Source organism: Diceros bicornis, chromosome 9 (assembly GCF_020826845.1).
Source record: "Diceros bicornis minor isolate mBicDic1 chromosome 9, mDicBic1.mat.cur, whole genome shotgun sequence".
In the NCBI taxonomy this organism is placed as follows: domain Eukaryota; kingdom Metazoa; phylum Chordata; class Mammalia; order Perissodactyla; family Rhinocerotidae; genus Diceros; species Diceros bicornis.
This window is the reverse complement of record NC_080748.1, coordinates 58,464,872-58,609,050: the sequence shown is the minus strand read 5'-3', so window position 1 is coordinate 58,609,050 and position 144,179 is coordinate 58,464,872. Positions and strand designations below refer to the sequence as shown.

The 144,179-nt window shown below is 35.8% G+C and overlaps 1 protein-coding gene across 14 annotated transcripts; it reads left to right on the top strand.

Moving 5' to 3' along the window:
* Window positions 1-40,697: 40,697 nt before the first annotated feature.
* Window positions 40,698-139,100, top strand: RBM26 (RNA binding motif protein 26). Of its 14 annotated transcripts, none has more exons than XM_058548353.1 (23): window positions 40,698-40,841; window positions 76,485-76,603; window positions 77,241-77,377; window positions 80,327-80,415; window positions 81,085-81,302; window positions 82,882-83,142; window positions 83,912-84,151; window positions 84,600-84,740; window positions 85,097-85,252; window positions 90,936-91,047; window positions 92,158-92,317; window positions 94,649-94,813; window positions 95,499-95,630; window positions 96,880-96,951; window positions 104,503-104,628; window positions 104,973-105,047; window positions 106,512-106,679; window positions 108,521-108,625; window positions 111,985-112,185; window positions 114,934-115,020; window positions 128,263-128,376; window positions 129,705-129,860; window positions 130,006-130,066. In XM_058548353.1, the coding sequence occupies exons 1-22, from the start codon at window positions 40,771-40,773 to the stop codon at window positions 129,810-129,812; spliced, it is 3,057 nt and encodes a 1,018-aa protein (XP_058404336.1). In that variant the 5' UTR covers window positions 40,698-40,770; the 3' UTR covers window positions 129,813-129,860; window positions 130,006-130,066. The 14 variants fall into 14 exon arrangements, with proteins under 14 accessions (XP_058404336.1, XP_058404333.1, XP_058404332.1 ...); XM_058548350.1 differs by having other exon boundaries at window positions 84,570-84,740; window positions 85,112-85,252; XM_058548349.1 differs by having other exon boundaries at window positions 84,570-84,740; window positions 95,508-95,630.
* Window positions 139,101-144,179: the final 5,079 nt, after the last annotated feature.

Sequence of the window (144,179 nt, the reverse complement as noted above, 5' to 3'; positions counted from 1 at the left end):
CAAAATAAGACTATTTTCTTATTATTGAGCTCTCACCAACACCAAAAGATCAATTTAGATTTCATTTTGTGTTCTAATTTTCTGGGTACAGGATTCCTTAGGTTCAGAAGTAACTCAGAGTGCTTCATAGAGATGATAGGTATTTGCTTGGTTTTCTGTTTTGATATTATGCATAATAATAATTGATGTCCACAAACTTCATCACACAGAATAATTTCTCTCAGTTTCTTTCTTGTTTATGACCCTTTCTCTTAACTGGGCTAAACTTACACTTTGTAGTTCTCTCAGTTTTTTTGTTTTTAGGTCTTTCCTAAAAGACCAACCAAGTAGCCAAAAATGTTTGCACCTTACCTAGCTGTTGCATTGCCTCAAATTCATCTCCTTCTCTTTACCTCTTTTTGTCCCCCACAAATGATCTAACTGTATTAACTTCCCTTTGTGAGGTTCTAGAACCGTCTGGGTAGGGACAAACATCATGGCCTCACTCTTCCCTCCAGTTGGTTATCCAACATTTTTATATGGGGGGAATTGCATTTAATGTGAAAATCAGGGCAACTGGATCATTGTTTAAGAAGAATAAGGGAGAGGCAGTCTGACTCTTTCATTTGAAGACAATGGAGGCCAGCACGTACTGATTATACCGAGAGATCTCAGGCCTGTCTCTAGCATGGGCTGAGCCACTTTCTCTCTTTCAGAAGAGAGTAACTGCCCTGAGTCACTGCCTTGCTGTTGCTAGGTGCTCATTTGCTAGGTAGTAACACACTCCGCCCCCACCTCCCCACACAGAGTTCTGGGGAATTGCCCCAATTTTCAGCTCTGCTGAGGTGGTTTGTGACTCATTCTCTTTTCTCTTTAGTGACCTTTTAAAGGGATGGGAATAACCCTTTTTTTTCCGGTCATTTCTCTTGTAGGCCTCTTCTTATTTATTTGAACACAGGCTATAATGAAGTCTAAAATCAATGACTCTTGTTTTGCATACCATTTATATGAAATTGGTTTTCTATTCTGCCTCCCAGTTAAAATATTTCCTTTCCATGGGGGAAAAAGCAGTGCAGGAGGATCTTATTTCCTATGGGACAGTCGACTACATTTCCCATTAAATGCTATCAGTAGTTGTCCAAAATAAGGTGTAGAACTGCAATCGCAGGCATTCTATTTAGGATCTGTTTACTCATAGCCGGACATGCAATACTACTCCTGGAATGACAAGGATAGCCAGTGCAAGCAAAGTTGCAACATCTGATCTTTGCACTGTTCTGCAATGTCAGGTGTTTTTTTTTTAAATCTTAATTTCAGTACATTTGTTTCTTTGTTTTACTTTATTATTATAGTTTAAAACTGTTATCATAGTTAAATATCTTTTCCCTTTTAGAATTGACAACCCCTTTACCAATACTTTATGTTAGAGTTCTTGACATGCTTATTAGCAGTTTAACCTCCCTTGAGGTGGAGAAACCCATGTGGATGGGATATGGAAGACATGTCTTTGTGTGTGTATTTAACTCCTATCACTAGCCCTGGAGCCAACTGGATTAGAGAATTTTAAGCAGCCCAATTTTGTTGGAACATAAGGTGTGAAGGTGGGAATGGCAGGAGATGATGTAGAAGAAACAGTGTTAAAGAGCTTAAATTTTGTTATTTTAGAATTTGTCATAGGTCTGGAGAGAAAGACTGAGCATAATCTAATTTTAGGAAGTCTAAAATCTAAACTAGATCAATTTTCCTAAATTTAAGAAAGTGTATTTCAAAAAATTCAGAGGAAAAAAGTATAAGATTCCTATACAGTCCAAGAGGGTTTAAAACTCCAGAAACATATTTCTCATTATATAATTCAAATGGCACTGGTAATCACACTAATGCTGAGTAGCTGAGTAGATGCTCTACACTATAGTGTTATTGGTTTAGTATATGCATGAGTGAGCAGATGGGGAGATATTGAAAGAAACAATGTGATTCACAGGGAATTTTTTGGTAATCTCACATTTAAATAATATATATATAGTTTTGAATGTGATATTACCTATACACACACACACAAACACACACACACATGCATGTACGCACGTATATGTAGTGAAAATACAAAGCACATAACTATGGACAGCGTCAAAGGGCAGCAATATGCCTAAAGAAGGAACCGAGATTATTTTTTAAATACCATAATAGCAAGTTGTTCCTTTCCTTCCTGCTTGCTTCCCTCCCTCTGCCCCCCTTCCTATATTCTTTCCTTTTCTGTTATATTTGACAAAAAAAGAAAAGAGAGAAAGAAAGAAAAAATAAAGGAGAAGACCAAGTTCCAGCTCCTGAGGCTGGCACCTGCATGTGGTGGGGCTGAGCCAGGCCTGTCATGCCTCATAGATGTTTGCCGACTGGCCATTGTTGCACACTGCCACTGTACGTTGATAAGCCCTAGTCGTTTTTACATAACCTATGGACCAGGTAGCAAGATGGTGTCTATGACACAGTAAAAAATTATACCTAGAACCAGGATGAGATGCGTGTAACATACTTGGCTTAAGACAGTTTTAGAAACAGTATAAGGTAATTATCCTGGATTTCCAGGTGAACATGGTTTAAGAAGAGCAGCAGCAGATCTAGGTTTTGTGGGGTCTGAAACGTGTTCAGTTTGGGAGCAGGACTCTACTTAAGAAGAAACAAAAACTGACAAATTCCAAATTTCTATGGTCTCTCCCAAGGCCTGGGGAAAGGCTTATGCAAGCAAGGAACCCTAAAGTTTAACCTTAAATCTGCCTTTGCTCCAAAGGGGGACTTTGATGTGGCAGGACCTTACCCTGGACACTCACAAAACCATTGCCATCACCCAAACACATGTCCTCTGTGGGACTCAAGAAGCCACGTTCTCTACTCATCTGAGCCAAAGAACATGGAAAAGTGATTTGAGTGACAATTTTCACAATTATCCCAACATGGTTACATAATTAGTACCACTCTAGATGCAAAGGAGAGAAGTTAATTCATTGCATACAATGGATGCCTTAGTGCAATATGCCCTACTCCTCTCAGGGAACTAGTTGGGAAAGCCTGCCCTAGTTTCATATCTTCTATTATTCTTTGCTGAAAATTCATGACTGGAAGTTACACGATAAAATGTATGAGATACATATGCCAGAGTGCTCACTTTTGCTACTCTTTAAAGCCAGTGTCTATGAGACTGTCATTACTTTAGACTACAGTCCCAGAAATAGGACTCACTCAGAGTTGACAGATATCATCCTCTGGTTAGTATCAGAGAAGTAATATCATTCATTAGAGCCAAGAGGCAAAGATGAGGTCAAAAACAGAAAGGGAGGAAAACCATCAGGAACCATGTTGGTCAGGAAAGAAATATCGAGTCTAAACATGGAGGAAATGTTGCAACCCTCTTCTTAACTGGTGCTACCCACATGACACAAACACGAGCTTGACAGGATGGGTCCAAAGTGAGAGCCAATGGTGTGCTGATGACACAGAGAGAGCATACTCCTTATTTTCTATGCTGTTCTAATATTTTCCCTCAAGGAGAACAATCTTTTGATGGACAATCATAAAATGAATATTAGTGAAGAATAGAAACCTACAATTAAAGAACAGGTTGCAAAGCATGTGTCAATACCCTAAATAAGATGAAATGTCCTAAGTTACTCCAAGTTGGGTAAGTTCCATGTCAGTTGTTGGATATGAAGCATAGTTATGTATTCACTATGCCTATAAGGAGAAGGCATCTAGGAAGGATTCTCAGAAAAGGCAAAGCTTGAGATGAATCTCAGAGGTGAATAGAACATTGCAGGTGGACAAGGCAGGGTAAGGAAGGTAAAGTAGTATGAACAAGAACATTCATGGGTATCAGTAATGCATGAGGGACTGTGAAAGATAGATGCAGAGCAGGAGTAAAAAAAAGATTATACAACATTCAGAAGAGATAAGAAGATCATTCCACAAATTTCTAAAACCGTTGACCCCAAGGAGGATTTTAAATTGGATTATCAAAGAATGCTTCACGTCCTTCTAGTTCCCAGCGTGGATTAACTTGAAAAGATCAACACATCCTAAACTCGTCTCTCCAAATCCCACACCTACCATTCATTACTGGCAGGAGAGGAGTGTGTCTGTGAGCTTAAAGGAAGGGAGGGGAGGGAAGCAGAAAAGGGGCATTGGCTAAAGGGATGCAATGAAAGTTAGGGTAATATAACACTGAGGATTAAAGCAGGCAACGGGAAGGCTAAGGCAATGGAAAATGTTAAGGCCAGATGATTGAGGAAAGAAAAAGAAAAAAATGTGCCAAGTTTCAAAAATGTTAGAAAAAGAGTTACAGGAATTGAAGGCAGAATATGGTACCAAAAATATGGATCCCAGGATAATAATAGCAAGTGCAAACAGTTTGGGATTAAACGGAAGGAAAGAGAGAGACATGGGAGAAGATAGAGGAAGTAGATCCTGAGTGGTTTCCCTAAAACATTGGTTCTTTAAGTGTGGACCCCAGATGAGCATCACATGAGCATTTGTTAGAAATGAAGATTCTCAGGCCCTGCCTCCAACCTGTTGAATCAGAAACTCTTAGGTAGGATCCAGCAATGTGTGTTTTAACAAGCCCACCGGATGATTCTGGCACCCACTAAAGTTTGAGAACTGCTTCCCTAGACCATCAGCTAGAGTTTGCAGTCTGCTTTAATGGGAATAGGGAGCTCAGTCTAACTCCAAGGCCCAGTTTCTGTCTTGATTGTTATATGTTCAAGGTTTTTATAAGAAAAGCCAACTAAAATTTTTGCTTTGTGTTTAGATTTCAGGGATCAGTCACAAATCCTTTTGTTAAAAAGATCTGCTGCAGAAAAGAATGTCATTTTTTTTTCTAACCACTGAGAGTTACAATGAGCTTTTTATAGCTCTGAAGATAAAAGACCTAAAAAAAGAAAACTTAGTAAACTTGCTGCTGATTCATTTGCACCAACCGATAAAATTTATGAACCGTCATCACTTTTCACTCTAGCTATTATATCATGACTTTAGGCAATTATTTACAGCAATGCTTCACAAAACCTTAACACTTACTCAAGTACATTGATTCCCATGTGTCTTTCATAATGATAAAATCAGGTTCCATAGCACATCCTCTTCTTTTGGGGGACAGGGGCTTAGAGAACAGAAAGTACACCATAAAACAAAATGCAATCTGATTTAGGACATTTATTCCTATTCTAGTAAGTCCAATGAGCAAAAGGCAATTCACTTGACAAAAAGATAAATGATTTCCTTCTCAAGGGGTTTATGAGTCAGGGTCCAATCAGGAGACAGAAACCACACAAGTTACTTGAACAGGAAAAGTTCAATATAAAGAATTGTTATATGTAGAAGGTGGTCATTTACCAAAATGAGTAAAAAGAGTCCAGAAATGTCAGGTGTAAAAAAGCAGCTACTATCGGTAGGCCATGAGAACACAGACAATAAAGAAACTAAATGCCAGGAGAGGGTTGCCTCCTACAGCAGGCAGAGATTCTGACCTCTTCAGAAAGGAAGTGGCTACCATAGCATCACACGGTCTGCCAGTGGCTGAAGAAGTTGCCAGAGTGTAGGCTGGCACTGGTCTGTAGAAGAGGCCCACCACTGCTGGAGGTTGTGAGTGGGATGGAGCTGGTCTCTAGAAGTGACATACCATTGCCAGAAAGTGTAGGCTGGCCAGAGCTGCTCAGATGGGGCTTTTGGTAGAGAGATCATGGTCTCAGGGCACGGGTGAAAGCTCATCTGCACAGCTGGCTGCTAGTCTCCTGCTCTGAATAGTAATATCAAGGACTGGAATCTGGAAGACCAGTGTCTTCCTACTGTTAGTGCCTGGAGGGTCACACCAGTGTCCCCTACTGGCAAAGTCTAACATTCCCCTAAGGGGCAAACAAGAAATGTTTAGAGTCCAGCTGAAGTATTACAAAGCAGGGCAAAAAATGGTGGATTCGGAGCTGAGTGACAATAAATTGATAACTGTACAGCCCATCCCTTGGCTACTCAGCTTCAGTATACACTTTCCTACATGCATTTAGACTTCCATTCAACAATAAAACAGCTCGGGCTTTCCACCCAATGAGATGCAGCTATCCTTTGAGCAAGTGAAGTTCTCATCCTCCTCCCAAAATGGGAGACACGCAGTTCCAAGGGTTATTGTATACTGGATTGTAATTCAGTCACAGTCCCACTGAAATTTCTGTTACTTAAAGGCTAAATTGTAAATTTAACCTTCAAAAACTTGTATAAAAATAATAAACGAAAGAAAGAGAAAGAAGAAAGTCACTAATATACACAAATAAATGCAGACACAAAGCAAGCAAATAGAAAATACACAAAGCTACTACAGTCCTTGATTCTGTAATTGGCCATGAGGCTGTAGTTGATATCTGTGACTTTTTTATTCTGCTATCCTTTCCATATTTCCCTTGTTCTCAGGAAAAATATCAGCTTGCTGGGGCTCTTTACCTGATGAAATGATCTAAAACATAGTTCCTAAAGAGTCTGTATTCTCAATAATCTTGTCTTTTTATTTATTTATTTGTTTTTGGTTGCTGAGTTTTCCACTAACCTTAGAGCATGAAAGTACTAAGAGGTAGCCCAGAGAATTCCCTGGGTTCTAGACATAGTACTCCTTGCCTCTGTGTGTAGTAGCAACCTGATTTCCCCTTGGTAATTGGAATTAGTCATGCCAACCAGTAGAGTAACTTTTTTTCCTCCTGTTGGTTTAGTGGCATAAAACCTTCAAATGACCAGGTGACAATATTATCTTCCAGTTCAATAGAACCGTTATTTTGTCTTCTGGTGGAAGCACTCCCTCCTGGAACTAAGGCATCCAAACCAGCGGAGCTCAAAATTGGTGGGACAGGAAGCAAAAATTCTATAAGTGAGTTATTAGGTATAGTAGAAAGAGAAGCTGCTCTTACTTCTACCCCTTGATTCCTGTTACCATATGTTACAGGGAGAGAATACTATACAACAGTCTCTGATTCAAAGTGTACACTATATTCTGTAAGACAGACTCCATATCTTTAGGGTGGTTTTTTTCCCCCAAACTGGAACCATAACTGAGCTTTTAGTAGGCCATTTACTGATCAATTAGGCCAATTGCTTCTAGGCCTCTGATTTTATACATTTTTCTAAAAGAGAGGACTTAGAGGTTTGTTCTTTGAGCAGATAATGAGAATAGCTTGGATCCAGCGCGGCTTGAACCACAGTGGAACACGTGACAAATGGATCATGATAAACTTATGGACCATTTAGGGAAATATGGGTTGAGCAGATGGCTTGAGTAGAAAATGGTTGAATGCCCATTCCTAAAAGATTCACAAGTCATTGTCACCTGGGAGGGACATGTCTAGTGTATCAATGCAGAAGAGTATCCTTAATCCACTAATGTATCACACTCTGATAAAAAACGTGGATCATGATATGATGTTGAGGGCATACTCTTCAAATCTGTGATGACACAAAATTGGAAGGGGTATAGAATAAATTGAATGAGTCAGGATATTAAAATATTTAGACCTTAAATTTGGGACTTAGTTTAACAAAATTAAATTTAACAAGGAATCAATACAAATACTAATAAGCTCTTATAGAGTTAGAAAAGTTGAAATTAAAGTTCATATAGAAAGATAAACAAGCAAGAATAGCCAGAAAAATGCTGAAAAGGGAAATGCTACCAGAAGGAACTATCTTATGTATTAAGATAATACATAAAATCTTCCATAATTAAAATAGTGTGGTAGTGGCACATGAATAGACTAACAGGCCAGTGGAATAGAATAAAATAGCCAGAATTAGATCCAAATACTCAAGAAATTTAGTATATGAGAAAGGTGACTATTCAAATCACTGGGTTAAAGATGAACTTTTTAATACATGGTGCTAAAACAACTGAGTAGCCATTGGAAAAAGATAAAATTAGATTCATATCTCATACCATACAAAAAATAAACTCCAAATGGTTTAGAAATCTAAATGTAAATTAAAAAATCTATTTAAAAATTAAAAAGTACTGGGGCCGGCCCGGTGGCGTAACGGTTAGGTGTGTGCACTCCGCTTCGGCAGCACGGGGTTCACAGGTTCAGATCCAGGCACAGACCTACACACCGCTTATCAAGCCATGCTGTGGCAGGCATCCCACATACAAAGTAGAGGAAGATGGGCACGGATGTTAGCCTAGGGCCAATCTTCCTCAGCAAAAAGAGGAGGATTAGCAATGGATGTTAGCTCAGGGCTAATCTTCCTCACAAAAAATAAAAAAGTACTAAAAGAAAAAATGGATGAATTCCTCTTTACCTCTGGTGTCATGAAAGACTTTATAATTATGACTCAAACTTCAGAGGCAATAACAAAATTATAAATTTGATTACATACAAATTAAACATTTTTGCATGATAGAAAAACCATAAACAAAGTCAAAGTGTAACCGACAAATTAGGAGAAATACTGATGACATATGAGACAGACAAAGGCTTATAATCTTAATATACAACAAATCTTAGAATTGAGAGACAGTAGTAAAGCAGTGCTCACTAGGTTATTAACAGCATTAAATATTTATATTAGAAAGGAAGAAAAGTCTCAAATCAATAATGTAAGTTTCCAATTTAGGAACTAGCAAAAGAAGAGAAAAATAAACCCAAAGCAAGAAGAATGAAGGAAATAATAAAGATTAGAGCAGAAATCAATCAAGTTGAAAACAGAAAAATAAAGTCAATGAAACAAAAAGCTGTTTCTTTAAAAAAATAAATAAAATTGATAGACCTCTAGCAAGACTGAGTGAATGACACAAAAATGCCAATATCAGGAATGCAAGAGAGGATATTACTACAGACCTCACAGACAATAAAAGGATAATGAGAGAATGCTATAAACATTTGATGCGCATAAACTTAATAACTTGTATACACATAAGATGAAAAGGACCAACTCCTTGAAAATCACAAACTACCAAAACTTATCTAAGCTGAAATACATAACCTGAATAGTCGTATTACTATTCAAGAAATTGAAGAAATATCCAGCCCAGATTGTTTCATTAGAGAATTCTACTAAACATTTAAAGAAGAAATGAGTAATTCTGTACAATCTTTTCCAGAAAACAGAAGAGGGGAGAACACTTCACAGTTCATTTTATGTGGCCAGCATTGCTCTTATACCAAATCCAGACAAAGACATTACAAGAAAAGAAGACTACAAACTCATACCCTCAAGAACATAGACACTAAAATCCTCAACAAAATATTAGCAAATAAAATCCAACAACATATAAAAAGAATAATACATCACAACCAACTGGGGTTTATCCCAAGAAAGCATGGCTGGTTGGTTCAGTATCAGAAATTCGATCATTGTAATTCACCATATTAACAGTCTAAAAGAAAACACCAAACGATTGTTACCAATTTATGCAGAAAAAGCATTTGACAAAATTCAACATCTATTCATGATAAAAACTCGCAACAAACTAGAATAGACAAGAACTTCCTCAACCTGCATCTACAAAAAGCCTATAGCTAACCTTTAAGTTGAACAGCCTCAATCCAATATCAAATATATGTATTTGCCATAGGCAAGATATCCATGTATTACAAAGTTGATATAAAGGCTTTCTCTAATAGGTGACATGGGTCACACATTTGCATACATAATACATAAAGAAGATAATCTTTCCCTTCTTTCTATTTTCTCAAGATATTATAACATTATCTTCTGATAATCCTCATCTTTTTTGGTTAAAAAAAAAAGCCACAATTCCAAAGTGTAGTGTGTTCGAGTTTATCTTTTATAAGGCAGGAGTTTCTCATATAAATGAAATGGCTTTAATTATAATTACAACAAAGACAAGCAGTCTTCTGAAAAACATCCTCAGGTTTTTCTTCACTTATATTACACTCAAAGTAATTCTATAATTTAGTTTGTATGCTGGAAAAGTAATATAATTATCTTACTTGTTTATGAAACATGACACATAATGTATTGCAATTCCAAATTCCTGATGCAAACATTGTTAAGTGTTCCCTTTATAAAAGGGATAACAATGAAAAGGCCTAGATTTATTTTATTTATGTGGAGAGTTTGGGAAATGGAAGCTCAATTTATCTCATCAGCCTCATCAATATTTGCTTAGGCCCAGATGGAATGTTAATATAACTTATAACAACAACTAAATTGTAGTTAGTATATATAATTTTCCAAACAAATGGCTAGAAGAAGGGTGACTCTACAATTTATAATTCTTATCAAAAAATAATTTAAGTATTTATTTTTGTTTCCTTGTAGCACATAAACTTGATGAGAGTTAAAATTTATAAGACCAATATAAAGGAATGTTATGGGCTGAATTGTGTCCCCCCAAAATTCATATTGAAGTCTTAGCATCCAGTACTTTAGACTATGACTGTATTTGGAAATGGGGCATTTAAAGAGGTAATTAAGATAAAAGAGGTCAGGGCCGGCCCTCGGCTTAGTGGTTGAGTGCGCGCGCTCTGCTACTGGCGGCCCTCGTTCGGGGCCCCGGCACGGCTTCTCCCGCCATGCTAAGGCTGCACCCTACGTGCAGCAACTAGAAGGATGTGCAGCTATGACATACAGCTATCTACTGGGGCTTTGGGGGACAAAAAAGGAGGAGGATTGGCAATAGATGTTAGCTCAGAGCTGGTCTTTCTCAGCAAAAAGAGGAGGATTAGCATGGGTGTTAGCTCAGGGCTGATCTTCCTCACAAAATAAATAAATAAAGATACAATGAGGTCATATAAGGAAGCCTGAATCCAATATGACTGGTGTCCTCCTAATAAGAGGAGATTAGGACATTGACACTCACACATACAGAGGAAAGACTATGTGAGGACACAGAGAGAAGGTGGACATCTGCAAGTCAAGGAGAGAGGCCTCGGAAAAAATGAAACTTGCTGACACCTTGATCTTGGACTTCCAACCTTCAGAACTGTGAGAAATACATTTCTGTTGTTTAAGCCACCCAGTCTATGTTACTTTGTTACAACAGCCCTAATGAATGAACACAAGGAGTTTTCAATATTTTTTCAACGTGTGTTGAAAAATGCCTGCTCTATGCTAGGCACTGTGGGGAATACAGTTGTTTCACTCAAGAAGTTTAGAATATTCAGACTTAACTGCGTTGAAGACCACTGTTGGTAGATCCTATATTCTCTAATAAGCAGAACAATATAGGTACATATACTCTTATATTCTTTAACAAATAGAAGAGAAAGTTGAGTTTTCTCTTCATGATGGCTAAAATAAATCTTACAGTGGTTTTTGGACTATAACATATAAAACCCCACAATAATATGTAAATACAGTTTAATCATGGAAAAATTATGAATGGAAAACCGTTTTTCTGTTCAACCGTACTATCACAAGAAGTTCAAAAAGTAAAAGTAGTAAAACTTATACTATATGTAACTGAGAATGCCCTAATGATCTCCAAACAGGTGCTCATTAACAACTGGACACCCACTGAAAGATAATATTTTGAAGCCAGGGGTCTCGTAATTAGAGCTGAGTAGAGAGCAGAGTCCATGCACCAATGAAGCTAGAATCCAAACCACAGTATCCAGGAGTTTACTATTCATACAAAACAGGAGTGGCTCTTGTATTTGTAATTATTCTGAGGAGTAATTACAGAGAATTTCTCTCCATTAAGAAGTTTCAAAACTTACACAACTGCTTCTTCCACTTTAAAAAAAAAAACATTATTAGTTAAAAGAAGATATGTTGACAAATGAGTTTTGTCTGTTCTCTATAGTTTGGTACAAGCTGTATAATCTGTTCTGACCCAATGTCTACATCACTCATCTCTATCATTGAATAATTGAAAGTTAGCCTCACTTTTGGGCACTTACTGCATTATCTTCTCATACATTCTTAATACTGTATTGCTAATAAGTTGATAATGTACCACCTTATATTAGAAATAAATAATTAATCAAAGGTGCTGAACTCTGGAAATATGAGCTGTCAGCTTTCCTTTCCTCCCTAAACACTGAGTTCATTACTTTGATCACTTGTGGTTGGAGTTAGCCCATCCTCTGCTGAACACTGAATAAGCATTCGAGGGAAGCTCCTTCTGGAAATGAATTAATTAAATTTTATCAGAAAGAAACAGAAGCAAGTTTACAGACATGTTTACAGTACCTGCTAAGAAATATTCGCAACACATAGTTATTTTGGAAAACTATATGAAGTGTTCTTAGGCTTTGTTTATAACTTTTATGATTAATATTGAACAGATTAATTCCATTCATTCAGTCAATCCACAAAGATTTGCTGAATGCCTACTGTAAGATGCTATCTTATGTCAAGTTTCCTAGAAGCAGGGCCTGAGATGGGGTTTCTTGTTGAAATGATTGTGTAGTTGAGGGAGTGATCTCAGGAGAAGAGGGGTGAGGAAGGCAGGAGAGTACAGGAGAAAAGGGCTTCCCAAGGATGTAGTCTCATCAGGACACTAGCTTCAGTCTAGTTCAATGGGAAAATCTGGCCCCATCTTGAGGCAAGGAGGCCAACTTTTGTGCCCCATGTCTGTCAGTTATTGGATAGGGGCCATAACCCTCATGGTGTGGCTGCTCGAGTCCCCTGTTCTGCTGAAGGGAAGAGAATGATTCTGAGATGGGGACAGCCATGAGTTGCTAACAACAGATACTCATAACGGGATGGACAAACCAACCAGATCAAAGAGCGGAATGGGGGGGGCATCAACATAGTCCAGTAGATGACTGTGTTAGATAAGGTCATCATTTGTTAAACTTTCAGCGGTAGAAAATACCTTAGAGATTAGATAGCAAATTACTACTCATTTTCCACATAAGTTGAACTGAGGCTCAGAGAGAGTCTTAGAAGTGCCCAATTTGGCATAATATGGATAAAGCACAAATCTGACTTTCAGCAGTATAACTTTTATTATATTGTAATTCCTAATTCCAGAAATGTTTCTTTTGATTAGTATATAGAAACTTTACTCTCTAATAAAGTTTTTCTTTCAGAGAACTAAATGACCTGATAACAGATTTTGGGACTAAATGAGTTTTGTAATAGACAGGAAGTAACTGCTCAAGAACACGTAACTGGACTTCTCCTGCTTGCAATGAGTTTAGGAAGAGGAATTTAACGTCTAAATTTAGATGAGAATGAAAAAAATTAAAAGGCAGCCCCAAACTGGAGATAAGAATAAGAAACAAGAGGTTGATTTCTTCCTATCACAAGTGATGAGGCAGAAAAACCCTGGGCTGGAATAGTGCCTACAAATGAAAGAGCAGAAAGAAAATCATCAGATTTTTTTTTAAACAGTACTAAGTATTTTGACCACATTTTATGAGAAAGAATGTTGAAAGAAATTGAAAGTTAGGATTCTATTTTCAAGTCTTTAGACTTGACATAGACAAAACCAGGAATTTTTCTTTTTCTCTTAAAACATCCTGGCTTTATAGATGTATTTATGCTGTCTTTAGGCATTATGTAACTATACCAAATAGCCGTTATGTGAGGGTTATAAATTTTGTTTAATTTATCTATCTGTTTATATCAGGAGTTCTTAACCTGGAGTCCTTGGACGCCCAAAGGGTCCCTGGATAGAATTGAGAGGATGCGTGAACTTGATGGGTAAAAAAATATATATCTATATTTTCAGCAACATTTAACTGAAATTTAGAAAATCTTTCAAGCATGAATGTTGCCAAAAATCTTAGTCCCTGTGACCTTGTCACCAATAGAAATCACAGACACTTTCAAAGCACAGTGAAGTTGCAGATATCTCAAAATATCATTTACACCCCTCACTCCTTCAAAAATACTGCAGTATTAGCTCTCAGCCTTCCTGTCCACAGACACTCTTGCATTGGAACCGGCCAACTTCAGTGCAACTCTGGGCCTCCAAATGGTGAATCTATATACCCTTCATCATAGAAATTCAACCCAAACAGCTTTAGAGAATTTTGATATCCCTTGAGAGAACCTATCCATTTCTTGTTAAGCAAGCTATGGAATCTTTAATTAAATTTATGATAATATATTTTAGAGAATCTGGATTGTTAGCACTTGTAACCAAAGAAATAAAAGCTGGATATCTTACATGACATGTACATTGCCCTGTCAAAGAAAGTTTATATTGTTATTCGTGCTAAGCAACAACAGCCTTCACACTGATAAGTGTTGTAAAAATAAAATTTAACTTTCACTTACCCATATTTTAAATCTATTGTTATTTAGCATATTTTTAAAAACTCACATATTGTTGTATTACAAAAATAATATTTTTGTAATTTTTTCAATATAACTGATTTTCTTTGTAATCCTATATATTCTACGTATTCAAAACATTATTTTATTTCATTTTTTTTTTTAAGGAAGACTGGCCCTGGGCTAACATCTGTTGCCAATCTTCCTCTTTTTCTTTTTCTTGTTTTTCTCCCGAGAGTCCTGGTGCATAGTTGCATATCAGAGTCGCAGAGCTGCAGCTCCTCCGTGTGGGAGACCTCCCCAGCATGACCTGATGAGCAGTGAACATGTCAACGCCCAGGATCTGAACCACCCAACCGCAGGCCGAGGGCTGAAGTGGAACGCGCGAACCCAACAGTCACGCCACCGGCCAGCACCAGAACATTATTCTTAGTAGGAGTCCATAGGCTTTGTCACACTGCCAGAGGGACCCATGATATAAAAGAAAGTTAGGAACCCTTGATTTAGATGTAAGTTATTTGTTATTTACGTAAATCATGGCATTGAATAGTTGCTTCACTAGCGTTTGCTTCTGTGTTCTGACTCAAATCATTTTATTATTTCCTTAATTTTTTCCTATTTTTACACTTTTAATGAGGTATATTTTACATACTATAAAATTCACTCATTTCAGATGTACAACTCAGTGATTCAATTAGTAACTTTATTGAGTGATATAACCATCACCCTAAGTCTGTTTTAGAACATTTTCATCCCCCAATAAGATCACTCATGCATACTGACGACCCTTAGCTCATTATTAGGCATATGGAAATTGTATCCCACCTCCCTATCATTGATTATAGTGTTTCTTAGGTTATAAGAATTCATCTATAATAAAAGACCCAGGATTATGCTAACACAGCATGCCATGACTAGTGTACATTTTAGAAACAAGTTTAATTAAAAGATACTCATTTTAATTGATTCAGGCAGTAGTCATCAATAAATAAATAAAACTAGTGTGTAAATGTTTGAAGAGCAACAAGACAGTTACATAATTTCAAAGTATCTTTCCAAAAGGCATTTATTATAAGAGGTAACATAATAGTGCTACAGTTGAGAAACGTGACATACACCACTTTAGCCAAATGATCTTCAGTAATGGGACAAATCAGCAGCAAAGGCCTCCCAATGTGGTACACTGAGAAGAAGAACACAGCATCATTTCCGTGATATTCCTGCCAACAAGTGTGTAACTTGAATTTAATCATGAGAAAACATCAGACAAACCCTAATTTGAGGGCATTCTACAAAATAATTATCCTGTACTCTTCAAAGATGTCAGTATCATGAAATACAAAGAAAGTCTCAGGACTACCATATTGAAGGAAAGTAAAGAGATATGACAACTGAATGTAATGCATGATTCTGAATTTCTTCTGCTATAATTGCCATTACTAGGACAATTGGTGAAATCTGAGTAAAAGTTGTATAGCAAATAACAGTGTTGTATCGGGGCCGCCCCGTGCCTTGGCAGTTAAGTGCGCGCGCTCCGCTGCTGGCGGCCTGATTTCGGATCCTGGGCGCGCACGAACGCACCGCTTCTCCAGCAATGTTGAGGCCGCCTCCCACATACAGCAACTAAAAGGATGTGCAACTATGACATACAACTATCTACTGCGGCTTTGGGGAAAAAAAAGGAGGAGGATTGGCAATAGATGTTAGCTCAGAGCTGGTCTTCCTCAGTAAAAAAAGGAGGATTAGCATGGATGTTAGCTCAGGGCTGATTTTCCTCACAAAAAAAAAAAAAAAAGACATCTCAGTATTTAATAAAGTTAAAAAAAAAAGTGTTGTATCAGTATTAATTTCCTAATTTTGAAAATTGTGCTGTGGTTATATAAGAAAATGCCCTTTGTTTTAGGAAATACACACTTAAGTGCATAGCAGGAAAGAAGTATCATATTTGCAACTTACTCTTACATGGTTCAGAAATGTGTGTGTGTGTGTGTGTGTGTGTGTACATGTGCTCGTGCCTGCACATGTGTAGAGAAAGAGAGAATGAAGAAGAAGATTGTGAGCACAATAAAAGTTAATATTTAGAGAATCTGGGTGGAGGTTATTCTATAATTCTTTGTACTATTTTTGAAACTTTTCTATAAGTATGACATTATTTTAAAAGAAAAAAATAAAAGACCGTCTTAAGTGTACTCACTGTCATATCAAATATTGAAAGTTCTGATACCTCAATTTATACTCCACAATCTGTTATTTTTAGCTACTGGCAAATTTTCTCCATAGATTTTTTGCTGAGTCCTACTTGCTTCTTTCATTTGAGTATTTGTGCTCTCCTCTTTTTGTTTATTTTTTCCCTAGGGCATATGATGCTGAATTTCAAACATATGGCCATTTTCATTTTCTGCCAATCACCTACGGAAAGGAAAAAAAAAAGTCCAAAAAAGCCCAATTGTTGTGATACACTAAAATAAGGTATGGAAATCTGGAACAAAATGAGCCATATATTTTGGGAGTCCGCAGCTTTGGTTGGCCACTGATTCAGATCGTGACCTTGGGAAAAAACATGTCATTGCTTTGTGCCCTATTCTCCTCATAATCTTTTTCATTACAGAGCATTGAAAGGATTAGCTTATGATTGTGCATCACTTTGAAACTCCATGATTTAGGTATTAAAGGAGTTACCACAAATAAATATCCCTATAGATAGCATACTTATGAAAATCCTCTTCTTGGTATTTTGGTAGTTGTTTTAGAACTGTAAAAGCTTTTCATAATGCTCAAAGTATTACCAGCACTGGATGTAGTATACTTTCTCTCTGTAGACATTATATAATTGAATATTATTGAAGACAATAGGAATCATGCAAGGGATTTATAGATCACTGGTATTTTGCCTATTTTGTCTTTTCATTTCTAGACTAAGTGCCTAAATTAATCTTTTTCTTCAAAATTTTTTACCCTCTGCACCATGCCTGCTGTTTCTGCCTGCCTGGCGTCCAGTCACCCTTTTTCTGGCCTTGAGTTTAATTTAGGGAAACATGCCTCCCCCAACTCAGTTCACATAGTTTAGTTGGGACTGATCCAGGAGGATGGGGTCTGTGATGCAGATCTGACCAATCAGAGCAGCACGTGCCCTGTCTACAGTGATTGTAGGAGTAGGCACATGATACCAAGGACCTTGAGTCCTTCTTATGACTCATTCTAAAATTATTAAGAAACAAGTGATCTCTTTCCACTGGGATTGCTAAACTGGGAGAATGTAAGCCCAGTCTTTCTAGTAGCTATCTTGCCACCATGAGGGGAGAGTATGCGTATGCCTGTTTCCAATCCAGATAAAAGCAGAGCTGAGAGATAAAAGGAAGTAATTTCCTGATGATCATTTGAGCACCTAGATAGGGTATGCCTGTATAGATATACCAGAGGTTTGCTAATGTGGGTCAATATATTTCCTTTTTTTTTGGCTGAAGTTGGTTGAGAGAATGCCAACAAAATCATTTGGTACATGTGGCAGAGACAGCTAGTTAATTATTCAATATCCATTTTCCCCTTTATCCTTAGTAATATAATCTCAATTTTATTCAAGGTGCCAATTGTCCCAGCTTTAAAAAAAAAAAAAAAGTATTTCCCAGCCTCCTTGGTAGGTAGGTATGACTGTGTAACTAAGCACTGGTCAAAGAGATATAGACAGAAGTTATAGGTTGGGATTTATTAGAAGGCTCTTACTAACAGAAAGCTTGGATGAGTCCTTTTGCTCCTCACCCTTCTGCTTATTCTTGCCTGAAATGGACACATGCTGGTTGCAATTCCAGTGGCCGTCTTGTGACCTTGAGGATGGAAGCCATGTATTAAGAAAAGCACTGCAGGCATATAGAAAGGCCCCGATTCCTGTTATCTTTTTGGAACTCCATACAAGTGTGGATAGCCCACTTTTGAACTTCTTTTATGTAAAAGAATAAACTCTTAGGTGTTTAAGCTGTTGTAGTCAGGTTCTATTGCTAGTAGCTGACAAAATTCCCACTTGATATAACACATCTCTGCAATGAAGCATCAGTGGTACTTCATGAGATGCTTGGATTTATTTTCTGTGAATGTAAAATGAGGAGAAATCGGATGAGAATACTTTTGCTTAAAGCTATAGCTAATTTTCTTCATTTTTGCCACATTTATGAATTTTAGGTGACAAGCAATTAGTAATTCTGGCTGCTATTACCTCAACCTTTTTTCTGATCCTCCCTGTACAATGAAGACAATTTTAGGTCGGTCCAATTTGGCAGCTCAGAGTTACAAAGTCACCAACATGAGCTTGTAGATGTTCTCGATTTTTCCTTCTCTATTCTTATGACCATTGTCCCATTTCAGGTCATCATCAGTCTGTTACTTGGGGCTTCCTGCATCCAATCTTTGTTCACTAAACCCAACTCTCTGCACTAGCATCAGAGTAATCATTCAAATATACATTGTGATTTTTAAAAGTTGCTTAGAACACAACTACCTAAATGAACTGGAGAGTGACCAAAATCAGGCAGAAGCTGAAGGGAGGTTAACGCTTGAAGGAAGTAGCAACGAGTGAATATATACATATATGTTCATATATATATGTTTATGTTTATATTATATATAATCTTTATCCTGAGGGCAGGCTCCAGTGAGGGAGCTAAAACCTAGATAGAAACCCACAGTCATACCAGCTTAAAGAAACAAGAAACAAAGCACAGATTTGAGGTGACCACTGTAGTTGGAAAGAAAAGAGAAAAACCTCATTAAGGAGAGGTCCAGAGAAGGAGAGTTGCTCCTTCTGCTCAAATCTTTAGTTGAAGGGCCGGCCCGGTGGCACAGCGGTTAAGTGCACGCGTTCCACTTCGGCAGCCTGGGGTTCGCAGGTTGGGATCCCAGGTGCACACTAACGCACCTCTTGTCAAGCCATGCTGTGGCGATGTCCCATATAAAGTGGAGGAAGATGGGCACAGATGTTAGCCCAGGGCCAATCTTCCTCAGGAAAAAAAAAACAAGAGGATTGGCGTGGAAAAAAATCCTTAGTTGAATCCTGAACTCTGCCTATACAGGACAGATTTAAAATAGCCCATACAAGGCCAAAAAATTTAAACAGATTTCAGCTGCTGCCCTCCATAGGGAAGACAGATTTCAGAATGTGAGTCCACCTATGTTAACTACCTATTAAAAAAAACGAACACCACTCTTAGCAAACTAGAAACAGAGGGAAACTTCTTCGACTTGATAAAGAACATCTACAAAAAACTTACAGCTAATATCATACTTATTTGTGTGTGTGTGTGTGTGTGTGAGGAAGATCAGCCCTGAGCTAACATCCATGCTAATCCTCCTCTTTTTGCTGAGGAAGACCGGCTCTGAGCTAACATCTATTGCCAATCCTCTTCTTTTTTTTTTTCGCCCCCCAAACCCCAGTAGATAGTTGTATGTCATAGTTGCACATCCTTCTAGTTGCTGTATGTGGGACACGGCCTCAGCATGGCTGGAGAAGCAGTGCATCGGTGCATGCCTGGGATCCGAACCCAGGCTGCCAGTAGCGGAGCGTGCACAGTTAACCACTAAGTCACGGGGCTGGCCCAACAGCTAATATCATACTTAGTGGTAAGAAACTTGAAGCCTTCCTGCTAAGATCAGACACAAGGCAACGATTTCGCCCCTTACCACTGCTTTTAAACATCATACTGGAAGGCCTAGCTAATGCAGTAAGACAAGAAAAGGAAATAGAAGTTATACAGATTAGAAAGGAAGAAATAAAACTGTCTTTGTTTGCAGATGACATGATAGTCTATGTAGAAAAACCAAAGGAAATGACAGAAAAACCCTCCTGGAACTAAGTGATTACAGCAAGGTTGCAGGATACAAGGTTAATATACAAAAATCAATTGTTTTCCTATATACTAGTAATGAACAAGTGGAATTTGAAATTGAAAATACATTACCCTTTACATTAACACCCCCCAATGAAATACTTATGTATAAATCAAATGAAATATAAACAAAAGCTGTATAAGGAATACTCCAAACTCTGAGAAAAGATATAAAGAAGAACTAAATAAATGGAGAGATATTCTATGTTCACAGATAGGAAGACTCAATATTATCAAGAAGTCAGTTCTTCTCAACTTGATCTACAGATTCAAAGAAATTCCAATCAAAATCCCAGCAAGTTATTTTGTGGATTCTAAAGTTTACATGGGAAAAAGCCAGAGAATAACCAATTCAACATAGAAGAAAAAGAACTAAGTTGGAGAACTGACACTATCTGACTTTAAGACTTACTATAAAGCTACAGTAATCAAGACAGTGTGGTGTTGGTGAAAGAATAGGCAAATAGATCAATGGAATAGAACAGAGAGTCCAGAAATAGACTCACAAATATAGTCAATTGATCTTTTTTTGTTTTTACTGAGGTATAATTGACATATAACATTATATTAGTTTCGGGTATACAACACAATGACTTGATATTTGTATACATCATGAAATGATCACCACAATAAGTCTAGCCAATATCTGTCACCACACATAGTTACAAAATTTTTTCTTGTGATGAGAACTTTTAAGATCCACTTTCTTAGCAACTCTCAAATATGCAATACAGAATTATTAACTTCATTTGTCATGCTGTGCATTACATCCCCATGACTTATTTACTTTATAACTGTTAGTTTGTACCTATTGACTCCCTTTGTCCATTTTGTCTCCCACCCCATGCCTCTGGCAATCACCAATCTGTTCTCTGTATCTATGAGCTTGGTTTTTCAGTTTCTTTTTTCAGATTCCACATCTAAGTGAGATCATGTGGTATTTGACTTATTTCACTTAGTATAATGCCCTCAAGGTCCATCCATGTTGTCACAAATGGCAAGATTTCCTTCTTTTTTATGGCTGAATAATATTCCATTGTGTGTGTGTGTGTGTGTGTGTGCGCACACGCGCACACACATTTTTTTAATCCATTCATCTGTCAGTGGAGACTTAGGCTGTGTCCGTGTATTGGCTACTGTAAATAATGCTGCCGTGAACATGGGAGTACATATATCTTTTCAAATTAGTGTTTTTGTTTTCTTCAGATAAATACCCAGAAGTGGAATTTCTGGATCATAGGATCATATGGTAGTACCATTTTTAGTTTTTTGAGGAACCTCCATACTGTTTTCCATAGTGGTTTCACCAATTTGTGTTTCCACCAACCATGCACAAGGGTTCCGTTTTCTCCACATTCTAACGCTTGTTATTGCTTGTCTTTTTGATAATAGCCATTCTAACAGATGTAAGGTGATAGCTCACTGTGGTTTTGATTTGCATTTCCCTGATGATTAGTGATGTTGAGCATCTTTTCATGTACCTATTGGCCATCTGTATGTCTTCTTTGGAAAAATGTCTATTCAGATCCTCTGCCCATTTTTTAACGGGGTTACTTGGTATTTTTTCCTATTGGACTGTAAGAGTTTCTTATATATTTTGGATATTAACTCCCTAACAGATATGTGGTTTGCAAATATATTCTTTCATTCCATAGGTTTCCTTTTCATTTTGTTGATTTTTTTCTTTTGCTATGCAGAGGATTTTTAGTTTGATGAAGTCTTATTTATTGATTTTTGCTTTTGTTGCTTATGATTTTGGTGCCATATCAAAAAAATTATTCCCAAGACCAATGCCAAGGAGGTTTTTCCCTGCGTTCTCTTCTAGGAGTTTTACGATTTCAAGTCTTATGTTTAAGTCCTTAATCCATTTAGAGATAATTTTTGTGAGTGGTGTAAGATAGGAGTCCAATTTCATTCTTTCTTTTGCACATGAATATCCAGTTTTCCTAACACCATTTATTGAAGAGACTATCCTTTCCCCATTAAATATTCTTGACTCCCTTGTCAAATATTAGTTGAATATAGATGTGTGGGTTTATTTCTAGGGTCTCCATTCTGTTCCATTGGTCTATGTGTTTGATTTTATGTCAGTATCATACTGTTTTGATTACTGTAGCTTTGTAATATAGTTTGAAATCAGGAGTGTGATGCCTCCAGCTTTATTCTTTCTCAAAATTGATTTGGCTCTTTGGAGTCTTTTGTGATTCCATACAAATTTTAGGATTTTTTTTTTTTCTGTGAAAAATTCCATTGGAATTTGGATAGGGATTGCACTGAATCTATAGATGGCTTAGGGTAGTATGGACGTTTTAATAATATTAACTATTTTGATACATGAACACAGGATATCATTCCATTTATTTGTGTCTTCTTCAATTTCTTTCATCAATGCTTTATAGTTTTTGGTATGAAATCTCTTACTTCCTTGGTTAAATTTGTTCCTAAGTGTTTTATTGGTTTTGATGCTCTTGTAAATGGTGTTGTTTTCTTTATTTCTTTTTCAGATAGTTTGTTGTTTGTGTATAGAAATGCAACTGATTTTTATATGTTGATTTTGTATTCTGCAACTTTACTGAATTCATTTATTAGTTCTTACAGTTTTTTGGTGGAGTCTTTAGGATGTTATACTATGTTGGAGTTATTGGGACATCTTGGTACCCTTCTAGAAAAATAAAGTTAGATCCATAATTCACACTGTACTTCAGAATAAAGTCCAAATCAAACATCAACGAAAAAAAAATCATAAAAGTACTAGAAGAAAACATGAAAGAATTCTTTATAATTTGGGAATGGGGATGGCTTTTCTAACTATGACCCAAAATCTAAAAGGCATTAGACAAGACTGATAAATTTGACTATATAAATATGAAAATTTCTGCATGCCAAATAAATGCCATAAATCAAAAGACAACAAAGTGATGACACATAACACAAAGGGCTAATCTCTCTAATAAAGAGAGACTACCTACAAATTAATAAGAAAAGAACCAACAATCCAAAAGAAAAATGAGCAAAGGATTGTGCACAGTAAGATCATAGAAAGGAAATACAAATGGCTCTGACACTGATGTTCAACTCACTTATAATAAGAGAAATGTACATTATACCTACAACTAGATACATTTTTCAACTATCAGATTGGCAAAATTCAAAAGTTTGATAATACTCAGTTATCAATATTGTAACACAATAGGAACATTGCTCCTGAGGGAAAATAAATTGGTATAACCTTTATAGATGGTAATTTGGCAGTATCTGTCAACATTACAAACTCATATGTCTCTTTACCTAGCAACCCCACTTTTGGGACTTTATTCTTTAGACATAGTGTTCACATGTACAACACGGTACATTATTATTGAAGAGTTGTTTGCAATAGAAAAATATTGTAAACAACTCAAAAGTTCAACTAGGGACAGGTAAATAAATTATGATATATTCTTAAAATGCACTTGCTATCCACTATACAAATGTTAAAAAAAAAAAAGAGAGTAAGCTCTCTCTATAGAATTACAGAAAGATTTCCAAGATATATTAGTGATAAAAGCAAGATACAGAATAGAATGTATGATATGCTACTTTTTGCATCAGAAAATAATGGATTAGAATGAGACTTTTTGTTCATATATGTTTATATATTCGTAAAGAAATTCTGGAAGGATATATAAGAAACTAACAATAAATGGTGTTCATCTATGTACGTGAAAGGGCTGAGAATTGAGCAGACGGAATATTTTATAGAGTAGTCCCTCCTTATCTGTGGTTTCGCTTTCCACAGTTTCAGTTACCCATGGTCAACTGCGATCTGAAAATATTAAATGGAAAATTCCAGAAATAAACAATTCGTAGGTTTTAAATTGCAAGCCATTCTGAGTAGTGTGATGAAATCTCACGCCATTCTGCTCTGCCCGACCCGGGATATGAATCATCCCTTTGTCCAGCGTATCCAAACTGTATATGCTACGCTCCCATTAGTCACTTAGTAGCCATCTTGGTTATCAGAACAACTGTTGTGTTATGGCAGTGCTTGTGTTCGAGTAACCCTTATTTTACTTAATAATGGCCCCAAAGTGCAAGAGTAGTGATCTGGGAATTCAGATATGCTAAAGAAAAGCCATAAAGTGCTTCCTTTAAGTGAAAAAGTATGCAAGTTCTCGACTCAATAAGGAAAGAAAAAAAACCATATGCTGAGGTTGCTAAGATCTACAGTAACTTTTACTACAGTATATTGTTATAATTATTCTATTTTATTATCAGTTATTGTTGTTAATCTCTTACTGTGCTTAATTTATAAATTAAACTTTATCATAGGTACATATGTATAGGAAAAAACAGTATATATTGGGTTTGGTGCTATCTGTGGTTTCAGGCATCCACTGAGGGTCTTGGAACACATCCCCGTGGGTAAGGGCGGACTACTGTATTATGTTTTATTATATATGCAAGAATTAAATTTAATGTGTGTCATATTTTACCTATCATATTTTATGTTTGTAGCTGGAAGGTTTCCATTTTAGTCTAGTTCACCTTACCAGAACCAGAAATCTTGGTAAAAAAAATTTATTTGAAGTAAAGGCTATTGAAATGAATAGATTTTGTTCATGAATAGAATGAAAAGAATATAATTTTAATTGCCTGCCATTTTTACATAAGTGATATTGATATCTTTTTTTTGTTTGGGAATATATTCATTATTTTAACCAAAGGTATTATATTCTCTTGTACTAATACATTTTTATTATTTAAATAACTACATTATTTTTCAGAAACCAGCAGCTTTTAAAAGTGAAAATAATTTTCTTTAGTAAGTTAAAAAACAAAACAAAAATGTTTGAGCTCCCTCTGCTGGCTCTGCAGTAGCATATCAGAGTATATTTTGGTTTTATTTAGAAACAAACTGGCACATGGTTAATGTGATTAATTCATTTGCCAGTGTTAAAGAGAGTAGTTTTAATCTGTGTGTTTTCCATAATCTTATAAATGTTCAGTTCTGCTAATATACCACTAATATTGGCAAGTAAGATGAGCATTTCAATACAAATGCTTAAGTTTTATTCAGTATGTGCTGTTCCATTTAATACATCCCTAAATATGGTACTAAATAAGTGAGTTGTACAGGAAAAATTTCAACATGCACCACAATATGTACAGAAGGATTTTAGTATTTTAATTTATTACAGCTTTCAAATTGCTATAATCATAATCCTAACCTACATGTAACCATAACACCTACATGTTGTTAGTATATTCATATTTAATTGATTAAAAATAGCATATGCATATTTTGAAGCTAGGAGGAATATAAAATATTTGTGTAGTTAAGCAATGATTTACATGACAATTCTGAGTATCTATAAACATTGTTTTGTTCTTTGTCATGACAGCATAATCTATTATGTACTAATTTATGATACATTAGTACATTATGAAAATTAGTACATAATTTTATTATGTACCAATTTTGCAAAACACAATTACAAGCTACCTCTCTTCTCTTTTTATGATTTCTAATTTTATCTTCCAGATCATTGATTAGTGCCTCAGTGGGGATCGTCTTGTCCTTCTATTTATCTACTAAATTCTTTAATTTTTTTGCATTGTATTTAAATCTCTTTAAGGATGTCTCTTAAAAAACAATTCAGGTGTTCATCTCTCTTTTATCAGTTCTATTTTCCCCTTGGTTGCCCCGTTTGTTCTGGTAGTCCTCTCTCAAACTACTCGTGCTTCTTACAAAAGAGCTTTTTCTTGGTTGGTTCATGTGCTCGATTCTGATTGTTGAAATATTGGGAATTCTCCACGTGGTAGGAGATAAAGTTGTTTCTAGTCAACGGTATGCTGGAGCCAGCTGTTAGCAGCCTATGAAAGCTGATTGTTAATTTCTCAAGAATTCTGGCAGCTAGTCATTAAACATGTTTTTATTAAAATCTAATTTATCTAAACTCAAAATTACATTAATTATATCTAAAAAGGCAATAAATACTCAAAACTCATCATTTCCTAATTATTCTACTTTATTTAATATTATTTATGCTCCTCAGGTTATTTACATCTATTGTATCTGTATGGTGGATATATTGTATAATGTTATGTTACTGCAAATCTCTTCCCAACTCTGCACTGAATCATGTCTCGTTGGTAACTTGAAATTGGCTGTGGTAGGAGCATTTACACCATGGAAACTGACAAGTGCTACAGAGCTGGGCTTGATTTATTGTTTTGTTGATTGTCTAGATATAAGAAAGTGATGCAGAAAATGTTACAGACACAAGCATTTGGCAAAAATCAACTAAAACAATTTGCGAGAACCAATTTGCCGTATGGAATTTATAATAAAGAGTATTTTATATTTTATTATTATTTGTAAATTGTATGATGTACATCTTTTATATCAGTAAAACTTATATACATACATATGTATCCATACATTTTGTTTTCTAGAAAGTCAATTGCTAAACACTAACCAGCACACCACCAAAGTCTCTATCTCCAAAGACAGTACAGGCAAGCAAGCAGTCAATTCTCTGCTGAGGCTCCTGGAGGAATCATTGACGTAGTAGTCACCCAGTCTCAAGGGTATTACTGTGATTTTAAAATATGTCCACAAATTCTTTGCTACATCTCCTATCTAAAGGTGAGGCCTAATTCTCCTCCCTCTAAATATTGGCTGAACTTGACTCTGATGAATAGAATGTAGTGGAATAATGATGTTTACTTCCAAGGCTAATTCATACAAGACATTCTGGCTTCCAACTTGCTCTCTCTTGGATTGCTTGCTTTGGCGGAAGCCAGTTGCCATGTCATGAGGACACTTAAGCATCCAAATGAAGAGGCCCATGTGTGGTACGGAACTGAGGACTCTTGTCAACAGCCATTTTGGAAGAAGATTCTCCAGTCCCAGGGAAGGCCTCCAAGACTGTGGCCCGAGCAGCCATCTTGACTGTGACTTCACGAGAGACCCTGAGCCAGAACTTCTCAGCTAAGCAGCTCTCATAGATCATTATTGCTTCTTCAGCTCCCAGTAAGGCTTATACAATGATAATTTTCACTGGTTTTGTTTGGGGTATATATGTGCTTGTGTGTTTTATTTGTGATTTGAACTTGTCTTTTGGACATACAGCTCCAAAATTAACTTAAATTAATATCGATTCTCTGGAAAATGACATGTAAACTAGGTAACCTATCGAAGAAAAAGAATTAGAATTGACTCTTGTTAAAGTGTTATCTATCTTAAAGTCACAACTTTTAGCATGCCAACTGTGATAACATGCCCTGTCCTCCAACTTATGTTGGTAATAAATCCCTCTTCCTTGGTCAAAGAGATAGGCGTAGACTCAAGCTAAGTCACTTAGCTTCTCTATCCCAATCATTTGTATCTTTAACAGATATGCCCAGGGTGGGTGGTTGTTATTGTGTCATTGGAATGCAGAAAAGATCCATGAAGGAATAAATTTTGGCTGCTATGATTCCAGGTGTGCTGGTTCCTGTTGCCTGAGAGGCTTGCTGTTCAGCACTCTTTGGTGCCATGGGTTACCTTAATTTCGTTCAAAAAAAGAATCTCCTTTTACATAAGCAAATCAACTATGAATATTGGTTGGATGAATGATGGAGTGAAAGTTAAGGCTGTGCCATAAGAAAAATACATGTGGAGGGGCTGGCCTGGTGGCATAGCAGTTAAGTTCATGTGCTCCACTGTGGTGGCCCAGGGCTCACAGGTTCAGATCCTGGGCACGGACCAACGCACTGCTTGTCAAGCCATGCTGTGGCAGGTGTCCCGCACATAAAGTAGAGGAAGACGGGCACAGATGTTAGCCCAGGGCCATACTTCCTCAGGGAAAAAAAAGAGGAGGATTGGCAATGGATGTTAGCTCAGGGCTAATCTTCCTCAAAAAAGAAAAAGAAAAATACATGTTGATAGAGACCATAAGCCTCAGTGTGTTTGTTGGGCTTTATATCAATCAGGGTTCACCACATAACCAATCACCTCAGACTGAGTGGCTTTAAAACATTTATTATTTCTCACCACTCTCTAAGTTGCTGGGCTGTTCTGGTTTGAGTTTGCTGGGCAGAAGTTGAGTGGTTTAGGATGGTCTCACTCACATGTCTGGTGGTTGGCAGGCTGGATCTAGCTGAGACTTCTTCACATGGTAGTCTCAGGGTTCTTAGGGTTCCAAAGAACATCAGAGGGGCAAGCCCTGATGTGCAAGCACTTTTCAAGTTGTTGCTGACATCACATTTATCTCATCGTATTTACTTTACTTTCATTATTCAAAGCAAATCACATGGTAAAATCCAGAATCATCATGGGAAGAAATTACGCAAAGACATGGATATGGAAAGCGTGAACAAATTGGGGAGCAATTACTGTTGCAATTTACCATGGGCTTGGGAATATGAGTAGAGAGAGCCTTGCATCTCCTCTAACTTTCTAGCTTCTTAACAAAACAAACTGAGCCAGCCCTGATGGTCCAGGGGTTAAAGTTTGGTGTTCTCACCACTTCAGCAGCCCCGGTTCATTTTCCAGTCTTGGAACCACACCACCTATCTGTCAGTTGCCATACTGTGGCAGCAGCTCACATAGAAGAACTAGAAGGACTTACAACTAGGATATACAGCCACTGTTGGATATATGCACTGAGGCTTTGGGGAGAAAAAAAAGAAAAAAGAAAAAAGGAAGATTGACAACAGATTTGCGGAGGATTTGCTCAGGGCAAATCCTTCCCTGCAAAAAAAAAAAAAGACCAAAAAATCCCTGTTAATTCCTTTTTAAACCAGTTCATTTTATTTTTTCCACTTTCTTTGGGAGAATGGCAAATATCAAAAAAAGGCCATTTTTTAAAAAACAATCTCTCTTTTGACTAATGTTTCACTTTATGGCACCTTGAGAGACAGACAAATGTCAATTACCATTATAAGCATGATACCATGAAAATTACTATGCAGAAGACCCCCAAAAAGTGATAAATTACAATTTTCAAAAATATATTATCTTATTATTCCCATTTTAAAATCGAAGAAACTAAGGTGCAGAAAGTTTAAGTAACTTGCCCAAGATAAGCCAAGGCATCAGGATTCAGACCCTGGTGGCCTAACTATAGCTCAGGCTCTCATTGGCCACACTACCTACCACTCCCCTGGAAGGGACAAACATAAGGCAGAAAGAGAGCAGGTCATTCTCAGGTTAAGTTGACCAGGTAACACAACTAATCCATGAGCACACTCTATAAGAAAAAATGATACCAAATAATTTCCTTCATTTCCAGAATGTGCAGTCCAGGACTCATTAGCTGTGGCCATCACCTTTTCCCTGATGCTGTGAAGAACTGGAGTGCCTTACCCAAAACTAATGAAGATCATCACTTGTCCAGAGTCAACAAAGGTCTTTCTGTGCCCACAGCTCCTAATGAGGGTACCTGTCCTTAGTTAAATAAGCAAATCACCAGGTTGGTAATAGAAAGGTCAACACAAATATGTCTGCTAATTGGCTGATGAATTCATGTCCCAGCAAACCTGAGGGGGGCTCCATTGCCCAAGAGGGATCAGAATTTCAGTCTTTAGCTTTTTGGACTGTCTCTTGCTTTCCAAGGAGTAACACCGGGTGAGGATACTATTTTGAATCAGTAAATCCCAATGATGCATGCAAAGAGGGGCAGGTTTGATACAGAATGGGGGAGGGGTGGATGAAGCTCCAAGTCCCCTCCTCTTGCTCCTACCTCTATCCTTCCTTCTCCCAACTACTAAATCTCATGGCATTTGACTGCCTGCTGTGTTTGGGACATTCTGCACTTTCACAAGCTAAAAGGACACAGACTTCTTGAGGCTAGACGGCACAACAGGCTCTGGAGTCAGGCAAACCAGGTTGAAATCTTGGTCCTACCATCTCCCACTGTGTGACTTGCCCAAATCCCTTGAGTCCTCTGACACTGAGTTTCCTCATCTATACAGTTGGGACATGAATGGTATCTACCTTCTGGGACTGATGTGAAGAGTAAATGCACGTCAGCTCCCAGAACTCCATAAATAAAAGCTGCTATTCGGAACTCTGGATTGATTGAAAGTGGTGATATATTTTTTCTTTAACTTACAAGGACATAGACATCCAAATGAGCATTATGCTCTTCAAAGCAATTGCCTTAAGAATATCTCTAAGCAGTAAAGTCTTTGCTTAACACATTCCTGGAACTTCTCTTTTGGGATTGCCTCCAGCATGAGCATTTTTGGTGATGACAAATCTCTTTCCTTTGGGGATGCATTATGACCAGAATGGTCATTCAGAGCCAAGAGCAGTATTGAGAAGAGGAGCATCCTTTCAGTCAAATGTGTGGAGGGAATGTGAAGTCCCAATCTGGTCTCAATACAGGTGTCCAGCTCTATCAGCTGCCACCACTCCCCATCCTACTCACTCAGAGTTCCTACCTCACCATTCCCTGAACAAACAGAGCCTTTCCCACTCCCAGGGCTCTGCACAGACTATTCCTCCTAAATAGAAGGGTACAGCATTCTCTCTCTGATCCATCCTGAAATATCCCACTTATCCACCATGTCCCAGTCCACATTCAACACTTCTGTAAAGCTTCTCCTCTGTCAATGAGGCACAATAGCACAATGGTTAAGAAAAAAGACGTGGGCTGGCCTCGTGGCACTGTGGTTAAGTTCTGCGTGCTCTGCTTCAGAGGCCCGGGATTGTGGGTTTGGATCACTCGGATCACCGGGATTGTGGGTTTGAATCACCACTCGTCAGTCATGCTGACCCACATACAAAATAAAGGAAGATTGGCACAGATGTTAGCTCAGGGTGAATCTTCCTCAGCAAAAAAAAAAAAAAGAAGAAGAAAAAGACAAAGACGTGAGAACCCAACGGCAGGACTCAGGAGAAGTAGCAAAGTGGTGATTTACATGCTGTGGAGCCAGGCTGCCTGGGTCTGAATCTTGCCTCTAGATGTGGTCATGAGCTCTGTGGTCTTAGATGAGTTACTTTACTTCCTCATGTCTCGGTTTCCTCAACAGAGAAATAGGAAAAAGAGTGACAGCTACTTCAAAATCTGTTTTGGAGATTAGATAAAGCACCTAGAATAGTACCCACCAAAGTTTGTCTAATAAAGTCCTAGATCTAAGATTTCTTAGCTGCGTGACCTTGAGTGGGTTATTTAACCTTTTTGCATCTTAATTTCTTGACTTTAAAATGAGGATAAGAAAAATAGCACCAATTTCATAGGATTGTTGGGAATTAAGAAAATAATGTATGTAACTTGCCTAGTACATAATTGTGTGTAGAGCCTTGATATGGCAGGATTTCAACAAAATGGTTGTTAAAAAAAAGTTGTTTCTTCTGAACTCCATAACACCTTACTGATATCTCTATTATGGCACATATCAAATTATAATAGCCTAGCCTGGGAACTCCTTGAGGACAGGAACTTTGTCATTATTCTTCTGACAAAGGGAAAACGAGTTCAGCTGGCAACTAGGATGTGAGGGGGGAACTGAAAATTGAAACAGAAACCGAAACTTGCAAAACTGTATTATGACTCACAAAACAGAAAAACTGTACAAAACCATGACATGCAAGGCTAAGTTCTGACCCTTAACACCAGCTCATTCAGGCCCATGGTGTTCTAAATAAGACCACAGACAAACTAACCTAACAACAACTCCACACATAGTCATGTGTCCTAAAGATAGGACCACTGATAGTCCTAGAAACTTCCTAGTTTACAAACTCTGACCAATCTCTGCCAAGGCCATTCTATGACTAACTCCAGTCCTGTAGATTCTATAGATTCTGTAGATTCTGTAGATTCTATTCTCCCCTCACTTCCACCTGTTGAAATATTGAACTCCCCACAGTGTGCGCTCTCTCATGCTGCAGCAAGATACTAAACCTAAGTTTGTTTGGGAAAAAATGTACTGCCTAATATGTTAGATAGTGGGAATAAAACAGTGAATGGAAAAAAGCTTTTGCCTTCAAGGAACCAATCTTTTAATGTGGTAGATAGACAAATATTAATAATACCATGTGATATAATTATAATAAGGAGAAACACTGTGAACACTAAGCCCAGTCAGGGAAGGCTTCCTGGAGGAAGTAATTTTCAAGATAAATCCTGAAGGGTGATTAGGAGTTAGGTAAAGCATAGGGTTAGGCATGGTAAATGTTATAAATAGCAGGGGCTCCTTGTGCAAAGAACAGAATAAAGTACAGCATGACTTGGAATAGAATAAAGGACAGCTAGGAATAGATTAAGGATTTTATAGGCCCAAGGCATCAGAAATATTATAATACTCCTCCATTTGAAATTGAAAATAAAAATAATGCTAACTATAAAATACGTGTAGGAAAATCCTTCCGTCTGGTTTTTCTCATCATGTTTGGTTTATTTTTTTATTTTTTATTTTTTTTAATTTTTATTTATTCATTTATTTTTTCCCCCAAAGCCTCAGTAGATAGTTGTATGTCAGTTGCACATCCTTCTAGTTGCTGTATGTGGGACGCGGCCTCAGCATGGCCAGAGAAGTGGTGCGTCGGTGCACGCCCGGGATCCGAACCCAGGCCGCCAGCAGCGGAGTGCGCGCACTTAACCGCTAAGCCACGGGGCCAGCCCTCATCATGTTTGGTTTAATACTTTAAAAGAAATCCCAAATTCTCTAAAAAATACATTCATGTTTCTGTTTTTATGGTTTCTTCAGCATGTACTAGTTTATCTATTGCATAATGCAGTACTGTTCATTTCGGGAACTACAAATACTTTGGTATGGCAGCATTGTAGCGTGTGAAAAGTGAAGAAGCAAGAGATGAAGCTAGAGAGCTAGGCAGGTACCAATTAATGAAAGATCTAGAAAAGATGTGGTTAAAGATGTGGTCTTTGCTGTTTACTGACCTGAGTTCAATTTCTGCCATGCTTGGGCACTTGTATATGCCTGGGCAATGCAAAGCCTTAATTTCCTCAGCTGTAAAATGGGAACGCTAAACTGTGAGGATTAACATAATGAAAGTAAAGTACTTAGCACAGTGCTTAATACCATAAAACACACTTAATTTTAATTATTATTATTAATAAATTTGTACTTCAGCCTGGGAAATGAGGAGTTAATAAAGGGTTTTAAATAGTGACATGATTAGAATGGACTTTTATGGATTTCTTTGGCTGCAGTGTATAGTCTGGATTGAATGACAATGGGTAGACACTAGGTGCACTTAGGAGGGAGACACCTCCTTAATGATTGATTGGACAAAGGTTGAAGATATATATGCATATATACCTATGTTGCATATATACATATATTACATATTCATACATCACACACACATTTACAAAGTCTCCTGTACAAATTGCCACAGATGATGACAGACAGATGGAAATCTCAGTATCCAGAGGGGAAAAAAATACAATATTATTAAAACCATCTGTCAGTGAAATGATGTGATGTCTACGCCATCAAAATAATTTGAAATGAAGTAAGGGGAGAGGATGGAGTATCAATGAAATAAGATTGACCATGAGTCAATTTTTGTTGAAACTGCATGATAGGGAAGATTATACTTCTTTCTGCTTTTGTGTATGTTTAAAATTTTCCATAATAAAAAACATTAAAAAAAAATCTATTAAGGTAGGGAGACCCAGAAAACAAAAAGATCCCTGGGAAGGTCTCAAAGACTGGCGAGAATACAAGTTCCATGAGGGCAGAGACACTGCCTATCTTGTTTACATCTGTATCTCCAGGGCCTAGAGAAGTTGATAGCACACAGTAGGCTCTCAGCATATATCTGTTGAAGGAATGAACACTGGAGAACAAAACCCATAACCTGGGCGAGAGTCTGACAGCTTAGGCTGAGAACCAAGACTCCTGGGGTTCCCTTCAACTTTCATGCTACATATGACATTCCATTAGCTTTATTGTAAGGATAAATACCTCAAGAAAACCACTCCAAGAGAAAGCAAGTAGATTCACAAACTTCACTTTGGAATTTCATGAGAAGTAGGTATTTGCATGCTTATTTGCATATGATCCCCAGAGAGCTTCTGTGGGGACTCTGCCATATCATTTCATTGCTTTTTGCCAACAAATATTTACCGTGGAGATGTCTCTGTCCTTCAACACAAGAATCAGAAGAAAACTGTGTATAATCTATCCTCCCCTTCCTTCTCTTATTCTCTGCCTAATAGAAGTGAGGGAAGGAATAAACAGTCTTTTGAAGAAGGTTCACCTCTACATTTTGTTCTTGTTTCCTTAGCAGCCTTAGGACAAAATGGTCTATTACCAAAGTAATGATGTAAAACTTTAATTAGGGCTTTTGAAATTCAACCCCACTCTTATTGGGGGCCAGAACCCGAGCAGAGGAAAATGACCACTGAAACAACAAACATCAGGCACAATTAAATGCCCACATGAGTGACTCTTTAAGGTTTTAAAGCTGCACTCTCCAATACCATAGCCAGTAGCAGTATGTGGCTTGTTTGAACTGAGATGTACTATAAGTGTAAAATACACGCTGGATTTCAAAGACTTAGTAACCAAAAAAAAAAAGTAAACTATCTCAATAATTTTTATATTAGTTACACATTGAAAGGATATTTTGGATAAATTGGGCAAAATAAAATATATTATTATAATTAATTTCATTTTTTTTCTTGTAAAAATGTGGCCGCTAGAAAATTTAAAATTACATATGTGGACCACATTACATTTTTATTGGACAGTGCTTTTCTAAAACGTAAGGACTTTTTCTCTCCTTATGTGGACTAAAAGAAGAGAGTTCCGGTATTAATAGCACAACTCCTAGTCCTCTTACTCTGTACTGTTTTGGTATGTTTTGGATCCCTTCTATAAAAGTCTTGCTTTTATAGAGTCATTATAATCAATTATGGGTATAAATGGAGTACCCACTGAAGAATTAGTGATTGTCCCTCAAAGTCTTTTTTACCAGAAGTGCTCTGATCCTATTAAAGGGGAAATGATAGCATGTCCTCTGATTCCAGTTCACACTATTAGCAATTGCTGAAGTGTTTCCTTTTGAATTACCTAAGGACATACCTGACCACAGCATTGTTTTTCTTTCCAAGTTATCAGCATCTAGTCTCAGATGAGAAAACTATATTCCCTTTATTAACACGCTCTTGATTCTACTTCTAGGGAAATAAAAATCCTGGCATCATTATGTTAAAGGTGATTTGCCTCCCTCTGTTTTTATTTAAAAATTCCCGAATTTCATTAAACTTGCTCTTAAAAGAAGTGTGTGTGTTCATGTTTTCAGTTCATCCTGCCACACTGAAAACCTTTCAATGGCTGCACATTATATTTTAAATAAAATCTAGTTCAAAAATCTTATCATGGCCCTTGTTTACCTAACTTGACCTACAGCCATGTTTCCCCCTAACTTGATACTCTCCTACCTCTCGGGCCTTCTTTAAGATCCTGGCTCTTCTTTACCTCAGGAACATTCCACAGGCTATTATGTCTGCCTGTACTGTTCTTGTCTCTGTTTTGTTTCACATAGCTAACTTCTCCTCATTATTCACTTTTCTTAACCATTTAAATATCATATCCTTAGAGAAGCCATGCTTGAGACTTTCCAGGCTAAACTGTTATAATGGTTCACATTTCCCTCTATTTTCTTTCGTAATACCTAATACAATTTGTAATTATAAATTTTTTCCTATATGATTATTTGTTAAATGTCTCCCTTCTATATTAGACTATACGCTCCATAGGGCAGATATCATGTCTTTTTTGTCCATTGTATTCTCAGCACGTAGTAGTATGTCTGAAACAGACCAGACCTTCAGTAAACATTGTTGAATAATGAATTAGCAAGACCCAATAGAGCACAAGAGTTGAAAACAGGAGATAAGGAAGTAACTGATAAAATAAGATACCCAAGGAGGCCACAGGAGACTAAATTCAGAGCATTAGATGGAAGGTAGAGTATATGCACATTAAAAAATAAAATGACAGGTGCTAAATCAATGATGGCCATAGAAAGTCCAAGTCTTGTTAGAATGTATGTCTTGGGAGACTGGGAATGGTTTCCGAGAAGTAACTGGACCAGAAGGGATGGTTAGATTTTATTATTAACTATGATTTTATTTTAAATTTATAAAAATAGAATGAATTAGATGACAACTTGTGTCATAGGTTGGATTCTCTGGGGAGCAGATGTTGAGATGGAGTTAGAAGTGCAAAAGGTTTACTGGAGAGTAGTACTTGTGAAAGGGAAAGGAAGGAAGCAAGATGGGGTGGGCAATCAGACTGCCATGCAGGTCTGAGAAAGCTTTTGTCATCCCAATGTTGAGTAGGTCCTTACACTGTGCCTTACTCAGTCTTTGGCTGAGGATGGGCATGGGGGAGAGGGGCTGCCCTGAGAATAGTATAACTTTAGCTTGACAGGTGAGGTGAACTCAGGAGTTAACAGCTGGAGGCTGTCAGCTAACTACATGCCCTGCAGTTGGGCAATGAGTCCTTTCTGAAGGTAGATCTGAGCAGTGCACCTCTGTGACTGCCACACGTTATAGGATGCCAATATAACCTAAATTAATCTATAGATTCAACGAAGAGATTTTTTTGACAAGCTCAACAATCTTGTTCTAAGAAGTATTTAGAGGACCAAAGGTTCACATTTAACTAAGTCAAATTTGAAAGAGAAGAGCAAAGAGGAGGGATTTGCCCTATTATGTATTAAGATAGCCTATAAGATGATAGTAAAAAAAAAAACCCACGGTACTGGTGTAATCATTGACAAAGAGACCAACTGAAGAAGAGGTCAGAACCAGAGCCATATATAAATGGAAATACGAATATAAGAAAAAGGTGGCATCAAAAAGCAATGGGGAAGGGACAGATGTTGAGTAGAACTACAGAAAAAAATTGGCTTTCCGTCTGGAGAAATCCTCACCTTACACCAAATAAAGGAATGTATTCCAGAGACAAATGTGATTCTCTGGAGAGAGTACTGAACGGTAAAAGAAATAGAAGAAAATACGGAATATGTTTGTGATGTTGAAATGCAGGCTGAGTTTTTAAACAAGACCCTAAAAGCACCATTGAGAGTGATAAGATTGTATCCACTAGCTAGGAGAGAGAACTGAAAGAATCTAAGGAGGAGTTAAGTACACTATAGAGAATATTCCTAGGATCAGGGCAGCTAAGTAAACTAGAAGGAGATACAGGTCTGTTAGGAAATATATCATTATGACTTGCCTATCCAAAATATTTTCCCCTGCCTCTACTTCCTTCCTATTTAAAGGGACGCATATATCCTTTAATAAACATTTTTGAGTTCCAGACACTGTGCTAAATGCAGGAAGTACAAAGAGAAATAAGCTTGAGTCCTAGCCCTTAAAGAGCTCATAATCTAGTAGGGAGATAGATGAGAAAACTAAATAAGATGTTTTAACTACTATTCTACAGGTAGGAACCAAGAGGCAACTACCTTTCCCTAGGGCATCAGTGAGAAGCTGGTATTTGAGCAATGAGGAAAGTCATTCTAGGCCAAAGGAACAGCACTAACAAAGTCACAGGGCTTTGAAAGAGCATGGTGTGTTGGAAAATGTTACGTAGGTAACCTAATACTGATCATTCTGAAATGTTCGTTACTGAATAGAGGAAGTAGTCTACGGGGGTTGTTTTAGTCTTTTCTTAGTAGCACTGATTACCACATTAGCTAATTATCACCTTTGAAAGCAAAGCCAAACAAGATGAAGCTCTAAAGTGATGAGGGATAAATGTTAATGGGTAAAAACAGAAGCGTGCTGAGAAACACTGATGACTGATTGTGGAGTGATAACAAGCACTGTACCATGGATTCAGAGGAGGAATAGTAGCTATCAGCTACATTGGTCAAGGAAGATTTCAAGGAAGCAGTGGGGCTTCATTTGCTCATTAAAAAATTGAAAGTTGAGAACTGACTGTAAATATCAGGGGCTGTGCTTGGGGCAGGAGATTCAAAATCACAGTCTACTATGGAACAAATAATCAGATAATTGCAAAAATAAAGCAATGAGTGCTACAACAGAGGCACGCACAGCCTGATGTGAGAAAACCTCAGTGACTCTTGCTTTAGAGCAGGAAAGTCAGGGATAGATTTCCAAAGGTGATGCTGTATGCACTAAATTTTAAGTATAAGTACGATAAGTAGGATTCCATCAAGCGAAAGGGAGGGAAACATATTTTGCAATGGCTTAGTTTAGAGAGAGAACACACATCTTTCAAGGAACATGAAATAGTTCAGGATGGCTAGAGCAAAGGCTGAAACGCACTGAAATAAGTTTCTAAGGCAAATAGGAAGGGGTTTGATTACAAAAAGCCTTTTCTAGGACATTAAAGAATTTGGATTTTCATTCTGAAGACAATGCGGGAGTTGGTGAAGTTTTTAAGCAGGGAAGTGACATGATGAGATCCAAGTTTTACAATGATTGCTATTAAAGGCAATGATGATGAATGCAATCAGAGATGAACTGATACGGGGGCAGCCTAACAGGCAGAGATTAAAACGCTGTTGCTATTGTTTAGGATAAATAAGAGAAGACCTCAAACATATAGTAGCAGTGGTACTGAGAGAGAAGGATGGACAAGGTTGGAGCAGCCAGAGGAAGAAGGCATTCCCTGTGGAAATGATGGGAATAAATGTTTGGAGAAGGGGGAGGTTAGCAAATGAGTTTACCTGGAGTATATAGTATTTGATAGAAAAACAATGATTAGCTTTGGAAGGCTAGAGTAGAGGGCCAGAGCTATGGAACAGTTGGTGATGAGGTTGAAAACACTGGTGGAGTCAGCCTGTGGCAAGGCTATTAAACAAAAACGCTGAACAATTAGAATTCTACTTTTTCCCTAGCAATATTAAATTTATAAATTATTTTTTATTTTGGTAAAATATACATAACAAAATTTACCACTTTAACAATTTTTAAGTGTACAGTTCAATGGCATTAAGTACATTCACACTGTTGTGCAACTATCAAGACCGCCCATCTCTAGAAGTTTTTCATCATCCCAAAATGCAACTCCTTACCTATTAAAAAATAACTCCCCATTCTCTCCTACCCCTCCTGTCCTTGGCAACTACCATTCTACTGTCTGTCTTTAGGACTTCGGCTACTCTAGGTACTTCATATAAGTGGAATCAAAGAATATTTGTCTTTTTGTGTCTGGCTTATTACACTTAGCCAAATCACTTTAATTAACATTCTAGTATTCAGTAGCTGAATTCTAATTTGCATTCTACTCTATATGCCATATTCTAAAACAAATGTCTAACTTTTCTTACTTGATAACCTTTTCCACTTATCGCTTAAGGACACTTCACTCTAGCAAATTACAAACTCAGAGTTCTTAACGACAATTTAGTCTACCACCTCCGCCGTAAAGAGTTTTTTATTGTTCTACTTACTCTAAGTGTCTATATTGTGACAATTTTCATTTCATTATAGTTTATGGGCACTGGACCTTTTGCAAAATTCCATCTAGTAGCCTAATGATAGTAAATAATAGCAAACAGAACTCAGGCAGGACCACCCAGGAGTAAGGAAGTTAAATTTATTTGGGATGCTGATATGAAGGCTCTCTCTTTTGATACTATGTAATTTCTCTACCTGGGGTCGTATTGGCTATAAGTGAAGAGAATTAAAAACGGACACTTTTCTTATCTTTATCCGGGGAAAAGTCTGCAAGTTTCAGATGGCTGGAAACTATTTGAGAATTGTCAAGGTGATCTCACCTTTCATTTTGGGCACCCCTGGTCACTAGTGCTCTGCCAAGAAGTCGAGTAATTTTGGACAAGACACTAATCCTCTGGAAGTCTCAGCGGGTTAGATTAGACCAGCCCGTGCTTCCCAATCCTGTTCACATCCTAGCACACACAGAATATGGTATTGCAGGACCCTGAGTAAACGGAGGAGGCAGCACACCTGGAACTCGCTGGCTGCCATGCATCCCGGCACACGGAATGGACGCTCTCAGGGAGCGCTCCAGACCACAGGTTCGTTCCAGCTGACGCGCCACGGCTGTCGGGTACAGAGGACGAGCTGGGCTCCCGCTGTTTCTGAAGTCAAAGGCCATTCTATCATTGTAAAAAAAAGTCTTTATTCTTTAAGAGGACCAAAGCGTAAAAACGCACAAAAACCGACAAGCCACAGAGATTCGCAAACGACGAACTACTGCACTTGCCCAGCGCGCTCTCCGTTTATCCTACGCCTCTTCCCAGCAGGCTCCGGGACTCACCGCGAGACTTCATCAATTCTCGCGAGATTTATCGGCAGCCATCTTCTTGGGGGTGCTGGGAGCCGGGAAGACCCCCCGAATCGTTCCCATTCAGCTGTCCTTCGTCTTCGTTTTCTTCACTTTTGCCTCTTCTGCGTTGCCAACAAGCACCTGGTCCCGAGGCTGAGAGAAAGCCCGGGTCTAGGCGCGTGTCGCGCTCCCGGTGCAGGAAGATTCGCTGGGGTGGAGGAAAGGGGGAGGGCCCGGGCAAACCGTTGCTGCCTCAGTCCGGGCCGGGGTCCGGGGAGGGGGAAGCTCCTGGCACCCCGTGGACTCGCGGCCTGCGGCGGTCCCCCCGGAGCTGTTCGCCGATCGGGGCTCGCAGAAACCTGCCACCGGTGCCTCCCACCGCGGCCCACGCGGGCGGCGCGCGGAGGAGGGGGCGGGGGCAGCGGCGGCTGTAGCGGCCGCAACCTGGGCGGGCAAAGGAGTGCGACGGGCCTCGGGGCCGCTGTGGATGGTTTCTAAAATGATCATTGAAAACTTCGAGGCGCTCAAGTCCTGGCTCAGCAAGACTCTCGAGCCCATGTGAGTATCCGGGGGCTATCTCCTTGAAGGGATGGGAGTGGGAGGTAGGCGGACACAGAGATACGTGCAGTTTCCCTAAGTGCCTGCGGTGAAGGCCGAAGCGGGGAACGGAGGTCCCAGGTTTTCTCCTTCTCTTCCACCCTCCCTCCCAGGTTCAGGATACCCCTGAAAGACTGAACCACATTTATTTTATGTCTGAGTTGGTACTTGAACCGATGTCTTCTGCTCTTGTTTTCCCGTTATGTGTAGACTGACCGCAACCTACACAGACACACACGCGCGCGCGCGCGCGCACACACAGTTATATTTGTATTTGCCGAGGAACCCCACATCGGTTTCTTTTTTTTAGTGAATTCCAGCATAACCTCTTGCCCCCAGCCTGTTTTACCTTGTTTCTTTAAATGAAGTGAATGGCCTTTGTTAGAAATTAGGACAGTTCTAGTCCACACCACTCACGTTTTATCTAAATACAATCCCTGAAAGAAAGGCCACGTCTCCCGTGTGCTATCTGGCTCATCGGCACCTTTCTTAACTGATTGAAGATGTAACAGGTGCTAAGGTGCCCAGTAAAATTCCTTTTTCCCACCTGCACCTTCGTTGGCGTGGAAAAGAGAAAGTGAATGCAGTCTACCCATATGGAATATTTAGCAGTTTTAAGTGGGATGCTGTAGATGGACTGTGTGGCGGGGGAGACGGGGCCAGAATGCTGGAAGGTTTTAGATTGGAAAAATCAAGGAGTGTTTTAAGTATTTATCTTTTAATACATAGAAAATATGTCTTGAGCCAAGTGATTTATCTGAATTGGTTGATTTGCAATAAACAACTTAAAATGCAATGGGGAAAATCCACTCATTTAATGAATTTATTAAGTGCCTACTCCGTACTGTGGGAGACTGTGGGGATAGAGCTTTTAAATTCCAAAGTTGACAAGACAATAATAAGTAAATAAAATAACTTCAGATTATAATAAGAGCGATGACAATTATAATAACAGGATCATATGTAAGAGTGGTTTTCAGAAGACCTCTCAGAGGAGGTGACATTTGCGCAACACCTAAGGAGAACGAGGTATTTGTATGGAAGTCTGGAGAAGGCCAGAAGGAACAGCAAGTGCAAAGCCCCTGCAGCAGAAATAGTCATGGTTTGTTCCAGGAAGAGAAAGAACGCAATTGTGGCTGTAAGGAACTTTGTGATGGGGGAGAGAATGGAAGGACATGAAGTTGGAGAAGTAGGCAGGGGCCAGATCATGTAGGATCTTCTAGGCCATGGTCAAGAGCTAGGATTTTATTTAAAATATAGTGAGAAGACATTAGATGATTTAAAGCAGGCAAAGACTGATTTGATTTGGTTTTAACTCTGCCTGCTTTGTGGAGATTAAGGGGACAAGGATGGAAGCAAGGAGACCATTTTGGAGAGCATGTAGGCAGAGATGTAGATAGTTTGCGTTAGAGTGATAGTGAAGACAGAACTAAGTATGTTTTTTAAGTAGATCTGATAGAACTTGCTGATGGATTGGATGTGGGAGATGAGGGAAAGGGAAAAATCATGGATGATGACTAAGAAGTTAGCGGAAGCAACTGGATAGGTGATGGTTGTGAAGGTTGGGAGAGAACAGGTTGGGGAGAGGAGAGAAGAATGGTTGGTTTTGATCATTAAGTACAAGGTGTTTGTTACACATCTAAGTGAGATGTCAAAGAGGTACTTTGGTATATGAGTCTAGCACTTAGGCCAGGACTAGAGAAATTTGGAGTCATGCGGATAGTATTTAAAGCCATGGAATTATGGGAGATTTCCTAGGAAGAATGTGTAGATAGGGAAGAGAAGAGGGCCCAGACCTGAGGTAGGAAGATTGGGATTTATGTCACTAAAGAAACAAATGTATGACAGAAGAGGTGAATTGTCAACTTTTTGGGATGCTGCAGAATGGATGAAAAAGATGTAGACAATAAGGGGTCCTTAGGTTTGGCGAGGTAGAAGTCATTGATGACCTTAGCAAAATAGTTCAGCTGGAGTGGGGTGGTGCAGATAGAAGCCCTATCTCAGTGGATTGGAGAGAGTGTGCAGCAGTGTAGTGTAGTGGTTGAGAGGGAGAAGTCTGGAGCCAGAATGGCTGGCTTTTGAGTTCTGCCTCTGCCACTTACCAGCTGTGTAATATTGGGTAAGTTATTTAACTCAGTGCCTCCATTTCCTCATCTCTAAAATGGGGAAAATAACAAACATGTATTAAGAAAATCTTTGAACACTGCCTGGTTTGTAATTAGCACTCAATAAGTATTAGGTGAAAAGAAAACTTTAAAAAATGTTTTGAGTTGAAATAGCACTCCTTTTTTAAGCCTTCAGTTGTTGAATTGCTCATCAGCTTTGCTGCCATTTCCTTTTTGCCACTAACCTAAAAGAAGATTATTTATAGCTACTTAATATGTATGCTTCTGATTTTTCTTTAGTTTTAATAAAGCATGTTCCGGGTATCATACAGCCTACTCAGATGGCTGTAGCACTGCAGTCATTACTGTTGGAATAAATAAGGCACTGCTGGTAGAGCCTAGACTGTGGTAGGAATTGGGATTGGTCCTTTCGTAATGTACATTACTGTGGTAAAATTGAGCTGTTATCCAAGTTCCTGTCTGTCTAATTGCAGTTCAGGTGAATTCTTGATGACTTTTAAAAAGCTAATTCCAATTTTTTAAGACCTATGGTTTCTAACCTTGGTTTATGAAACTGTAAGATGTGTTTGTTATCTGAAGGGATGTTTTGCTTTACTTTAAAACTGTAATTGCCAAATAGCACCTATTGGAGAGAGGAACATTTGGAAGACAAAGGGTAAGATATAACTTGAAATTTGTATAGAACTTTTTAGCTGCTTGTGCCTGTAAAGCATCTCATGGTTTTAGACTTGCTGCATGTTTTGAATGTATTAATTAATTAATTAATTAAATTTTATTTTTTTTGAGCAAGATTGGCCCTGTGTTAACATCTGTTGCCAGTCTTCCTCTTTTTCTTTTTTTCTTCCCAAAGCTCCAGTACGTAGTTGTGTGTCATAGTTGTAGGGTTATGTAGCTCTTCTGTGTGGGACGCTGCCTCAGCATGGCTTGATGAGCAGTGAATAGGTCCGCACCCAGGATCTGAACCTGCGAACCCTGGGCTGATGAAGCGGAGCTCGGAAAGTTAACTGCCATGCCACCGGGCCGGCCCCTGAATGTATTAATTTAGCAAACATTTATTGAGCACTTAATCTACTCTGTGCTAAGCAATGTGATAGATATCGGGGATAGTAGGAAAGAAGACTTGCAATGACTGTCTTCATATGGTTTGCCATTTAGTGGGGAAGACAGATGTTGAACAAGTAGTTAGAAGACTAGTGAGTGTTATGAAGTCCAGAATCCTATCAAACTATGTGTCTGGGAAGTCAGGAAAGGCTTTCCTGGCAGAATAACATTTAATCTCAGCCTGGAAGTATGAAGAGCACTTGCTCTTGCTGGGGCAAAAGAATGGGAATGGAGAGCTATGGGAGCATTCTAAAGTTCTGGAGAACAGATAGTATGAAGGCCCTAAAGTGAAAGAAAAAAGGTGTTTTGGAGGAATTGAAAGAATTTGAAAAAATGAGTGAGGAGAAGAATAGCAGGTGATAGCTCCAGAGAGAAGAGCCAGATCACGCAAGACTTTGTTGAGTCACGTTAAGGATTTTGGATGCTATTGAAGGATAGTGGGAAGCCGGTGAAGGGTTTTAGGGCAGGAGAGTTTTCAGATAGACATTAAAAAAAAATCAGGTTGGTTGCAGTTTCAGCATGAGATAAAAGTGGGTGCATGTGTATATTTTATTTGATTACAAGGTCTGTAGGTATATCAGGGTTCTGAGTTTTCTTTTTCATAAATTATTGAAAGTGTAGGTGTTAAAATTATCATCTTGAAATACTTAAGACTGATGTTTTGTTCTCTCCAACATTTGCTTAGTCATACTTGCTAATAATAAAATAAAATTAAATGTTGGTCTTTTCTCTAACATTCATTTCTTTATGATAATGTGAAGTCTTGGAAAAAATTTAAGCTCTTTTTTTGATGATGTTTAATTTTTCTGTTTTTGTTTTTAAATAGAAAAGATTTCTGCTGTTTTAAAACTTTTTGAGTTTACGCGTCACTAAATGTGGTAACTTAATAAAATCATGGACTTTAACTGAAGGGAAACTTCAAGATCTAATCAAACCTCTTAATTTTTCAGAAAATAAGATTGAAAGGCAGATAGAATTAATAACTTGCCCAGATTTAGTGAGTTTAGTAGTAAAGAACAGGATGTCTCGTTTGGTGCTCCTGCTACCATGCAGTGTTTTGGAGGTAGTGTTGTGTAGTGGACATAAAACAGGTTTTATGTCCACATAAACCAGTGTTAAGATCTCAGTTCTGCCACTTTTTAACTGAGTAATCTAGGCAACTGAACCTCAGCTTTCCTTATTGGTGTAATAGGGAGAATTATACTTGTTTCCTTACGTAGTTGAAAGGATTGAATGAGACACATGTTTAAGACCCTAGCTCTTCCCTCCTCCGGTCAATGCTGGTTGATTAAACACGAATAGGTTACATTACTATTATTGCTGCTGTTACTATGATCACTAACACTGGTGCTGCCACTACCACCTAACGTTTGTATGCATTGTTAAAAGTTTTGTATTATTTCCGAGTTCTTTGAGCTAGGCGTTGTTACCTCCATTTTGCAAGTGATGACATTGAGGCACTGAAGCACAAAGTTAAGATACTTCTCTAGAGTCGTACAGCTAGCTATATAGCATGTGATTAAACAGTGATTTAAACTCAAGCTTTTTTTTTTTTTAATGTGTTGTTGAATATTTCACTTTTAAAATACACTTTAAAAAAACTGTGGTAAAAAATACTTATTTTAAAATATGCTTCTTATTTCATAATATTTGTGGACCAAAGATATCCTACTCAGCCCTAGAGAAACTGATGTAGTTTTTTAATTTGCTTTTGGGTGGTGTTATTTTCTTTTGGTTTTGGAAAAGAGAATTAGGTCATGATGAGTATTTCCCTTTTTATTGTGTTAATGGCTTATTTATGGTTCAAGATGCTTGAATAATAAAGAGAATCTTAAACACTATTTTTCTGAGGTCCCAGGTGCTGGAAATGAAAGAAATGTCCATTTCACTTTAAAGATGAACCTTATGATCAGCATTTGGCTCTACTTCATTAGAAAAACTTGGTTTGTGTATTTCTCATCCTGTTTTCTTAAGAGGTGTGTTTTTTGCATCTTGTACTATTTTTGCCTTTTTTTTTTTTTTTTTTATTGATATTTTAATGGTTTCTAACATTGTGAAATTTTGGGTTGTACATTTTTGTTTGTCCATCACCCCATATATGACTCCCTTCACCCCTTGTGCCCACCCCCCACCCCCACTTCCCGGGTAACCACAGTCCAGTTTTCTCTGTCCATGTGTTGGTTTATATTCCACATATGAGTGAGATCATACAGTGTTTGTCTTTCTCTTTCTGGCTTATTTCACTTAACATAATACGCTCCAGGCCCATCCATGTTGTTGCAAATGGGACGATTTTGTCTTTTTTTATGGCTAAACTCAAGCTTTTTGACTTTGGAGCCATGTTCCTAATTTACTACTGCACAATACAGTGTATTCTTTCCTATTATTGTATGCACTGTTTTACTATTACGTTTTCAGAGTAGTAGCTGCTATTGTAAAGGAACAAAGTTCTAAAGCATCATGGTTATCAGTGCTTTAGAGTTTAAGAAAGAAACCTCTTTGGAGTTTTTATAGTCTTTTCCCCTTCACCCACATTTGTTCCTATACCTTCCTCACCACGTTAAAATTTACTTTTGTTCCTGTTTTACAGGAAGAACTGAAAGATGATGTTTTTACTCCTGAACTTGACTCCTGTTTTCCTCTTTTGATCTTTCCCTTTCTACAGGCTCCTTTGGGCATAGAGTCAATCTCCCTTTCCTTAAGGAAGAAAAATGTGATAACAATGGAATCAAAAAACAAAACAAAAAATAAAATCACACTTTTCTTTTAGTCACGCTCAACGCTAGCTTTCTTTTCCTTTCACTGGTAAATCTTGAAATAGTCAGCATTTATTTTTTTCACTCATTTGCCTTTAAACGTTTACTTCTTAATGGCTTACAGTATAGTTTCTTCCTGCTTACAGTCAACCAGAATTGCTTACCTTGATGTTACCAGTGAATTTGTTTATTAAATGTAAAGACCTCAGATAAATTTCATATTCTTTGACCTAGGTGTGTAACATTAGACAACGTTGAAGCTGCCTTTTTTTTTTTTTTTTTTTAACTTCTCATGTCTTGAATCCCTAATACTTTGGTTCTCTTTCTTAAATCAGTCCTGTCTTCTTTAGTTCTTTTTCTTGCCTTTTAATTTTATTTTTCTAAGTTCTGTTTCCATGGCTTTTTTTTTTCCTCGGCCATTTCTACTCCTGACAGTCTCATTCACATTCGTTTCCATGGATGGTTTCTATTATAATTCGTGCCAGTGGTTCTTAAAAAATTTTTTTTATGTGTGTTATAGATTCTTTGAAAGTTTGATTAAAGACTCCCTTCCCTAGGATGTTGCATATACTACATACACATTTGCATTGAATTTTTGAGCTTTTCCAAGAGTGCCTCTATTCTGTGCATTTATTTTTCACATGAGTATGTTTAGACTTACCACTCTTCAAAGCCTTAAGCTCTTATCTCCAATTGGCTAGTTGTACATCCACCTTGTGTCATCTGAACTTCAAACTACGTTTCGAAAAATAAAATGGTCTCTGAATTCACTTATTCCATTTCATTTCTCCAAATTATCCAGGCTTGACATTTTATTTTTTGACTTCTCCCTTCATACCTTTTCCCCCTTCAGTCATAGTTGGGTTCTCTTTATTTTAATAATTCTTACTAGTAACATTGCTCAGTAGGAGACCACACACTCCTTATCTAAACCATTGTAGTTTGTTTCCTAACAAACTTCCCTATCTCCAGTCTTTTCTCCCTTCCAGTTCAACACCCTGTTGATATCCTATTGTTAGATCAAAATCTTCAGCACTTCTAAATAATTAATTGCATACTTTTTAACTTGGCTTTCAGAACTCTAATGATCTGTTTCAAATTATTTTTGCAGTTTATGACTTCCTGCTTTTTACATGAGTCTTAGTTTCAGCAAAGCTGAACTTTTCATTCTGATTCTCTATCACATTGTTTATACCGTCCCTTTTTCTTCAACTATAAGAAGTAGATAATGTTCGTTGAGTGCTTACTATATACCAATTGTTGTACATTCATTCTGTTTGAGCTAGGTTCTGTTATCCCAATTTTCAAGATGAAGAAATTGAGTCTCAGGAAGATTAAGTAATACATTTCATTCATAGCTAATAAATGATGCAGGCAGGATTCAAAACAAGACGTTTCAATTCCAGAGCTTTGTTGTGCGTTATAATCTACTGCCTTTCTCCATTTTATTTATATATGTTGAAATCAAAGGTCAAATGTGATTCCGATTCTTCCAGAAAGCTATTTATGATCTATCCAGTTGGAAGCAGTGATCCCTCCCCCCCCCCCGGTGACTCTCCTTTCCTAGCACTAGTTTGTATCATTTATGACACTCATCACTTGCACACTTGTTTAGTAGTTAGTTCTTACCTATTTTAGCTTCTTTATTAGAGTCTAAGGTCCTTGAAAGTAAACTTCAAATCTTAAGATTTAACTGTCTTCCTGTTCTGTACAGCACCCAACACAATGCCTTGTGTGTGATATACCCCTAAGTTTTAAATGCATTAGTTGAAGTTTGTCATTTGTGTACCCTTGACCTAAGCAGAGGGAAGAGGCATTTGTGTTAAACTATAAAACCTACCATACTTTACCTGGAATTTTATTTTACTTCAGAGAAGTAGATAAGTAGTTTGAAGATTTACTGATCTCTGGGTCTGTTTCTCTTTACTTTTACCTTATAGCACCTTCACAATAGGTAAAGCTTAAATGATTTTTTTTAGGGGGAAAGCACACTAGAGAGTATTAACATTTACTCATTAAAGTATTGTTGAGTGCTGCTATGTGGAAGATTACTGGCCTCCATGGAGCTGCAAAAAAAAAGAATTATATGTGATAATTCTAATCTGATGAATTTTGCAGCTGGTAGAAGAGTTTTTCTGTAATTAATTAATGACTAAAATATTTTTTTGTTGCCTTCTTCCCTCCCTTAACTTCTGTGGAGTTGGTGCTTGTTACCACATTCCACTGCTACAACCTTACTTGGCTTTTCCATCTGAGTGCTGAGTAGTTAAAATGCATTTAGCATTTTCTGAGTTTTAGAACTTCCTTAATCTTTGGCTTACAGTACTTCTCAAATAAAATTATTTTATATACATAAACCAAAAGACAATGGTAGTATTATGAACAAAATGGAAAATAAGATATTCCAGTGTTTAGTGTGTACATATTGAGAATGATTAACTCAAGCTTGAGCTAAATGGCTGCTAGGAATTTTTTTTTCCTCTTGCTTCCCTTAGTCCCAGAGAAGAGAGAGTGAGTGAGAGAAATGAGTGGATGGTAAACCCTTCCTACCAGACTTACTCACTACCCTCCCACTACCTTATTTCTGTGGAAAAATCCTTTTCAGTTTACAAATAGTAACTTCTGAAACAGGTAAAAGTTTATTTTTAACTTGAGGTTATATTAAGTATTTTGTGTGTGTATGAAATAATGGAGTACATTTGAGATCTGTTACTCAGTGATTCTTCCTGAGATATTTTACCATCATACAAGCAAATATGTTTATGTATTCTTCTTTTTCCTTTTTTTATATAATTGGTATCATAATTAGAGGTTGTTCCATATAATATGACCTTGCCTTTGTGTTTTTTGGTGGGAAAGATTAGCCCTGAGCTAACATCCATTGCCAATCCTCCTATTTTTGCTGAGGAAGATTGGCCCTGGGCTAACAGTGTGCCCATCTTCCTCTACTTTATATGTGGGACACCTGCCACAGCATGGCTTGATAAGCAGTGCGTAGGTCTGAACCTGGGATCTGAACCTGCGAACCCCGGGCTGCTGAAGCAGAGCGTCCAAACTTAACCACTATACCACCAGGCTGCCCCCTTGCCCTTTTTTTCCTTAAGGCTGTATGGTATTTTATTTTGTTTTTTTGGTGAGGAAGATTAGCCCTGAGCTAACATCCATTGCCAGTCCTCCTCTTTTTGCTGAGGAAGATTGGCCCTGGGCTAACATTCATGCCCATCTTCCTCTACTTTATATGGGACGCCGCCACAGCATGGCTTGACAAGCGGTGCATCATTCTGCGCCCGGGATCCGAACCTTCGAACCCCAGACCGCCAAAGCAGAGCACGCAAACTTAACTGCGACACCACCAGGCCGACCCCATAAGGCTGTGTAGTATTTTAATGTAACGGGTATACCATAATTTAACCATCCTGTATTGGTTGAATAACTATCTTGTATTGGTTGAACTGAACAAATAGTACTGTGGTATATATACTTTCTACATGTCAGTTTATAATTAACATAAAATAAATAAATCAGTTGGATAAGTTTTGACGGTTATATACACCTTTGTAATCACATAAGACAAATCTAGAACATTCTCTGGAAAGTTTTCTTGTGCCCCTTTTTGGAAGGTCTTCCATTCCCACCCCAACAAAGGCAACCACTTTCTAACTTTGGCATTTATGAATATGGGTGCTGTGAATACACTTATTCACGTCTTTGTGGAAATACTTCCTTTGGGTAAACACCTAGGAGGGTATTTGCTACATCATAGGGTAGATGTATGTTAAACATTACACGAAACTGCCAAAAGGCAGTTCTAAAGTGGTTGAACTATTACACAGTGCTATGATGTGATGTATGAATTCTAGTTGTTCCACATCCTCAGGGATATTTAGTATTGTCAGGTTTTTTTTTTTTTTTAATCTTTAAAGTGAGTGTGAAATGGCATCTTATCTTTTTTGGACTGACAGTTTAATTCCCTTTATGGTCTTAATTTGCATTTTCCTGATGGCTAATGCTATTGAGGACCTTTTCAACGTGCTTATTGACTATCATATCTTCTGTAAAGTGTGTAAGTCTTGCTTACTTTTTTTTTTTTGTGAGGGAGATCAGCCCTGAGCTAACGTCCGATGCCGATCCTCCTCTTTTTTTGCTGAGGAAGATTGGCCCTGGGCTAACATCCGTGCCCATCTTCCTCTACTTTATATGGGACGCTGCTACAGCATGATGTGACAAGCAGTGCATCGGTGCTCGCCTGGGAACTGAACCTGCAAAACCCAGTCAGCCGAAGGGGAGTGCATGCACTTAACCGCTTGCACCACCAGGCTGGCCCCTTGCTTATTTTTAAAATAGGGCTTTTATTGTTGATTTGTAGGAGTTCTTTATATATTCATATACAATATATATGTGTTGCAGATATTTTTTTCCCACTCTGTGGCTTATATCTAATGATGTCTTTTTGTGAGCAGAAATTTTTAATTTTTAGTAAGTCCAATTTATTTTTATTTTATGGTTAGTATTCTTTGTGTCCAAGAAACCATCTCCAAAATCATGAAGATGTTCTATGTTCCAGAAATTTTCTACTTCTGGGTTTTATGTTTAGGTCTACTATTCATCTCAAATGAATTTTTTTAAATGTGTACAGAGTGAGATAGGGCTAATGGCTCCTTTTTTTCCTTTAATAAGGATATCATCAATTTTTTCAGAAATATTTGTTAGACTTTTTCCCCTATTAGATGACTTGGCGTCTGGGTTGAAAATCAATTGACAGTATATGAGTGAGTCTAGTTTTGGACTCTGTCTTGGTCCAGAGATATTTGTTTATTCTGATGCTTATACCACCCTGTCTAAAGCTAGCCAACTTTATAGTATGTCTTGAAATCAGATTATATAAGTCCTCCAAGTTTGTCCTTTCTAATGATTGTCTTGGTTATGCTGGATTCTTGGCGTTTCTCTGTAAAAGTGAGGATCAGCCTGTCAGATTCTACAAGAAAGCCTGTGTGATTATTGATAGGGATTGTGTTGAATGTAGAGATCAATTTTAGAAGAAAGAACATCTTCATAATATTTAGTCTTCCAGCCCACGAATGTGTTATATCTCTCCATTTATTTAGGTCTTTTTAAATTTTCTTAGTAATGCTTTGTAGTTTTCTGTGTGGAGGTCTTGTAAATGTTTTGTTAGATTTTTTTTCCTTGGCTATATGATATTTCATAAGAGCCTTTTAAAATTTATTTTTCCAATTTTTATTGTTAGTATACAGAAATATAATTGATGTTTGTGTATTGAGCTTGTATTTTGCAACTTCACTAAGTACACTTATTAGTTCTAGTAGTTATTTTGTAGATTCTTTGGAATTTCTTGTACCAATCATGTCATCTGTGAATAATGGCTGTTTTACTTTACAGATATTTTATGGCTTCATTTTTTTTCTTATTACACTGGCTAGGAACTACAGTACAAGTTAAATTGAAGTGGTAACAGTGGACATCCTTGTATTATTCCCAGTTTTAGGGGAAAGAGATTTAATGTTTCAGTATTAACTGATGATAGCTCTAGGTTTTTATAACTGCCTTTTACCAGATTGAGGAAATTCCTCTGCATTCTTAATTTACTGAGTGTTTTTGTGATGAAAGAGTGTTAAATTTATGAAATTCTTTTTCTGCATTTGTTGAGATGATCATATGTGTTTTCTCTCTCTTCCTGTTAATATTCTATACTACATGGATTGGTTTTCAAATGTTAAGCCAGCCTTGCATTCCTTAGAAAAACCGTGCTTGGTCATGATGTATTATCCTTTTTATACGTATTGCTGAATTTGATTTGCTAATATTTTACTGGGGAATTTTTGCTTCTGCTTATGAGGGCTATCTGTATTTTTCTTTTCTAGTATTGTCTTTGTTTAGTTTTGGAATTGAGGTTATACTGGTCTTATTAAAACTAGTGGGGAAGTATTCTGTCTTTTTTCTGAAGAACTTTATTTAGGATTAGTATTTTTTTTTTCCTTGAAACGTCATTGATGAAGCCATGTGGTACTGAAGTTTTTGTTGTGGGATGGTTTTTTATTACAAAATCAGCTTGTTTTTCTTTTTTGCTAAGGGAGATTTGCCCTGAGCTAACATCTGTGCCACTCTTTCTCTATTTTGTATGTGGGTCACCGCCACAGCATGGCTGACTAGTGGTGTAGGTCGGCGCCCGGGATCTGAACCCATGAATCTGGGCCACTAAGGCAGAGTGCACCAACTTTAATCACTATGCCATGGGGCTGCCCCCTAAATCAGCTTTTTTTTTTTTTTCCTGTAATTCTATGTTTAATACTTTGAAGAACTGCCAAATTGTTTTCCACAGTGGCTGTGCAGTTTTTTTTATTGATGTTTTAATAGTTTATAACATTGTGAAATTTTGGGTTGTACATTTTTGTTTGTTCATCACCATATATATGTCTCCCTTTACCCCTTGTGCCCACTCCCTACCCCCATTGCCCCCGGTAACCACAATACAGTTTTCTCTGTCCATGTGTTGGTTTATATTCCACATATGAGTGAGATCATACAGTGTTTGTCTTTCTCTTTCTGGCTTATTTTACTTAACATAATACCCTGCAGGCCCATCCATGTTGTTGCAAATGGGACAATTTTGTCTTTTTTTATGGCTGAGTAGTATTTCATTGTATATATATACCACATCTTCTTGATGCAATCATCAGTCGAGGGACACTTAGGTTGCCTCCACTTCTTGGCTATAGTGAATAATGCTGCAGTGAACATAGGACTGCATAGCCTCTTTTGGATTGTTGATTTCAGGTTCATTGGGTAGATTCCCAGTAGTGAGATAGCTGGATCATAGGGTATTTGTATTTTTAATTCTTTGAGGAATCTCCATACCGTTTTCCATAGAGGCTGTACCAGTTTGCATTCCCACCAGCTGTGTATGAGGGTTCCTGTTTCTCCACATCCTCTCCAACATTTGTTGTTTTTTGTCTTGGTGATTATAGCCATTCTAATGGGTGTGAGGTCATATCTTAGTGTTGTTTTGATTTGCATTTTCCTGATGATTAGTGATGTTGAACATCTTTTCGTGTGCCTATTGGCCATCTGTATACCTTCGTTGGAGAAGTGTCTCTTCATTTCCTCTGCCCATTTTTTGACCGGGTTGTTTGTTTTTTTGTTATTCAGTTGTGTGAGTTCTTTATATATTATGGAGATTAACCCCTTGTCAGATATATGTTTTGCAAATATTTTCTCCCAGCTGGTGGGTTTTCTGTTTGTCTTGATTCTGGTTTCATTTGTCTTGGAGAAGCTCTTTAATCTGATAAAGTCCCACTTGCTTATTTTTTCTTTAGTTTCCCTAGTCTGGGTAGGCATGTCATCCGAAAAGATTCCTTTATGACCAATGTCAATAGTGTGTTGCCTATATTTTCTTCTATGAGTTTTATAGTTTCAGGTCTCACCTTCAGGTCTTTGATCCATTTTGAGTTAATTTTTGTGAATGGCGATAGCAGATGGTCCACTTTCATTCTTTTGCATGTGGCTGTCCAGTTTTCCCAACACCATTTATTGAAGAGACTTTCCTTTCTCCGTTGTATGTTTTTAGCTCCTCTGTTGAAAATTAGCTGTTCGTATATGTGTGGTTTTATTTCTGGGCTTTCAATTCTGTTCCATTGATCTGTGTGTCTGTTTTTGTACCAGTCCCATGCTGTTTTGGTTACTATTGCTTTGTAGTATGTTTTGAAGTCAGGGATTGTGATGCCTCCAGCTTTGTTCTTTTTTCTTAGGATTGCTGTAGCTCTCCCAGGTCTTTTGTTGCCCCGTATGAATTTTAGTATTCTTTTTTCTATTTCTGTGAAGAATGTCCTTGGGATTCTGATTGGGATTGCATTCAATCTGTAGATTGCTTTAGGTGATATTGACATTTTAACTATGTTTATTCTTCCAATCCACGTGCATGGGATGTCTTTCCATTTCTTTATGTCATCATCAGTTTCTTTCAATAATGTCTTGTAGTTTTCATTGTATAGGTCTTTCACCTCCTTGGTAAGATTTATTCCTAGATATTTTATTCTTTTTGGTGCCATTGTAAATGGAATTATCTTTTTGAGCTCTCTTTCTGTTAGTTCGTTATTAGCATACAGAAATGCAACTGATTTTTGCAGATTGATTTTGTACCCTGCGACTTTGCTGTACTTGTTGATTATTTCTAATAGTTTTCCAGTGGATTCTTTAGGGCTTTCTATATATAAAAACATTTCATCTGCAAATAGTGAGAGTTTCACTTCTTCATTGCCTATTTGGATTCCTTTTATTCCTTTTTCTTGCTTAATTGCTCTGGCCAAAACCTCCAGTACTATGTTGAATAAGAGTGGTGAGAGTGGGCCGCCCTGCCTTGTTCCTGTTCTCAGAGGAATGGCTTTCAGTCTTTCCCCATTGAGTATGATGTTGGCTGTGGGTTTGTCATAAATAGCCTTTATTGTGTTGAGGTACTTTCCTTCTATACCCATTTTGTTGAGAGTTTTTATCATAAATGGATGTTGTAGCTTGTCAAATGTCTTCTCTGCGTCTGTTGAGATGACCATGTGGTTTTTATTTTGTTTTGTTGGTGTGGTGTATCATGTTGATGGATTTGCGGGTGTTGTACCATCCCTGCGTCCCTGGTCTAAATCCCACTTGATCATGGTGTATGATCTTTTTAATGTGTTGCTGTCTTGGGTTTGCCAGTATTTTGTTGAGGATTTTTGCATCTGTGTTCATCAGCGATATTGGCCTGTAATTTTCCTTCTTTGTATTGTCTTTGTCTGGCTTTGGTATCAGGGTGATGGCCTCATAGAATGAGTTAGGAAGTGTTCCATCTTCCTGTATTTTTTGAAATAGTTTGAGAAGGATGGGTATTAAATCTTCTTTGAATGTTTGGTAAAATTCACCGGAGAAGCCATCTGGTCCTGGACTTTTATTTTTTGGGAGGTTTTTGATTACTATTTCAATCTCTTTGCCTATGATTGGTCTATTCAGATTCTCCATTTCTTCTTGGTTCAGTTTTGGGAGGTTGTATGAGTCTAAGAATTTATCCATTTCTTCTAGATTGTCCAATTTGTTGGCATATAATTTCTCATAGTATTCTCTTATAATCCTTTGTATTTCCGTGGTAGCCATTGTAATTTCTCCTCTTTCATTTCTAATTTTATTTACTTGAGCCTTTTCTCTTTTTTTCTTAGTAAGTCTGGCTAAGGGTTTGTCAATTTTGTTTATCTTCTCAACGAACCAACTCTTTGTTTCATTAATCCTTTCTACTGTTTATTTGGTCTCAATTTCATTTATTTCTGCTCTGATTTTTATTATTTCTCTCCTTCTGCTGACTTTGGGCTTTGTTTGTTCTTCTTTTTCTAGTTCTGTTAGGTGTAATTTAAGGTTGCTTATTTGGGTTTTTTCTTGTTTGTTAAGGTGGGCTTGTATTGCTATGAGTTTCCCTCTCAGGACTGCTTTTGCTGCATCCCATGTGATTTGGTATGGCATATTTTCATTTTCATTTGTTTCCAGATGTTTTTTCATTTCTACTTCAATTTCATCAGTGATCCATTGGTTGTTCAGTAGCATGTTGTTTAATCTCCACATTTTTGTCACTTTCCCAGTTTTTTTTCATGGTTGAATTCCAGTTTCATAGCATTATGGTCTGAAAAGATGCTTGTTACGATTTCAATCTTTTTAAATTTATTGAGGCTTGCTTTGTTTCCCAACATATGGTCTATCCTTGAGAATGTTCCATGTGCGCTTGAGAAGAATGTGTAGTCAACTGTTTTTGGATGGAGTGCTCTGTACATGTCTACTAGGTCCCTCTTGTCCAGTTTTTCATTTAAGTCCACTGTTTCTTTATTGACTTTTTGTCTGGATGATCTATCCATTGATGTAAGTGGGGTATTAAGATCGCCTACTATTATTGTGTTGTCGTAAATGTCTCCTTTTAGGTTTATCAATAGTTGCTTTATGTACTTTGGTGCTCCTATGTTGGGTCCATACATATTTATAATTGATATGTCTTCTTGGTGGAGTGTCCCTTTTATCATTATATATTTCCCTTCTTTGTCTCTCTTAATCTGTTTTATCTTGAGGTCTACTTTGTCTGATATGAGTATGGCAACACCTGCTTTCTTTTGTTTGTCATTAGCTTGGAGTGTTGTCTTCCATCCTTTCACTCTGAGCCTGTGCTTGTCTTTAGAGCTGAGATGTGTTTCCTGGAGGCAGCATATTGTTGGGTCCTGCTTTTTAATCCATCCTGCCATTCTGTGTCTTTTGATTGGAGAGTTCGATCCATTTAAATTTACGTTAATTATTGATATATGAGGGCTTAACGTTGCTGTTTTGTCATTTATTTTTCGGTTCTTTTGCATTTCCTTTGTTTCTTGTCCCATTCGTTTCAGACTGCCAATGCAGTTTGGTTGTTCTGTCTTATGACTCTTCTAGTTTTCTCTTTGTTTATCATATGTGATTTTGTTTTGATTATTTGTTTAGTGGTTACCTTGAGGTTTGTATAAAAAAATCTTGTGTATGAGATAGTCCGTTATCTGATGGCCTCTTATTTCCTTATGCTAAGTCAGTTCACTCTCTTTCCTCTTCCCCTTCTAAGTCATTCTTGTTATACCTTATTCTATCTTGTGTTGTGGATGTGTGTTTACAGTGATGAGGTTATATTTATTTTTGGTGAATTCCTTCTTTTCATCTTTGATTTTGGTATTTAAGTGGTTGCTAACCTATTCCGGTAAAGATCTACTATTTTTCTGATTTTGTCTACCTATTTTTCTCCTTGCTCCAAGCTTTGTATTCCCTTTCTCTTCTTTTTTTTCAGGCCTGAGGGCCTTATTGAGTATTTCTTGTAGTGGGGGTCTCGTGGCCATGAACTCCCTTAGCTTTTGTTTATCTGGGAAAGTTACTATTTCTCCATCATATTTGAAGGATATTTTTTGCTGGATAGAGTATTCTTGGCTGAAAGTTTTTGTCTTTCAGAATTTTGAATATATCATTCAAGTCTCTCCTAGCCTGTAAAGTTTCTGTTGAGAAATCTGCCGAGAGCCTGATGGGTGTTCCTTTGTACGTTATTTTTTGTGTTTGTCTAGCTGCCCTTAATATTGTTTCTTTGTCATTGACTTTAGCCAACCTTACCACTGTATGTCGTGGAGTGGGCCTTTGCCTGTTGACGTATTTAGGCGACCTGTTGGCTTCACTTACTGGTATTTCCTGCTCCATTCCCAGATTTGGGAAGTTCTCAGCTATTGTTTTCTTGAATAGGCTCTCTGTTCCTCTTTCCCTCTCTTCTCCCTCAGGAATACCTGTAATTCTTATGTTACGTTTCCTAATAGAGTCAAATATTTCTCGGAGACTTTCGTCATTTCTTTTTAGTCTTAGTTCTCTCTCCTCTTCCATCTGGAGCATATCTGTATTCTATCCTCTATTATGCTAATTCTTTCTTCCATATTGTCAGCTCTGTGCTTTAAAGATTCCAGATTCTCCTTTATCTCCTCCATTGTGTTATCTCCATCAGTACTGATTGGTTTTTCTTTATGATTTTAATCTCTTTTGTGAAGAAACTCCTAATCTCAATGAATTGTTTGTGTTATCTTGTATTTCGTTGAGTTTTTTTATGATAGCTATTTTGAAATCTATGTCGTTTAGCTTATGGATTTCTGTGTCTTCTGGGTTGGTTTCTGGGTGTTTGTTATTTTCCTTCTGGTCTGGTGATTTCCTGTTCCTTTGTGTTGTGGTGCCTGTATTTGCTTTGTTTTTCCTCATCCTCAAAATATCTGGTTGCAGTTTCCACTTGCCGCCACCCTGTGGGGTTAAGGGCTGTGTAATCTGAGCCCTCTGCGCTCTGCCCCGGCTGCTTGCTGTGATCGGCTGGCCGCTTAGTCTGGTCTGGTCGGCTGAGCTGCCGTGTCCGGCATGTGGGGAGGGGCGGCGGCTCTCTCTTTTGCCCACTGGGTCCCTGGCCGGGGGGGCTTCTCGCTCACCCCTCGTTATCCGCTCTCCTGGGGTGCTCAGATGTTGATGGTACCCCTGTAGCAGTTCCAAGTCCTCTGTGTTGGAGTTTCCCACTGGCTGAGAAAGCCCGAAGAGCTCCGGTTTCCCCGCAGAGGGCCACCCCTTCCCCCTCTCTGGGAGCCACGTGGACCCCAGGATTGCTGATCTGATGGGGAGGGAGAGGAGTTCTCCTTACCTCTCCCCACTTCCTCCTGGGGCCCCAACACATTCCACTCTCAGATGTGCAGCAGTGTGGATCTTTCCGATCTTCCTTTTAGCTGTCTAGGAGTCCGTTGTTGGTCTGTGACTGTTCCTTTTGTTGTATCTTATGGGGAGAAGAGTTTACGGGAAATCTCACTCCACCATGATGCTGACGTCACTCCCCAAATCAGCTTTTTTAATGGGTATAGGGCTATTTAGGTATTCTGTTTCTTCTTGTGTCACTTTTGGCAGTTTATGTTTTTCAAGGATTGTTTTCTTGAAATTCTGCTAAATTTAATGACATAAAGTTGTTTGCATTGTTGCTCTACTATTCATATAATGACTAGGATCTGATCCTCCTTTTCTTTTAAAAATTAGACCTGATGGAGCCGGCCCCTGGCTTAGCGGTTGGGTGCGCACGCTCCGCTGCTGGCGGCCTGGGTTCGGGTCCTGGGTGCGCACCGACGCACCGCTTCTCTGGCCATGCTGAGGCTGTGTCCCACATACAGCAACTAGAAGGATGTGAAACTATGACATACAACTATCTACTGGGGCTTTGGGGAAAAAAGGAGGAGGATTGGCAATAGATGTTAGCTCAGAGCCGGTCTTCCTCAGCAAAAAGAGGAGGATTGGCACGCATGTTAGCTCAGGGCTGATCTTCCTCACACAGACACACACACACACACACACACACACACACACACACACAATTAGACCTGATGTTTGTAATTTTGTTCTTTTATTTTCTTGACCAATTTTGCTAATAGTCTGTTGATTTTATTCATCTTTTCCAAGAGCATTATTAGCTTTGTTGATTTTTTTTTGTTTGTTTTCTATTTCAGTATTTTATTTTTATTATTTCCTTTTTTCCAGTTTGAGTTTAATTTGCTGGCCTTCCCTTCTTTTTTAAGGTGGAACCTAAGTCATTGGTTTTACACTTTTCTTTCAGTTCCATAAGGTGGGAGCCTAGAGGTGAAGCACAGGCAGATATCCAGAGTCTTGTTACTGCTGAGATACCAGGTCCTGTAAAAGGGAAAATCCTGATACTGCCCTCAAAACATTTGAAGCCAGTGGTGAACTGAATCAAACTAAAGTTGTTACAAAGCCCAGAACCAGATCAGTTATGGTGTAATTGACTCAGCCTCCACTCTAGTGGCCTGACAAAAAAAAGGGCATGCCCTTTACTGAACATAAGTCTCATTTACTGCAGTCTGCACCTCAGTGTTCTTTTACACAAAATGTTCGGTGTAAGATCAAATAACAGGGAACACAAAGTAGTAAGAAAATGTGATACACATGGGAAGAAACAGTCGATGGAAGCATACCCAGAGATGGCCCAGATAATAGAATTATTGAGGACTTGAAAGTAACTATGATAAAAATACTAAAGAATTAATTGGAACATGTGGACAGCATGCCTAAAGAAGTGAGTGACTTCATCTAATACACAGAAGCTATTAAAAAGAGCCAAATAGGGGGCCAGCCCCGTGGCGTAGTGGTTAAATTCACGTGTTCCACTTCATCAGCCTGGGGTTCACAGGTCCAGATCCTGGGCGCCGACCTATGCACGGCTCATCAGGTCATGCTGTGGCAGGCGTCCCACACATAAAAAATAGAGGAAGTTGGGCATAGATGTTAGCTCAGGGCCAGTCTTCCTCAGCAAAAAGAGGAGGATTGGCAACAGATGTTAGCTCAGGGCCAATCTTCCTCACCAAAAAGAAAAAAGAGCCAAATGGAAAAATCTAGAAATGAAAATTATAATATCAGAAGTAAAGAATTCTGCAGTAGACTAGACATGATAGAGAAAAAAACAACACTGAACTTGAAGATAGGAAAATAGAAAATACACAAACTAAAAGCAAAGGGCCAATTTTAAAGACATAGCCGAGATCTGTAGGACAATATTAGGCAATTTAACATACAAATAAGTGAAGTCTCAGAAAAAGAGGAAAGAAAATGAGGCAGAAAAAATGTTTGAAGACATAATGACCAAGGACTTTGCAAAACTGAGGAGAGACATCAGAACACAGATCCAAATTGGCAAAACCAAGCGGGATAAAATACACATACACACACAGCCCTAAGCATATCACAGTCAAACTGCTGACCAAATGAAAAGAATTGAATCTTAAAAGTAGTCAAAGGGAGAAAAAAGATACATCACATTCAGGAGAACAAAGACTCAAGTGGCTGATTTCTCACCAGAAGCAATGGAGGACAGCAACAAGGGAACAATATCATAAAACAGCTGAGTCTACAACTATTCATCAATATTTACCAACGAAAACTCAGGAGTAGTTCTGGGAGCAGGGAAGGAGAACTAGAAGAGATATGCCAAAGCATTCCCAGCTTTTTAGCTGACAAAGTCTAAGAATGGAGCAGGAGGGCTGAGCAGAACTCCTCAAGGCATTCCGAGCCTTCACAGAGAATTGAGTGGTTATCCTACAAAAGACAAGGAAAGGAGCAACAGAGCAACAATGCTGCAAGATAGCTCCAAAAGTAATGAAAGCAGAAGGTGGGACTGCAGATCTCCCCAGCAACTCAAAAACCTGGCAGTAATGCTCTGAAGCAAGAAGGAATCCTTCACAGTTCCCCTTTCCATGCTCCCAGTTACCCCTAAAAGCAAGCACTGTTCTGATTTTTTTCCCCTTTATATTAGTTTTGCCTTTTGTAGAACTTTATATAAATGGAATGTAGAATATGTACTATTTTGAGTAAGACTTCTGTTTACTCCTGACAATGTTCTTCATCAATATTGTTGCATGTTTCTGTAGTTTAATCCTTTTTTTTTTTTTTTTTTTGGTGAGGAAGATTGGCTCTGTGCTAACATCCGTTGCCAGTCTTCCTCTTTTTGCTGAGGAAGATTAATCCTGAGCTAACGTCTGTGCCCATCTTTCTCTATTTTGTATATGGAATGCCACCACAGCATGGCTTGATGAGCGGTGTGTAGGTCCACACCCAGGATCCGAACCTGTGAACCCTGGGCGGCCAAAGTGGAGCGTGCGAACTTAACCACTACACCATTGGGCTGGCCCCTGTAGTTTGCTCCTTTTTATTGCTGAGTAGTATTCCATTCATTGTCAGATGCATGCTATATAATTAGAATAATAGTACCCATACTATTTTTTAGTCCCGATTAGTTAATTTAACATAATTTTTCTTTTTAATTGAAAATAGTACATGCGTGCTTTAATAAAAATTCAAACAGTGTAGAAATATAAACCAAAAGTGAATCTTCTAACCTCTTCCCAATTTCCATATGTTAACATTCGTGTAGTATATGTTTATGTAGGTATGTAACTTTTTTATATAGATGGGATCGTATTATTCATATATTACTGTGACTGATGTTTCAGGTAACAGACACTCTTCATATCCTCCCATGTGAGTATATTCTTAAGTAGATTCCTGTTCTTTCCGGTGGCTCCATAGTATTACATTATGTGAATATACTACAGTTTGTTTTAATAGTGCTTTAAGGTGTAACCATTACTTTTTAGGAAAAAAATTAGCTTACTGTCTTAAAGTAATCCCTGCACATAGTTACAAGAAAGAAACCTTACCAGAGGCTTTGAAATGAAAAGTAAAAATCCTCTTTATAATTCCCACCATAGCACTTTTGGTTTTTTTTGTTGAGGAAGATTAGCCCTGAGCTAACATCTGTTGCCAATCCTCCTCTTTTTGCTGAGGAAGATTGGTCCTGGGCTAACATCCGTGCCCATCTTCCTCTAATTTATTTGTGTGATGCCTGCCAAAGCATGGCTTGATTAGCAGTGCATATGTCCGCATCTGGTATCTGAACCTATGAACCCTGGGCCACCAAAGCAGAGCGTGCAAACTTAACCACTATGCCACCGGGCAGGCCCCCAACCTAGCACTTTTAATAATATATAGTCTTTATACTTTTTTTTTTTTTTTTGTGAGGAAGATCGGCCCTGAGCTAACATCTGCCAATCCTCTTCTTTTTGCTGAGGAGGACTGGCCGTGGGCTAACATCCATGCCCATCTTCCTCCACTTTATATGGGACGCCACCACAGCATGGCTTGCCAAGCGGTGCATTGGTGCGCACCTGGGATCTGAACCAGTGAACCCCGGGCCGCCGCAGCAGACCGCGTGCACGTAACTGCTTGCACCACCGGACCGGCCCCCTTAATACTTTTGAAATGGCTGAAATCTGGTTTTATTAAGTGACTATACCATAGTTTACCTAACCATATTGTTCTTATTTGTCATTTAGTTTGTTTTCTATTTTTTTTTACTTTATAAATAGCTCTGCATGAACATCTTACCCTATGTATCCCCCTCCCCCATTGTCATTAGTAGGAATTATTTTCTAGATGTCACCTAATGCTGCTTTTGGAGGCCTTTTTAATATTAAGTGTGTGTTTGAAAGCGGGGCCAGGTGTTCTTGTTGGTGGTGTTTTTTTAAATCTAGTAATTCAGATAAACTTGTTTTATGATGTCATGTGCTGCATTGTGGCCAGTAATTCCTCTTGTTTTCTTGTCTCAACTGTTTAAAAAGAAGTGACAGGAAATGGTATGTCAGTATAAATTCTGGTCTGTTTTTGACTTCTTTATATTATAACTTTCTGCATCCTGCTATGCCTACATTCTCTAATTATTAATTTTCCATTGTTAACTGGCCATTTAAAAAGTTGATATGAAAAAACATTTATAAAAATCTTGAAGTCAGTTACAAATGAAAAATATTTGAGTGATTATAAATTCTACATATAGGTATTAATATGCAGTTCAGCAGATCATTTATTGTTCTTTGTAATACAGTTTTAAATGCAACAACAGGTACTTTCAGACCTATAACTCAGGACCTTTTTGAGGCATGTTTTGTAAGAAATTGTTATTGTGACCCTTGTTATATGTTTATATTCCTTAATGATATCTCAAGTAGTTACTTTACCTTTTCAAAAAGTTTAATTCTTTATAATGCAGACAGACTGTGAAAGAGATAGATCCCATTTTGAAAACTGCTTTTATAAACTTGCAGTTACTAGTCTGTGAAGTTTTTCACACACTTTCTCAAATTGGATTGTGTTCAAGTTTTGAAGCTTCTGATGACATTAAATAGCCCAAACTAGAAGAACAGTTATGTTCTGTGAGGGATTATGACTATTCATGGTGGTTAGGAAGAGGTTTTTTAAACCAGCTAGATTTTGTTGGTTTCAGAGTAGGGAGAATTTTTATTGCCATGCTGAAGTGTTAGGACAATTTTGGGGACTAGGGGACAATTATGGGATACTGGGGAACATTTATTAAAGTGGGGGAGTAACTTGATCAGATCTTGTTTTAAGAAGGATAGTGTGGCCTGTGGTATGTAAAGATTTGATTACATTGTAGCATTTTGGAGACAAGACTGGTTAGCAGTTTTTTATTGTAGTTTTTTGTTTTTGTCTTTTTTTGCTGAGGAACATTTGCCCTGAGGTAACATCTGTTGCCAACCCTCCTCTTTTTTTTTTGGCTTGAGGAAGATTCACCCAGAGCTAACATCTGTGCCAGTCTTCCTCTGTTTTGCATGTGGATTGCCACCTCAGCATGGCTGACCAGTGGTGTAGGTCCATGCCTGGGATCTGAACCTATGAACCTAGGCTGCCGAAGTAGAACGCACCAAACTTAACTACTACGCCATGGTGCCGGCCCCTGTTCTAGTTTTAAGAGTAAGTTGTAAAATGCCTGAACTTGGACTTTGGCAGGAGGTAGAAAGAGAGAGGTAATATTCTTGGAACATATGTACTGAATATAAATGAGGGCCATCTCAGCAATGAGGGTATGGGAGGAAAAGACAACTAGAAAGGATTTGTCAAAATGCTGGAGACATTTTTATTGACCTTTTTTGTGTTTGTGACAGATGTTTGACCTTGTTAGTACAGCTTTATGTTTGTCATAATTGGATTTGACCTAAACTGAGAGTTGTCTTTTATGAGTTCTGGTTAATATGCCCCTGGTTTAGGATGCCCTTAGAAAGTATGATAATTAGTAGAGATTTCTCCGCACATTGTGATTGATTCTGGGGAAAGGGTAGACGTAGTTACCTAGAATCCCTATGAGGGAAAGACTGCCCACCAATAGTAACATTTAACAGTGTTAGAAATATGTACAGATCTTAAGTTTAGAGTCTCCTGTCAATTTAGGAGAAATATATAAAATGTTTCTATTTAGTAGAATTTAGTTATTCTTTTTCCCTTCCGAGGGTTCAAAATTTACTCCAGTGTTTAGAAAAGGGGATTCTATGGCTCTTGAAAAAGACCTAGAGGAAAGAAAATTAAATGTTTTTTTCCAAGTTGCATACTGGATTTTAAAAGTTAACTAAAAGTTTCTGGGAATGGGAAGAGGAGGAGGAGTGCAATGATGGTGAAAGCATAGCATTTTATTCCTAAAAATGACCCACTTTTTCAGATCATATGGTTCAGGGCCTTTGTTTTACAAATGAGAAAACTGAAAAGCCTAGAGAAGTAAAATGCTAACCCGGGATAACATAACTAATGAATAAAGTAAGATAATACCGGTCTAGAAATCTGAAAACCCTTAGGTTTTTGGAGTTCAGTCCGGTGCTTTCTATTTAGAATACCAGACTGCTTCAAGGAAAGGCTGACAGTTTGGCTTAGAGGACAATGTAGGTTTCAAAGGGAATAGTACTTAAAATATTGTAACTAGATTTTAATGCCTTTTCTAAGGGGAGTGAATATAGGCATGTTATAACACTAAATTTTTATTTTATTTCATTCTTTAGTAATCTATTTGTTACGGTGTTTAGCAGATTAGTAAAATGCTTTCATATTTGTAATTACTTCTAATTTGGCAGAGCAGCTGTTCTCTCAGATAAAGAAACTGCAACTTAGTTTCCTTAGTCCTGAGATTTGTGAGCTGAGAAGTGTCTATAACATTTTCCCTTTTTTAATGAAAAATTTTCAACGTGATTTGTTAGCAGTATTAGAAAATTTAGGGGCAACATTGGAAAAAGACCTGGAAGCAAATATATACCATATACAGCCACACAGCATTAGCCAGAACTTTTTTTTTAAATATATTAGAAAATAGGTGCTAAGAGTTTAATTGACTTGGTCAAATTTATGCAACAGAATGACAGAATTAGGTTTTTCAGATTTCTAGTCTTAGTGCTATTCCTTTTGGATAATTCTGCTTCTTCTTGGTCGTGAGAGAAAAATGTTCCCTAGTAGTCTCTCCTCTCTCTTAGTAACTGAAGGGATGAAGTATCTTAGATCTGTTTTGTAACTTAATAGAATATGTATCCACATATAAGTAACTGAAGGGGTGGCCTTTGGAAGCCAGAGCCCTTTCCCAGAGAACTCAACTCTTCCTTAACAATGAATTGGAATGTAAAACATAGACTAAATGTGGAGTTGTGTTGTGGGCTGCCATATCAGCATTTCACCTGCAGTCCTATGTTTAAGGGAGAGTTCTGTGACATGATGCTATAACCACACCCATCTGTGCTCAACTGCCATTTGGGCTACTGCTTTTTACACTGAACAATCTAGCATTTTACAACCTGATTATTAGGTCTTATCCTTGAGAGTATGAAGATTGACTTTGTCTTTGAATTAGACACTTAACTGATACTTTCTAAATAACTTCTAAAGCAGTGGTTCTCAAGTGTGATATGAGGACTTCTGGGGTTTCCTGGGATCCTTTCATGAGGTCTGTGAGGTCTTTACTTTTCCAACTGTATATCTGTGTAAGGCCAGATTTTCTTCATCTATTTCAACCAAAACATATCACAATCTTACCTTTAAGATTGAATGTAAAAGTAGATATAGGAATTGGTCTGTCTTCTTTTAAGCAGACACTAATGTTATTTGCAAAAATGTGAAACATTGTCAGTTGTCTCACTAAATTTTTATTTTGCTGTGGAAATATAATTATTTTTTCATAAAACATTTGACTATTTAGTTTTAGGTGAGGCTATTAGTCATAGATCTCTGCCCATCTCTGCAGTGGAGATATGGCCCAAACTGGGGAAGATGAGTCATTTTCAAGGACCAGTATGATTCTGGGGGAGAGAAGGCCAGGCCCCTTTCTCAGGCTTCACTATCTGTTAGAGTAATGTAAGCCTGGAACTGCTCGAGGGGCCATCTTTGTTGCCCTATGGAGAGGGCCTGCTTGAAAATGAACCAAATTCCAAGGAAAGCAGAATGAAAAGAGAAGGTGCTGGTGGCATCATTTGAATTCCTGCATCCAGCTATGCCTGAAGTCAGCCCCATCGTTGGACTTCTCATTTATTTGTACTAGTAAATTCTTCCTTTTGATTACTGCCCCCCCAAAAAGGGTATTTATGTTAAATTGTAGTGGGTTTATTGTTATTTTAAACTAAAGTAATTTAAAATTGTCTCAGTTTTAATTCTTAATATGCTAAATATTGGTAGATATAGCCCTTCTAAATAAAAGCTCTTTAGAGTTTTCTGTGATTTTTAAAGTGTAAAGGGATCCTGAGACCAAAAAGTTTGAGAACCACTCTTCTCAAGGTAAGAAGGAATTGCTGCTATTTCTTGGGGTAATAAAGAGGAATGAAGGAACTGACTAAATAGATTTTAGTGTTATAATTACATGTATCATGACAAGTTTTTGCAGTGATAAGTGGTTTGTGTGATGTTCATGGATGGATTGTATTTACATACACTTATTTTGTGGTAGTGATTTTATTTTGTAGAATGAAGTGGGTGTGTAATAATTCTTAATGAGTAACCTTTGCTGAAACTAATTACTATGTACAAAAAATCTATTTTTGCCTCCTTATTTCAATTGAATGAAGCTGTGTAGTAAACTATGACAATTGAATTTTTCAGTGTATGTATTTGTTGCAATGGAATTTGATTTTTAAGAGAGTAATCCTAAATACAGAATAATAGAACCATGACTTTGATGCAAATTAGATATTTTTCTTGAATATAAAGTGAAAATTTGGTAGGAGCAGATATGGGTGGATATCTGTATTCTAGAGTTACTGAGTTAACATATTTAAATTTAATTTTTAATTCCCACTGCCACCTCCAGCTCCTCCTCCTCAAGATTACTGAAAATGGAAGCTTGAATTCCATCAGTTATCTTCCACTGAATTTCTAAAGCCTCCAAGAAACTTGAGCAAAACAAACTTCTCTTTGAAATATTGTACTAGAGTATTAGCTTTTTTACTTTACTGTCTTATTACTATTTTGAAAGTCCTGAATTAAAAAGTAAAAACTAGTGTGTGTGTGTGTGTATATGTGTGTGTGTGTTAGGAGGATTAATTACAACCTTTACATCTAGGGGTGATTTGATTTATGTTATTTAAAGTATTACTGAAGAAAATTCAGTTCCTTTGGGAGATTATATTACAACACTTGATTTCCTGCATTGCTTTAGCTTCTGTAACTTGTTTAGTGTGTGTGTAGTCATGCGCTGCATAAGGACATTTCAGTCAGTGATGGACTGCGTATATGACAGTTGTCCCATAAGATTTGTACCATATGGTCTAGATGTGTAGTAGGCTGTACCATCTATGTTTGTGTAAGTACACTCTATGATATTCACACAATGACAAAATTGCCTAACGATGCACTTATTAGAATCTTTCCCTGGGCTGGCCCCGTGACTTAGCGGTTAAGTGCACGCGCTCCGCTACTGGCGGCCCAGGTTCAGATCCCAGGTGCACACCGATGCACCGTTTCTCCGGCCATGCTGAGGCCGCATCCCACATACAACAGCTAGAAGGATGTGCAACTATGACATACAACTATCTACTGGGGCTTTGGGGAAAAAAAAGGAGGAGGATTGGCAATAGATGTTAGCTCAGAGCCGGTCTTCCTCAGCAAAAAGAGGAGAATTAGCACGGATGTTAGCTCAGGGCTGATCTTCCTCACAAAAAAAAAAAAATTAAAAAAAAAAAAAAGAATCTATTGCAAACATGACTATAATTCCCTCCCCAGATGTAGCTGGAAGAGAATGACCCTCTTAGATGGTCACTGCTTTGCTTTTCAAGGGCATTATTAGTTGTATCCTTAGCACAGTATAGTCAGAGATAGATAAAATTTTATTTTCATGCCTTTAAAATCATTGGTTTGAGGGACTTCATAGTGATCTGGATATTTAATTTGTCAGAGTTCATTGAACCAGTTAATTTTAAGTCCTTGTATAGGTCAGAGATTAGAAATCCAAATATTCATGAATACTCACTTGTTCCGTCCCACTGGATTCTTGTTCCTCATGTGTCAAGTAGGTGCAGACCTCAGGCCTTTTCTGTTGGGTTCCCTTGGCCTGGGCTGTCCTTTTTCCAGATAGCCAAAAGACTTGCTTGTACTCCCTTCTGATCCCTGTTTAAATTCTGCTCTGTGTTTAAATATCACTTCATCAGAGTCCTTCCCTGATGATCTTGTTCGTTCATTCCTTCTTCTCCCTCCCTTTTCCTCCTTCCTTCCCTTCATTCCTCCTCCTCTATACTTTATCCCCTTACCTTGCATTATTTCTCCTCAGAGCATTTGTCTATATGACAATACATTGTATGGATGGATGGATGGATGGATATATTGTCTGTTTCCTCCCTACATCCCCAATGTAAATTCTGTGAAGATAGGGACTTTATTTTTTCCAAAGTTGTATCCTTGGGATCTAGAACAGCACCTGACATAGTAGGTGCTTATTAAATATTTTTGAAAGATGAGTGTGATCTTTGGAAGATAATCAGTAAACTATTTTATTCTCAGAATGAAAAAGAAGGGGTCTCTGACAAAAATGAGCTATTGATCTAGTGAGCTAGATTTGTACATATATTCTCTCTCTTTCTCTTTTTCAGTATTCTGTCTCAGGTACTGTGTTAGGCTTAGAGGCTATGAGTAAGAAGTTCTAGGGCCGGCCCCGTGGCTTAGCGGTTAAGTGCACGCGCTCCGCTACTGGTGGCCCGGGTTCGGATCCCGGGCGTGCACCGATGCACCGCTTCTCCAGCCATGCTGAGGCCGTGTCCCACATACAGCAACTAGAAGGATGTGCAGCTATGACATACAATTATCTACTGGGGTTTTGGGGGGAAAATAAATAAATAAATAAAATTAAAAAAAAAAAGTTCTATTTTGGGATTTTGATAAAACTATCTTTTTATAGTGTGTTTTTTATTATAGTGTAATTTAAAAAAATTATTAGTAATATTTATATATCAATAATTTAAAAGAATACTGTATTCTGTATTTCATATATCTGTACAATATCTCATGAATAAAATTAAACCTAAAGATTATACTTTTTCAGGATTGTGAGGCATTTACTATTCAATCCAGTGCTTTTCTACCTGGGGCTGTTCAGCTTATACTTGAAACCATTCTAATGATGGAGAACTCACTTTCTTTCAGTCAGTTTATTCAGCCTTTGGGAGCCTCTGATTATTAAAAAAAGTGCATCTCTATTTTAAGCCAAAATCTATTGCTTCCGCTTACTGGTTCTAATTATATCCCATGGAGGATATATTGCATAAATGTAATCCTTCTTCCTTGTGATAGCCCTTCAATTTTTTGAAAACCTACCAAGTTTTCTCGTGACATTTCAGTTTTTCAGGCTGAGAATCCCTAGTAAGCTGATAATGATATCCATTTACTTTTCTGGTCATTTTCCAAGAATCTGTTTGAGTTTGTTTATACATTTATAAAAGATGGCACCTTAGAAGTGAAAGCAGTGGCACTACCTACTGCATACGAGAGCTGCACTGTTTCCTATCTAGTTCTCAGTTTTCTATTTTATTGCATCTTTATGATTAGTTTTTCCCCAACCATATCACACTATATCTTATTTGACTTTTGTTAATTACAATACTTAGTTGCTCCCCCTCTATCCCACCTTCCACTAGTACTATTGGTAAGTCATGTCTCTTGCCTTTCTTATTTTATAGTTTCTGGTTTTCTTCGTTTGTGCTCCCCACCCCCCACACACAGAAGGGGTAATTGGAGTTGGGGAGCATTGTCAGAGTTATGCTTTATTGGCAGATTATGTTTTTGCTGGGCTAAGAAGTACTTATGGAACATAGAAATCAGTGGGAATTCAGCCTGTTTTCTAAGGTAGGAATGAAATCTGTCACTCAGTATTATTTCTTTGTCCGTAAACATTTTCAAAATCCGATTCTTTTTTTTCTCTCTCCCTGATCTGAAAGAAGATTTCAGCTCTACTTTCCTTTCACACCCTTCCAGAATGCTGGCAATATAGCAGAGGGTAAAGTCTAGCTCTGACAAGCTATATATCATTCAGATCACAAACCTATCCTCAGCAGTGAACTGGTGTAGTAAAGTACCTCATGAACAATCTTGCTTGCCATGGAGACAGTTTTTTAAAATAACTAACCCCTTACTATCTGAATATAATTTTCTTTTGATTAGATAATTTGAACATTTTTACTTCATTTATTTTGCATAGCAGGTTATCATTGCTGGATGTTCAGATGAAGTAACATTTCCACTTTTAATTAAAACAAATAGAAAAGAGAACACATATTTTTACGCTCTATCCCTGATCCATAATGTTTTGGTGTATTATTAAACTTCCATAGTTCAAATTATTTTTTACTCAGCTATAATTTGCAAGTACATACCTTTTTTTTCTTTTCAAAAATATTGAAATAAAATGAAATGACTTCTTATAGGGCTTAAGAAAAATTACCTCCCAAATGCAATTTGCTGTTTTGCTATTAAATGTGCAAGTACTTATATAATTGCTTCTACTATATAATTTTCAATCTAACAAATTTTAAAAAGTAATCTTTTCAGACTGTTTCAAGCATTTAGAATTTTTGTGTATGGTAGTTGATTTGTTGTAGCTTTTATTGTTTCTTAATCAGATTTGAATTGCTTCCTATAGAAGATGTTGAGCAAAGATTGTTCAAGATTTCTGTCTTGCCGTTTTATAAAACTGTGGTCTATAGACCATAATAATTACAAAGTTACAAAGTTCTTTCTCCAGATTTTTGGCTGCTAACATTTTAATTCACTTTTATAGTGTTCTATTTAAAAGATAATGGAGTGGGAATGGAATAGATTTGATACTTAGTTAAGAGAAATGTAAGATGACAGTTAAGTCGTTAGAAAGGCAATTATTAAACCAATATTTGATCAAATTATAGCATTTGGACTCTGTGTAAAGACTCTGAATTTGTTTATTAACATCAGTTGCAATGAAACAGTATAACACAGTGATAGTATTATGTATCATAGTGATTTCCAGTAAACTGAAGTATTAGTTTAGCTTGATGTCTAGTTAGGTTAATGTTTAGTTGATTTTGCTTATTCAGATTACCTAACATGAATATTATTTCATGGTCTCTCAGTATTGCCAGATATAAGTATATCTGTAGATATATCATAACGTTATTGTCCCATTTCTTCATACTTATTTCATCACAGGTCTAAGTATTTCCATGCTCTTTATGATAAAAACATGAAAAAATTAATTTACCATAAATTATTTTGTGTGTATTTAAAATAAAATTTGTTGGTATAAGTAAGTATATTGAAATAAATATCAAAGAAAAAGTTTTTAAAAATCTTTCACATTACCGTTGAAATGAATTTTTTTTCTTTCTTCTTGTTTAGGTTATAACCCACTTCACGTCTTTGTAAATAAAAGGAAATAATCTATGAGAAAAGTCAATTTATGATTACTAACAAATTACCCTGAGACTTAACCTTCTATTGCAGCAGACATTTATCATCTCATGACATTTATTATTCTTATGGGTCAGGAATTTAGGACCAGGTTGGCTGGGTATTTCTGGCTCACAGTCTCTTATGAGATTGTGGTCAAGCTGTCGATCAGTGCTCCATTCTTAAGGTTCCACTGGGACTGTAGAATCGGCTTCCAAGCTCACTCATATGTGACTACTGGCAAGAGACCTCAGTCCTCCCTGCCGGTTGACTGGAGGCCTCATTTCATTGCCACACGGTGCTCTCCATAAGGCTACTTGAGTGTCCTTGGAACATAGCAGCTGATTTCTCTAGAATAAGTGATTCCAGAGAGAGAGCAAGGAGGATGCTACAATGCCTTTCATGACCTCGTCTCAGAAGTCAGACACCATCACTTTTGCCATATTCTGTTTGTTTAGAAGCAAGTCACTAAATTGAGCCCATTCTCAAAGGGTGGGGAATTAGGCTCTACCTTTTGAAGAGAAGAGTGAAGAATTTGAACATGTACTTACCACAGTGATGGAGACTAGGGAGTCTTAACAGCATGTGATAAATGCTATACTAGTTCCTTAATAGAGTAGTTGTCAACGCTGACACTATCAGATTTATTTCTGCAGCCTTTATAAAACAAATATAGCAAAACAGCTGGTTGAATTAAGCCTATTGATTCGTTTGCAGTCAGGTTTTCCATAGATGTTTTCTACTCTGCAACCAAAGCTGTCCACTGTCTTTAAGATGTACTTTTTGATTGAGTGACCTATGTTACTGCTATACTTTTGTAGAACTGTTATTTTCCAGGTATGTGGAGACATTAAGACTTTGAGTGAATGTATTACAGTATTTTCCAGCTTTAATGTATATAGGTTCTTTATTAATATTCTAGCATTTGAACTTTTGGTAGAACGTGTGGAATCTCTATTTGTGTTTATTATTGTTAGAGTTAAAATTGCTAACAATTGTCACAAGAAAGAGCAATGAAAATGAATTGAAGGATGTCATGTCAAATGTATCATGTATGTATCTGTTTTTCCTCAAATGAACTATTATTGAGTTATCCTCTCCTGCTCCACCCTCACGCTGCTCTTTTGTAGTCATCTCTCATACTTATCTCATGCACTGATTCCCTAGTCTTTTTTTTTTTTTTTTTTGGTGAGGAAAATTAGCCCTGAGCTAACATCTGTTGCCAGTCTTCCTCTATTTTGTATGTAGGTCGCTGCCGCAGTGTGGCTTGACGAGTGGTGTAGGTCCATGCCCGGGATCCAAACCCATGAATCCAGGCTACGGAAGCAGAATGTGCTGGACTTAAATACTATGCCACGTGGCTGGCCCCTTTCTGTCTTTTTTTAAAGCTGTGATTGTTAAGCCTTTTTGTGTCATCAGTATCCTTGGAAAGTCTAATTTACTGAGCATCATTTATGTTATTGGCATGAAACTAAACTACTGTTTTTATGCTACCAAGCTAGGAAATTAAATCAAAGCTGGGAGGTTGATTCTAGGTTGGGATTTTGCTAAGCTGGTGACATAGAATGGTGGAAGGAAAGTGAGGCAGACGTGGTTGAGGAATTGTTTAGAGGCTGCTTGAAATAATGGACTTTGAAAATTAAGCTGGAAAGAGGAGAGTACAAGAGGAGGTAAGTTAGAGGAACTGTGCCTTATAGGGAGGTAGAGGCATTGTGGTGGGTTTTTACTAGGAGTAATTGTACGGATAGGGAGTTGGTGGCTGTAACAAGGTGTTTATAGCGGTAAGTAAATCGGAGGTCTGGTTTTTGGGCAGCTCATTGTATGAGGCAATCTAGTGTAGTGGTTAAGAGTGTCAACTTGGGAGTAAGAAATTTAGGTTTAACCTTGGTTCTTTTACCAGCTTCCTTGTAGTTTGGGGCAGTTTGCTTAGCTTTTTTCTGAGCCTCAATTTCTTCATCAGTAATATGAGAGCTAAATAGAGTATGTAAAGTATGGAGTGCAGTTGATGGCTCAACTAGGTGTTCAGTAAATGTTAGTGATTAGCTATTGCTGTAATTTTGTTTCTACTTACCCTGACTTGTAAAATGATCTTTAAATACATAACAATTTCAGCTTAGTTGAAAAACAGTTATCTGGTTTTTGAATTGTATAGAGAGAGTTCAGGCACCAGAAACTTTTTTTCCTGACCCTGTTCCTCCTTGACTTAGAACTGCCCCCCCCCCCACAACAAGAAATCATAGTTATTTGTTTGTACTTCCATATATTTATTATTCAGACGTAAGCCAATCCAAATGTATAATTTCTCCTTTTTCCCCACAGAAATGGTAACCTACTATACAAATTTTTTCTCTACCTTGCTTTTTAAAGTTAGCAAATTAATATGAAAATTTCTCTATGATATGAAAACTCTTCCTCATTCTTTTTTTTTGTCCTTTTGCTGTATGCCATTACCTTGAATAGATTTAGTATAATTTCTTTTTCCAGTCCTCTGTAAATGGACGTTTGCACATTTTTGATTTTACAGTCAATGTGACAATGAATAACTTGTATACATGTCATTTTGGACGTGTAAGTATGTCTGTAAAGTAAATTCATAGAAGTAGAATTGCTGGGTCAGTTGCATTTGTGCAACTGCCATACCCTAGGGGCTACCAGTTTACTCACAGCAGCCACAATATGTGAAAACTGCTTGTTTCCCCATAGTCTTACTTCCGGGATATATTTTCATATTTTTAGATTTTGCCAACTTTATAACCAAAAAATGATATTTCAGTATAGCTTAAGTTTGAATTTCTCTTATGAGTGAGGTTGTACTTTTACTGATATTTGAGTCATTTTTGTTTCTTTTTCTGTTTAGTATTTTTTTGTATCCTTTGTTTTTTTCCTCTTAATGGTGTTGGTTTTACTGATTTATAGAAAATCTACCTATTAGGAAAACACCTTTTGTGATGGGTTAAACTATTTGAGCTTTTTTCTCATTTGTTTTTTCACTTTTTTTCATTCTAAAGTTTTTCCTTTTTTTTTGTATAATCAAATTACTCTTGTGATACATGGATTTTCTGTCATAATTCAAAAGATCTTCATTACTCCAGAGTTATAAAATAACTCTTTCTTGTTTTCTTCTAATACTTTAATGGCTTCATGTTTTCACAGTTTTATATTTATTGTGATATATGGAATAAATTATGGATCCAATTTGGCTTTTTAAAAGATAACCGCCAAGTTGTTTCAATATCATTTATTACCTAGTTCCTCTTCCTCGTTGATTTGGATGCCACCTTTATAAAATCTAAATTTCTGTATATATTTAGATCTATTTCTAGACTTTCTTTTCTGTTGTTAAAATAATATACTGTGTGATATGTTTTCAAATTTCCCTTTATTGCCCTCTCTCTCAGGATTTTACTGGCTATGATTTGTCTAATTCTGGGGGGGGACGCCTTTTGGTATTTTATTTGATATTTGGTATTTATTAGTATTACCACACTATATTAGTTTTTTGATGTTTTGATGTTGTTTATACTTTGTTATAACTTCTGTTTTTAATTAAAAAAAAGCTTACTGAGTTTTTAAATACATATTAGTATATATTTGGGAGGATGCTGAATGATGACTACATATATCATGTAAAGTATATTAATATAAGAGGGAAGAACTTATGTGTTCTTCATTGCCTTCCATGAGCCAGGTGCTTTTGACATATATTAACTCACTTATCATACCAGCTAAATCAGTTTGTAACTGGAATTTGCAGAATGTGCAGTTGTTTATGGCTAAATTTCCTTGTATGTTTTTTTCTTCAGCTGTGATGCAGATCCATCAGCCCTAGCAAAATATGTTCTCGCTTTGGTAAAGAAAGACAAAAGTGAAAAAGAGTTAAAGGCATTATGTATTGATCAACTGGATGTATTTCTTCAAAAAGGTAAGATCTTTGGTTTAAAAATAGTACTTTATTTTAATTAGTTATTTAAGATTATCCACAGAGTATTAAAGGAGTTCAGTAAGAGACAGGCTCTAATTGTAACAAAGTTGAACAAACAGTATTCTTACTAGTTATATCCATAGCTTACTTATAATGGAAGCCTTTTCTGTCATTAATGTCCTTATGCTCTTTCTTAAAGCATGCTGATAGTTTTTCTTAAATGATCAAGAAAATGACTTAATGCTTGTTTATTTAAAGATAGTACTCCTTAGGAAACTACTTTGAATATTGTCTAACACAGTGCTTCTCAACTTTTTCTTCCCTTTGCCAACATCTAGATAATGATGGTATTTGTGTTTGGCACACTGAGGGGATATGTGGAGACTAGTTATGGCTCCAGCCATTCTAGTTAGAGCTTAGTTAAGGCTCTGGCCGTTCTAGCCCCTAGCACTCTAAAAATTGAGTGGATTGGTATTACCACAGGACTTGTGCCATGGCATACTGGTCAGGAAGCTATTGGTAGTATAACTTCTAGATTTGTAAAAGTTAAGATATATTTCATCATACTGAAGTCTGATGTGGAGAATTAGTATCTTAGCAAACGTCTTTGATCAATGGTTTTTGGTTTTATTTTTAGAGACACAGATATTTGTGGAAAAACTTTTTGATGCTGTGAATACAAAGAGTTATCTACCTCCTCCAGAGCAGCCATCATCAGGAAGCTTAAAGGTAGAATTTTTTCAGCACCAAGAAAAAGATATAAAAAAAGAAGAGGTAAGGATTTGTGATAAACCTTACATGTTCTTTAAAAGCATATAAGGAATAATTAAACTGCGTTTTGTTTTCTGTATCTGTGTTTGGAGACCTCAAGTCCACGCCCAGGTTCGATGATTTCACCAGGAGCGCTCACGGGACTCAGCATATATTCATACTCATGGCTGTGATTTCTTATAGCAAAAGAATACAAAGCAAAATCAGCAAAGAGAAAAAGGCGTATCGTGTGGAGTCTGGGAAGAAACAGGCATAAGCTTCCAGAGGCCTCTCCTAGTAGAGTCACACAGGAGCTCTAACAAGTGATGACATGTGTGAACCAGGGACGGTCATTAGAGTGCCCAGAGATTTTATTTAGGGCTGGTCACATAGGCACCTTCTGCCTAGTATGTACCAAAATTCCACATTCCCGAGAGGAAAGCAGGTATTTAGCCTAAAGCATATTGTTTAACACGAACAATTCAGGCATAGCGAGCTGTTATTATCAGGGAATAATGGGAACCCTCCAGAAATCAAAATTCGTAGACACCAGCAAATGGCCTACCTTGCAAACAGGCCTTTCTAAGGATAACGGTCTCAGGCTTGCTTGTAACTCTTTTCTGCACAGTATCTTATAGCTGTGGACTCTTAACTGTCTGTGTTCTATGAAAATAATTAGATTGCCAATAGATCTGTTTGCTTTTGTCCTACGTATATTTTGTAGGGGACTATTTTTAAGGTAGTCAAATGAAAGGACCTTCACAAGGCGATGGAAATGACTTCATACTTTTAAGAGGTTTTGAAGTTTTTACCTTTTATACAAGACTACCATTCTTGTTTAATAATCATATGATAATTCAGATCTCCTTAATTTGGTGTTTAAAAATTGTAATTCTAGCAAAAATATTGACAATTTAAGCCATGACATTACTGTGGTTAGCCTAGCTTTGGGTCAGATAAATCTTGGTTAAAATTTTGGCCTTACCAGACCCTGCTTTGTGACCTTGAGAACATTACTTTTCTGAGCCTTAGTTTACTCAGCTGTGAAATGGAAATATTACAGGGTTGTTGTGAGGAATAGTAAAATAATGTCTGTAAAGCACTTGGCATAGTGTGTGGCACATAGTAGGTTCTCAAAAATAGGTAGTTGCTGTTACTGTTGAGACGTTGTTGTGTGGTGGGAGATGTGGTTCTGGTTGTGACCTTTGGTTTTTTCCCCTCATACTCTTTTTTTTTTTTTCCAGATTATATAAGTGATACATGTTCATTATGTAACTATATATACATATATAATATTATGTAGTAATTCTCTAATGTATTTTTATCTCTCTATGTCTGAACATGTACACATGTATATGTATGTAGTTATACATACACATGCATAAAACACCTCCATCTCATCTGTCTTCGGAGAAAGACCAGAAATAAGTTTAGAACTGTGCATATTTCATACCTAGCAGTATAGAGGATCTGTTAGTAAGGAAGCGAGATATTGGATATTGTCTGGGCAACTGCATATGCTCCATAGAGATAGACAATACTTTTAAGTTTTCCCACTGATGGAAGTTTGGGTTGGTTCCAGATTTTTGCTATTACAAATTATATTTTAATTCTTCAAAAATCTTTAGTAAAATCGTGAGCTCTTGGTTTGAGAATCAGTAAGAAGTCTTTTCCCCCAAATAAGTTAGTGGTGAAGCCTCAGTCTTAGATCTGTTAATATAATATTTCACTACAGTTTTCTTTACCAGTTGTGAAGGATATTTATCTCTGATCTTTCAGAACTGTCAAAATGTCGGATGCCAGTCAGGATTTAAAATACTGTGGGTGCGTAAAAGTTCCCAATTGGGCATGTGCTGTGGAATATGATGATCTGTTAACATAAATTACTTGCGAGAGCGCATTGAGGCAAATAGAAAGGAAAAAGTGCATCTGGAGGGTCTTATTTGTACCCAGTTTTTTTTGGGGGGGGTTGTGAAGTAGGTGGGAAGAGGAGAACAAAAGTATTTACAGGAAAAAAAAAGCAAACTGTTGAAAGAAGTCTTTTAAGCAGTGTTTCCCAGAGTTTGGTCTGTTGATAGGATTTCCATTTACTTTATTATCCAACATGGGCCGCTTTTGATAGTGAGAGGCTCTTACCCAAAGGGATGCCAGAACAATTGGCATAAACTGACATGTGTTTTATGTCTTACTATGCTTTGACTACCTGCATCAGAATATCTTAGGGTTCTTACTAAAAATGTAAAATTTTGAGCCCTATCGTATTTACAGAAGCCACATGTTCAGTATTTCCTGAATTTGTTTATCCTCTAAATCCTTTTTTTCTGTTTCTAGTAACACCTATTAATGTCCTATGGAACCAGTGTTCTGGGTAGTACAGCATGGAAAATTCTGGCCAAGAAAAAGTAGCAATGATCAAGAGAATGTTTTCCAGTGCTGCTTTCTATTAATCATATAGTATGAATGGGGGCCCCTCATAGGAAGGAGGAATATGTAGCTACCATACTACTGTGAGAAACTGGAGAACTATTTCACCTTATATAGTTTCTCACATGTTCTCTTTTTCTATGACTTGGTCAGTTTTAATGCATTCTCCTGTATACCCTAATGTGTTTGGTGCCAGACCAAATCCATGAAACCAAAACATGAATGTGTGTTGGACTTTTGAAAGAAGGACTTAAAATTGGCCTTCCACTAATTATGTTAAAATGAAGACACTTGCTTAAAATGTTTTCTCACCACTCATATCTTAAGATAAGCATTTATGAGTTTCTTCACCATTCACTTTAACTTTCAGCAAGCCTCTTTTATGGTTAAATTAAATGATTGTACTTAGAGATTAATTTTGTATGAATGTTTTTAGAAGAGGACAATTTTGCTTCTCTATTTTAATATCAGTTAAGTCATTGAAATGCTAGTAACATGGCGAGGAATAACTGTTGCTAAACTTATACACATTTTTTCTTTGTATATCAGATCACGAAGGAGGAAGAGCGAGAGAAGAAATTTTCTAGAAGGCTAAATCACAGTCCTCCTCAGTCAAGCTCTCGATACAGAGAAAATAGGTGATTGAGTCATTGAACCATGTTCAGTGTTTAGACATTGGCTATCTTTTATATGAGTGTTTAGACTTGATTATCCTTTGTATAGGAGCAAGTAATGTCTACTTTTTTATTCATCTAGGAAAGTGTAATTTGGTCCTTTTCTACCAAGAGTACGTAGTCGGATTTGTAGGTCCTGGAAGTGAGATTTATAACAGTGCTTGGCATATATTAGTTATTGTTATTATTTGTATTCCTAACTTCAAATTCCAGTGAAATGTTACTGTGAGACCTTTTTTGCACAAAGCTTCCCTTTAGTGTGAATAAATTATTTTTCCTATTAAGGCTTTAAAAGTGTTTAAGTGCAGTGTGTGGGATACATGCCTATGAGACTGTCTGTACAAGACAATATATATTATAAGATATATGTACAGATGCCTAAACGTGTAGATGGCTTTGTGTATAAGACTAAGGATTAAGACGTTAAGTTTTTTTCCTTTAAAAGGATTTTAGAGTACTTAAACAGAACGTGTTCAGTTTTTCAGTTATTTGAGTTTGCTATATTTGTAATCTGATAGTGGGTTAAAGAATCATGATGTTACAAGAATTAAATATGACTTTTGCATTTAATTACAGCTTTTCCTCTATCCACTTAAAAATTATTTACATAAAAGTGATTATATATTTCTTTAGAAGTCGTGATGAGAGGAAAAAAGATGATCGTTCTCGCAAAAGAGATTATGATCGAAACCCTCCTCGAAGAGATTCATACAGAGACCGGTACAATAGAAGACGAGGGCGAAGTCGCAGTTATAGCAGGAGTCGGAGTCGAAGTTGGAGTAAAGAGAGGCTTCGTGACAGGGATAGGGATAGAAGCAGGACTAGAAGCAGAAGCAGAACACGAAGCAGGGGTAAATAATCCATATATATGTATATTTTGGTTGGCATTCTTTTATTGTGAAAAAAACTCATTTGTGAGTTTTAAAAATTGTTTTAATTTTGTCAGTGTTGTCTTCATTTTTTCTATTTTCATGTATTTTGTGGTCCAAGAAAATGCTTTTTAAAAATTTCTTTAAAAAATTTTATTTCATGTAAATTAAAACCACAATGAATTACCACTGCACACTCCATCAGAATGACTAAAATTAAAGCGACTGACTTTATCTGGTGTTGGTGAGGATGGAGATAAACTGGAACTCTTTGGAAAACACTTTGACAGTATCTTAAAAATGTAAACTTACACCAAATGACTCAGCCATTCTACTCCTAGGTATTTACCTAGGAGAAATGAAAGTGTATTTCCACACAAAGACATGTATGCAAATGATCATGGCAGTTGAGAGAAAGATACCGTACAAAAAAGAGTATATATGTCTATAAAATTTTAGAAAATGGAAACTAATATATGATGCCAGACAACAAACCAGTGGTTGCCTGGGATGGAGTAAAAGAGGGATGGATTATAAAGGGGCACAAAGATTTTGTTGGGCATGATGAAGATGCACAGTATGTACATTATTTTGATTGTGATGGTTGGTTTCACAGATGTATACGTAGATCAAAATTCATTAAATTGTATATTTTAAATATGATCAGTTGATTATATATCAATTATACCTCAAAACTATTAAAACAGTTAAAAATTTTCATTTCAGATGTGTATATTTGCAAGAGAATGTCATTTCCATCATGTATAGTTTTTCTTCCAATGTGTATTGTTGAAAGGAAGATATTGCAGGCAATAAAACAACTAAAACACTTTTGAGTAAAACACCTTTACTCAAGCTTAGATTTTTTGCTACTCTTGCAATCTTTGTTGTTCAGTCACCTTCAGCCTTTAGGAAATAATATTTATGGCCTCTGTATAAGCCCTGTCCTTCTGTTATTCTTAGTGTTTTTTCCTCCTATGATCTAAGTGTACTAGGCCTCTCTGCACATTGCTTCACTTAACTAATCTCCTTAATACCTATTCTCTTCCCTTGGGACCGTATACAGCCCAGTTAATTTCTTTGTTCGTGTTTAAAATGAACTCCATTTTCTTCCTCTTTGCTCATCCATTCTTATCTTTAACAAATAGTGTTCACCGTAAAAAGCCATGCTAGGATTTTTAGATGAATAACAACTAAAAATATTCATCACAGAAAAAATAACCATACTTTTATTGAATATTTTGTTTTGTGGGCTGAAGTTATGTATACTAAGATTGCAATGAAGAAAATAAAAAATCTCTTTTCTATAAACAGAACTCCAAGAAAAAACTCATTAAGTACAGCAACTTTATGTGTGATTTTATAGTTTAGGTCATATTGAAAAGAAATAGCTTATCTTGGAACATTGTGTATTCATTGAGTAGTTTTTAAAAGGAAAAGATGGATTGTGTAAAATCTGAACATTTTCTCTGTTTAGCAAAAATATCACTATTTCTTAGATCTGTGACTTTTTTTTTTTTTAATAGAGTATAGTTTTATAAGTCGTTATATTTTGTTGCAGAAAGGGATCTGGTAAAACCTAAATACGACTTGGATCGAACAGATCCATTAGAAAACAATTATACTCCAGTTTCTTCGGTACCTAATATTTCATCTGGCCACTACCCTGTACCTACTTTGAGCAGCACTATTACAGTAATTGCTCCTACTCATCATGGTAATAACACTACCGAAAGTTGGTCTGAATTTCATGAAGACCAAGTGGACCATAATTCATATGTAAGACCACCAATGCCAAAGAAACGATGTAGAGACTATGATGGTAAGTCTTTCAATTGTTTCATGAAGTATTGAATTAATATTTCCAGCTGACTACATTCTGTAAGTTTAGGTCACACACAGTTATTCCAACCTATTGGAAATAGTGGGAAACTAGTCTTAAGCACTTTATGAATTCCTCAATATTACAAAAATCTTTATTAGTCATCATTGACTATTGAATATCAATTTAAAGATAGTGTTTATTTTCATGTAAGTCTTAATATATTTTTTGAGTTTACCAAACAAGAGTTGTATCTACTGAGTTATTTATCAGGGAATCTACTACCAAAACATTATTCACCAAACTCAATTATTTAGAAATGAATGGTTACTGGCATGTAAGTAGAACCTAGAAATGTGAGTATCACCTATGTAAAAATTTTATAAATGAATTGAAGACTCTTAAGGTTTACTATAAAAGTTTTGTAGATTGTATTAAAGTTGTAGTTGCAATATACGTGAAGTTTTAAGTGAGAGATTTAAATAAAGGAAATTTCTAATGACAAAAGTATGTATAAGTTTTATATCATGTTTCTAGGTAGGTGTCCTCATTTTAATTTGATGTTATTTTTTTTAGTGTGTACGTTAGCGATATTATCACTTGGTAAGTGTTTTATATTACTGGAAATTAGATAGGTCTTGCGATATGGTTAATTATACTTGCCCGATATTGAAAATATTCCTATTTTTAAATATCTTACTTTTGTTGACTTAGAAAATTAATATGTACAGCACTTTTCATGTTTGTTTCTAACTATTCTTCCCCACAGAAAAGGGTTTCTGTATGAGAGGAGACATGTGCCCTTTTGATCATGGAAGTGACCCAGTAGTTGTAGAAGATGTGAATCTTCCTGGTATGCTGCCTTTCCCAGCACAGCCTCCTGTTGTTGAAGGACCACCTCCTCCTGGACTCCCCCCACCTCCACCAATTCTTACACCTCCACCTGTGAATCTGAGACCCCCAGTGCCTCCGCCAGGCCCATTACCACCAAGTCTGCCACCTGTCACAGGTAAGTAAATAAGTTTGTTTGCTTGTATTTATTATCTATCCATTCATAGTCTTTTAAAAAAGTTAATAGCTTATGTTTGCTTTTGTTAAAAGTATCTAAAGTAATCCTATAGATGCCTGCTAGAAACTAAGAGCAAGATACTCCAATTTGGAATATGCCCCCACTTTGCAGACTATGCCAAACCTATGGTTTACTGTGATTTGGAGTGGCCCTGAATTACGCACATCCTTGATGAATCCCAGCTACCTGTGGTTCTTTATAGCTTAAGACAGACCTGTTTTGGAGTACATTAAAAGGATAGTTTTCCCTAGAAAACTAATATATTTGTAAGAGCTTGGTATTTGTAGATATTATAGTTTGATAAATGAGAATATCATGCTTGGATGTACAATAACTTATTTTATTTGTTTGCTTTCAGATGATATTTCTTATTCTTTGGTTTTGACAGGACCACCACCACCACTTCCTCCTTTGCAGCCATCTGGCATGGATGCTCCCCCAAACTCTGCAACCAGTTCTGTTCCCACTGTAGTAACAACTGGCATTCATCACCAGCCTCCTCCTGCTCCACCCTCTCTTTTCACTGCAGGTGCAGTTTTGGCCCTCTCTATGTTCATAATGTAATATAGTTTTAGAGCAGAGTTTTAGATGAGGAATTTAAAAATGTTTACAGAGTGAATCGCTCTATCAGGTCTATTTTTCTTACTAAAATTATGTAGAATAAAATGTAGACATGCTGAATGTACATTAAATCTAAGTCCTAGTAACGATTTTTTTTAAAACTGTTATATTTTCTTTTTATTAACATTTTTATTTTCATAAAACTAAATTTTCTTTTTAATGCATATAAACTGTGTTAGTTATTTAGTAATAATTAGTTTACTTTTTCTATTATCAATATAAGAAATTACCAAGTGGAGTTTTATAATTGTTTTTTAATTACAGTTTTTGTATTACCAGATACATATGACACAGATGGCTACAATCCTGAAGCCCCAAGCATAACAAATACTTCCAGACCTATGTATAGACACAGAGTGCATGCACAAAGGCCTAACTTGATAGGACTAACATCAGGGGATATGGATTTGCCACCCAGAGGTACTGTGATTAATCTTTTCTTCTTATCATTTTCATAATATCAAGAGTGGCAAGACATCTTTAACGAACCAGTTGGTCCTGCATTTATTGGGGTTGAGTAAAGGATGATGATTTTGTTTATTCTTTGGATCTTTTGTCTCCCGTGAGAGAAGAGGTAACGTGTGGTTCCCTGTGTATGCTATTGGTGACACTTTATTCTACCATCTAAGGGGAAAGAAATTTCCCAAAAGTACTTATTTTTTTAAGGTACGTTTTGGGGGTATTTTCTGTCATTTGCAGTCTTAATTGGTTCATTTAAACTCTTGAGAGGAATGCTTTAATTCCTGAAGATAGATTCTTTCATAGTTTGGATAATAAAATTAGCTGTACAAACTTGTGCTTAATATGTATTTTATTTTTATTTACTTTTGACATGTTAGAATTTGATATTTGTTTGCTTATAATAAAAGAATTATGTTTTAGGAAGTGACTATTAGCTTTTAAAATTTTCTTAGAGGAGACAGACTTTTGATAAAATTTCTAAACAGGATAAGATATTTAGAGTTTAGACTGATACAGTTACAAGCCAGGGCAGCAAAAGTGCTATACTAGAGGTGTAAACTGATATGAAAGTTCAGAGGAGGGAGAGAGTTCACATTAATTTGCAAGATGGAGCATTTGCTACAGATAAGATTTGATGCAGCGAAGTGAGGGATTGTCAGACACAACAGAAAATATTATGTAGGACAATAAAAATACATCTTTTTCCCTAATTATTTTAACTTATAAATCTCATTTTCTTTACAGTCTTTCCTTGCTGTCTTTTTTTCCTAGTCAAAAAAAAAAATCATGCCTCATCAATTGTGAATAAAAATCCAACTTATTTAAATAAGTAACAGTTAATACCTAATGTGGTTTAGTAACTTGTGATTACTTATACTTGGCATTTTTTAATTTGTTCATTGGAAACTCAGATTCTGAGCATCTGCCTTGAGTGTTCCGAGAACTTTTTGTGATGGAGGTAGGAGGAACATTTTAATTTATACTCAATTTAATTTATATTCTCCGGGGCCAGCCCGGTGGTGTAGCTATTAAGTTCTTGCACTCTGCTTTGGCGGCCCGGGTTTCGCAGGTTCGGATCCCGGGCGGGGACCGATGCACCGCTTGTCAAGCCATGCTGTGACCATGTCCCATATAAAGTAGAGGAAGATGGGCACAGATGTTAGCCCAGGGCCAGGCTTCTTCAACAAAAAGAGGAGGATTGGCAACGGATGTTAGCTCAGGGCTAATCTTCCTCTCTCTCTCTCTCTCACACACACACACACACACACACAAAATAAAAAATAATAATTTATATTCTCTTTGAGATCACAGAATAGCATTTCATGTGGATGCCCCCTTTTCCTCACACCTTTTAAATTCTTGAGGTATTCTAATAACTGTCATTAACAACAACAACAACAGAAAAAAGATTTTTTCACCGTTTCTATGGAAGGAATATAAGATTGCTTGTAATTGAAAAGTAGCCACTTAAAATTGTGGCTGTTCATGGTTTTTACTCATTCCCTGAGTCTCCTACCTGACTAGCTCAGAGAATAATACCCCATCCTTCTTTGGGTCACTACTGAGCAATTCTTTTCATCATACCAATGCTCCTTGCTTGTACTGGAACCTCCCACATCAAGTCATCTCTTACCTTGCTGCTTTGGAGTGGCATAAATATATGCCACTACAGATCAATATTTATTAGACCCATTCCAATGTCAGGCCAGTTTTTTGTTGGTGATCAAGAGAAGGAAGAGAGATCAAACCTCTTGCATATAAAATCTTACCATGTAGAAGTTTATATAGTAATTTCAACTCCACGTGGATGTAGTTACAAGTTAACGGAAGTGGCCCTATTAAGAGAGAAGTGTTTTGTATGCCAACTTAGGAATTTGAAAGCTTTTTCCCATAGAATCATTGTGCATAGTGATTATTTTAGTAATGTTCTTTAGATACATCATATGCTGTTTTTGTGACTGGTTTAGGACTATATTCTCCATTAATAACATTGTTTTTATGTACCAGACAACAGATTGTGCAACCCGTTTAAATTGAGGGTTACGTATACTTCTATTTCCTTGTCTTTTTTCAGTCTCCCTCCCCCCAAAATGTTCTCATCTGTTGCCCATTTGGTTTGAAATCTGTCCTGGATTGTGACAGATACATGATTAAAAGCTTGTAATATTGTTCATTATATAATTATTATACATTTCTAATAGCCTATAGATGGCCTTAATTTAAATTTGTAAGACTATTATGTGATAATTATAATTTTATGCTTCATACTTTAAACCTGATGGAGAATTAGCGTTTCATATTAAACAAATGAACAAAATTTAAGTTCTTTGGTGCCTTGCAATTACTAATATAAAAGTGACCTAGAGGCCCCAATAATTGTTCTTTCCAGATTTCTAAGGAGGTGGAGGACTTGATAGATGCTCCCTTGATTGGGTATAGGTAGGAAGAAGGGCTAAGACGTTTTCCATTTGCTGTCAACAAAACCAGTGCTGAAAATTTTAAGCAGAAAAACAATTTATTGTAAGGGTATTTGGAGAAGAACACAGTACATATAACTAATAGACACATTAGGTAATTGTATACCAAGAGGAACTTGCTTTTGTGTATTTAACACTTCCTCTTTTAAAAAATAACAGTGAAAGAAAATCTGACAGAATACAGATGAGTTGGAGCAAACACATCACAACTGCTGGGGGAAAAACATACCACTGCCTCTTTTAGTGAACTTTCAGTTAAAGAACATATTAAAGTAAAAGAGAATATTGGATAGCTCAAAGACTCTCCAAAGGGGCCAGTGAACCAGGCTTGGGAGGCAGGAATAAGGCCAAAAATCCTATTACAGAACTGGGCAAAGAAACCTCAGCTTGCACTGTGAACATCACTAATGCTAGATACTGGATGTTTCCACCTGATCTGCTGCGGAGATGTAGGATAAGTCAGTTAGCCAGAGAAAGTGGATCGATAGAGCACATAGACCCTATAATACTTTTGAGAAACTCAAAGAACTTTTTGACTAGAACAGAGGGAGTAAAGGGTGTGGAAGGAGCTAAGAAGCCAATTAAAGGCATTTGAAGAATTTTAGAAAAGAGATGATAGTAGCCAGACTAGGGTAGTAACACTGGCAAGAAAAGATTTAAGTTTATCGGAAAGAATTGACCACATTTGTAACTTATTGGATTGTGGGGCTTAGAATGATGGTAATGGAGAGCGTGGAAAAGAAGACACCACGTTTCTGCTCTGGATAATTGGGCAGATGATAATATTTATTGAGAGGAAGAACAGATTTGGTAGGAAGATAAATTTAGTTTTGGAAGTATTTAATTTGTTGTATTCCTGGGGCATTTGAGTAGAATGTCCAGTGGGAGATAGGATCTGGAAGTCTGAGGTGTATGAGAGAGAGTTGGCTAGAAAATACAGATTTTGGACCATGAGCATGTAGAACAGTGGCCTTAATTTTTTCTTCTGTAGTAATAATGGGAGGTAAAGGGATATGGAATTGAGGCATACCCAAAGCTGCAAGCCTGACTGACATAGATTCCAAAAGCCTTTCTCATGTGTTTCTCATGCTCCCCGCTTCCCTTTGAGAATGAATGAATGATGAATGAAGCCATGGCAATGGATGTCTTAGGGAGATTGTGTAGAGTGAGCTTAGAAAGCCCAAGTAAATAACCTGGAGACTGCCAACATTAAAGCCGTGGGCAGAGAAAGGAGAGCTTACATAGAGCACTGAGAAAATGAAGCCAAAAAGGTACAGACGAAAGCAGGTGGTGGAGAGTCCTGAAAATTGAGAGAAGATAATATCTAAGAAGGAGAAGAAGGTGACAGTGTTAAATGCTCTTGAGAGGTCAACTGAGAGAAAAGCTGAGATGTATTCATAAGCTTAAGCAGCAAGTTAGGACATCGGCGATTTTAGCATGAGCAAGTTAAATGCAGTAATGGGAGCAGCTGCCAGTTTTCAGAGGATTAGTGAATGAGTGGGTGGTAAGGAAGCAAAGTTAACAAGTCTAGACATCTCTGAGGAAGTAGCTGTGAGGGGAGAAAGAAGGCTGTAGCTGGAGGGGAAAGTGGTTTTATGAGGTTTCTTTTAAAAATGGAGTAATTTGAGCTTGTTTAAATGTTGTTGGGAAGTGCTAGTTTAGCAGAAGAGGTTGAAGATGGAGGAAAGCAGCAGGGCTCTGGGGCGTTGATTTTGGTAGCTGTCTAGATAGGATAAATTTATGGCATGAGAATCTGGAAGCAGAGGCCCAGTTAGAACTGTAGACTAGGTCAAAAGTAACGTACCAAGGTTGTCTCAGGGGGAAATGAGAGGAAATAAATGCAAGATGAATTGAAGGGATGTGGGCAGCCTCAAAAATCAAATGTGATTGGGAAGATTGTAGTTTCATTAATAGAGATGTTTCAGAAAGATTTTAAAAGTACATTTAATATGAAGATAGTTTGTACTTTGTACATAGTGAGTTTTGAAATGCCTGTAGGATTTCGACAAGATGGACAGAGAAAGCCAAGAAGTTAGAAATTTAGGACTGGTTCTCAGAGCAGAGTTCCTGTGTGATAGAGAGATTGATATGATCTCCTGCGCAGAGATCATAGCTGTAGCCGGGAGGGAGATTGTACTGAAACAGATTCTAAGGTCTTTTGTTAATGTATTTAGAAATACTAGGAGTAGGATTTGTACAACCAATTTATCCATCTTTAAAAAACAGATTTTAAAATTATATTTTTCTGTGTGGATTAAGGTTTGCATGTTTTAAACTTGGGTGTCATTTGGGAATAACAGGTTAAATGAACTATGTTCGTCAGACTCAATCTAAATGTAAAATGTTGAAAGTAGCAGATATTTATAGCTCTTTTGCACTGTATTTAAATCTTGAATATTTACATTTTTAAATCAAGTATGCTTTTATTATGTTGTTACCTTGTTTAAGCAATTCCCTTCAATCACAACTTTTACCAATTCTTAAAGAAAGGCATTGGATTAGTGTTACATTTTGAATCTTTTAGATGGTGCATTTGATTTCAAAACTGTAAACTCAAAGCTTCAAGATGATTTATTTGTACTTTTATTTTTTTGTGGTGAGGGTGATGGCAAATGAGAACAGTGACATGGATTTTACCCCTGAAAGAAGTGGCCTACAGAGTCATATTTTTGTGTGTGTGTGTGAGGAAGATCAGCCCTATGCTAACATCTGCCAATCCTCCTCTCTTTTTTTTTTGGTGAGGAAGACTGGCCCTGGGCTAAGATCCCTGCCCATCTTCCTCTACTTTATATGGGACGCTGCCACAGCATGGCTTGCCAAGCGGTGCGTTGGTGCACGCCCGGGATCTGAACCGGCGAACCCTGGGCTGCCGCAGCGGAGCGTGCGCACTTAACTGCTTGCGCCACCAGGCCGGCCCCTACAGAGTCATATTTTAATTTGACTTGTGATAATTACTGATTCTTCTTCAGTTAGGTGTGAAATGAATTCAAAATAAGTTAAATCTCTTAGATTACTATATTTGATGTACAGTTATCTCTGTTTCTTCTAAAATATATATTTGGACAAAAGCTAGAACTTTGTTTTAAATATGAATTTAAGGAAGTAGCTATGATAAACAGAAAATATTAATCTCTGCTTTCTTTTCTTTTTTTTTTCCCAAACAGAAAAGCCTCCTAATAAAAGCAGTATGAGGATAGTAGTGGATTCAGAGTCAAGGAAAAGAACTATTGGTTCTGGGGACCCTGGAGTTCCTACAAAGAAGACTTGGTTTGATAAGTAAGCTGGCAGGGAAAATTGAGGAATTTTATTGTGCAGTAATTTTTTAGGATAGTTACAGTATTATTATGATAGTATAGTATTTTCTTTCAAAATAAAATTTATCTTATTCTATTCTGTCGTCAATTCCCAAACTAAAGTGTAAGTTATTTTCTAAAAATTTGTAAGTTAGTCATCTGATACTTGGAAGGAATTTTCATATAGAAATGGTGTGGTGGTGAAGGATATAGTTTTTCCTCTTTCCACTGCCCCCACCTGCATAAAAAACACCACTTAACTTAGAGATGTTGTTGAGTACTACCTATAAAAAGGATAATCATGAGCCCATTATTAGGGAAGGAAGTGTGGATCAGGTCAGGGAGGAGGCTTTAGCATGGGGGTGGTTCCTGGTAAGAGCTAGAAAGCGATCTTTTGGGGGACTAGGGGAGGCTGCATAGGCACTAAAGTTGTCAAGGGAGGGCTTCAGACAAAGGCTTAAGGAGTCAGAATGTTAGTGTGTGTGATGATTTATTTATAAATATGCATGTTTGAGGAGACACTAGGATCACATGTTCAGAGCTTTAACATCTATTTAATAGCGGATAATTTCTATGCTGGCTCTGCCTTTAATTCTCTGTTTTAAGACAAGCAGTATAACCTCTCTGGGCCACAGTTCTGTCCTTTCTTCAAGTGTCAAATGTATGGTCTATAGTTCCGACATTTTTTTTGTTAAGTTGGAAAGAGGTTGAGATAGTCATTCTTTTATTTTAATCACATTTTAAAATAGGATGCATTTCGGTAAGCTAGCTTTTGCAGAAATGGTACAAAGGTTATATATGCAAATTGACTAAAAGAGGGGTACTAAGACCTTTCCTGCTAAGAATTTTGAGTAGGAGTGGATTGAAAGTAGAAAGTAATAAATGATATGGAAGAACTCTTACTTGGCTTCCATGAAAAATGTGAACACTGCTAATTTGGAAACTTCATTTTTTGGAAGAAAATTAAAATTTTATTATCAACCAGTAATTTCAGTTTAAAAAGAGTTGAACTTAAATTATAAAACTTCATTCCTTTGTACTTCATTGAGGTTAGGATTTATAAATGAATGTATTAACTTGGTTTTTGTTACAGACCAAATTTTAATAGAACAAACAGCCCAGGCTTCCAGAAAAAGGTTCAGTTTGGAAATGAAAATACCAAACTTGAACTTAGAAAAGTTCCTCCAGAATTAAATAATATCAGCAAACTTAATGAGCATTTTAGTCGATTTGGAACCTTGGTTAACTTACAGGTAAGAGCTATGAAATGATTGCGTTGTCTTTGCTTAATTATTTAGGGAGGAAACTTAATGTAGTAAGAAAAATAATTTTATAAAGAAATATTATGGAAAATTTGGTAATATTCTAAATTTGGAAAATTGGATATGGAATGAAACTTTATATTTTAGCAAAATGTGTGATTTCAAGTAAGATTTTTACTTTCAAAAGGAAGTATATAATCAATAGTGATTGATCATTTTATTATATACTTTTTACTTAATAGAGATTATCGTAAAATTAGAGCAAAGTTTAAATAATCACACTGGTAAAATCTAATCTTATAGTAGTTTTCATTTCCTCAGTTTCTCAAAATCATTTCAGCAGAATACTTCAGTCAGATATATTTTTACCACCTCTGTGGTGTGATGCATTTGACAGATACTTTTTGGGCCTAAATAACATGTAATCCATAAATAGTTTAAACATTTATTTTTTCCTCTATCACTTTTGAATATCCTTCAAGATAAATATCTGTGTAATTTGTATTTGACTACACCTAAAATTAGACCTTGGCTTGTATGTAACTTGTGAGGTTATTTAGTATTGAGTTTATATTAAGTGATATGTTGAAAGTGTTGAAATAATGTTGGGCTTTTTTTCTAGTTTGTATGGTGTTCTTTTCAACTAAAATAATTATTTCCCTTAATCTGATAAAAATAAGAATAAATTTTAGAGAGAACAGCTTAGGTTGATATTTTGGAAAATTTTACAAAAGTAGTAGATGAAAAAAATGCATGCTCACTCTGGGTGGGGCAGTAGAGATTTACATAGAATTTAAAGAAAACGTTTTGCCTTCAGCTGTCTGTGTTCTTCACATTCCTCTCCACATATATCCCCATAATATAATTACATCATTGTTAACAGTTTACCCTGTGTTATTCTAGATTTTTTGTTTTGTGTTTCTGTATCTACTTATCAGTCAATCAGTACACAAACTTAAGAATATATATATATTAAAAAATATATGGGACCATAATATGTATATATTACCCTGTAGTTATTTATTTATTATTAATCTTGAATATCTCTGAATATTTTTTTATGGCAATTCAGTTTGACCTACCACATTTAGATCTAGATATAAAAAAGTTCTCAGAATATTCTTTTTCTCATAATTAACTACACTCGTAATACTAAATTTAAAAAACTTTTCAAAGCTGAGGGGCAAAACATGGTATCTCACTGTTATTTCAATTTAAATTTCCTCAGTTATTAGTGAGGTTGATATCTTTTCATCTCTTTACTGATCATTTTGCTGTATCTGCATACTACTACATTGTTAATTATATAAAATACATGTTTTTAAAAATCAGTTAAAACCCTTTAGCTTGATCCTAATTAAACATAGTGGTGAAATTGATGTTTTAAATTCCAATAAATGTATAATTATTAAAATGCTACCTAAAATCATCCTTACAGCTAATATTTATTGAATACTTACTATATACTTTCTGTTCATGAATTATTATTTAATTCTTCACACTACAGAGTGGGTATTGTTATCCTATTTAAGGAAGAGGAAACAGAGGCACAAAAAGGTTTAATAACTTGCTCATGCTCCTGTGAGAATAGCAGTCAAGCTTTGAGCCAGGCAGTTTGATTCAGAGTCTGTGCTTTGAATTCGTATTTTGTATTGCTTCACACCACCGTGGTTTATATACCACGCTTTGGAAAACACTGCTATTATTGAAAGAACGGGAAATTTGAAATGAAAAACCTTAGATCTTCTGCTTATTAGTTGTATGGATCTGTAGAATCATATACTTTGAATATCAGTTTCCTTGTATGTAAAATGTGATTGTTCCTTTTATGTAGTCTTTTTTTTTTTAAATTTTCTCACACTCTTGGAAATATTTTTGTGAGAATTACAAATTTGGAAAATTTTACTGATGGATTTTTCTGTAATTTTTAGTTAGAGATCACCCCTTTCAAAGTAGTTTACTGCCTTCTCCTGACTGTGGATCTTGGCCATGTCTCCCCTTGACACAGAGATTATTTCTCATAGTCGATATTTAATATTGGGGGTAAAAAGGGAAATATTTTGAATGCTTGTATATAACATTTGTGCAGTGAGCGTTCTCTACTAAGTGTTATATGTAGAGGAGGCTCTTGCTCCACTCTCAACAGTCCTCAGTTACCATTTCTGCTGGAGTGAAAGTAGGTTATGGTAATAATCTAGATATAAAAAGTAGAAAGATAGACTCTTACTTGGAAGGACCAATATTTTATTTCTTGAGGAATTTTACTCTCTGAAGCAACAGACTTATTTGGGAATTAACTGTTGTTAATATTTTAAATCTTAGGTTGCCTATAATGGTGATCCTGAAGGTGCCCTTATCCAATTTGCAACATATGAAGAAGCAAAGAAAGCAATATCAAGTACAGAAGCAGTGTTGAACAATCGCTTTATTAAGGTTTATTGGCACAGAGAAGGAAGCACCCAGCAGTTACAAACTACTTCTCCAAAGGTAAGAGAGAAATCCGTGTGAAATTAAATGCTTTTCTTAGAAAGCTCTTAGCATAGTGTTGAAGAGCAGAGGCATTGCAGTCAGGTAGACTTGCTCACATCCTGGCTCTACCACTATTAACTATATAGACTTGAGGAAGTTACTTAACCTAACTTGTTCTCTCATTTTATTGTGAAGTTAATCCTTAGTTGAGACAATTATATGATGATATGTATAAAGCATATAGAACAGTCCCTGGTAGATAGGAGACACTCAGTACATGGTACCTATACATATTCCAGAAACTCAGGCTTCATTTTGGAAATACTTCCCTCCATTCTTCCCTATCTCTTTTTCTCTGTCTCAGTCAGTGAATCAGTCATTGTGTCATGTTAGATTAATTGCTTGTAGAGGTGTATTAGGGCAGTTTGTTTCTCGATTTAACTTTCTCCTGTTCATTAGGGGAAAAAAAAAGACAAGAGATAGTTAAGGATAGATTTAAATTTTGTCCTTTATAAATAAGTTATTTTATGCAAAGAAAACATCTGTATACGTTTGTGAAGGAGTTTGGAAGGTGGGTAGGTTTTGATTATAAGCTGCACTTTTAAAACTTTCTCTGTATGGGCAATTTAGTAAAAAATAACAAAGGTTACTTTCCGTGCTTATGAACTAATCAGCTTATTGAACATTTTTTTCGTGTTCTGAGGTAATACAGCCTTTAGTCCAGCAGCCCATTTTGCCTGTTGTGAAGCAGTCAGTCAAAGAGAGGTTGGGTCCAGTACCTTCAAGTACTATTGAACCCGCAGAAGCCCAGAGTGCCAGTTCAGACCTTCCTCAGGTAAATGGAAAGTCTTATCATTGTGCCTGTCACATAATAGGTTCTCAGTAAATTAGTTTCCCTTGGTAATTTGAATTATAGTTAAGTGTATATATTTTATACAGAAAAATGATAGTCTATACATATTTGAACCCTACTTGTAAACTTTTTTTTTTTTACCATTACCATAACATGTTCACAGTCTACTTTTCCTGTAGTATTTGAATCTTAAATTCTTCTCTCTAGTTAATACTTATTTATGAGAAAGAGTTCTCTTTTACTTTGTGGAGGGGATATTTTCCAGCAAAACTGCCTGAGAAGTGAAGTTCAATACCCTAATCTTATTTTTCTCATCAACTTTTACTTAACTGGGATTCTATTCCAGAGATAATTATGCACTAGACTGAACTGAAAGTTTTTGGGAAGGGAAGACTTGAACCATCAGGTTTTAGCATGCTTGATGTTATAAGGTTTCAAGTTACTTATGCAGCTCTCTCAGAACTTTGCATCACTTATTCCTGACTCTCAGATTGTTTTCTCTATTTGTCATTCCCTTCACACCCCTTCCACACTTGTGTGGAAATTTCTTGTTTCTACACTCTCAGTCTCTGAAACTTAGCTTTCCTTTGTCTCCAGAAGTTTTAGCATTTGCTGTGTAAAATAAAGTTAGGATATAATATCCTGCTTAGCTAATGGATGCCACCTTATTAAGATAGTCTTCTTAGATAATTCCTGAAGAGTAAGATATTGAGATTCTATAAAAACACGCAGAATGTAAATTGGTTAATTATTAGTTACTAAAAAAAAAAATTCCCAATCCTATTATCCCAAATCACACCAAATACAATGTATTTCACTATAAAACAGACATTCTTTAGGAAAGAATGGCTTTTACTTTTAGGCTTGAGAAGCAGACACGTGTTTTAATTACTCAAATCTAATATTTAAAATGTTCAAACTTTCTACTTGTCAACATAGGATTCTTAAGAATTTATGATTCTGTATCAGTGGAGGGGACTTTAGCAACCACCTGTTTCAGACCTCTTATTTTACATCATAATTTTTCATGATTGAGTAATATTGCATACTGTTGGTCTTTCCATATACATTTTCTTTCTCTCTCTGTCTTTGAAAAAGGCCCAAGTTTTTGTGAGTAACATCAGTATACTTATAGAGTCGGTATATATTAGTAGAATCAGATTGTTCAAAATCCCAGCAGTCTTATATATGTTTGGGGAAACACTGAATATGTCCATTTTAATTTTTTTAGAATGTAACTAAGTTATCTGTGAAGGACAGGTTGGGTTTTGTATCAAAGCCATCTGTTTCAGCAACTGAAAAGGTAAGAAGAATAGCATGATGTGTTTGTCTTGGCTTCATAAATGTTTTCAGGTGGCATCTTAATTTTTTAATTTTTTTCATAATTCCAAGCTCTTGCTTCTTGATAGTTTCTCTATCTCTTATTCCTACCTTTTTGCTTTCCTTTTGCTGAAAAAGAAAAATATTTGCCTTCCTTTTTTTACTTTTTGCATCAGCATTTTAATACTTGCCTCTCACTACATTTTCATGTGCTCCATTCTTTTTGTTTTTTCTTTTTATTTGCTATATTTTCTTTAGAGATATTGTACATTTTAATTTGAAAACCCTGGCAGCCTCACAGAAAGGACCATTAATTAGGAATTTTACCTGAGTTTGAGCTCTAGCTCTTCACTTACTAACTGCATGACAGTGGGGGGTGCTCTTAACCTTTCTGAATCTTTTCCTCTTCGGTAAAATGGTGATGGTAATATTTGTCTTGCTTGTGGGATTTTGTGAGGATTAAATAAAATCATTTATTTAAAAGTATGTTGTAAACTGGAAAGGACGATGTGAATGTAAGTTTTTTATTTATTAATAGCTATTGTGTATAGCCTGACAATACATTCAGTCATTTCATTTTTAAATGAGGGGGTAAATGCTGATTAAATTAAGATCATTTATGAACCTATCTTATACTTTTGTAGATGTGTTATTTTTTTGTCTGTTTAGGTATGAGTGAATGCCCTGATCTTTAGTGTCATTTGAGGTATGTGGAATCACAGGAATTAGAATTAGGTAATCTTTCTCATTTCTATATCCTCACCTTGAAGAAAGGTAAGGCCCAAATAATTTTATAATTGACCTATACGCTGTGAGTTACTGAGCCAGGACTGGAATCTGGGTCTCCTATTTCTGGCCCATGGGTCTTTCCATTGTGAAGATTACATAGGAAATTGATATCATAGGTAAATAGATGATAAATGATATAGCTGAACTGCTCTTTTCACTGGTTTTTCAGTGTGTTATTTTCCTTATTTACTGTGTTAAACTTTGACAGTTCTAGAAATTTGTATCTGAATCTCATTCTCTATATCAGATTTTCCTTTTGGGCACTTCAGCATTACTTCAGGTGTAACATGCCTAAAATGATTCATTATTTCCCACATAAATTAATTTCTTCTCCTTGCCACCTCTGGAAGTGATACCACCATTTTTCAAGTTGTGCAATCTAAAAGCCTTTGAGTCATTTACTTGTATTTGTAGTTCACTTCTCTTTCTGGACCACCTTCCGTTCCCTGCCTTCTGGGTGCAGTGTTATAGCTGCCACCTTCCTACTCTCAGACTTACGTTAATATTCCTTACACAAACTGTCATTTCCTCAGCTAAATAACTTTGCTTGATTCATAGCTCATCATACCTCAGTTATTCTGGTTCTGTTACCTCTGGTTTAGTCCTTCCTTTCAGCTTGTTGTCCCTTGCTCTTTCCTGCCTCTTTTTTCTTTTTTTGGTGGTGATTTTCCTGGAGTGCATTTCCCTCTGCCTAACTGAATTCTAGTCATTCTTTTAAAGATTGAAAATCAGTCTAATTTTTCTATGAAGCCTTCAAATTTTTCCTTATGATGCCCCCCCTTTTTCTCTGAATTTGTGTCGCTTGGTCTATGCTACTAATTTTAGCAGTATCTGAATATTTACTTTGATTAGTTTTATCCTCCTTAATAATAAGTAACTAAGGAATAAAAAACCAATATAAGATCTGTTATACTTAGTGTAGTACTGAGTAGTTCTGGAGAGGTCTTTTAAAAACGTGATGATGTTTAGGATCTTTTTATGTTGAGATTTGAACTCTGAAATTGAAGTGTACTAATTATAGCTTTTACAAAATTTTTTTTAGTATGTTTTGCTACTATTTTCATTTTTTTAATATGTTTTGTATAGCTTTAGGATAAAAGGGATACAGATTTGGAATTGATAGTATAAATTTGCTACTACAGTTACCACTAACTAAATTTGTGAAAACTCACTAATGGTAGTGGGCTATTTGTGAAAAAAAATCACTCGGTAAATACCGTAAAGAATCTTTTAAGGAAAGCAGTTATTTACAAGTCTGTACCTTTCAGTTATCTTCAGTGAACCCGTTTATAGAACAGCATTTTATTTTTACCTATTCTTCATTGTTTCTGTTCTCCTAGTCCATAGGCATTTTTGCTGCAGAATCCTTAGTGGTCACTGATTCAGAGAAGTGTTGGGAAGAATAAAAGAATGTTCCCCATCATCAAATATTATTTAAAAAATTTTTTTTCAATTGAAGGCAGAGGAAAGCTCAAAATTAATATCCACACAGTATCTTCTGTCATTGTTAAAGCAAATAAGTACACAAATGTAAAATTTTATCCCCTTCCTATAAACACCACCCAGTAAACCCTTTAGCGATTCTTCTTTATTCTAAGATTCCATTTTCGTGAGAGGGCTAAGAGAGAGGAAAGTTAAAACCTGATTGATACTGCTAAATATTAAGACATTGAAATAGCTATTAAATAGGTATTATTTGAGTAGAGTGATAAGTGAAATGATGTTTGAGTGCCTCTCAAGAGATAGTATTGTGAATAAAGGTGGCATCTGTGTATACCATCCTGGTTAGTTTTTAAAAAAAGACTTAGACTGTCCAAATTATGTCCCTAAAGCCCTTTTAAATTCTAAGAAAGCAAACCAATTAATCAGTTGAATATTTGATATTAGTATATCATATTAGTTTTAGGTACAGTCATGCTCTGCATAATGATGTTTCGGTCAACCATGGGCCACATATATGACAGTGGTCCCATAAGATTAGTACCATATAGCCTAGGTGTGTAGTGGGCTCTACTGTCTAGGTTTGTGTAAGTACACTCTATGATGTTCACACAATGATGAAATTACCTAATGACACATTTCTCAGAATGTATCCCTATTGTTCAGCAATGCATGACTGTATATCAGACTTATGAGATATTATTGTTCCTTAGCAGTAATTTTTTTGCAATCTAAAAACATATCTTGGTCCCTTTGCATGATGATTTGTTAACATCTATACCATGAAACTTTTAAAAGGGAAATTGTATGGTATAATTGAAGGAACATTGCAAGTCAGAGATTTCAGCTGTTGATTTAGAAAGCTGAAATTCTGTATGATCCTGAACAAGTCTTATTCTCTCAGTTTCCTTAAATGTAAAATGCAGTCGCTTAAGCAACTGTTTGATTTTCAAATTTGTATTTGTTGTATAATTATGCTACTTTAAATATAAAAATTAAGGAAATTTATGATAGGTTCCTTTCATAGCTATTATTGACTACCTTTGATTTTTTTAATACCTTGGCTTCTGTCAGGATTATTACCTGGATTACTCAGTCAGAATTATTACCAGGATTATTTTTCTTACAGAGAAGTATGATTTATATAAAATTATTTGCTATGCTGAAGCAAGCTTGCTATGGGAACCATCTATTTTAACAAAAATTGATTACTAACTGTACACATTTTACTTTGATGTGAAAATATTTCTCTGCAAGATCTTTAATCTGTCTCTTTTAATGCTACTTAGTATTCTTGAAAGAAATGAAACTGTTAATCCCTGGAAATATTTTATAAATTTAACTTTAAAGTAAAATCCAGTTGTTCTCACTAGAATTCCGAATTTGTTAGGTTTTGTTATAGAAAACACATCTGGGTGCTGCATTAAGAGAATATCATAAATAGACATTCAGATTTATTGAAAAGATAATTATTTACTTAATATAAAATTTTGACATAACAGTAATTATATTAATAAGCTTCTTACACGTAACTCCTCAGATACTTTCTTTTTATTGCATTTAAGCAAGACACTTCTGCTTTGGAAACCTGTTGGAGCTAGCTTATTTTGAATGTGGCTATGAAGCATCGTTAACTCTGTTTCTTTTGTGTTTGATTCCAAGTTGGGCATTGGTTATTAAAAAATGATGCTTGGATGAGTTAATTTGTAACAACCTTCTTTTGTAGTAAGTAATTTTTATGAAATACTTTTTTTCCTTCCATTCTTTTCCATGAGAAAAATCTGTTTTTCTTTACAAGTACTAATAGCAGTTATGGCTGGTAATATTTTACATAGGAAATAAGATAAAGAGATGTTAATGGATTATAATCTTTATTTTGTATGGGAATTAGCTTTTGTCTTGGAAAGTAAGAAGTGTTAGTGATGTACATTTTAACAACAAGGCATATGATACTTTTCAACTCATCTTATGAATTCAACATACCTTTGATACCAAAACTGACGAGTATATTATAAGAAAGGAAAATTACAAGCCAATATCTCATGAATGTAGACACAAAAATCCTAAACAAAATATTCGTAAATGTCCAGTGATATGAAAAAGCTAATACATCCTGGCCAGGTAGCATTTATTCCAGAAATGCAAGGTTAAGGTTTGAAAATTAGTTTGATTCATACACTAACAGAATAAGGGGGTAGGGGGGCAGGGAAGAACCCCTTATGATTATCTCAGTAGAAAAAGCATATGATAAAATTCATTAATTCGTCATATTAAACACTCTGCAAATGAGGAATAGAAAGAGACTTCTGTAACTGACAAAGTATGTCTGCAAAAAAAATCTTGCAGCTAACATACTCAATATTGAAATATTGAATGTTTTCTCCAAGATCAGGAATAAGAAAGGATGTCCACCCTCATCACTTTTTTTCAGTAGTGTAGGGCCTAACCAGTACAATAAGGCAAGAAAATGAAATAATTGTAAAAAGGTTGGAAAAGGAGAAACAAAACGATATTTACTCACAGGTGGCATGATTGTGTGTGTAGAAAATCCAAAATAATTTACAAACAATTGGAACTAATAAGTGAATTCAGTAAGGTCGCTCGAGATAAGTGCAATATGTAAAAAAAACAGCAACTGCAGAAACTTGTTTGAAAAATAAAGATGATGTGGTTGTTTGAAAGGCTACTGCCTATGCTTTGACTGTGTTCTTTAGGAATTGTAGAATCTTCTTTTCTCTTGGGTTTGCCACTTCCTTCCATTGGTTTCATTTTTAACAGATTTTCTTCTCTTTGATCACAACTCTATTCTCATCTTTTGAAATTACAGATTTCCCTTGCTATCCAAACTGTTAACTTTCTAAACTAGGGAACCAAATAGATTCAAATAGTGAGCAATATTTATAATCATACAGTTTATTGTTTCTAAGACATTTTATTTTCACATCTTAACACCTCTGATATTGGGCTACATCTTGTAGTTGCTGGTGTTTATGGTTATAACTGGCAGCCTTTTTTTCTTTAGCTAAGGGTGTATTAAATGCTAGTGTGTCTTGTAGTCAGTGATGTCTTAAGCTCAATCAAATACGTTAGCTGTTCTTTTTATAAAGAAGTTTCTAGGTAAAACGAGGAAGTGGGATGCTTGCGTCTAGGAATAATGGAGTCTTCTCGTTCTTGTCAGATAGTTTTATTCACTTTGAACCCAACGCTCCTTGGTCTAATATCAAATGTTAATAATACTTTGAAAAGGAGTGTTCCCTACTTACTGAAATTGGAGAAATGCTGAATTAAACAAATTAATGTTAATGGATTTCTTTGCTTTGGGCCTTCTCACAGCTTTTATTATACTATACATTTTAAAACTAGAAAATAGGGTTATAATATTCATTGTTTCCAACTTACTTGAGTATAGAAATCCTTTTTGGTCACAAGTTTTCAACTTGTTTTGGAATCCTCATGAAAAATACAGTTTATGAAACACTCAAACTCTGTCTTTAGCAGATTATCTTGTGTTTCTCCCTTTATAAAGTTATAGTCTCATCCTTGTATAATCATACAGTTTGGCATTGTGTGGTGTGGTAAGGTAGCATGAAAAAAATTTTTTTCCAGAATTACAGAGAATGGTGACTGATAGACTACAAACTAAACCTGTGTTTACTCCCTGTTTTACTAAATCCATTTCATTATTTGTTAGTAATATCTGAATATTAGTTTTCATTACTGAAGAAAATTAATCAAATTTTGATACACATCAAATATTGTAAAGAACCTTTATTTTCAAACATCATTTGTACTCTATGGAACCAGTATAATTAAAGTATTCTAGGTTTTTATTTCATTTAGAGGCTAAAACATTCTTGAATACTTTGAATAGCGATGAATTGCCTGAACTTTGTGATGTTTCCTAATCTAATTTCATGATAGAAAAGTAGAAAATCGTGTCCAGGTTGCTACTTCTGTGATATGCCTAGATATTTACATTTAGCTAAAAAGTAGGGCTCTTTTTCTCATTGATACTCTTCTATCTGTGAAGTTCTTTTAAAGTCTTTTAGGTCATGAACTGCTTTAAGAATTTGGAAATTATGTTTTTTCCTCTGGAAAAGTTATGTTGTTCACACACATGGTTTCCTGTTTAGTTTTTATAGCATTCATTGATCTCTCTGAAGAGATCCCGAGACTCCTTTCTAAGCACCAGTAACCAACTACTCCATGGAACCTGCACCTTTTTCCTTTTGAAGGATAAAAAGGCAGCCTGTATACTTTCATTTTCTTGAATTGACCCTTGTGTAGAAAAGGTGGTCCACTCTTGATCTATCATCATTTCATTTTAATTTAGTGGAGAAATGTTTACTGAGTATTTACTATGTGCCCTGCCACTGTTGTAGGCACTGAAGATACAGCAATGAGCCAAGCAAAAAATCCCTACCCTTATGGAATGAATTTTTGGGTTTGTGAGGACATTAGACACTATCAAGTTGAACTTTCTCATTTTCTAGTTAAGCAAACTGAGGCCCAAAAATACCTGATCTTAGTTGGGGTCTCATAATTAGTTGGTAGCAATGTTGAGGTAGTGCAAGAAGCACAGAGTGGAGAAAGACAGTTTTTGTTTCAAGGCCCTTACAGTGTAGACAGAGAGAGAAACATAAATTAATATATCATCAGGTCATTTTTATTAAAAGTTTTAATAGCTGTAGGAATAAAATTTCATAGAAGGACCTGGGTGGTAGAAGAAATAAATGATTAAGGCTTTGTGGAGGTCTTGACTGGTTGTGCTGAACCTGAGCTGGGTTTAAGGGAATAAGGTCACTTAAAGCGGAAGGAGCAATGATAGCAAAGGAATGAAGAAAGAAAGCAATAAGGTAATTTGAGAACTGTAAATTGCAAATGATCATGTTAAGTTGTTTGAGGGACAGCATTGAGTTTCGTCCTGTGCCATGCTCTTGTATACAGTTTTTGCTTTAGTTACTAGGAATACTGGTAGTAAGTGTATTCAGCAACTAATATTTTCTCAGTGATACAGTAATGGCAATGTTTTTTCTTGAAGTTTTTATGTGCTTTTTTGCTTTTTTTCCCTATAGGTATATGGTGTTAATTTAAAATTTTTTCATTTCATAGTTTTATCCCTCATTCATACCTTTCCTTTCAAATCACTAAATGTGATTTAGTTACTTTATGTATATAATACATTTAGTTCAATATGCTGAATTTTGACAGGAGTGCTTTAAAGTTGAATTTTGTAGAAAACAGGACTTAGGAAATCATGAATGCTCTTGATACATTGTTTAAGAAATTGAATTTGTATTGGTAGGTGTTGTCTACATCTACTGGCCTAACAAAAACGGTGTATAATCCAGCTGCGTTGAAGGCTGCACAAAAAACCTTACTTGTTTCCACCTCTGCAGTTGATAATAATGAAGCACAGAAGAAAAAACAGGTAAGTATAGGTAGTAGTATACAAATTTTGCCTGTAGGAAAGCTTTTCTCCATGTATATGTTTTTTCAGTGCTTATCACAAAATAGAAAAGAAAGGTGTGCAGCCACTACACTTTCATTTCCCAGAGTGTAGCAGTAAATATTAGTTTTTGCTTGGAAGGAGAGGTTCTCCTGATTGATCTTTGAAACTTGCATACATATTTAAGTTTTACATAGCAAAACTTTGCATTTAATTTTCGTTGCCAAGCTTCTACAGTTGTAACTATTCTCTCATCTTGAATAATTTTGTTTATTGAGAAAATAAACAGTAAATATTCTAATGATATTTTTGATCCCTTTCTCTAGGAGGCATTGAAACTTCAGCAGGATGTAAGGAAAAGGAAACAAGAAATTTTGGAAAAGCACATTGAAACACAGAAGGTAAGATATTAAAGTTAGATTTGGAAAAATATATTTATAGATGTTATAATTTTGAATGAGTTTAATCTTAGACTATATAGATTGTCCTGAGAAACATTTACTGTAATTGCTACTGATAAAACTGAAATGTTTATCCATGATAATGTATATATCAGTCGATAATGTATTGGGGATGAAGAGCATACATTAAATGGTGGATTGGGAATTAGATTAGTTTAAATGGAACTGTGGTTGTAGTTTAAATGGAACTGTGGTTGTCAACTTGAAATGAAAATAAGGAGTATTTATCCAGGTATGTTGCTGCACGGTAGTTTGTTGAAAAGGAAGTAAAACAGAACCTATTTCTCAATGTTGAGATATGTACCTTTTTTTAATTGGCTTGGGATCCTTTAGTACACTGTTGTCCAGTACAGTAGCTAATAGCCACATCCGACTGTTGAGTACTTGAAACGTGTCAGTCCAAATTGACATGTGTTGTAAGTGTAAAATATATACGAGATTTTGAAGACATAGTGTGAAGCAAAAAAGTAAAACATCTCAATAATTTTTGTTGAAATGTACCATTTTGGATATATTGGGTTAAATAGAATATATTATTAAATTAATTTTACTGTTTCTTTTTAATGTGGCTGCTAGAAAATTAAAAATTACTTATGTGGCTTGCAATATCTCTTGTACAGTGTTGCTCTAGTTTCTCACATTTAATCAGTGTGACTTCTTGATTATGTCTGCTGATAAAGGTTAAGACATCTTAAGATATTGAAAATGCAGAAACTTTTTTTACATTTTTGTTTAAAATGTATGTCTTTTCTAATTTAAATTTGGATATACTTGATAAAGGCAGATCACAATGCTTTATAGCAAAATCTGAAACCATCTTGACTCAGAGAACTTATAATACTGTATGGTGTCTTCCACCCCATATTACCTTGTTTATCTTCTTGTTTCCTATCCCTGTTGAAGATGTCATTCTTAGGCTAGCCAGTTACCATTCCTTGTGACAAAGAAAGTAATTAAATATTCCATTTTTCTAATATCTCATTATATGAAGGGAGCCATAAAACTTTTCCTCTTTTTCTTTCTCAGTTGCAGACTACATTTGAAATGGGGATACTAAGAGACAGTAGTATCAACAAATGTATTAGAAAGTAAAATTGTTGATATTTTAAATTGATAACTTTTCAGAGATCGAATTGAATTTCTTATGGTTGTGTGCTTTGAACTTACGTTCTGAGAGACCCAAATAGTAGTATAGTTCTTTACAAGTAAACCAAAATTAAGACTTGAGTTGAGATAGTTAGCATCACCAAATCTGTTATTCTGCTGTGTCAGTGATTGTAAACCTTGTCGTGAATACATAAACTAAAAGTAGTATTTCTTTTTATATTTACTTTTCTGTGTTTGCTTTCTTAATAATAGTAAGAATAAATATCTTATATTTTTCTCTTTTTAAAAATTTGGCAGATGTTAATATCAAAACTGGAGAAAAACAAAGCAATGAAGTCTGAAGATAAAGCAGAAATAATGAAAACTTTAGAGGTTTTGACAAAAAATATTACCAAGTTGAAAGATGAGGTCAAAGCTGCCTCTCCTGGACGCTGTCTTCCAAAAAGTATCAAAACCAAAACTCAGGTATTTTAATTTGTGTTGTTACTCGTGTTACTACTTATTAAAAAAAAAAAACAACATTAAGGGCTGGCCCCGTGGCTTAGCGGTTAAGTGCATGTGCTCTGCTGCTGGCGGCCCGGCTTCGGATCCCGGGCGCGCACCGACGCACAGCTTGTCCGGCCATGCTGAGGCCGCGTCCCACATACAGCGACTAGAAGGATGTGCAGCTATGACATACAACTATCTACTGGGGCTTTGGGGGAAAAAAATAAAATGAATAAAATTAAAAAAAAACACCCAACATTAAAAAGCTACATCTTTGTTTAAGATTCAGTTTTCTTTTTAGGTAATACCCTTTGCTCAAAATCCGACTGTTGTGTGCGATCATTGTCCCTCTCCTTCATTAATTATTAAGTAAATAAATGCAAACAAGTAGACTCTACTAATCTTTTGAATCCTATGGATTACAGTTGGAAAGTCAGTAATTAGAATAGTTATGGATAATCTTGAAAAGGTAGGTTGAGGGCAAAATGATATAGGTACTTGAATGCTTGACTGAGGAGTTTGAGCTTTATTTTGTAAGTAGTTGGTGGTATAAAAGGTTAATGAACAGAGAAGTAACATTCTGACAGCACTGTACAGAATGAATTGATTGAAAGGGGGAAAATCAGGGAGATTAATCCATTAGCTACAAATAAGTAAGATAATTTCAGATGATAAAAAGTGTTTAAAAAAACAATTATACAATATTTATACTTCGTGTGTGTGTATATATAAGAAATCGTGTTCATATTGATATTTCTGATTCTAATCCAACACCACAGAGTTCTGCTTTTCCTTCTCTTATTCCATATTTTATGTCCCTGTTCTCATAATGACAACTTGGTTCCTACTAACATCAATACAATACTCATTTGTGTAGTCCTATAATACATTCCAAATAGTTCCAGAATTGCTGCAACAATACTACTTCCAACAACTAAATATAAAATTCAGAGTTGTTTTGCATTTTTTACAACCTGCAATATATTCCACTAAGGGTATAGAATCAGAACTGTGTTCTATGATTACTTTTTTTTTTTCTTTTATGTAGTTATGTTATCAGTTTGATGAAGTTAGATATATTTCTATTTGTATTTAGTTTTGGATCCCATTCCCCCTCATTCTTGCTGATTTAATTTTATTTTTTAAGAAAGTAAAACATTAACATGATGCAAAAGTTAAACTAGGGGGCCAGCCCCATGGCCTAGTGGTTAAGTTTGGTGAGCTCCATTTCGGTGGCCCGGATTTGGATCCCGGGTGCAGACCTACACCACTCATCAGCAGCCATGCTTGGGCGGCAACCCACATACAAAATAGAGGAAGATCGGTACACCTGTTAGCTCAGGGCGAGTGTTTCTCAAGCAAAAAGAGGAAGATTGGCAACAGATGTTAGCTCAGGGCGAATCTTCCTTAGAAAAAAAAAACAACAAAAAAATCCTCACTCTTTTCTCCTTCTTGGTGTGTGTATGTACTCTTCCCTACATAAAAGCATACTATGTATTGCTTGTTAACACCTTGGTTTTTTGTTTCTCTTTTCATTTATTTCCCAAAAATTACTGCATATCAGTCCGTAGAAATCTCACTCTGGCTTCTGTATGGAAAATGAGTTATAGGGAAATCAGTGGAAGTAGGAACAAGTTAGGAAGCTATTGCAGTAGTGTAGACCAGAAGTGATTGATGGCTTGGACTAGGGTGGTAGGACTGGAGATAGAGAAGAAATGTATGGATTAAATGGGCATGTGTAAAAGTTCTTTGTAAAAAATTTTTGTATAAATGCAGGATATTAATTATTGTCACCTAAAATATTAATTATTATTTTTTAGATGCAGAAAGAATTGCTTGACACAGAACTGGATTTATATAAGAAGATGCAAGCTGGAGAAGAAGTCACTGAGCTTAGGAGAAAGTATACAGAATTACAGCTGGAAGTATGTTTCCTCCCAGCTACACAGTATGCTAAAGAGGAGCAGATGTAGTCATGGTGGTTAATTTGAAAATATATTCTCCTCATTCTAGTCAACAATTAGATTATGGCATACATATTGGGAGTTGATATAGGAAAGAGGAAAGAGGCTAACAAATTTTTCAAAGCTCGCAGAGAAGATATTTAATGAGGGGTGGCAGTACTTCTACATATACACCTGAGTCCCTCTACTTCTAGTGAATTTTGTTCCTTTTCTGTTTTTGATCTGTCCTTCTCCCTGGGACCAAAATCTATTAAAAGCTTTTCAGGTATTTTTATGGAGATATATTCTGCACATATATAGGCATATTATATTGTCTATAAGGATCAGAGTTTTAGTAGTACAAGTATATTGAAGAACATGCTTATTTAAGCTTTGCCTATAGAGGGTGCTGTGGATGTTTATAAAAGAGAAAATAAACTTTCTTATAATTTAGTTATATGATTATTTATATAAGAATCTCCTAGTGAAGTTGCTCCCTGTACGTGAGAATTTTTAACATTCAGCAAAAAGATGTTTCAAAATCAGAATTACATTTTGAAGTACAGAGACTTTAATATCATTAATGTAGTTGGTACTTGTCTATATTTGTCATTGTTTGATGCTGCAATTTAAATTTTGTATATTTTAGATTATTAGTTTTGCTTAATCTGAGAATAATACTTTTTTTGAAATTTGTTAACAACTTGATCATTTTTTTCTGACTTAGTACAAATCTGTGTTGAGTACTGGCATCCCGGTATTAAAGACTTAACATTTAGCAGCCACTGTGCTTGTCTTAAGGCTCTATCTTGTCTAACAGTCATAGGAAACCATAGGATGGTGTCCTAAACCTGCATACATTTTTGCATTCTGTGGAAACTTGATATGGTTGCCTGTGTCTTCTGCTCAAGATAATAGGTTTTGAAAAAGATAGATTTCTTTTATGTTAGTATAGAAATTGTTTTCCCTATTCCAGAGATTTCATGCCTATGTTGTTGGGACTTCAGGAAACAAATTGTCATCTTGAAAATTTTGTCCCATAGTTTTAGCAAATAAATAATAGTATTATTAATATTCTCTATTAGTCGATGTTTTGGTTCTTTATCAATGAATGGCATTTTATGTTTTACTTTTGACAGCTAAACTTTTGTTTGTAATATGTTGTAATATAGTAACTATTTCCCAGAGTGTGTTTATTCACCACACCAATTCCATTTTTTGTTAGTAGGTATTATTAAAAAAAAAGCTGCTGAGGCCAAATTTGGAAAAGGTTATATTCAACTTGTCCTTTTTTTGTGTGTGTGAGGAAGATTAGCCCCGAGCTAACATCTGTTGCCAATCTTCCTCTTTTTGCTGTGAAAGATTGGCCCTGGGCTAACATCTGTGCCCATCTTCCTCTACTTTATATGGGACGCCACCACAGCATGGCTTGACAAGTGGTGTCAGTCCGTGCCCGGAATCCGAACCTGCGAGCCCCGGGCCACCGAAGCAGAGCACGTGGACTTAACCACTATGCCACCGGGCCAGCCCCCTAAACATGCCTTTTGACTATAGGGTTTCTTAGAGGCTTTTAGTTTGTAAATATCCAAAAATACGTATTAAATATTCAGTATTGCTCAAACTTATTTGTCCATGGACTCCCTTTTTCAGGGAGCATTTTGAGACATTAATGTTCCTCAGAGCATTCTTTTGTGTATGCTGCTCTATTATTAACATTAATCCTTGACTTTTGAAGTTTATTATTTGGATTTTAGATGATTCTTTTAGCTAATGTTAAGATTAACTGTCTTGAGATAAACTGAAATATTTATACTTGCAGAGATTTGACAGTGGTGCCTGCTTGACATTTCCACTTGGATGTCTCATATCTTGAGACTCAATGTGTCCAAAATTGTGCTTATTTTACCCCTGAATTCCATCTACACAATTACCCAAACCAGAAATCTGGGAGTCCTCATTGATTCCTCTTCCTTCAGTATCCATATCCAATTAATTACCAAGTTTTATACATTTTACTCCCAAATAGGTCTTAAATGTGTTTACTTCTTTCTATCTCCATTGCTACCACTACAGACCAAGCTTTCATCTTCAGTTGCTGGGACTTCTGTAGTAGCCTATTGACTGGTTTCTCAGCTTGTTCTCATCTTCCTTCTGCTCTTGTCTTAAAACTAACCAGAATAATGTTTTAAACACTGATTTGATTACATCACTCTGCTTCTCTACTTAAAATATTTTAATTGATTTTCATGGTTCTTGGGATCAAAATCAAAATCCTTTATGTGGTCCTTAAAGTTGTTCATGATCTGGCTCTGCCTCTCTCCCCAGCGTCATCTCTCTGTCCCATGTGGTCCAGCTGCACTGGATGTTATTCATTCTTTGAAGTAGTACTGTGTTCCTTCCAGCCTTGTTTCCTTTGTTCATGCTATAACCCCCACCCCTTACCATGCCCTGCTTGTTCTTTGTTCCTTCTTTGATTCATTGAACAAATATTAAGCATCTACAATCTGCCAGCTACTAATGTAGGTGCTGGGGATAAAGAAGAGAATACAATAGGGAAAAAAAATCCTCATGGAACTTTCATTCTAGTAGTTTATTCATTGCAAATCCTTAATGTTCAAATCTTTAAAGCATTTCCTCACTTTTTGAGTCACTTCTCATTAATTAAATAACTTGGTTGCTTAATGTCTCTTTACCCCTCTAGGATTTGAGTTTCATGAGGGTAAGGACTTGCACACAGGAAGTCTTCCCATTAAATATTTGTGGAATGAAGGAATGGTGTGCTATTCATATAGAGTGATGTGGGGGAATATAAGTTACTATGCTACGTTGATTGTATAATGATGTTAGTGTAAGTGATCAAAATGATGAATTTGAGATAAGTGTACCTACTGAAGTCAACAGGCAAACAATTAGAACACTGTATTTGAAAGTCATAACTGGAAAAATACATTTATTGTGTGTGTAGATATTAGGTATCTATATTAAACTGACTTCTGAAGTAACACCTAGCACTGTGTATTATTTGGAAATCAAGAATTGCTTGTCTTTTTGTTATATAGTCTGATGTCTTGGGGAGTAAGAACTTAGTAGAAAAAGTCACATTTAGTAATTTCAAAACATTGCTTAAATTAACGTTATTTTGTTTTCTAGTTTCATTGGCTACCTAAATTTGCTTTCACTTAAAAACTAAAACCATAGTTTTAGTTTTTATTAAATTATGGGATCCTTGTATAGGGCATTATTTGAATATGATGTCCAGTTGTATAAGTGTGAGTCATGTGACAGAGTATAACACTTTATAGTGATTGTGATGTTTAATCTGTGTGTCTAATGTCTTCTAGGCTGCAAAACGAGGGATTCTTTCATCTGGTCGTGGTAGAGGAATTCATTCAAGAGGTCGAGGTGCAGCTCATGGCCGAGGCCGAGGTCGAGGTCGAGGTCGAGGTGTGCCTGGTCATGCTGTGGTGGATCACCGTCCCAGGGCGTTGGAGATTTCTGCATTTACAGAGAGTGATAGAGAAGATCTTCTTCCTCACTTTGCGGTACTTTCTTACTGCGCAGTAAAACAAATACTGATAACCATTGTTGGGGATAATGGATATTAAAGGGGAAATTATGAAAATGGCATGAGTAATTTAAACCCATTAGTCTGACCAAGGGGTTTGATTAATCTATAATAATCTTTTGTTAATTATTTAAAAAACAAACTGTAGGGTTTTTTTTTTGTTTAATTATTATCTGGAAGAAATGTTACTATTCTTACACTTAGTAGGTCTTCAGATATTGTGAAATGAATGATTTAAATTTTATTGTTTCAGAGAGGGAGGTCTTATAGTTTAGTTTCATTTGATATTTACTTTTAAGGAAAAATTTAACACTTTGTATCACCCAGATTTTTTTTTCTATTACGATGTAATTTTACTTGTTAAGACTGTATTCTTGATCTAGCTGACCTAGAAATGAAACAAGACAAAATTTTGGTATATGATCTTGAAGTTGCTTTAGTCAGTGCCAGGGTATAATTAAAGGGAATCAGTCTAAAGGTAATAGACTGACCTATGAGAAAGGAGAATGGGATTTTAGTCCTTGCTATTCCAGTCTTTAACTTGGACTTCCTGGGATCCGTTGGGCTCATGTCCAGAGAGGAGATTATATCTGCCTAAAGGCCTTTTCAACTTAAATGTTCTGAATCTTAGAGGTATCCCAAAGGTTAGTTACTAGGCATCAGTCTTGCCCTCAGCATTATAGTAATTGCTCTGGAGATATGAAGGAAATAACCACTTCTTTACTTTCAAGGATTTTGAATATATGGGTTTAATACAAACCAGTTCAAGTAAACTACAAACATAATTTTTAATCAAGTTAAATTTATTAAAAACTATAAGTTCTTCGGTAACTTAGAGAAGTAAGGCTTATGATGGAAAAAGAGCAACAGAGGAAAGTTTCATGAGGTAGTAAAACTGGAGCTTAGAGCTTGAAGTATAGTTAAGTTTGTAGATAGGTACACAAATCATTTAACCTTTTGCAAATTCAGACTTAACTTAACATTTAACCTTTTGCAAATTCATATTCCAGGCTGTTAATAGCAGTTACAAAGGTGAAATTATACTTTGTCAGGACATAGGGAGGTATTGAAAGAAATGGTGTATGTTTAAGAAATAACTAAAATGATTAATATTTAAGGATGAGGAGTCTGGAAAGTCCTATGCTTGATGGCTTCAAAGGGAGAAAGAAAGGAATCAGAGAACTAGAGAGGAGCTTGGAGATAATCTAGCGCAATTCTTCCCTGCTCTGCACTCCACTTCCACACCTTTCACAAGTGGAAGGAGATCCAGATAACTTAGGTGTGTTGCATATAGTTATACAGCTAATCAGGAAACTAGCAAAGAATATGCCAAAATAATCTGAACAAACATGGTGAGTTTGTTATGAATGTGTTTTGGTGAGACTAAGATGGTTTTGGTTTTATAAACAATCAGAGCCTCTAAATGGAGATTCTTGTGTGCTTTTGAAGACTCAAACTCCGCTGAAACTAAGTAGTGGTAATGTGCATTTAAAAATTGTCAGTCTTTAAGTGTACAGCTTTAAAGTTCAGCTTCTCTTTCTCAACCTGTGATTTGAATATATGACAGGTATCAGAAAAAAACTGTTATTAAAGGACCATTGACTATTACAAATTGTGATTAACAAAATGCTTTCTTTAATTTATCCACTGGGACCAGTATCGGTAGTAATAAAAATTATAGCTAAAACTTAATAGAGCACTTATTTTGTGGCAGGTATTATTCTGAGTGCTTTATATAACTCATTATATTATGAGTTATTTTTACAACTCTATGAGGTAGGTGCCTCTATTATGCATACCATTTTAGAGATGAGGAAAATGAAGCATGAAGAGATTAAGTAACTTGTTCAAGTTTACACAGCTAGTAACTGACAGAGTTGGGATCTGATTGATTCTCGAGTCCATTCTCTACTATGCTCTATATAATTTTTCTGTATAGAGTGTGTGTGTGTGTGTGTGTGTATTTAATGAGATTGTGGTTATAATTTTATTTTTCGGTGGGAAAGAAGGTATTACTACTAATGATATATAAAGGACTAGAATTTTATATGATAAAGGTTGCTGTTTGTAGACAAATCCTTCTACACATGAAAAAAATAAAATCCAACAAACCAAAAACAAGCATAATTTAATATGTTTAGCTTTTAAATGTCCTAAAAGAGTGTATGGTCTGGTGGAGTATATAGTAAGAATGAAAGCAGGGTCAGTTAGAGTGTTAAACTTTTGAATTAAAAGACCTGGACTCTCATCCTGGTAACTAACTTAATTACTTTGGGAAAATTACTTAATGTCTCTGAATCTTTTTTTCCCCCGTCTTTAAATTGGTAATGATACAAAAAACTCATCGAATGTTTTGAGGATTAAATATGCTGCTTTAGAAAGAATTTAGCATATTCTGCGATTGGGATAGTGAGTATGAAAGGAAGGGCAATAAGGAAGCTCAGTCTTTGACTGTTGTTTCCTTTATTTAAAGAATAGTTCAGTCAAGTACAGTTTTTCTTATTCTAAGAAATGTAGAATTATAAATAATATTGGAAGATAGGACCTTCCTTTATCTATAATATCAAGTACTAAAATGACTTAGTCACCATTTTTTTATGTTGATCCTCATGAATTGTTACGTATTCTGGGTTATATTTATTGGTATTTTAATATTTTAAAAACCATTAGGATTTTGGATTTTTCAAAATATTTATTTGGAGGAAATACTTTTTTTAATTTAAAGCAATATGGTGAAATTGAAGATTGTCAGATTGATGACTCTTCGCTTCATGCAGTAATTACATTCAAGACAAGAGCAGAGGCTGAAGCAGTAAGTATTATAAATAATCTAATTTATTGAAAAGTCAGATACAAATGTTTTATAAATATTGCTTTTAAGTTTTAATGTAAATGATTTTTTTTTACTTACTAAATAACTAACACTTTGACAATAGATAAAACATATGAAATGGAATTCCTGGCCACAAAGAATGTCCTAAAGCAGTTAGAAAATTCTGTGTGTAACATGATATAATTAGAATATATAGTTAGTCACCAAGTTGAATGTCAAGTTGTGTTGTCTTGAGACACCAAAAATTTTCCTTCTTTTCTCTTTCATAGGAGATAGGGCCATCTTGCTTTTCATTATCTTTTTTCTTAGCTGGCCCAGAACAGGGTCTGCTGAGTTGTGAGGGATAAGGTAGAAGCTGAGATACAATCCTGATGGCTGCCCTTCTTAACCATCCCTCCTCTGCTGCTTCCTAGTAACAGGAGGCTGAGCTCTAAACAAATGTCCCTAGCACAGCATACCCCCAATGAGGCATCTACAACTTTTTGCCCAAGACATGATATATAGCTCTAGCTTTTAGAGTCTTTTTACTATGGTTGTCTTAAACTATGTATCTTGAATTGTCTTTCCAAAGAATGACCATGAGTATATGCAACTTGTTTTTCAAATGAGTTTAAAAGATTAAAAAAAGGAAAATGAGTATGAGGTGGGGGGATTCATAGGAACATTTTTAGCCCTGTGTGTTCTTTCTTTGGGATTGTAGAGAACTAGAACATACCATTTTATCCTTGGAAAAATGCGTTGAGTTCCAAACAGTTAATCTAATGTGCATGGACGAGTGAGATGCTTTTCAGAAGTTTTAAGTTGATTGTGGTCTAAATAAGTTTTGAAAAACCTTCTAAATTGATTTATCCCCTTTGTAGTGAATACTCCCTGCAGGCACAGTGGTCCATTGCTGGGGGTTTGCCTGGTATGAGTTGCTCTTGGGGCATTGTAACCAGTAAAAGACTGTGGATCTGATAAGTCTCAGAAAAGAGTTCACCTGAGACCCTGGAATAACCTAGTTTTTAGGTTAAGGAGGTCGGTAGTGGATAGTTTTATAGAATAGAAATTCCTGATCCTAGAGTTTGGTTTTTTTAAGTCTAATTTTGAATAATCTTTCATTTAAAGATCTTTGTAAAAGTAAAAAGTAATTTATAATTGATGGGAGTGTGAAACTTTCTTATAAAACGTGTGTATAAATGTTATATTGAAAAAATAGATCTTTGATCAAGTTTTCTCTCAAGGGTATTGTTGAGTACAAGTTAGAATAAGCTTCTTTTAAATGATGGTTTCAGTGACTATTTTCAATGCAATGTTAGGTAGCTTGAGTACCATCTCTTTACATTCTGTTTATTTTCTAGGAAGTAGTCATTTTAAAACGATAGTTGTTATTGTACAAGTGGTTAAAATATTACCAAGTTTGTGGATTTAGTGACAACTTAAAAAATATATGTATTAAAAATATACGTACTGCTTCCCCCTGCCTCTTAAATAATTTTTGGAAGTTTTGCTCTTGGTAAGACCTATTGACTCTTCTTTCATGAGTCTTTCTTTTTCCACGTCAGATATATCTGATGTATATATTTTCCAAAATGCATAGCAATCATTTCAAAAGACCAGGAATTAATGTATAAAAAAGACTTTTAACACTGAATTATATGAAGGTTGAATAAGTGATAAAATAATTTTGGTCATGTTAGATCTGATGAGAGTTACCTTTTCAGGATAAATACCATTTTAGTTAGATTTACTTAATAGGCTAAAGGAACAACTACCATTGCTATGAAAAACATTTGTTATAGAAGTTGTTAAGCCATAAACATTTCCTTAAACCAAAAAATTTCTTAAAATTTTGTAACATTCTGTTTTAGAAGAGAATAGAAAATTAAATTGAAGCTTATCTTATACAAGCAGGATATAGGCTAAAGCAGTGATTTTCAAACTTCTGGATTTCAGGGAACATTAAGGTTTAGGAATTTAAAAATTAGTGTGTTTGACACAGGGGTGCCAATTTTTAATTTTGTTGAGAAAGAATGCTTAGAAAGTACAAAAAAGATTGCCATGTACCCTCACCATCATTGTATAAAATAAAGGAAATTTTAACAACAAAAATGTAGGAGGATATAGACTCGAGATAAATGATAGATCTTCCCAAGAAAAGAAAATTGTCAACCTTTGCTAATGTTTATTTTAAAATATTTTATTGTTCTTATTTTCTGAACCATTGTCCTAGATGATTGAATGACTTTGTCTTTCTATAATCAATAGATGCATAGTATTTCAAAATGGAAGTACGGGAATAAGGCAGTTGAGACAATCAAATATGACTGAAAAGAGAGAAGTTTTCCCAGGAAAGAGATTGAAGTATTTTAAGGAATAATAATAATAGACAGAACACTTTTAGCTTTGGGTTAAGATGGTTATGATTTGACTCTGGTTAGTTGGAAGATGGTTCCTACTGTGTTATTTTCTATTTTTGTGTTTGTCTGTCACTACCCCAGCGTACTAAAGTTGGATAAGTACCCAAAAAGGACAGAAAAAGTAGCCTCTTTCCATGACTGGTTAGAATGTTATTTTTCCTACTCTGAATTGTTCCTATACCTTTGTAAGAAACCAGGATCCAGTTTCAGAATAGAGACAGTTAAGTTTCCTATTTTATAAGAATAAGTCCCAAAGATTAAACTCTACAGTCCCAAACTCAGAAAGAGGTATATAGCTTTTTATATCAAAAGGAAAGAGAATCTTGTTCTACTGGCACATTTTTGACACCCATGCCTCAACTCCCAGTACTTGTTAGGATTCACTGATTGAAAACTTGTAAGATACTTAGAACAGTGCCTGGGCCATAGTAAGCCCTCATAATGTTAGCTATTATTAATATTATTCTTGTGGTTTTTTCCAGAAAAAGGAAAGATTGGTGAATCAGTGAAACTGAATAGAACAAGACAGAGTAAATGATTTCAAAACTCTTCTCCTTTTTTTTTTTAGATTTTTGTTTTTTTGTTTTTTATTGCAGTAACATTGGTTTATAACATTATACAAATTTCAGGTGTCCGTCATATTTCGATTTCTGTATAGATTACATCATGTTCACCACCCAAAGATTAATTACAATCTGTCACCACACACACGTGCCTAATAATCCCTTTCACCCTCCTCCCTCCTCACTTCCCCTCTGGTAACCACCAATCCAATCTCTAGCTCTATGTGATTGTTTGTTGTCTTTATCTTCTACTTATGAGTGAGATCATATGGTATTTGACCTTCTCCCTCTGACGTATTTCGCTCAGCGTAATACTGTCAGTGTCCATCCATGTTGTCACAAATGGCTGGATTTCATTGTTTCTTATGGCTGAGTAGTATTCCATTGTGTATATGTGCCACATCTTCTTTATCCATTCGTCCCTTGATGGGCACCTAGGTTGCTTGCTTCCAAGTCTTGGCTGTTGTGAATGATGCTGCAGTGATCATAGGGGTGCATGTATCTTTATGCATTCCTGCAAAGTTCTCCTCTAGACCTGAAGTTAGAAGCACAAAATTGGGTTCGTGGAGGATAGTGCAGCATCAGCAGTCAGAAGTTGATGAGACTGACTGAGTAAATAGTTAAATTTATAGCAAGAGCAATAAGTGGATTCAATCAAGAGAAATCAAATGATGTACATAAGCAGTCTTTGCGTGTGTTTTTACAATTTACTTAATCATTATTAAGTACTGCTATATGATGCACACTGCTACCAGAATTAGTAAATCGGTATCTGAAGCTTGTGAGACAGTGGCCATGAGGCTTGAACTCAGGAGTTAAAGGAATAGCAGTCTTTTCCCTATAAGTTCTAAAAATTAGATTTCAATTGTTGTTGTTTTTGTGGTCCTCTAATGTAACTCCTGCCTAAATATTGTGTACTGTGGTTATTACAAACATTAGTAAACTTGGTTTTAGCATTCTTTTATAGATTAGTTTTATCATTGTGGCTACTAAAAATGTAAGGTACACTAGGATTGCAGCTTGAACTCTTCTGACCTTAGGTCAGTTTTCCTCTCACTGTTTTTACAGAACACTGGTTCTACAAAAGCTCCCTTAACAAAGGATTCTCTTGTCAGATAAGTTTATGAAAAGCTGCATTTTGTATATTCCATTGAGAATCACAATCTAAATGACTTGAAAAGTCAGAAGGTAAACACTCCTGCTTAATTTTGCATAACTCAGCTTTTTCCAAATGTTAATTGTTTCCAGAACCATTTTCCAAGTAAGATATGGAACCCACTTCATAACTACTTTTCATACTTTTTTCTTCCTCATTTATTTGTCAGATCTTCAGCCTTTGTTTCCTTCTGTTGTGTGTGCCTGCTTTCCTTAGTTCCTAATTTGCTGCAGACTTTGAATGACTGTGTGTAAGAACAGATAGGCAAAGGGCTGGGGCAAGCCTATGAATAAAATGCATCAGCTTTTAAACAGACTTTTTGTTTACACTTCATAGCATAAAAGTTAGAGAGAATTGTAAAATGAACCCCCATATGTTCATCATTGAGCTTTAGCAATTATCCACTTATGGTCAGTCTTATTTTCTGTATCCCACCCGCTGCAACCTTCCCCTCCTTATTTTAGAGCCATTTGCAGTTGTCAGGATAAGAGGGAGAATCTCCCTCTGCCCTTTCCCTTAAGGTTCTTATGGCTGGCCAAATAATTAACAAGACAGGTTAGCAGGAGAAAATAATACCAAGTTTAATAACATGTATACATGGGAGAAAGCAGGGACACTGCGTTTCTCAACACAATAGCAGAAATTCTCGTCTTAAATACCCTGTTCAGCCAATGACAAAGGAGGATGTTGGGGGGGGGGGAGTCAGCTACAGGAGATTACCACTAAAGCACAGTAAACAAGAGTAAGGTTATTATGCAGATTTAAGGCCTCACCTTCCACATTGATAAGCTTCTAGAAATGAGGCCATCCCCCCCTCTTCCCAAAACAGAGAGGGAGATACCTTTACAAATGGAGATTTCCCTTATAAATGTAAATGTTTGTCTGGCAACTCCTTGCAGGGTCATCCAGAGAATGTGGCCAGAGAGACAGAACTTCTGATAAGAGGGGCTTGTTGGTGCCTTTCCTATTGTAATCTCCATCCTACATTATCTTTATAGCCATCATGATAGATCTGTTCCAGGAAGGAGCCACCATGTCAAATTCTTTAGGCAGTTAGTGGGGAGGTCAAATGTCCCTAGAGAAAACAACCAAGGTAAAGAGAGAGATTTCAGGGTGGCCAAATCTTGATCTCCCACACAGTCATCATATCATTTCATCTGTAGACATTTCAGTGTGTCTTTCTCAATGTTAGAGCCTTACAAGAGTAAAACACATACTATTATCAGACCTAAAAATGATTGATATTTCCTAAATATTATCAAATAGCTAGTCAGAGTTTACATTTCCCTGACTTTCTTATAAATTTTTTACTCACTTTGTGTAAGGATTCAGATAAGGTTCGTATTTTGAGATAGCTTGATTATACAGTCACAGACTCATAGATTGAAACATTTAGTAGGTATTGATCCACTGTTCTCAGTTATTGATGTATTGTCCCCTCTTTGGCTAGTGGCTAATATACAAGTTTGTTCCTGAGTACTTTCAACAGGACCCTAGTGGGCTATGATAGTTTCTTTGCTTTCTGATATGAAAAGGTATTCTAGATTCATCGTATACATTTTCTCTTCCAGACTGGGAATTGGCTATTTCTCTAAGGAGCTCTGACTCTTTTTACTGGACAAAGCTATTTAGAGACCACGATCTGAGTACTAGGGGTGCTCATTACTACTGAGCATGTTACTGTCACTAATCCTTTTCAGTGGTCAGAGCTGGGAGTGAAAAAAATAGGCATACATTTATACACATGTACACATGTACATATGTGCATGTATAATCACATATATACACACGTATAAAGAAAGTGAATTCAGAGGTCATACTAATATTTTCCATTTGATTCTGGACTATAGGATTTTCATGCATATATGTATATACACACATAGAGAGAGAGGTAGATAGGTACATAGAAAGAAAGAAAAAGATAACTTCAGAGCTCATACTGATACTTGCAAGTTAATTCCAGGTTATATGATTTTTACATAATCTCATGAGTCTTAATATCTCTATCTCCTTTTTTTTGTGGTTAAAGCGCACCTTTTTCACTGACACCAACATAATTAGTATGTGCTCTCTCTCTCTCTCTGAGAATAAAAATACCACCTTTACCACAGATATAGTTGTTGGAAAAAAAAGTTTAATATTTTATGAGTTATTTTATCCTTAACAGTATATTACATTAGGTAGGTATGGCATATACTTACCACAAAATCAGTATTTGTAGCTATTGAGACACTTTTAATGAATGTAAACATTTTTATTTGGGAAGGAATTTTTAGATGACAATCCATCATCTAGTTTGTCTGATTTATTGTTGTGGTTGTAGTTGTCTTTATATGGTAATAAGAAAATCTCCATTTATCTAGATAAGGAATTGTAAATTATGACTTTTTTTTAACAGTCCCTTTGTAATTTCAAAATATGCTTCAGTAAAGTAGGGATGGTGCAGCTACACAAAAATTATTGAACTGGCAACACATTAATTTATTGATAATGTCCATTGTGTTAAAAGTTGCTGGTTTACACATTTGCGTGTTTTTACTGCTTTAAAAAATAGCCTTAACTTTTATTTTAAAAATTTATTTATTTTTTGAGTAGGCAGTACGTGTTCATGATATAAGAACTCCAAAAGTTGTTAAGTAAGAAGTAAATCATCTTCTCATCCTTATTCTTGGTTTTCAAGTTCCTTTCACAGAAATTACAAATATTTCTAGGTGGGTTTTTTTTGTTTGTTTATATTTTCAGACTCAGTGTGTGAATCTACAAGAATACGTCAATAACTTGTTTCCTCACATAAATGGTAGCATATGTACAGTGTTCTTCTCCTTGCCTTTTCCACATTAACAGTCTATCCTGCAGATAATTTCATATCAGGAGTTGCCTTATTCTGTCATTATTGCATAAGGTATTCCATAATATTGAGGTACCAAAAATAATCAGCCATATTGATGGGCTTTAAATTGTTTTTATTTTTTACTGTGTCGCAGTGAGTATTTTTGGTGCGTATTTCTCTGTGTACATATGTGACTGTGTCTATAGGATATGTTCTTAATACATTATTGCTGGGTGAAAGGATATGTGCATTTAAATTTTTGATGAATAGTTCTAAAATTGCCCTCTGTACAGGTTGTACCACATTTGCTTGCCCACCAAAGATGTATGAGAGTGCCTTTTCCCCACACTCTTTCCATAGTGTCGACTCTACATAGTGGTTTTACCAATTTTCTTATAAAAAAAATCCATGGGTGTGTAAGCCACAGTGAGGTATCAGTTTTATCTTTGTAATAACAACTACACAATTAAAACAAAAGTTTTAATTCTCTTTTCTCTTGTGACTGAAGTTGAGCCGTTTTCACGTTTAAATGCTGTTTATTTCTATTTGTCAACTGTTAATGTCATTTGCCTGTTATTTTGCTGAGTTGTCTATTCTACTGATTTTTTTTTTGACAAATTGTGTGAGCTCTTTATATACTAGAAAATTAGCTCATAAGTTATAAACATTTTTATGAATTTTCGTTTGTGCTATATTTTGCCGTGCAATAATAGTGTATTTTTCAGTTAGTTTTTTTCTGAAGGTCAAAAGGCTTTCACCAATCTGAGATGATAAATATTTTGCCTGGTATTTTAATAGTTATTTTCTTTTTCCCTTTTTTGTTTTTTAGATTTTACATTTACTTTTTTAAAAATTCATATAAAATTTATTTGGTGTAAAGAGTGGAATAGGGAGCCTACTTGGTTTTATTGAGTAAAGCTAATTGTCCAAACTTATGTGAAATATCCTTAGTATATAAAAATTTCTCATAGGTTTATTTGGCTGTGTTCTGGACTCTGTTCTCTTCCACTGATAGTTTTCTTTTCGTGTGCCTCTTCCTCTTATTTTAATTAAACTAACTTTATAATATATTGTAGTAGTTTGTCAGGGCTGTTGTTTGGATTTCCCCTTATGCCCAATTATTATTCGTTTTCAGAATCTTCCTGGTAGGTTTTATATGTTTATTTTTAATATAATCTTTAGAATAAGCATATCTGGTTCTAAAAAGGTACAATAATTTATGGAAGAATTAACATCTTAATACTAAATCTTCCTTTAGAACATCATTGTATTTCAAGTTCTTCAATCTTTTTTATCCTCAAAGAACATTTTAAGATTTTCTTTATGTAGATAATGTATATTGCTTAATAGTTTTCCCCTGATAATTTTTCATAGCTATTTTAAATGATGTCTTTTCTTCCATTATATTTTCTATTGATCGTATGTAGAAAAACTATTCATCTGTTTTTATTAAATATGTGACTGCCATCTTACCAAGTTATTTTTTGATAGTTTTAAATTTTGTTCTCTTGGGTTTTTCGGGTATTCATTCAATCATATTGCTAAATTATAGTAGTTTTATATATGTATAAACTATATATATGTATAAAATATAAATATATATATATAGCAGTTTTTCATCTTTCACATTTATACACTTATTACTTTCTGTTATTTAGTTGTCAGTACCTTTGGAAAATGTTAAATAATATTAGTAGGATTCGTGTCTTAACTCATGAAATTTCATTATCTTGTTCATGAAATGAGTGAAAATGATGAATGAAAACACTTCTAGTATTTTTAGTATTATGTATGATACTACTGGCTTTTTAGGTTAAGGTAGAATACAAACGATTCCTGTTCTATTAAAAGCTGTAGAGATTTTTGATCAGAAGTGGATTTTGTCATGTCTTTTATGTATTTATAGAAAGAAGAGGGTGTTTTTTCCCCTTCATCTATTTATATTGTTTCCTGATATTGAACTAATCATTCACTTCTGGTATAAATCTCATTTTATTGTATTTTTTTTTTGATAAATCACTGAAGTCTGTTCTTTTTTTAAAATTTTATTATCTATTTATTTTTACTTTTAATTTAATTTTCAAAAGTAAGATTGGTTTGGGGCCGGCCCGGTGGCGCAAGCGGTTGGGTGCGCGCGCTCCGCTGCGGCGGCCCGGGGTTCACTGGTTCGGATCCCGGGCGCGCACCGAAGTACTGCTTGGTAAGCCATGCTGTGGCGGCGTCCCATATAAAGTGGAGGAAGATAGGCACCGATGTTAGCCCAGGGCCGTCTTCCTCAGCAAAAAAAGAGGAGGATTGGCGGATGTTAGCTCAGGGCTGATCTCCTCACAAAAAAAAAAAGTAAGATTGGTTTGTAGATTTTGGGGGAATATTATTTTCGTTAGGTATCAATATTACCTAGCTTTATAAAAAGTAATTGAAAAGTTTCCATTTTTCTTTGTACTCGAAGTTAATTTAACTCATTGGAGATTTGGAGATATATGTTTCTTAAAAGTTTAATAGAATTCATCTGTGAAGCTTTCAGGGTCTACAGATTTTAGATCATGTATCTTTTTAAAACCTTTTTCTTTTCTGTAGAAATGATTTGTTTGGTTTTTTTTCTCTTCTGGCTTTTAGTTTGGTACTTTGGTAGTTTTTCATCTAGGTTATCAACTCTATTTGCATTGAGACGAGCAAATTTAATCTTTATCTGAGGTTATTTCCTTCACTTTCCTTTCTTATTTTGTGTGTTTTTACATTTAGCCCCACTTCCACCTTTGTGACCACTACCACTGCTCAAATAGGCATCCTATAGAGTATATTTAAGCGTGATGTTTTTTGTTAAAATTTTATGAATGGTTATAAAATTTTTTTTTTTTTTTTTGGTGAGTAAGATTGGCCCTGAGCTAACATCCATTGCCAATCTGCCTCATTTTGCTTGTGGAAGATTCGCCTGAGCTAACATCTGTGCCAGTCCTCCTCTATTATTTTTATGTGGGACACCGCCACAGCATGGCTTGACGAACAGGGCATAGGTCTGCACCTGGATCTGAACCCGTGAACCCCAGGCCGCCGAAGCGGAGTGCATGAACCTTAACCACTACGCCACCGGGCCGGCCCCTGAAATTTATTTTTAAAAGTACATTTTAGTGAAATGCTTGCACAACTCTTGAAGCAACTGCCACAGTACACTGTTATGAAAAGCACTGGTCTAATTCATATTATGAAGTGATGGTAATTAAGACAGTATGATACTGGACTTGGCCAAAAGATTCCCAAGGTTATAAGGACAAAATGTTAGAATAACCAAGAATATTCTGAAAAGGATGAGGAATGATATTGAACTCATTATGAAATAAAGAATTAAAACAGTATAGTAATGGTATGGAATAGACAGATAATAGCACAAAATAGAGTCCAGAAATAGACTTAAGTATATATAAGGATTTTAGTCGATTATAAAGGAGATGTTTTGTTTAAATCAGGGAATAAAACAGATTATTCAGTAAATAGTGTTGGGACAACTGACTAGCTATTTGGAAAAAATAAGGCATTATGTGTTTACTTTTTTATATCAAAATAAATTCAAGTTGGATAAAAGTTTTTTCTTTTTTTAATACATAAGACTAGTAAAAAAGCTAGAGGATTTCTAAAAATAATCTTAGTGCAGAGAGGGCTTTTTAAGGCTAGCACAATATCTAGAAGCCATAAAGATAAACACTGATAAATTTCAGTACATGAAAATTTAAAACTTCTTTCAGACAAAAACAAAAGAACAGCAGCAACCCCTTCCCCTCCAATAAAAACATGCATCATAAAATCAAAATCCAGTTGAGAAAATATTTTGCCAAATAAATGACAAAAATCCATTCAAGAAATTGGTTTAAATATGCTAAATATAAAATATATAAACATTCAAGGAAAGTGGCAAATCTCTTAGAATGGATATGGAAGGGATCTATGAAAAAATTGGGTTATTAATATAAGAAAGGAGTTCTTTAAAACCAGTAAAATATGTTCCCATATACATGTCATATATATGTGTATACTCAAACCCTTTTGGTATGTGCATAGGAAAATATATGTAGGACTTTTTTCCATACTCTTCATAGAATAGTGGTTATCACTAAGGGATGGGATAATCATGGATTATGATTTTTTACATTATGTGACCTGAAATTTTTGAGTTCTTAAAAAAATGGGTGGGTTTCAGAAGTTTTTTAAACTTGAAAGATTTTATGTTGCAAATTACCTGAAATAAATTTGCGTCTTCAAAAGGCAAGAACTCAGTTATTTCAAAAATTTACACAGCCAAATAGTCAAAAATTTATAATGGAGCAAAGTTAATAAAAAGTTAAATATACCTAGCTTTGAGTATCATCCTGTAAATAATTTTAAAATGAAAACTTTAGAGAGTTGTGGACTCACCTTATAAATTTGAAGAAGTGCGTGCTGAATATAGAGATTTATAAAATTAGGTCATCAGAAATTTTGTCCTGAACTTATAGAAAATGTCAGTGGGCCTGGCCCGGTGGCATAGCGGTTAAGTGCGCACACTCTGCTTCGGTGGCCCGGGGTTCGCAGGTTGGGATCCTGGGCGCGCACCGACGCACTGCTTGCCAAGCCACACTGTGGCAGCATCCCATATAAAGTAGAGGAAGATGGGCATGGATGTTAGCCCAGGGCCAATCTTCCTTAGCAAAAAAGGGGAGGATTGGCATCGGATGTTAGCTCAGGGCTGATCTTCCTCACAAAAAAAAAAGAAAGAAAATGTCAGTAACGTTTTTTGCCTTTTGTAGCTGAATGAAGAGATGTGTTTTATGTGTAGACATTTTGCAGGAAACAATTGAAATTGCTTACAGTAATGTATTTTTATGTAACAGTTATAGCTTTCAAAAATTACAGGTTGTTGGGCTGGCCCTGTGGCTTAGCGGTTAAGTGCGCGCACTCCACTACTGGGGGCCCAGTTCCATCCCGGGCATGCACCGACGCACCACTTCTCCGGCCATGCTGAGGCTGTGTCCCACATACAGCAACTAGAAGAATGTGCAACTATGACATACAACTATCTACTGGGGCTTTGGGGGAAAAAAAAAAAAAAGGAGGATTGGCAATAGATGTTAGCTCAGAGCTGGTCTTCCTCAGCAGAAAGAGGAGGATTAGCACGGATGTTAGCTCAGGGCTGATCTTCCTCAAAAAAAAAAAAAAATTACAAGTTGTTTCTGAAATTAAATATCATATATATGCACTTTAAAAAATTTCAGTTATATGACATTGTGATGAGGCCATGGACTAAAAACTCCTGTGCTGCATTTTAATCTGCATGAAATATTTTAAATTTATCATAGATTTCTATGTGCAGATTTAAAGTTTATACCTGGGGACTTTAATATCGTACAACTCATGGTCAGATGTCATTGAACATGTAATTGTTTCTACATTTCACATTATGCTGCACTTTGAGATTGTGCTATAAATCTTTTGTGACTATGAGTTATTTTGGTATATTGCTAACATTGATTTATGTCAGTTCATGTTACTTTAATTTGAATGCACTATTTCCAAACCAGCCACTTAATGTAGCAAGTACTTAGATTTGACTATTTACTAAGTTTATTTTATCATATGCAGTTCTGAAAGATTTGTAGGAAGCACTTTAGTTTTCAGTAGAAAAGTTCAGGGTTTATTTCCTTCATTGAGATATTTATATTTTGTAATAGTGATACATCAGTCAAACATTTTATGTGTTTGTGATCATTTGATGTAATTTACATGTATATTTTGCACATGCAAAATTATTCTTATATTTGCTAAGGTTTCCAGTTCATAGTTACTATATACTCCATTTGTAAATTAACGAGAATTAAAATGCAATAAAATGCATTCAGCCTATTGATCCTAATCTAGACTTTGATTCAGAATCCACAGCCAGGATCTTGAAGTGCTTTGGGATTATTGCCTTGAATAGCAATTATCATTGTTTTGTGAATATGTAGACGTAATTCTTCTAGGCAAATATTGGCCAGTAGTGAAATAGCTCTACTTACTTATGAGAAATCGTTCTTGTTTTCTTTTTAAAGGAATTTCCAATCACTAGGCTAATTTTAGAAGTAAATAATGGAGAAAAGTAAATTATAAATTATAGTAATAATAGTAGAGAAGTAAATAACCACAAAGCAAATGAAGAGACAGTCTTCACTTGTGTTTAGTTAATTAAATATTAGGTACTATAACATTTCATTTTTTCTTCAGAAATTATTAATGTTCGATATTTAATGTTCTCAATTGTTTTAGGCTGCAGTTCATGGAGCTCGTTTCAAAGGGCAGGATCTAAAACTGGCATGGAATAAACCAATAACTAATATTTCAGCTGTTGAAACAGAAGAAGTTGAGCCTGATGAAGAGGAAGTATGTTTGGTTTTTTTTTTTTCATTTCTTTTGTTCACTTTTTTATATAAAGTGTGATTTTATGGCTGTGATTTTAACATAAAACTTTTGTTCCTGAGCCATATTCCAGGCAGGGGGTATCAGATAAATGCAGACAACTTTAAATTTTCTGGGTTAATGAGAACTGTGGGTTGCTAATCCAAAAAGAATATATGAAAATCATATATATACTCAGTTTTCATTTACTCTTAAAGGACAATAATTATTCATTAGATTTTTATCCACAGGAAATCTTGTAATATTTTAAGGTTCAGAGTATATATTCTACTCAGGTGCTTTATTAACATTTCAGGATTCCTTTATTTTAATTCATACCGTTTTAGTTCATTAGAGTGAATGCCTGCTATATGGTAGATACTGTGATAGGCATAAAAATGAATAAGACACGGTCCCTATTATCAAGGAGCTTATAATCTGGAAAGGGGGGTGGTGACAGACACATAAGAAACTAATTATAATGAAGGGCAGACTGATACGCTGAATAAAGATTTGAACAATATGCTGTGGGAACCCAGAGGAAGGAGTGATTATTTCTGTCCAGAAGAGTCTTGAAGGAGGTGGTAACAGTGGAGCTGAATCCTAAGTGATAAAAAAGCTTTCCATAACCAAGAGCTGGCATAGGAATATAGTTGAGAGAGGCATTTTAGGCAAAGGGATAAGTGTGGAAGAGTACTTTTTTTCTTGGGTAACAGCAGTTAGTCTGATGGCTTAGAAGTGTGAGCATAAAGAACAGGGAAGTGGAAGAGCCCTTTGAAACCAAAAACTTAAAAATAAGCAGCTCTGTTGTGTTTAATTGTGAAATAAGCTGTAGGAAAAAGTTGAGGAAGCTAAGAAATAAAGGTAAGGTGGAGAAAGTAAATGATTCCATATTTTACTTTTGTTAGATTTTCATAATGGCGCTTCATTTTGTTTGAAGAGCATTCAAGGGTGTTACACATTTCCATAGTCAAATGCAAGAATAAAATGTGAATTTTGAAACTCATATACATGATTTGTCATTTTATATTTTAGATTATACCTTTGTCCTTCCATGAGTTTGAATTGAATGGGGAGAAAAGCAGGAGAGCTCCTGGTATTAGGTATTTTGAAAAGTTTGAAAAGCAGTCTGAGAAGTTTTATGAAGGAAATGGGGAAGAGAAAGGAATGCTATAAAAGAAAATGTTTGTTACGTACAGCAGAAAAGAAATATAAATCTTGATAAACTTTTATACAAGTTATTGGTTGATTTAGTGTTCAGAGTTAGGATAAGTCAGAGAAGACTTATTGACGGTTTTTTTTTTTTTTTTAAGTATTGGGCAATGTTTTTAGGTATAGAAGATGACGTAATTTGGTCAAGAGAGGCAGGAGAAACAGCATGTACAAAGGCGTACTTTGATATTTCTTCAGTGCCTGTTTGATGCAAGCCATAGAATAGATACTATAGAGAAACCATCGAGTGGATAAAGGTTGCTTTTCTTTGTTTCTTGAATGTTCTAGCTATAGAAATACCTTTTGTATTCGACTCTCTTGAGAGAAATCAGTATTTAAAAGTGTCACCTTTTTTCTTTTCTTTTTTTTTGGGTAAATTCCTAAATGCATTTTAACCTAAAGTTTCAGGAAGAGTCTTTGGTGGATGACTCATTACTTCAAGATGATGATGAAGAAGAAGAGGACAATGAATCTCGTTCTTGGAGAAGATGATTTGACTGATCATTGATCTGCATATGCTAGAACTCTACCTGTGTTTCATTAGTATTATCTAATGTACTTTTACATATTTGTAAAAACAATTTTTGGTAAAATGTGATGAAGATGGATTTCACAAATAGACAAAAGAGAAGAAAACTACCTTCTGATCCTGTATTTTGAAAGATTGATGTTTGCGTTTTATTTCAGTAAACAGTTGCTAAAGACATCACACTAGAAACATATGCAATGTTTTTATTACATACTTCTACTGAACGTTACGGAATTCTTTGGGTTCTTTGTAATTTAATGAATAGGTCAGAAAACTTATGACCAATACTTGTTATAACTTAGAGGATTTTGTTTTACTCCAAATAAGGAATGAATTTGCATTTAAAATCTTAATGAATGTTTTCAAAAATGAATAGATAACATAGTACTCTAACTAAAGTCTCCAAGTTATGTATTCATAATATTACATAGTAGTATGCTTAGGCTTTACTATGTATTAGCCTTTTGTTGGACTTGTGTATGTATTTTACCACATGGGTTTTAATGATAACGGTGTATGACTGCTTTGCATATGAGTCCTTATGCATTGAGATGTTAAAAATAAAGTGGAATGGTCTCTTAAAAAGAAAAGAAAAGAAAAAAAAATGACGAAAAAAAAAACCAAGACAATGTTCCTTGATTTAAAAAAAGAAAAAAGAAAAAGAAAAAAGAAAAAAAATTAAAATAAATAGACCATTCCAGATGGTGATCTACCCTTCTTCCCCCCAATTATCACAAAAGGAGCTATAATCACTAACTTATTCTTAATAATAATGGTTACTAGTACCTTTACAATAATGTACAATCCAATGTTTAAAATTTATACCACTTCAGTTTGGTTTGATCCTATATATTTTCAACCGATGTCTTAAAATTTAAAAGCAGGCTGATTAGTTTGGAACCAGACTTCAAGTAGAGCTAACATTTGGTGAATAAGAAAACATCACATTACATTTTGGATGTATGAAAGAAAACTTGACCATTTGAAGATGTATGAATAAAGAAATGTACTATAGATACTACTTTAGGAAAACACTGTTTGGTAAGTGTTCCAGTCTGATATTTTAAGTGTGCATTTCCTATTCTTGTATAAAAATCTTTGACATTTGCAGAAATATTGTGATTTTGAAGTGGATTTCTCTGGCAAGTGAACATGATCATTGAAAGTTGATACAGCAGTTTCTGGGAAATAAATGCATTCTTTGTAGAATGAGGGGGTGGGAGATTACATATTTATCTTTTAAAATTCATCATTTTGGTTGCAAGTGTCCTGAGATTATAGTGATTATATTAAAAGTCACATTAAAAAAAACTCACTTTCTTCCCATACTGGGGTCCTCACAATCACAAACTGTAATTCCATCACCATAGTCTTTTGCCAATGGAGTAACTAGTGGATGCTCTTCCTTTTTCTTTCTTTTCCCACACCTAGCATTAAAGTTGTATATATGTTCTTGATAGTAATACTATTTCATAGGAATGTTTTGTCTTGCAGTTGGTACACGTTTATATTTCAAATTTCAGAATCAGATTTCTTTTGTCAAAATAGTGACTTTACTCAAAAACTTCTTTACTGTACTTAGGTCTATGATATATTTTTATGTAGTCTCTTGTATGTTAACTATGTGCTATTCTGATTCATTAGGTAAGTTTGTTTTCTTTTCTTTTTAGTAGTCGTGAAAGGTGCCAAATTGGCAGAGGCTCACGTTTCTTCTCTTTACACCAAACAGGTATTATAAAGAAAGAAAATCTTTCAAAGGCCAGTTAAATCTCCATGCTGATTTTTGGCTTTATAATTTGATTAGTAAATGTTAGCCTGATATTTCAAAAATTACTGTAAACTTTCCTTATAATGTAACTGAAATTACCTACTATTTATTTGAATCTGTAAATAGCTCATCACTTTCCCTAGTCTTAAATTCTCTGATAACCTAAAATTAGAATGTTTTAAGCCATGTTGTTTTAAATGAATCAGAAGACAAGTATGTTTCGATTTGATCACAAAGTATGGGGATTAAGTATTAGCAACATTCATTAGGTTCACAATTATATTTTTATCATTAATATGATTTTAATTATAAATATTACTTAGTGTTGAATTGCTATTGGAGTTTTAAAGTCAATGATTATGCTTATAAATACTAATACTCTACATGTACTTTCACATGTTCTCATTTAAAACTTAATTTATCCCTTTCAAGTAGGTGTTAATTCCCATTTTACAGATAAGGAGACTTAGGCTAATAGAGATGGAGTGACTTGCCCAGAGTCACAGCTAGTAAGCGGAAGGACTAGGTTCAAATGCAAGCATTCTGATTTCAGTGCCAACCTTTTCTCTTTTTTTTTGATTATGTATTGCTACCTCCTTCCTAGTTATTGATTGAGCATGAGATTGTGTTTGCAGTAAATGTGGTAGTTCTCACACAAAGTTAGTAGACTTCTTGGTCATTAGCCAGTTCATACCTTTACCCTTCCTTTTAATACAGCACTTTGTTCATATCTCTGTTACAGTACTTATGTTGTAATATAATTTATCTGGTTTATGTCTGTCTTCTCCACTAGATTACAAGCTCCTCTAGGAAGGGGACCATGTCTTATTCATCTTTTTATCTCTAGTGATTATCACAAAGCCTGGCTCATAGTGGGCACTCAGATGTTTGTTGAATGATAATGAATGAATGCGTATTTAAATCTCCAATAATGGAGTGACAATTACCTCCCTTGTTAATTCTTATCAATTTTTCAAAAATCTCTCTTGAAGGTCTTCTCAGTCATTGGGACCGTTTTGCTAAACAATTGGTACAGTTATGTATTGCACCAGTGGGGTTACAAGTACTGATGGAGGAATACACATGTAGTCTTGGTGGGATTTCCATAACAATTAGTAAGCCGTTAATATTTTGGAGTCTTAAATGTTGTCGTCAGTTTCAGGAGTAAAATAGCTTTTTGGGCAGTGTGTAAGAATAGAAATGCTAAGAGCCACCAACCTAGTGCATTCCACTAATTTTTTTTATATTTAAAGGTGACCTAGTATCGAGTACCAGACAAGGGTTAAGGGATTTAGCTTTTAATCTCAGCTCTGTAACTAACTCTCCGGCCTTATACAAGTCGTTTGACTTATCCAGAACTGTTTCCTTGTCTGTAAAATGAAAGAGGCTGGACTAGATGATGTCTAAGGTCCCTATCACATTTATAGTTTCCCTGGTGGTATATTACTGTTTGATCTAAAACAGTTTAATATATCTATACCAATTCTCCCTACCTATTATTGCTATTGTTGTTTCTATCATCTTATCAATGGAAACAACTTAGATTTTGTTATGATAATTTATATAATGTGTCTTGGTACAATTTGTATATAGTGTTCTCAGATGCTTGCCTTTGCTGGCACAAATTCCATTCAACCTATAAAGTATAGATTAACTTCTCTATTCACTAGCACTTCCCCTTCTTACTTATAACTTTTCCTTTCATTTCTAAACTCAAAGTTTAAAACTCTTTCCTATTACAATATGCTACCTAAAATTTGAAACACATTTTTAATTCTATAGTTCTCCTAACAAGTTCTTTGCATTAGTACAGATCTGGGCTGAGTTGAAAGTGAGAAAAGGATTGAGAACAATGTAGGTAGCTACTTCTTACAGAAAAAAATTGAGGGAAATTATGTATTATTGGTTAAAAGATTGATTAGGATTACCTCAAGGGATGGTTGAGTTGTCATTTTACATATTTCACTCAATATTTTGTGTGTCTACTTAAGCAGTGTTGTTTTAAATGTTATTGGATAATTGTAACATTTTAAAAATTAATTTTAGTATTTAACTGATGCCCAAGCATTTAATGAAATCATGTTGCAAGAATGAAAGAGTATTCCACAGCTCTTGTTTTATTGTAATATGATCAAATATATCAACCAGTAGTTTACTATAAAGACAAGATTTCTCTGTTTTAGCTAATTACCTGTAGAAAGTATGGCTGAGCTTAATTGAAGGAAATTTTTTAACTAGAACTGTTTTATGGGAATTGTATTTCCAGTCTTACTTGGAACACTAATCATTGACTCTAAGGGTTACAAAAAGAAAGCAAACAGTTGCTTGTTTGGTATGTTGAAATATCAATGGCTATTTTAGAGTATTATCCAAACTTTATCAATCTATATTTTCTTTCTTCTTTCCCCTTACCCATAATGTGAACTAATTATAGGAAATAAGTTTTAGTCCTAAAATATTTGTAAGCTTTTTTTCTTACCTCTCAAAAGTCTTTTAGCCTTTTAAAACATATCCTGCATGAAATTCTGCCTAATTAAGTTAGTTCACTTTTTGGTCTTTCTCTCAGAGCTTTCCTTATTCTTCTAAAACCCTGTAAATTAAAAGTGGAAATTAAATCATCAGTGTACAGTATTTGTAAGGCAGAAAGAAAATTTCCTTTTCCCAGATCTCAGGAACTACCTTGTTCTTGTTAACTTCTTAAACTGGCTAGTTGCTCTAAGGTATGTATACAGGCTTTTAGAGAAGAGTAGTTTTTTTTTTCTCTCTAATCATTATTTACTGATCATTTGACAGCAGATAATCTTCCAAAATAGCTACCTAAAAATCCTAGGAAAGAAATCTTGGTGAACATGACTGCCATGCTCAGTAATTTCTAATGAAAACATCATACTTGTTTAGTAGAAAAATTCCTAATTTGGTAGATAACTTTCTTGCAGTTTATCAGTATTATGTACTCATTACTTAGTGTAAGTGAAAGCATTTTTTTTGTGTGTGTGTGTGTGAGGAGATCAGCCCTGTGCTAACATCTGCCAATCCTCCTCTTTTTTTTTTTTTTTCCTGAGGAAGACTGGCCCTGGGCTAACATCCATGCCCATCTTCCTCCACTTTATATGGGATGCCGCCACAGCATCGCTTGCCAAGCAGTGCGTCGGTGCGCGCCCGGGATCCGAACCGGCGAACCCCCGGCCGCCGCAGCGGAGTGCGTGCACCCAACCGCTTGCGCCACCAAGCCGGCCCCTGAAAGCATTTTTCGTTTTACTTTTTTTATATCAGTTTATTATACTTGCTCCTTCCTAATCCCTCCCTCTCTGTTACTTTATTTCATCCTTCCACTCATCTTCCCATCATCCAAAGTTAGTCTTCCTTTGTATACCAAGCGCTGTCTCATTTTGATGTGTTCCTTTTTGTTTATTTTTGTTGTTAATAATTGTGCTTAGTATAGAATTTTCTGTCATATAGTGTGGTTAAAGAATGAAATGATTATTATATGGAGTTTAAGGAAATTAGATGTATCTCACAATTATTTTGAAATCTTTGGGAAACTTAAGAAATTTTTTTTTATATACGCTATCTTGGAATTTGTTCATGATTTCTTAAAATTACTTTTCCTACTCGCACCTCTGTAAAAAATTTACTCTCTGTTCAGTTACTACATTTCCTAACCAAAAATTTTAGATCATAGCCATGTTGTAGAGTTGTGATCTTTGCAACTTAATGTTTTAAGGTAGCGTGATACAGGGAAGTTTTGTTAAAATCATTTTAACCCAAGGCTAATATTTTGTGAAATTTGTCTGCAACTTTGTGATTCCTTTCTCAAATAGATTTTCTTTAATGTTTAGAAAAGTTGGAGATCAATTTGTGATGTGATTCAAGTTTTAGATTTATTTACTATTTTCAAAGTTTTTTTTAATAGTCTTCTCTTTTTCCAGCAGAGAGAGATCATCATTGCCTGAATTTAGCTTTGTGACTACAACAGCAAGACCTGTTCCTGTCTGGAGATGACTGTTATAATAATATCATCCTATCATTTTATGTTTGCCCTTTATCAATTTGAATAGATGTTTACATGTACTATAATTAGCATTTTATCTTTACAGTTCTCTAAGGGTACATCTGAGTCCAGAAGTATATCTGAGTGTGTGCTTTGTCTGGTCTTATTCTTAAATGTTTTCTCTCCTTACTTTATAGCCGTTTATTTTTTAAACACCATAAGCAGGAAAAAGACCTCTTGGTTTCCTAGTATGAGATAAGTTTGGTCTCAGGCAAGTTGAGAATTGTACCTAGGAAATCTATAAAGCCATGATGCTGTGTTCATTAGCATAAACAATTTAGAGTGAAAAATGATTAAAAAATTAAGCATGGGTTTGGTTTTAATTTTTCTGGGTTTTAGGATACATTTCTGGGGTTAGAATAGTCACTTAAAATAATTTTGAACAGATGGTAAAATACTTTTTTAGACACTGTATAACTTGCCTGTTTCTTCTAAATATACTTAATGAAATCGTTGCCAAGGCCATTTACCCGGAAAAATTCTTTTTTAATTCTTAGCTCTTCAAAGGCAACAAGTAGATTAATTTTCTTTCTTTTCAAGTAATACAGGATGATTTGTGGATTATAAATACTGAGAAATATCTATTAAATGTGTAATTTATACAGTTTTTCATATTTTCCTCACTTGCGATCAAGACATCAAAGACAATCTTAAAAGCAAGGGGAAATAGTGTTGTGTGTCTAACATTGTTAAAGACTAGTTTTCCTGTCTTAAAAGGTGTATGTCCATATTATTTATTTATAAGCAGTGTGGCTTAGAATTATTTATAAAGAGTGATTAAATCTTATCGTAAATATTCAGCCAAAATACCCCTTTTATAATGGGCACTATAAAAAATTTTTTTTTAAGGAAATTAACTTCTGAGTATTCCTTCATAGATTCTCATGAGGCATTTGAGAAGTTGGAAGTTATACTTGTTAGCAACTCTATTAGCAAAGTCCAAATTATACTTGATTCTATTTACCTTTGTTTTTTTTTTTAGTTCCATTCAGCCATGCTCATATTTTCACTTTTTTTGTGCAAATTTGACTATTCTGCAAACACTTTTTTTTCTTGAGTACACATTGCATTTGTCTTCATGAAAAATAAAAAGAATGAACACATCAGTCATAATATAAGCTATCTGTTTTGATCCACATTAGTTGGAGACAGCGTGGTTAATGTTAGGCTTGGTTTAAAGGAAAAGCACATATTTTGGAAGGTCTTCTAACGTAATTATGACCTAATAGCCTATAAGGCATTTTTAAAATTCAACTTTTATTTTAGATCACATTTGCAAACTAGCATATAGCTGCAGAGAGTTTGTAAGTATTTTCCCAGATTAGTTCAGTATTTTTTCTTTCAAGGAAAGATTCTCTGCCCATGTAATAGTGGTTTACCTGCTAGGTTAGAAACCCAAAGAACATTGTCTAAGAGACCATACTTGCTGTTAACAGTTTTGGTTGGTTAGTGGATGTGGACCACATACCACCATATTCAATTTTATTTCGTCTTCCTTTTTTTTCCCTTGCTTTTAAATTAAAAACAAAATAAAGCAAAACAAAATTGAACATGCCATTGGGAATCAGAAGTCAAGGTGATTTGGTTCTCATTAGGATCATTGTGCCTTTTGGAAATTGCAGTGAGATCCCATAGGTCAGTTACATATTTAAATTCCCACATATTGATTAATTAAAGATAAGAATTTTCGTTATTTTGTTTTCCTGAATAGGATTCTCATGGAGCTATGTATAGATAATTGTACAGAATCACTTTTGTGTAATTGAATGAAGCAGTTTACCTCTGCATGATTGCATTATGGAAGCCTTTTATATATCTTTATATTTTTCAATATACTTAGATTTTACACTATTAGCTGCTCTAGTCATGCTATTTCTTTTTTTTTAAAACAGAGTTTATAAATATTTATGCTCAAAATACAGATCAACTGAATATTTTTGGTCTTGTTTACAAGATAAATAATACTTTAAAGTGATGCAGCCCCTCAAGTGTCTTAGGAAAAAAAGTCATTGGTGCTACAGAACCTTTCAATATCATTTTTGAACCTGTTATCTAGACTTTGCTAGGCTTTAATCTATGATTGCCTGTGACTTATTCTAATCTAGCAGCGTAATTATAAAAGTGGTCTTTGGTGAGTCACGTAAAGAGCCCAGCCCATTAGAAACACCCCATAATTTAAAGATATGATGCAAAATGACAGTATACTTATTTGTGCCCAGCATCCTGAAAAGACAATAGTTTTTTTATTTTGTCATTAGCTATTTTGATAAGAGGAACAGTGTTTTATCTGGCTAGAATGAAAAAATGATGCATTCAGCATGGCTCTGTTTTCCCATATTTCCAATGGGAAACTTTTCTAGTCCTAAAATATGGTGTAGTCCTGCTCTGCTTTAAATTCCCATCTGTCTTTTACTCAGTAGGCAGCAGGGTAATTCTTAAATATTTATAGAACATTTGATGAGCTGTAAAGAGATGTATTATTTACATTGTACAAGTTTTGCGTTGATATGTAGATTGTTTTCCACATCTACAAGTCTTCATTCCAGCACCTTAGTGAATGTTCTTAAGATACGATTTTTTAAGTATCAGCAAAGCATTCATAGATGTTTACTTTTGATTCTCAGAATCCTGAACCTGCTTTGGATGTGATATTACTTAGAACATATTGTCTGGCGCAAGATTTCCCTTAATAAGTGGTTTAGTTTAACTCAGTTTCTGTGGATTGTTGAACCTAAAAACACCAAAGGAGTCTTTTCTTGTCTGGAGACTGGATTGTTGCAGTTTTTAATACCTGTGCCCATAAGTATCCCATTTCACGAATGTGTTTTGGCATGGGGAAAATATTCCCTGCTCTTTGAGTGGAGCGAAAGTAATTGGTTAAGCTGTAGCAGCTTTTTTGTTTATTTTTAAAAGTGATGATAAAACTTGAACTGAAAAAGGTAAAACTTGAACTAGAAAACTACTCTTGTATGCTTAGAATGTTTATAGTATTACATGTTTATGCGAGGTTGTCAACATTTTTATTATTTATAGTTGAATTATGTTGTTTTGTTTGTTAAATATCCATAATGTTTATTATTTTTATATTTTGAAAATTTTTTTAAATAAAATAGTCTTACTAAAAGCAGTCGTTAACTTTTTAAAATTGTCTTGCATCTTGCATCAATTATATTAATATAGAATAGAAAGAAAAATTTGCAGCCCTCAGACATTGCACAATTGAGATTTCTGAAAATGTTTGTACAAAGAAATGGCTCCATCTCGCCTCTTGCTCTCTTTACCCTCCATTCTCACTTTAAATTGTGCTAAGTTATCTTTGGTACCAATGTGTTACCAGACTCCTTTTCTCATATATATATTCAAATCCTCCGTACCCTTCTTCTCCCTAATTCCTGCCTGTTTACTGCTGAAAGTTTTGTCTTTATTCCATTTGGGGACCAAAAAGTTTCTCCTTATCATGAGTGATAAGTATAAAAATACTATTGTGATCTCAGAGAAGGACTGCCATAGATTCTGAAGTGAAATTAGATGTCAAGTGCTTATACTGTCAACCTCCAAAGCCATTGAAAGTTTCAGAACTTCCCTCCATAGTTTTCAGTTTTCGACTGAACATTTCTTCTCCTGATGTAGTTTGACCTGCTTTTCCAGCTTTCAGTATGTTCATTTCATATTTTATTTTATTGAATAGTAAATAATGCAGTATTTGTTCTTTTGTTTTTCATCACAGATGCCTTCTGTCATCTATAAGTGGGTTAAATAGGCTTGGTAATAACTTATCTTCCACTTTGACACTGCTTCTACGAGGAAATAGATTATCTTCTCCAAGTACATGTCTTAAAAATCTAGTTAGATCTGATTGTGAAATAGTAGAGGACTCTGGCTTGAAATAGTGGAGGACTTTGGTTAATAAATAATGACACTTGGTAGAATTATTAAAAGGAGTTATATATTTTATATATATATATATATATTGCCAGCCCCTAGGGAATATATGCAGATTGAGCATGTTGTCAGCCTTCACTTAACCTGAAAAGTATTTGTCTATAAAGTATGAATGAATTTGATCTTTTTTAATCCTTTAAAAAAATCACATGTAATATGTTATTGTAGAAAAGCTAGAAATTCAAAATAAAAAAGAGATAGGATGATAGCCTGTCATCTATAAATGATCACTAGACATTTAAAAATGGGGTTTATATATAATGTATACTGTTTTTTAGTCCTTTTTCGTTTATGATTAACAGGTTTATACTATTTTTAAAGCCCCTCTGTTTGTAGATGAATCAAAATGTATTGAATCAATCCTCGTTTTGGGCACTTAAAGCCTTTCCATTTTTTATTTTAATATAAATGATGCTGTATCCTTGAACATCTTTGATTATTTCTTCAAAATATATTCTCAGAACTGCTGAGTCAAAGTACACTTGGGTTTGTTTTGTTTTGTTTTGTTTGCTGAGGAAGATTTGCCCTGAGCTAACATCCATTGCCAGTCTTCCTCTTTTTGCTTGAGAAACATTTGCCCTGAGCTAATGTCTGTGCCAGTCTTCCTCAATTTTGTATGTGGGTCACCGCCACAGCATGGCCACTGACGACTGGTGTTGGTTCGTGCTCGGGAACCAAACCCAGGCTGCCGAAGCAGAGCATGCCGTACTTAACCACTAGGCCACAGGGCCAGGCCCAGAGTACACTTGTTTTTAAAACTTTTGAGCAAGTATGTGTAAATACCTAGGTACTTTAGTAATTTAGCTTTGGAGAACAGCAAAAATTCAGTTTTCTTTGCATGTGTGTTAGAACTTATTGAATTTATTCTATATTCATATTATAACAGGAACCAAATTATGCCTGATGTAGTAGTTAAGCTCTGATGCAGTAGTGACACTATTATTAATATTTTCCACAATGTGTGGTTGCCAGGATTTTGTATACCATAGCCAATTTTTTCCTTGAAACTACAGATTTTTATAATTTTGTTATGGCATTTTATAAATTTTCAAGAACTTCATAACTAGTCTGTATTGTAAGGTAGGGCAGATAATCTTTACCTTTGTTAAATAAGATAAGATAAATGGCAGAATCAGGACTGGAATTTCCAGTTCTTAATAGCATTATCCACTGTAAGAGTGCAGAAAGAGGTACCAAATAATTTATGGCAACAACAGCGAACTCCCCATATTTTTATCTCAACTCTCTAGACTGCTTTTCTTCAGAAAAATATAATTTGTTTTCCCCATGAAGTTCATGAACATTTGTTACTGAAACTCATGAAGGAGACTTAATAAACATAAATAGACTATGAAAGAAGAAAGTTATATAGAAAAGGGAAGATAGTGGGTTCCATATATTTTCCTCATATGAACAGAAAAGGCTGTTTTTAAAAAGATAATCCATTTTATTGGAAAGAATAAAATTCCATGCAAACCATGAACATTTTCCTAAGCTATCCTTGTAATGGTCATGTTTTATCTAATACACAATATTGTATGATATTAGTTCCAGTATTTGAGGGTTTGCAATGTTATGACAGAGTTTTCTCAAGTTGTCAGTCTTGGATTCACTTTTTATAAATCTAAAATGTGTGTTATTGAAGTGTCATGCCAGAATATTTTGTATTCAGTGCTATGAGAATCATGATTCTGATTATCTAGAATACAGTATGCAGTTTTTGTTGTGAGGATTTTGAATTTAGGACATGGAGATAATGAAAAGACCAATTTAATGCTTTTGGTTTCAAGGAGGGTAGAGTACAAGTTAACACACAGAAAAGTAAACCTTTAAAGTCTTTCACATTCTTGAAATATTTTTAATGTTAAAATGTTATGTATCCTAAAGATCTCATCTAAATCAGATTTTTCAGCGACATTACCAACCTGTTTTTTTTTTTTTAATTTTATTTATTTTATTTTTTTCCCCCAAAGCTCCAGTAGATAGTTGTATGTCATAGCTGTACATCCTTCTAGTTGCTGTATGTGGGACGCAGCCTCAGCATGGCCGGAGAAGCGGTGTGTTGGTGCGCGCCTGGGATCCAAACCCGGGTCGCCAGTGGTGGAGCGCGAGCACTTAACCGCTAAGCCACGGGGCCGGCCCACCAACCTGTTTTTTAAAAAAAAATCTGACAAGACTTCATGGACGTCCTATATTTTTTATTAGAAGCCAGTGTTAGAAAGAAATACTTAGAAATTATAGATGTCTGCAATTTTGGAGTTAGAAATGGATAGCTGTCAAATTTGTACTAAATTTAATGCAGTGTTTAGTTTTTTGTGATAAGTAGTCTAGTAGGTAATATGCCAATTTTATGTTTTATTTTGCTATCAAGTTAATATTCAGAGTTAACAGAAGTTAAGGAATGTTAAAAAAGAATGATCTCTGGCACTTAGCAGTTGTCATGTCTGAGTGAGGTAAGAATTTAAATAAAAAAGTCAAAATATTTTAAGCAAAATATTCTTAACAAAAATATTCTTTGGATACTGATCTGATTATTAGTCATAACAGCCCTCACACATGTCATATTTGTAATACTAAATGGATGAAAACTACATATATTAAAAATGTAAGATAATCCTAACCAACCATTCTTTGGTTAACCTAAAGGAGTAGGTTTTTAAATTTTGTTTTGTCAAGATCTCTGATGAAAAAGAGGAGAGATTCCCTAAATTTGGAGTGCTCACAAAAGAATAGAGCCACGTAAGGATGGGAAGAGAAGGATGGATTACAGATTTAGTCCTGCATTTGTGAAAGTTCTGATTGAAAGCAGCGTGGAAACAAGTAGTACGTTTTATTTTATATCAGTATCCCCAACTGATAAGATTTATTGAGCATCAAAAGACCTGAAAATGTTGTAGAAAAACATGCACACAAGAGCACATCTATTCAGGGTCCTTCTTGTGTTCCTCATGGGGAAGGACTCATGGTAGGGGTGATGATAGCACCCTGAGCAAGTTCCAAGGTTCCCCCAAAAAGAGAACCCCCTTGTATCTGCCACAGGAGCACCTCAACAAAATTTATATCATCACATAAAGCCATAAGCCACACCATTCAGACCTAATGTCCAGGTTCAATGTCCCAAGTTTTTTTGTTTTTTTTTGTTTTTTTTTTGTTTTTTAGTGAGGAAGATTAGCCCTGAGCTAACATCCATTGCCAATCCTTTTTGCTGAGGAAGATTAGCCCTGGGCTAACATTCGTGCCCATCTTCCTCTACGTTACATGTGGGATGCCGGCACAGCATGGCTTGATAAGTGGTGTGTAGGTCCACACCCGGGATCCAAACCTGCGGATCCCTGGGCTGCTGAAGTGGAGCACGGAAACCTAACCACTACACCACTGGGCCGGCCCCCCTCAACGTCCCAAGACTTTTGCTGTGCTATACTTGGTAAACTACGTGTGACTGTCCTTGGGAATTTTCCAGATGTGAGCATTTAGGGTCTTCCTGTGTACAGTTCTAGCAAAGGCTTACCACAGACTATAAACATACAAAAATCAATTGTATTTCTATATACTAGCATTGAACACTTGGAGACTAATGTTAAAAATCCAATGCCAATTACAATCACACGTGGGAAAAGTGACATACTTTGGGTGTCAGTCTCATAAACCATGTACAGGTTGTGTATGCTGAAAAGTACAAAATGCTGATAAATCAGAGAAGACCTAAATAAATGGAGAGACAGGCATTTATGGGTTGGAAAATCCAACATAGTAACTGTCATTCTCCCCAAATTGATACACAGGTTTAACATGGAAATCCCAGTAAGGTTTTTTTGTAGATACAGACAAGATTGATTATCCTAAAATTGATATGGAAAGGCAAAGGAGTTAGAATAACAATTTTGAAAAATGAGTAAAGTCCCTTTCACAAGGATACATCACTATATACTTATCAGAATGGTGAAAGAAAAAGTAGTGACAATACCAAATGCTGGCAAGGGTACAGAGCAACTGGCTCACTCATACATTGCTGTTGGGAATGTTAAATTGTGTAGCTACTCTGGAAAACTGTGACAGTTTCTTAAATATCTAAACATGCAATTATCATATGAACCAGCAGTTATACTGGACATTTAACTTATTTTCAGACAAATACCTGTACACAAATGTTCATAGAAGCTTTATTCATAATAGTAAAAAACTGGAACTAACCCACATGTCTTTCAATGGCTTTATTCATAATAGTAAAAAACTGGAACTAACCCACATGTCTTTCAATGGGTAAATGGTTCAACTGAAACATCCAT

Bases quoted from the DNA above. Each gene is read 5' to 3' on its own strand.
- RBM26 (XM_058548348.1), top strand. From the start codon at position 40,771: ATGGTTTCTAAAATGATCATTGAAAACTTCGAGGCGCTCAAGTCCTGG. The intron at 85,253-90,935 runs GTACTGTGATTA...TTTCCCAAACAG, and splicing joins TATGGATTTGCCACCCAGAG to AAAAGCCTCCTAATAAAAGC. The intron at 94,814-95,498 runs GTAAGAGAGAAA...TCGTGTTCTGAG, and splicing joins TACAAACTACTTCTCCAAAG to GTAATACAGCCTTTAGTCCA.